Raw genomic sequence first — 144,179 nt, 5'->3', positions numbered from 1 at the left:
AGACTGAAAGAAGCAGAGAGTTGGTTTTATCAGACTGAAATCCCAGGGAAAATTATGAATGGATGACATATGGGGTAGCAGTGTGGGGCTTGATCCAATTGAACAGAACACTCTGGATTCCCCAAAGCACTGAACTTTATTTCCATGCATTTAGTCTTTAAAGGCCCATACTCCCCTCCCTAGATAGAAAGCACAAGCCAGGACCAGCAGACTCTCCTAAACCAGATGCCATTTCATTTCGTAGTTTTGGCCCTTCTGTCTGACCTCTTCTCAAAGCAGCAGGAAGGTATCCCTATGGCCTAGTGTCCAGGAACTCCCACAGATAGAAGTAAAGAGGAAAATACAGTGGCTCATTGGGCAGAATAGACAGCAGGTTACCCAGAGAAAGGAAGGAACTACAGATAGACTGGGGCTTAGACGTCATAGTGCAAAAAGAGTCAATGGCTAAACCAAGGTCAAAGACAGAGTCAGATGAACTTTCCCCAGGGCCAGGCAAGCTCCTTGTCTTATGGACTAGAGTGGGGTAGACAGTAGAGATGTCTGAAGTTTGAGGCAATGAGGGAAGGTCAAAAATGCCCATCTGGGCAAGGGAAGTTCCACAGATTTTGCAAAGAGCTTTTTGTCCTCTTTTGCCCAAGACCTCCTTAGATTGTGTCCCTGGAAGCTTTTACTCTGGGGAGTTCAATGCCTTTGGCCGGGTTTCTTTCCCCACTGGACTCTTAGATTGTAACATGTTCAGTTGTTTGGAAATCAGGGAGGTCATATTTGAGGAGAAAACTCGAGGCTCCAAGGAAACCAAGGAAGCTCTGGAAGGGCAGAAGAGAGAACAACTGGAGGGGAGAGAGGGCAGACAAGAAGCTCAACTCTTGCTTCCATCTGCCCCCTTTGGATCCATGTTCTGAGCTGGTAACTGAGAGCAGGACCCCACAGGATGTATATGAATATTGTATAATGTGCCCTTTCTCACCTTGGTGGGGAACTTCTTGACTAACAGCCTCCGGCTCCAGAAGGCCTTTTCCTCTTCCTTTGCTACATTTATAGCCAGAACAATGACATAACACAAGCAAGGAGTACTTTGTACCAAGGAGTACAAACATGTACCATAACATTCCATTTGTGAAATTTCCCTTCTCAAAGTCCTAGAGATGTTTAAGGATTTGCTGCCTGAAATTTAAAAACCAACCTGATTCCAACTAATCTTCACAATGCTTCTTTCCTGCTTTGCAGCTGGCTGGTACTTCCTAGGTCAGCCCTCTACGGTGGTGTTAGAGGTGAAAGATGGGAATGGGTTTCTTGTGCTGATCCATAGTAACCAGCTTCTGTTCCTCCATCATTTATCTCCAGTGACATCTCTCAGCATTCTATCTGCTCCAACAAACACTCAGCCATTTTTGCTTGGATAAGGAGTTTTTTTTTTTTTTTTTTTTTAGTTACATCTATTATATGTGTATCAACATTTATGGCATCAAGGTAATTGCTAAAGAACTGAGAGGATAAAAGGTCTTTCTTCATAATGTCTACCCTTACCTGTTTAAAAAAAATCAATATTAACATCAAGCAGGACAGTGGCAGATTTCTGCATGCCGCTGAATCCTTAAAGTAGGAAATGGGTTCTTTAGAAAACATTACTCCATGGAACTGGAGGGTTAAGAAAAGGTTCAGCACCGAGTTCTGAATCCATCTCCCAGTGGGTCATCTGTGTATGTGAATAGTAGGCCTTTTTGTCCTTATAACCTTTACTAAATAACTGCAAGACAGCAAATCTGCTCTATATTTAATGAGTCCTCTGGAAATATGCCAGCCTGATTTCAAAGAGTTTAGATCCTGTTATCTGTAGAGCAGCCATGTGATTAGGAGGCCTGCCATCAATAGGCCCCCAGAGGGCTGGATTAGGAGCACTGGACAAGAGGCACTCTGGGTTGCCTCTCAGCCTTCTTGCCTATAACTCTAGGTTAGAAGTTCACACTTGCAAAGACACAAGAGAGGGTACACTTCCCACTTTAATATTTTTTTGACTGGCCTTCTGCCATATTTAATTCCCCTTTCTTCGATGCCTCTGAACATCTCAGTCCCACTTCTTCATCCATCTCACTGTTTTCCCCAATGACAAGGCTGAACTTGATGTGTCATTTTCCCGTGTCATTTTCCCAGAAAATGAGCATTTTGTTCACAAATCCTAATACTTCAGAATTGGAAGTCCATCAGATTCAGGGGTTACAGTGGAAATACAAGAAGAGAAGAAAAACTTGCCCAAGATCCCACTGTTATTTAAGGAAAGAAATTTTTTTTAGAAAAAAAAAATGTTTCCCATTTCCTAGTCAAAAGATCTGTCCCCAGCTTCCAGTCTGTCATCTGTCATATACTGTCACAGGGAAAGAAAAAAAAAATCAAAATCATCGAAACTAAAAATGTTTACTACATTTGAGAAAGAAGCAGCACACTTGTTTACAATCACCGTCTGTCCATCTCACAGCCCCAAACAGCTCCTGGGTAAGAGCCACTAACAGGTGCATTTTAAGCCTTTAGCTGGTCAAAATTAGAGTGGGAAAAAGACATTAAACATGCTGCCTGAAAAGGATCGGCAACGACAAATCTCCTATCTTAATATGCAGTGAATGTGCACCCCCTCCCAACTCCAGCAACAGGCTATTTCCTGGTTGAGTTTAAAAATTCAATGACGTTCCTGTCTCAACCCACACATCTGTGTCACTGTCAGCGTCAGTGGCAGGAAAACAGACAAAGTCACCCTTTGGTAATGATTTCCTAACATGGAATTTCCTTGTATCTTCTAAAGCCTTTCTTCCAACGCCAAACTGCCCCCCCCCCCAACACATTGTACTGAAGGAAAACTGAAAATGCTCAGGCCGGAAGAGGATGGTTTTAAAGGGGATCTTGTAAGGAAGCCCTTCAAATTTTAAGATGTTTTTAAAGAGAGAATAGAGGAAGCCCTGCTAGTGTTTCCAACACCCATAGGTACAAAACAGATACATTTCTTCCAAGCATTTGGAACTCTCAGCTAGGTCTCTTTTTTTCCCAAGTTCTACTATGAGCAACATTCTCATCAATACTGGACGAAACACACAAAAGCTGGAGAGACATCTAGCTAGAGGGCGAGGTAGCCCCCAGAGCAGGAAAGAAGCACCAGAGACCAGCAAAAGCACAGAAAAATATACAAGACCATCATTTTCCCCTCTGGAGAACATCCTATTTAATATGCTACAGGTCACCATGAGAAAAGAGGGCTGTTACTTTAAGGGGAAAAAGCTGATTAGCTGCTCTAGCTGGCAGCAAACAGCTGGTCTGTCCGGCAGGTTCAAGGCCATCTCAGCTTCTCTCTTATGGAGGTACCATATGTTCCATCTCGCACATCAGCAGCTTTATTTTCCAATGATTTTGCTCCAGAAGAGATGCACAAAGGGGGAGAAGGGAGAACCAGTAGTTCACCCTTTGATTACTTTTTTTTAAAAGACGTTTTTGCATGCAATTGAGGTGTGTGTATTTGTGTGTGTTTCGGGGGCGGGGGGAGTTACCACTTAACCTAGAGACCAAAAGATGTTCAGATGACACACTTGTCAATAAACTCCACAGATGGGAGTGGAGTAAGAGAAAGATATGAAAAAAGGAATGAGCGCTGGCACTCACACTCACAAAGACTTCTACACCAGATTAAAGGGGTGGGGGAGGGGCGGTCGAAGAGGAATAAAGAGGAACAGGACTGCACTAAGACCCACCAGCTTGAATGAGGCCTTGCCTCCTTCTTACTTGTCGCTGCTTTTCCCCCTTATCAGTAGTCTTATCTTCCCAGAGGAACTTCGGGTGGAGAGAAGTGAACCATTTTGGATAAGCCTGGAGGAACAGGCTGACAGGATGTGAAAGGTTACGTGGAACATCAGGCTTAAAATTGCACAGGGCAAGCACTGTTTTCACCCAAATTTGGTGGGTCGTGGGGGGGGGGTGGAGCAGGTGTAAGGGACAGGGTCCAGTAAATCCTTAATCCATCTGGAAAGCTGATGCCAGTGCATTTTGGACACCCCTAGTTAACAACATTGTATTTGTATAGAGGCAACAGGCCAATGCAAGGTCCAGGGCTGCTTTTGCATTCTCACTGCTGGTCCCAGACTACCCTAGAGGTGCCTCAAACAAAGGCCACCCTTGGAGAGTTTCAATCCTGTCGTGTGTGTGTGTGTGTGTGTGTGTGTGTGTGTGTGTGTGTGTGTGTGTGTGTGTGTAGGGGATCTGAGAGTGGGGAGCAGGAAGGAAGAGGAATGTAGCTAGATTGCAAGGTGGTTGAAGCCTCAAGCCATTACCAGTGTCTCTGCCGCCTACAGGCGCGTCAGCCACCCTAGGTTTTTTTTCTTTTTTTTTTTTTTTTTGGTTGAGAGGGGAGCCCAAAAGCAAAGCGAAACCGAGGAGAGGGCGCCCCCTATGCCCAAGCCCTGCCATCACAAGAACCTGCGGCAGTTGCCCACCCCTCTGAGCGTTCGCCGCCTCCCGCCTGGCTCCTGCCTGCTTACTGTGCAGCGGGCCAGACAGTCTTGGATGCAGGGATTTAGGGTGCCCAAGGCCAGCAGACCAAGCGCGTAAAGAGCGTCAGGAACAAGCGCTTTCTGCGACTTCTTGGGTTCCTACAGAAAGCCCTCAAGATACAGACCCCCCCTCCTCTATTGCCTACACTAGCCCTCCTGTCCCGAGCGGCTTGAAGCTACTTGGAGGCTGCCTCCCCCGCCCTCTGCCTCTGAGTCCCTTTCCCCTTCCCTCTCTCCAGCCTCCTGGGAAACAAAGGGGCTTTTTATAAAGCGGATTGTTGGCGGCGGCGGCGGCGGGGGTGGGAAGGAGGGGGGAATCTATAAAGACAAGAAGAGGTGGGAGGGAGGGAAGGAAAGAAGCTGCCTGGCCTCTAGGGGCCCAGAGCAGTGGTGGCAGCCGGGAAGCCCTGGTGGGTGCATGGTAGACCCCACCCGGTCAGTGAGCACTAGAGCGAGAGTCTGCGCCTGCCAAGAAACTGGGCCGAGCCACTGTGATGCTCCCATCCGCCCACCGCAGGCAGGGAACATGAGTAGCGGCCATGGCCCGGGGCCGTTGAAGGCGACAGGATTCCCGCGGGGGTCTTCTCTGGAAGATCATGGCCCTTTCCCTAGCAAACTCTTTGAGAATTGCTGAGGGTTGCGGAGACTTTGCGTCTTTGTTACAGCACGACAGTCTCTCCTTCACTAGGCTCTTTCGCTCTCACAGACAATGTCCCGGAACCGGCCTTGGTCAGCTACCCGCAAAGGGAACATTTGGCTTGGGGACAGTACTCTAAGGGGTTCCTCCTGCGGCCAATAAACAAGGACAGGCTACCCCAGCAGCTGGAATCCAATCTCCCCATGATCCCTAGCCACCCGGTGCCCCTGACCTCGCTCACACACACCCACATTCTGGGTGCCCGACTCAGCCGCACCCAGCTGCAGGAGCCCAGCAGGGAGTGAATACCCCAGATGGAGGCGCGTCTGTTTGCCCAGGTTCCGATGGCTTTAGGGCCGAGTTTTCAGTCTGGGTAATCCTATTAGTGTCCGCTCAGTCCGAATTTAATCACGGATCAGAATCAGACAGCACCGCTAGCTTTCCAGGCTTCGGACTCGCTGCATCAGGACGGAACCTGGCCAAGCCAAGTGACCAAGAAAGTATTTGGCGGCGCTCCGGGGGGCTTCCCACCCGCCCTAGGCAGAGCCTGGCGCCGGCTCTGCCGTTGAGAGAATGCCCGGGAGCCTGGAGCGCCAATTCCAGCTCAGGGGCTCTGGGAACATAGGGTGGGAAATCAGCAAGGGTTACCTCAGGCCCCCAGCCCTGCTCCAGGCTGCTTTCATGAGGAGGAGTTGGCAAGTGGGGTGGGGGAAGCACAGGGCAACACGCACACCCCGTACTCTGCTCCGCGGCAGCAAATCGGTTCGGGCGGGGGAATTCCTCATCCAGTGCCCACTGCTGGACTCCGGGAGCTGGCATAAGAAGACAGTGTCTCTGATGGCACCTTGGGCAGTGAGCTGGTGGCCCAGGGTTGTGAGGATGGAGTAGGTGCCTCCTGATAGCCTAACCTAGCCCAGGGAGCCCGCGCAGCTTGCGCCCCTCAATACCTTTCGTTCTCGGAATGCAGCCGCCTCCGCCCAGTTTTGGATGCCCTCAGGGGCGCCCAAAAGAAGGCAGAGGCCAAAGACCCTAGGCGTTGAGACCTGCGCTCACCCCAGTTAGGCCAGTCAGAGGGGGGTAGCCAATCCCCAGCACCAGGTGGGCCGTGTGTTCAGAGCAAACTTTGGGGTCTCCCATTTCACATCATCCCAGGGCCCCGGATCCTAAAAGATGGAGACTATAATTGGGGGCTATAAGTGCACCCTAGAGTCCCCCCACCCGAGCAGTCGGACTTCCCGCACCCGCCTTCACCCTTACCGTGTTGCGGAGCTCTAGCAGCAGCCAGGGCAGAGCCAGAAGGGCGGGCGGCCGCCGGCACGGGCAGCCTACCCTCAGGCGCCCGCCGAATGGCCCAGCCGGATTGAAGATCACCCCCTGGCTAGCGGCCGGTGCCCCCGCGCCCGCCCGCCGCCCGCCGCTTCAGCTCGCGGCCAAGTTCATGCTGGCGGCGCTGCAGTGGCGGCCTCAATCTGCTCGCTCCATTCCCACCGCCCGGCTCCGCGCCGCGCGCCCGGAAGGTGGAGTTTCGGGGGTTTAAGTTACTGATAGGCATTTCTCACTGCTGTGTCACTCGGGGAGGAGGAGACACGCACGCCGCACACTCACACACCCTCACACTCACGGCGACGAGCAGCTCTGGTCTTAAAGGAGAAGCTGTGCTGCCCTGCCTGCTACCCCACCGGCCTTGAGCCATGAAAGGCAAGGTTTTCACACCAAGATGTAGCCACAAACAGCCTCAGGGTTAGTCGCCCAAGGGAGCTCCCAAATCCTCCAAACACTTTTTAATGAGGAAAGGAACGGCGGACTAGATGCGCAGTGGAGAGACCAGAGAAGTGGAAAGAGTGACAGTGCCGTTACCTCGAAAGCTCCTTTTCAGGTGAAGGGAAAAACCTTGTTCCTCAGCTGAACTTTTCCAGAGCAAGCTGGTGGCCAGTGAGGGTTACCGAGGAACAGGATAGTGAGTTAGGAAAAGCCAGCACTCAGCAGCGATAAGGGGAAGGAATGTTCCAGACTGAAAACATAGGATGAAAGACAACAACCAAGAGAAAAGTGAAAGATACATAGAGATGGATAGAGAGACGACGAGGGCGATGACGATGAAATAAGCAAAGAGAGAGGGAGACCCTTTCTCAATGTCAGCAAAGCTGGACTTGAAATCGGGTACGTGCTCACCTGCAGTGGGTGGCAGCTGAACTGCTGGCGCTGATCTCACCAAGTGGGGAGGCAATGCGTCTGTAGGCTCACCAACAGCTTCTACCTGGATAGTCAAACAAACTGACCAGCAGTCACGACAGGAGGGACCTAAGCTCTCAAAGGTCAACTATTAACCTACACGCCACCGCCCTAGCCCCCTCCCTGCCCCCCCCCCGCACGCCTTTTCCTTAGTGTTCCTATACTTACTCCCCCCGCCCCCGCCCCACAACTTCTCCTCCTGGCCTTAGCTCAGAGGCTGGTTGTTGTCTTGGCTGCCGGTAAGCTTATTCCGGGCGCGCTGGTCACAGTCTCTCTATTGAGCTTTGAGCTCTAGCTTTCTCTGGGTCCATGACTAGGGAAGAACATGCTAGAGCTAGGCTAGACTAGCTGCTATGGTGGAGTTGATCACAGGACCTGTGGCTTTTGAGTGAGTTCCTTGTAAACTGCCTGGTGGACCAGTGCGCAATCTCTGCCCTGACACTGAGGCTGGAGGCTAGAAACACCTCCCCCCCCACCCCTGTGTGTGTGTCTCTGTGTGATTCTGTCTCTGTCTCTCTGCCTCTCGCCTCCCCCACCCTCCACCTCTGTGTGTGTGTGTGTTTCTCTCCCTCTCCTCCCCTTCTTCAAGGTACAGGACCCAGGCATGTTACTAACCTGAACTGTCCCCGGCGGAGGAGCGGCAGCAGCAGCTGCAGTAGCAGTGGCGAAGAGGCTGAGCTCCACTGGGGGATGTGTAAGGACACAGCTCAGCTAACCAGCTAGTGCTGGGCTCAGGCAGGTACCTCTTAGAGTAGCAACATCTGCCTGTTTGAGGGAGCCCAGGGCCATGAAGGGGTGAGGCTACCGTCCACTCAGCCCCCCCTTTCATCCCCTCTCTCTCTAGCTCTAGGACACAGAACAGTCTGGAGAGAGGGGTCAAAACTTCTAGAATCGACCCCCCCCCCAAAAAAAAAATCCCATGATGGGCTTCTTTGGTGCTACACAGCAGAGCTGTCCCTTCTAAGCTCTTTAGGAAGTGCTGTGGTGACCCAGCTCTGTCTGTGCCCAAATTCAAGGCACAGATACTGGAGACATGAAGCACCAGTAGGTCAAGGGAGTACATTCCTCAGCTTGACCTTTTGGTGGGAATACATTGTAGCTAGGTCCAAGCCTTTCTACTTTGGACCTGCAGTTGCCAGGAAAGGCTACGAATTGCTAGTGAGTCAGTCAGTCTAGGGTACCCACCCTCAGGGTTTACACAGAGGAGATTTCACCTAGGGCTCCTATGGCTGAGAGAGTTTGAGAGTCTTAAAGAATATCTGATTAAACAGAGTTAAAAGGAGTAGGATAGCCAGCCACTATGGGGCATTGTTCAAGGGCTTGGACTTTTATCTTTTAAGTAAGCTGTAGCCAAGGCAAAGTTCTACTCCCAGTGGAAAACCACTCAAGCCGCAAGGCACTCTGCTTCCCTCGGGAAGGCAGGGATGGCTATTCTTCCAAAGTGTCTGGGGAAGTAGAGATCACAGTTGAAACTGTCCTAAAGCTAACTGCCTGGCACTACCTAATCGTCTGCTAGTTATCTAAAACCAGTCTACTACTTTCCAATGTAGCCAGACCCCCCCTGCTGGACCCTTAGCATGCCCAGCCCATAGTTCAAGGTCTAAGCTCAAGGCAACACATTTCTTCAATGTATTTAGGAAGCATCAATAGTTATTCTCTTTCAGCCGCTGAAATTCTGGCTTCAAAAGAAAACCACAATCTCAATCTTTCCTGCTCCTCTGCAGACATCCTGTGCTTCCAGCCTCCTGCATCTCCTATGGCCTCACTTCGGGTGCGAACTTGCCCAGGCCCTTCCCTCTCATAGACCCCTCTGCTTCCTGCTATGCTAAATGCTGTATTGGTTCCTCATAGCAGTGGGCAAAGCTGAAGGGCTTCTCTTGGCCACAAAAGACACTTCTCCCTGCCTCTTCCATTGCCATGAATCATCCTGAATAAGACTCCTGACCCTTCTTCAACAGGCTAGGTACCTTCCCACCTTAGGGCTCTTCCCTAGGGCTGGAATTCACTTCCCCCAGACAGGCCAGCTCCCTCATTTCCTTTATTCTTGATATAAATGTCACCTGGCCACCCTGTTTAACGTTTCAAAGCCCTACGCCCATCTCTGGCACTTCCTCTCCCTTTCCCTGCTTTGTTTTCTCCCCAGCACTCAGCAGCAGCTGGCCTCTGTAAGTTACATCCCAGGAGGGAAGCCCTGAGCATGCTTTATGTACCTCTGGGGTGTCCACTCTGACTGGTATGGCATCTCTACTAAGTGACTGTTCATAGATTCTGTTTTTCCTGGAGCTTTCTAGGAAGCTGGAGGAGGGGATGCTGGCCACAGGATTGTACACACCCTAAGAAAGAGACATGTGGCTGTCCTTACATTTTTCAGGAGGACTATGGCCTAAACAAATGTAAAGAAGGATAAAAGTCAATCAAAGACCTTGATGTTAGTGCCATGGAAACTTGATGTCATCAAGGGACACTTGAGCCCAGATACCTACGTAGGTGGCTGTCTTACAAGTAACCATAAAGGTACAGTGAGTGCTTCTATCAGTTACTGTTGGAAACATGGGTTTCCTGAGTTTGCTGGAGACATGAGTTCATCATAGTTGTCACCTAGGGTATGACTAAGGTTGATTAAAAAGGAGAGGGGCTTTCTCTTTACTGAGTACATGGGTGAAGACACCCAGGGTTCTTAGTCACCCACAATGCAGTCCTGAGTCTTAAGCTAGCAGAATATTTCCATCCACTTTCCTAGATATTTTACTTTATCTGCAGGCATATATCAGGTTCTGGATAGTGAAATGCTGGGCTCTGAAAGGTAAAGGCATGTGCTCAGTCGCATGCATCTTACAGTGGCAGCACACTAGGCAACTGTACCTCAAAGCTGGCTATATGGCCACCTGCATAGTGGATACAGTCCTTGCTTGTGAGTATAGACAGAGAGGAATTCCATAGAAGTCTCAAGGAACTGAGGCCCCCACCCCCAGGAAGCTCTTGGCTCTTCTACTAAGAGGCTGGCAAAACCTTGAAGATGAGCTAGTGGAGTCCAGGGGCACTATGCCAAGGCATATATAGGGCCTGCCTTAGGTCAGACCCAAACCCAGACCTTCATGGATTTGAAAACAATCACCAGCCACCCGTTATTCAGTCAGGTTCCTGTGAACACATGCCAAGTGTTCGAAAGTTCACATGGCAAGTAGTAGGGAGAGGGGTTAACTGGGTAGCCTCTAGAATTCTGTTTTGGGCTGCTCAGATAGAATCCAGGGAGGAGTCACATGTTCACTAAAAATCAGGAACTATACCTGATTGTTTATCTTCCCTCCTTTCTTCCCTTGCCTCCTACTGCTGGTGGCTCTAAATGCAAACTGCACATCTTTTGGATTTGTTTGTTTTTGTTTTTGTTTTTTTGTTTTTTGTTTTTTGTTTTTTGTAAAACAAAATCATGGTGGTAGTTTCTGCCTTGTTTTGGAACGGTCAGGTTGCATGCAGTTCCTCCTTCATGCCTGTGGGTCACCCTTGGCAGGGTACTTACCTGACATGTCCTCCATGGGCTCATGGTTTGGATGCTTGGTCCTCAATTGGTAGTGGAAACTTTATGGCAACAGACCTAGGTAGAGGAAGTAGGTTGCTATGTGGAGCTGTTAGAGATGTATCATTCCTAGTCACTTACTGACTTTTGCCTCCTATTCAGCAAAAAAGTGAACCAATGTCCTGTCAAACTTTTGCCCTGCCTTGAGGTTCCATCCAAACACAAAGGGACAAACTGAATAAGTTAACCCTAAGCTAAAATATTCTTATAACTTGTTTTATAACTTCTTTCATCACAGCTAACATGAAGGAAGCGAACACACTGGCCTGGAGCTTATTAATAATGAGAGGGTGCTGTTGTGATTATTATTCTAAACGCCCATGGAGACAGGAGACTGGGGTTGAATCTAACAAAATGCAAAAGGCAAGTCTGTGCCGGGAGAAAAGAGTTCTTAAACAAGTTTAATTTTCTCTGCAATGTCCTTGGTAGTAAGCATTTCTAAGAAACAGTGGGAAACAAAAAGAAATAGTTAAAATATTGATTGTAATTTCCTGGCTACTCCTCCGATTTAAAAAAATAAAACATTTAGCTTTTTTTTTGTTTTTAAAGCCCACATTAGCAAGTGAACAGTTAATTAAGGATCTATAGAATGCCTTGCATTGATTTCGCCATAAAGCCAGGAAATGGTGGCTAAAAGTCATTTTTTCCTTCTACTTCTTGCTTACCATGAACTCAGCTTCCCAGATTGCCATAGGTAAATCATTAAAGCACAGATAAGGATGGGAAACAGCTTTGAAACAGGCATGGGTAAACAATTTAGGGAATTAACATAGATCCAGATGGCTGGAAGCTATCCTCCAGCACCATACAGAAAACTGAAAGATATTGTTAAAACACTTGTGTAGACAAAATTATGCAGATGGCTTACTAATTATTGATTTTCATGCTATGACATTTTCCCCGACAGCACAGGCACTACTCAGACCCCACATGGGAAGACACTCTATCCAGTGCTGTAGGACCCTTCAGACCATTGTGATTTTGTGATTAAAAAAGGAAACAAAACAGCACAACCCCAGCCTGTGGCTGTCTTGGCAACCAACTGAGCTGCTGCTGCTCTATCACCACAACCGTGCGGAAGGTTAATATGACCCAACATCAGGAAAAATAGTGACCAAGAAGTCTGGACAGGGAATCCAGACATGGTGCCCCAGATGACCCAGGGCAAAATACAACTAAGAGTACAGGAAGCTCAAGGACAGACCTACTATGTGCCAGCCCTTGTGCCTCCCATCTGGTGAGCTCACTGAGGCCCCCAACAGCTAATTTCAGAAGTGAGCAAACTGAAGCTCAGAGAGATTGCCACCATGGAGGCAAAATTTGAATGTGCTAAGCATTGTGTGAGAGCAGGCTCAGTATCACTTGGTTAGCACAAGGTAAGGAAAGTGCACATTTCACACTTAGGCTCAGTGCCTGGTGCTTCAGTGGTTGGCCTGCCTTGGCTTATTAAGAAGGGATCTCTTATTTGCAGAAATTTTGTCAGCTCATTGATAAGACCTTGGTAGCTTGAAACTGGTTGTAGTGGAAATAGTTACTCCAAGAAATAGGCATCCACTAAAATTAGAATGGGTTGATAAACACTTAGCAGCCTAGCAGCACTGATGGATGGCTGTGGCCTGGACCAGTTTGCTAGCATGTGAAATGGAGAAAACAATAGCGATCACTACGCCAAAGTATTGTAGTAATGAAATACAGTAATACATTCAATTGCCTAGAAGAGTAGGACCATGGGCCATATAGATGACTCAATATGCAGCATGTCTCTGAAAGATTATACTGGAGCTGAGAGTTCATGTCATCTAGAAACATCAAAATCACCATTAACACTAGTTCAATGCATTATGTCTGTGGTGATATGCAAGTAAATGAACAGTGTGGCTGTCCATAGAAAAGTGGAGACAGTTAAATATAGTATTAAACATTTGATACTACATGATTTAATATTTATCATATTTTTGAGAGGGTCTCATGTGGTTTGGGCCAGCCTCAAGCTTTATATGTAGCCAAGGATGACCTTGACTTTATGCCCTGTGTTCTCATTTTCCAAGGGCTGGGATTACATGTGTGTGTACCACCATGTCTGCTTTTTATGTGGTGCTGTTGGCTTTGTGCATGTTAGGCAAACATTCCACTTATAGCTATGTCCTCAGATCCCATTTCTCATACTTTTAATTGTTAGTTTAGAATGTACTATGTATAAAAATAACAGTTTACTGTAAAAAACCAATCTGTCACTTTATAGCACTTCAAGCTTTTGCTGTTTTTCCCAATTCTTGATAGCATCATTTTCTCTTGTGTTTGATTTTATGGTGTGATGATTGTCATGGCCCTAGGGACAACACATTATATAGTATATCTGTGCCATATTCCTTAGGGGGTTAGGCAATGGAGGTCTGTGTAACTGCATTCTGTAATATTATCAGATTGACCACATATTTAACAAGGCATTTCTTAGAATGTATCCCTCTTATTAAACGTCTCACCTGACTACATATAAGTAATTAGTTTGTGCTACTTGTAAAAACAAGCATACCACACTGTTATTACATTTTATAGTAATTATGCTTAGGTGGCCATGCATTTCTTTTTGATCAGTGGTTCTCAACCTGTGAGTCTTGACCCCTTTGGGATCTAATGATCCTTTCATAGGGGCCACTTAATACCACTGGAAAATACAGATATTTGCATTACAATTCATAACTGTAGCAAAATTACAATTATGAAGTACAAAAAAATAATTTATGGCTAGGGGCCAGCAAAACACGAGGAACTGTATTAAATTGTATTACCATATAAATTCCATTATTAAAGGGTCACAGCATTAGGAAGGTTGAGAACCACTACTGAAAGTAACAGCATCCCAACTACTCTCCTAACTCTGGTCTTGTCTCTTCCAGTGTAGCCTTTTCACGGGTACTGTGATTAATTTTTAGAATACTGATCTTTATCTGCTTAAAATATAACAAACGCAACTCATTACCTTTCAGGCTGAAGTTCCTCCTCTTTAACATATATTTCCTCTAATGTGGTCCTTTTTGCAAAATACCCAAATCTCTTAATTTTCTAAAGACTTCTACAACAAAAATAATCATGTCTGGGGTGGGGTGGGGTGGGGGTTTCCACTGTTTTGGAGGCTTGGTCGATGAGAGGAAGATAGCGTTCAGGTTAATTCATTGTAGGTCTGAGAGGGATAATCTGTTTTAGATTCCTCTCCCTGGCATGAAGATGGCTAGATTCTTCTTCTGTCTTCTATTTCCTCTTTCTTCAAAGTTCATCTGTGCATTCACATTTCCCGTTTATATAAAAGATGATTTTCTAAAATATATTGGAATTTGGGATGGACTATCTCTACTTCAAATGGCTGCATCCTGACTGATTACATATTTAGTGTACTATTTCCATGAAGACTATATGCTTAAGTATTGAAATGAGCTTGGCAGTTCATCTTATGAACAAGGGAGGCACAACTCAGTCTATACAATCCCTTGGTTGTCAAGAGTTAATGCCTTTCTCACAGTAATCTCAACATCTCCCAGAGCTATAACTCATTTCAGCCCCAATTCTGGTCCAAATGTCATCTCAATTAGGCAAGGGTGGGATTTGGGGTACCTGGGGTAATCCTTCCTGGTACCAAATTATAAATCTGTGAAATTACCTGCTTCTGGGATGTAAAGGTAGGGTAAGCATAAGGTAGCTGTTCCCAACCTAAACGAAAAAGTGGGAAGGACAAAAGAGGTGCTTGCTTGCGTGAATTTCAGTAGGTCAGGTCTCATCCCATTTCACAGTTTGAGAAATAACTTCTTTGGCTTGATGCTCTGCCCTCCAGGCTTGTCCTCAGCCTTTACCAAGACAACCCATGCGATGGACACAGCAAATCTCAAATTGTTCTGAAGCAGGCCGTTCTTTCACACATCCATGCTGTGCACAATTTGTTCTCTCCAGGCATCAAGGGGCCCTTCTTTTTCTGATCACTGTGGCACATAACTGTAGTTATTGAGTCATGGGTGGAGTTTTAGCTCCACATCTGAGAAGTTTTCTTTGACCCATTCCTGCATCTGCCCCAGGAGAAGGAGCTTCCTGGTTTGTGAGAGGTATTTCTAGTACCTGTGCAGCTGTCAGGGTAGACACTATCCTGATTAAAACTGCCTATGCTCCTGCTCCCCCTTTAGAATGGGCAATTCTTGAATTCAGGTACCAGAACTTCTTGATTTTGTCTTCACCACAAAGGACTGGATAATTTTTAATGCTTCATTTTCTTAGTGGATTGTCAAATGCACAAAGGACCCTTTCCTGAATACCCACAGTATACAGAGTTAGGTTTTCCACTCTTGAAAAGAGAAGGGAGAATGAAAATCTATATAAGTCATTATGGACAGCTTATGTCACATGTTTAAGATCTGGAGGGGGGACCCTTAGCCACAGGTACTGACACCTCACAGTTTTTTTTTTTTTTTTTTTTAGCTTATTGGACATTAGCTGACTTTATATAACAGCATAGTGAAAAAGCACATCTACAAATGCCATGCTTCAGCACATAGAATATATGTGATCTCAGCTAGTATATTTCCCTCTCCTGTGCTTCTGTTTCCTTAGGTGGAACCCAAGGCTACCACACAAAATTAGTGTGGGAAACTCCATGTGTTCATAGCTGCCAAATGGTAGCCAGTATTCAGAGATAGGCAAAGCTTAACTAGGCATTCTAGCACCTACTGCTGCTGAATCTTGCTTGTCTGGCCTAGAACAAGATTTAAGAAAAGCAAGTTTCACTCTTGACCTGTTCATGGCATGACTTCAGTAAAGACTTCAGTATGTGGGAGGGAGGTGGGTCTCGAAATTGCCAGTGGTACTAGGTATGAAGCAATGCCAGCTCCATATGATGGCAAGGTTCATGGTTTGAAGGAGAGTACCCTGGGTTCCAACTCTGTTCTTCCTTATGGACCAAGACCTCTCTCTTTCTGGCTCTTTCTCCTGAGTAAGAGGCAAGTGAGGTCAGAGGATGCTTGAATTCCTGTGAGCATCCTCTATGAGTAGTACCTCATCACTATGCTATTGATTCGAGACTGGTATCCAGAGAAGCCTTTGTGTGCTTCTGAAAAATTTCTCAAAGCCCTTGCAAAGTGGCACTATATGGGAAATTACAATATTGGACAGTAGCCAGGAGGAAGAGAGTACACACCTTACATGGGACTAAAATGTCCCTGTGGTTCAGAGAAAGGAGATTCAGAGAAGAAGGTAAAATCAGTGCCTTTGCTGCAGCCAAATTTCCATCTCAATGCTGCGTGCCTGCAACTTTATGCCCAGCACTGGATCACACAGGGTGGCATTGCATTGGAAGCAAAGCAAATGGGTTGTTGCAAATCAAATCTGGACCTGGAGGGTGGCAAATGCCTACCTAGCTAAGAGGACCTTGGTTCCTGATTTGAGAACTATGAAAATCCAAGTTTGACAATTGCATTGAGCGTCTGAAAGGGGCTCTGTTTACTGTCTTGCTCTTGTCCCAATCCTTGACCCATAGATGTTCATTTCATGTCCAGGCCTGTCTGTAAAGCGACAGCCACACACTGGCTTCCTGTTCTTAAAAAGTAAGCATGGCAACATGCCATTTCACGGGAAGCACTGAGCTGTGCTACTCCATGAACTTCTTATGACTAAAAAATCAAGAAAGAAACCTTAACACGCGCCTGCAAGCCTAAGAACAGGCTGGGGGTAAACAGCAGACAGAGCATTTCCTACCCTTGACAGAGACCAGAACTTTCTGTCTCCTGCCAAACTTGATGCCAACGTCACTTGCTCTCTACTCAGGGCTTGTTTCTCTTAATGAAACGGCAATCGGGCCAGTGTAACATTACTTAGCGATTTATTAGTGATTATTGATTTTCAGTTGTGGTTTCCCAGGGTTGTGGGATGGAGCAAATCGAAGGTATCCTGCTGTTGGAGCTCTATCAATTTGCTTGAGGCCAGGGAGCTCAGATGAGAGTAGCTCATCTGTGGCCAATGGCACTTGGAGATGAATGAGCTGGGGCCTTATAATGGGTCTGGACTACAATATACTCTATCATTTGGCCTAAGGACACCTTAGATAAAATAGTGCAGAAAGTTTTGTGTGGAATATTTGACAAGCTGTGAGAAAGTCAAAATGAAGCCTCCAGGATTTTGAAGCATCACCGTTCTTGTGGCAGAGAATTGTTCTCTTATTATAAAACACTTCCTGAGTGTCTACTAGACCCCGGAAGAGAATTAGTGCTTGACTATAGCACTCCAAGTACGAGATTGCAGTTGTTCATCACAAGCGAGGTGGTCAGACACATTAAGTTATAAGGTTACCCACTTAATATTAGCAATCTATGGTATAAGAAAAGCAGTATTTTCACTTTAGAGCCAAACAAGATCAATAAGGTCAAGTATATTATAGAAGCAGGTAAAACAGACACATGTCACCTGCATTTGTTTACGTATCTCACACTTAGGACCTTATGAAGTTTTCCTATGGCAAATTTACAGAGAGCAGACTAATTTGGGTTTAATTCTCAGGCAGATTAGTACAGCAAATGGGTGAAAGAAAACCAAGGGTTATTATCACATTCTGGTCTCTTTTCCGAAATGGCCTGAAGGAGAGTGGTAAAGTGAATTGCCCTTCTGGGGTAGAGTTGAAATCAGAAGTGTTAGAGACCTACTTCTTATAGAAGGGGAAATGGTCTCTAAAGGATGCACTCCTGGGCAGCAGCGATTGGCCTTGCATGCTGTCGTAGAACATATTATAACAATTTCTTCAAATCCACAGGTCCAAGCCTTAAACCTTAATGCGTCAAAACATGACTTTATTTGGAAATGAGGTCACTAGTCATGTAATTAGTTAGGACAAGCTTATTCAGTAGTAACATGGGCCCTGACTGAATATGAGGAATGTCATTATAAAAAGAATATTGGGCAGAGGTATACATTCAAAAGAAAGGTATTTTAGAGACACAGGCATAAGATGGTCACCTATGAAAAAAATGTATAGCACCCTCTCAGAGTATAGTACACCTGGACCTTAAATCATTAATAATCCAAGAGCTAAGAATATAGCCTTGTGGCAATTTTTGGTATTCAAAGATCATTATGCTTAATCTATACTCATCAAGAAAACTGTTTCCATGTTACGTTCTGTCCTACATGTACTTTATGCTTATGGTAACTAGTGGGATTTCAATGCATACTATCAAACTTCTAAAAGAATTAAGTACCGACAAAAATATATTCTTATAGTGTTATGCCAAAATGCCTTTAAAATCTGTATATGTATCCCTCTTTTTTTAAAAATAAAGTTGTGAGAGAGAGAGAGAGAGAGAGAGAGAGACAGAGACAGAGACAGAGAGAGAGACAGAGAGAGACAGAGAGAGACAGAGAGAGAAACTAAAGATGGTCACCTACGAGCCAAGCAGAGAGAGAACAGACGTTTCCCACATATTCTTCTGGATGAACCAATACCCACCGCCAGTGCCTTAGTAATAGACATCTGACCTCCAACAACTAAAAGTCAATAAATGTCTAAGCTTCTCAGTCTATAGAATTTTGTTACAGAAGTCAAAACAAGCAAAAATACTAGTTAACTGGGTGCCTCCAAGAAACACATTTATAAAGTGAGATTTGCATGCCTGGAGAAGAATGCCTGCATGAGGCTCTGGGACTGGGCACAAAGCTTGAGGTTCTTCATGCCTCAGCACACAGGCACACTTGCTAAGCTTGGCAGGATAATCCTTTTTATTAAGACAGTCAGAGTAAGTGTCTCCCCAGGGCTGGTGCACTAGCTCCCTTGTGCACTGACAGACTGAAGAAATGATTCCACCAAATTTAAGATTATTGAAGCAATGAGTTTACAGGGTAAATTATGGGAACATAGGTGAGAGGTTCCTTACAGGAGTACAAGTCACTCAGAGGCAGCCACTTTATTGGAAGCTATAGCCCTGCGTCTTCAAGCCCTGCACAACTTGAAGGCAACTAGGTCGGTGTCTATTCCAAGCATTTTTACATTGTTTCATTGTTTCTGCTGATATAACTAACCATGAGGAGGGGCCATGTGAATCTTTTTAATTGTATTAATTAATTAATTACTTTGTGTGTGTGTGTGTGTGCATGCGAGTGTGCCTACACATGTGTGCTCTAGTGTTACAGCATGTATCCGGAAATTATAGGAGAAGGTGGAAATCAATTCACTCATTCTGCCATATGGGCTCAAGGGATCAAACTCAGTTTCCCTGGCTTGGCACTAAGAACTATTATCTGGGGCACCATCTCACAGATGTCTTGGGAATCTTTGAACTTTCTTAGCTTCCTGAGCCTTGTGACTTTGAGGAGTTTCTGGAGTCTTATATTTTGTGTGTTCTATGCTCCTTCATCCAGAAAAGGATTCTTCCAATTACAAGGAAATGGCTAAACAACACCCATAAATGAAGTATCCACACGGCAGGGATAGATCCCAGAGTAGAGTCAACAGCACCGTGTTTCTTCTTTCTCATGAAGACTGACCTAGTACTACCATTGTTGAATGTCTGTCCACGAGCAATGGAACAGAATGCAGAATCCTCAAGAGGTTTAACTAGAAAGAAGGCCAAAATGTGGAAGCCTCAGTCCTTCTTAGAGAAAAAGAAAGAAAAAGAAAAAGAAAGAAACAAAAATCATGTATCCATCATATATTAATATGTAACAAATTTTGTAAGCTATAATAATATATTATAATGTAAATAAATTTTAAAAATAAATATAAGAATTCTAAAACAAAAATAGAAAAGAAAAAATGGTCAAACTAGGCACTTAGTGATTGTAAATATTATGCCCTTTGACTTTGAAAGGGGCAAATATTAGTCTTTATTATTAATGATGCCTATAACAGATATGAATTTACCTTTCATGTGAATGGTGGCTTCATTGTCACCATTGTGCCAGCACCTACAAAATGCCAGATCGACCCATTAACATTGTGCTATTCTCCACACAGTATTCCCTCAGATCAAGTGGCACACTTCCTGGTAAAGGAGGTATTATAATAAGAGACACTAGACTCACTGGCATTACCTTGTTTGTACCAAAGTACTCAGAATTAGCATGCCTAATAGACTAATTTGTTGAAGGCTTATATCTAAGAAGTCATCATGAATGGCATTACACCATGAGTTTGTATTGCTGTCTCATGGGACCCAGCAAACACACAGATATCACTGTAGTGGACTGAATAAGAATGACCACCATAGGCTCATATATTTGAATGCTTCACCACCAAGGAATGGCACTATTTGAAATGCTTAGAAAGATTAGAAGATGTCCTCCTGTCTGTCTGTCTGTCTGTCTGTCTGTCTGTCTGCCTGCCTGCCTGCCTCCTGCCTGCCTGCCTGCCTGCCTGTCTGTCTGTCTGTCTGTCTATCTATCTATCTATCTATCTATCTATCTATCTATCTATCTATCTATCTATCTATCTATCTATCTCCCTCCCTCCTTGCAGATCAAGGTGTAGCTCTCAGATACTGGTTCAGCACCTACATGCATGCTTCCATGTTCTCTGCCATGATGATAATGAACTAAACCTCTGAAACTGTAAGCCAGCCAATTAAATGCTGTTGATGAACACTTAGGTTGGTTTAATAACTTAGCTATTGTGACTAGTTCTGTAATAAACATTGTTGTGCAGTTGTCTCTGTGATACATTGATTTAGTGTGCTTTGGGTAAATATACAGGAGTGATATAGTTGATTTCTGAAGAGACTTCATACTGACTTATATAGTGGTGTCTGTGTTTCTTTCCCTACTAGAAGTGAATATGAATTTCTATTTCATCTACATCCTCACTAGGACTTTCATTAGCTTTCTTAATTATTGTAACTCTGATGAAGGTGAGATGGGATCTCAATGCAGTTTTAATTTATTTTTGTTTTCTGATGACAAATGAGGTTGGATTTTTTTTGTGAATTTAGTAGCCATTTATATTTTATCTTCTGAGAATTGTCTGTTCATTTCATTAGCCAACTTATTAATTGGGTTGTTTGATTACTTGGTTGTTTTATAAAAATTTAGAATAATATTCATTTTAAATTTTATTATAAAAATATGTATCTAATATTTTTATTTTATGTGTATGAGTGTTTGCCCTGGACATGCTTATATGTCCATGCATTGTGTGTGTGTGTGTGTGTGTGTGTGTGTGTGTGTGCTGCTTGTGGAGTCTAGAAGAGTGCATTGGTTCCCCAGGAGTTAGAGTTACAGAAACTTGTGTGCTGTCGCACGGGTGCTGGGAATCGAACCTGGGGCCTCTGTAAGAGCAATTAGTGTTGTTCATTGAGCCATCTCTCTAACCAAAAATTTTGCCCTTTTAGTTCTTTATACAGTTTAGATATTAGTCCTCTGCCAGTTCTATAGTTAGCAAATATTTTTGCAATTTTGTAGGTTGTATCTTCTCCTGCTTGTTTCCTTTGTTTACAGAAGCTTTTTAATGTCATAAAATCTCACTTATCAATTGTTGGCATTATTCCTTGAACAACTGCTTTTTCTTTTTTTCAGAATGTCCTTTCCTATATTTTGAATTTTTTCCTATTTATTTCTTGAAAAGCTTCAGAGTTTCAGTTTTAAGTCTTATCAAGTTGGAGTTGATTTTTGTACAGGGTGAGATAAGCATCTAGTTCATTTTTCTATAAGTAGATATCAAGTTTCCCCAGCACCGTTTGTTGAAGATGCTGTATCTTTTCACTAATGTATGTTTTGGCTGGCGCTTTACATTCTTTGATTTATATTCTATTCCATTGATATATTTCTGGTTTTGCGTTAGTACCATGCTGATTCTTTGTTAATAGAGGCCTTTAAACTTCATATGTTACTTTGGTGTGTGTGTGTGTGTGTGTGTGCGTGTGTGTGTAGGGGCACACTTGTGCACATGTGTGTTTCGGTCCGAAGTCAACCTTCAGTGTCATTCCTCAGAAGCCATCCACCTTGGGTTTTTGTTGTCATTGTCATCTAGGCTAGGGCAGTTCTATCATTGGCATGGAGCTCACTCCCCTCAAATGTATCTGCTTTACACCTTCAAACTTCTGCCTAAATTACTCTTCAACAAGCACATTTTTTGCCTGTCTTTGCTTCCCCAGTTCTGTAGTTACACACACACACACACACACACACACACAGAGAGAGAGAGAGAGAGAGAGAGAGAGAGAGAGAGAGAGAGAGAGAGAGAGAGAAAGAGAGAGAGAGAGAAAGAGAGAGAGAGAGTGCACTACCATGCATTTTTTTTTTCTTTTTCACTTGAGTACTTGGGATCAAATTCAAGGCCTACTGCCTGTGCATTAATCATTTTACCAGCTGAGCCATCTTCCCATATGTTACATTCTTGTATTGACTTCCCGGGCAACAGAAATGTTGGAGATAAGAGTAGCCCTCAGGAGTTGGGATGTGCTGTACTTGGCAAGCATAGTTTGTGTGATATAAGGCCCATGAGTAGAAAGCACATTAGAATGTAGGGCTATGTTTCTTGTGGGGATGTAGAAAAGTGTGCTTGAAAGGTCACTGGATGTTTCAGCCTTAGAATCTGGAGGTGGAACAGCTTGAGGTGTGGGGAAAGTAACTGTGGACCAGGACACTCTTACTTAAAGAAGGTAAAGCATTGGAGAAGACAGTACAGAATGGGCTACAAGATCAAGGGAATATATTAGCCATCTGCTGGGGAGAGAGCAACTCTACCTCCGCTGAAACTGGAGAGAAAGAAGGGAAAAGGGGCAAGAAAGTCTATGAGGATGTAGAGGAGGCTGGGAAGATGGAAATCTCCAGCTGAAGTTTTTGTCTCAAACCCTGAGCTCTGGCTGCTGCTGGTATAGTTGGGGTGAGTGGGAGGCTGGAACTAGAGAAGGCTCATGGGGAAGGCTCAGGACAGCTGCTGTTCAGAATTCCAGAGGGATCGAGTTGGGCAGAGCACCTGCCCTACCTGACTATAGGGGTAGACATCTGCAGCCTTAGTACAGAGTCTGGAGATGTTGTTTGACTGCAGAGTCGATGGTCCAGTTGCAAACAGAATTGCAGCAAATGTACATATACCCTCCATTTGACCCACATTTAGCTTTCCTTCGTAGTGTTCCCCTCAAACACAACCCCTTCCTACCTTCAAACTTCTGCCTAAATTGCTCCTCGTGTAAGCAACAACTGGTCTTAGATCCCCCAGGCCACAACCCACATTCTTCAAATCGCAGCCCAAAGCCCCACCTCTAAGAAGCTATCTTTGTGATTAATACCGACCATTCCCCAACCTCTCAGTAGCAGCCCGAGACTGTCCCTCTTATCCAATGCACTCCTGTAATGTTTGCTGCTTTCCAAATTTAGCCAGGGCCAGAAGACATAAGTGCCTGTCCTAGGGCTCTGTTAGGGTGGCATTCCCAAAGGGCAGAGGTGACCCCACTTTCTCTTTCTGACCCTTTGTACTTCACAGTAGGCAAGCAAAATATCTCAGTATCCTTGAAGATCAGTAGTGTCAGAGAGCCCCAGGCCACTCCAGGGCTTCTTAAGATTAGTCATCTTTAGAAAGTCAGGGGAAATGCACATTTTAAGATGATAGATGCAATGCATCGCGGAGCTACAGTTTTATGGAAAAATCAATCTAGTAGGAGTTGTTTTCAGATCTTCAATACATTTTTCTTTAAAGTTCAAAAACCAAACCAAACCCAACCAACCAACCAACCAAACAAACAAACAAAACAACAGAAAAACAGAAAGTCAAGAAAGCCTTCAGTTCACACAGGAGACCCATGCAGAACTTTTTGTCTATGGTACAAGTGTGTTTCTGCACATTTTTTCTAGATAGAAGTTTCATAACTTTGGAGGGAGATCTTCAAAAACCTCTATTATTCTCCAACCTTTCTTGATACAGCTCACCTTCGGTCAAAAAGCATGTCTAGATCTTCAAATGTTTGCTACTCCCATGTCTTTAGGCCACCATCAAGACGTTTTGGTCATAGACATGTACATTGAACCAGAATTCAATCTATTATCCATATTATCCAATCAAAAGGATGAAATTAATGGGAGGAGCCTCCAGGTTTATGACTCCTATGAAAATTAAAAAATTTGAACCTGTTGAACTTGTAAGGCCTTTAAAAATCTGTAAAGGGTAGTATTTCTAGAAATGTGTTCTAGAGTATAAGACTTTCACCAGATGTGGATAGATACCTATTCAGAGAAACAAAGGTTCTGACATCTAAAATAATTTGGAGGTATAGATTATTCTGGGAGTGCTTACCCAGTACATGTTAGGTTCCAAGTCCAATCTACCAAAATAAGAGCTAGGAGATTAAATATTGTTATAGTACTGTTTTCAGCAAGACTTCTTAGGACTTTTACTTTCAATATATGTTTGGAATTTTCTGGAGATATGGTAAACATTTTTTCCCAGCTATAGTTACAAAAAATTCCTTTGTAAAATGTCAGGCAGAAGTTGAATTTCAAAGACTTGTCTTCTCAGTGGTCTAATTCAACTTACCCAATACAAAGGTGACAGTAGAAATTCAAAAGACGAGTCTTATCCAAGCTCATCTCAAACATTCGTTATTAAAGGTGAAACAGGATGGTTCCAGAATCTCTCAGCAAAGGTGTTGTCCAGTGCAATGTTATATCCAGTGTAGATCTCGAATCTTCCCCTGGATATTCCCTGGGATCTTGTTAGAAACTTGGTGTTAGTCTCATTCCTCACCTTGCCAATCTAGAATCTGCATTTGAACCAGCTTACTGGGACACTGGCTGACATGTTCAAGCAAGACAAGGCAGCATCATTTACTTATTTCCAGTGTTCTGTTGTCTAGGCTCTAGGCATAGATTGGAAGCCACATCATGAGATTTGGGATATTCTATTTAGTCCTCATCTAAGCAGAGAACTCATCTGGATTTAGAAACCTTCTTAGGGATGAGTAAAGAGTAAGGCATGGCTCTCTCCTAAGGTGTTCCTACCTAAGCTTCCATGCATACATTCTATGAACAGACTCACCTGTACACCATGGATGTGCTACATACCATTGGGAACACCTATGCTTGCTTCTTGACTCAGGCAGGGTTCTCCAGAGAAACATACAGATACATTTAAAGGTTTGTACAACTGTGTAGCAGGCATGTTTAAAAATTGTTGAGCAGGAGGCTAGCTGGGAACTCAGACAAAAAAAATGATCCTTTAGTTATAAGGCAGACATTTTTCTTTCTCAGAGAATTCAGGGCTTATTTTTAAAGTCTTAAGTGGACCAGTTAAGAATAGCCAAACTGGTAAGGGGACTATCCCTTTTGTAGTTAGTATCTGCAGTTGCAGATACCAACAAAACCATAACCATGTCTACATTTATGTTTGATGGGTTCACTGGGTACCAGGACATGACTAAGTTGAGACACAGTCCTGAGTATCACATTCACATCAACATTACAGTAGCCCTACAATTAGCTCCATTTTACTGTTGATGAAACTGAGGTGCTCAGAGGGTAAAAAAATCCAAACAAAGACAGAGGCTAGCCAGTGACAAAGGCAGAACCAAGAATTTCAAGTAGTTCTTGCGACTTGGCCAGGCTATATCTATAAATGACGTAGCCACTGATAGCCTAATGTCTAAGGGTAGTCACACCTGGAATCTGGTTCTGGGACTAATACACTTCCCCATGCCAAGATCTTCCACTGACAGAGATGCTTCCTAAAGTCAGCACAGATTTGATATCCATTTGAGCAAGAATCCTTCCTGCCCAAGAAAGCTTATTACATGTTTCTGAGGCATGTGTGCTCAGTCCTGTTAGATGGATGAGGTAGTCTCACTGCAAGTTTGAGAAGTGAAGTCTCCAGACCCCTATGTTTCAAGACTGCACATGCACTTTCTGAACATCTTTAACATTGGCCTCCTTCTCAAATACATGCACATGTGGACCCTAACCCAAGACTATGGGTTGCTGATTTCTAAATCAACTTCCATACCGACATTAGCCTATAAAGCGCTATACTTTCATGGGTTTCTAAACTTAGATGAAGTCAGGCTGAGAAGTGATTATATAGCTGACCCCTTGGGCCTGACGTGAGACTCTCTATAGATACTTTAGCATGGCGACATCCTGAAAAACATGACTAACATCAAATTTAGAAAGAAAAGCTGTATTGGGCAGGACAATTTGGGTAGACTAACACTGGAAGTCTCAGAAAGATAAGATGAGAAACCTGGGTTCTTATTCTTGTACTTAGCCCACAAGGCTTCCATAAGATGGGCCCTAAGAATATACACAGAGTTCTACAGAGTAGCAAACATTTTTCCAAAATTTATTCTTTTTTATTTTTCTTTCTTTTTCTTTTTTTTAAGCAGCAACAACATTTTTATTCACGTGAACTGTTAAAAATGACCATCTATACCAGTGTCAAGTGAGCGTGGGAGAGGAAGGCAGGGCAGAGCAGGGCAAGGAAGGAATTCCCCTCTACTGCTAATAAAGCTCCAGGTTCATCCCATCGTGGATTTCATAATCTCCCAGATACACGTGGTCTTTAAAAATCGTGTACCACTTTTTAAGAATGATCTTATTCCAGCGGGTGCCAGTTTGAACCGCTATTAGTTTCTTCAAGTCGCTGATGGTGTCATCGGTGCTGCACTTAATGCTGACTTTTTTTCCTAGACGGTCATTGCAAACCACCTCAATCATTGTGGCTGGAGCTCCAAGGTCCTCGAACCTATCGACGACACAACTTGTAGCTCGAACGCTGAACCCTCCTATTTTATTTTTCTATAAATTCTACAAATGTAGTCATGTGGCAATTCTTAGAATAATTGTTGGCTATATGCTAGACATTGGAAGTAGAATAGTGACCAAGATCAAATTCATTTCTGTTTTTCTGATGTTTGCTATGTAGCAGGGAGCAGAGACTAGAAACACAAATCTCCAAGAGTAGAATATGGAAGCAGGAATGTTTCTCCTAGTGGATTCTACTGCAGCTCTGAAGGAGAGGGGCACCACATACAAAACTATGGTTAGAACAATATGCAGGAGAGACATTTGAGCATTGATGTCTTATTTTTCAACTATGGGCTTTCTAGATCTCTGATATTGCCCCATTATTTCTCCCCCTATTATTATCTATTACTACCTGGGTTGCTGAATATTTTTAATTATTTGCCCAGAGAACTTAACCAATGACCAGATCCTACACTGGCTTCCTTCAGTGAAATTAGGCAACAAAATTGAGGCCCTTGGCAAGTTAGAGAGAAGACCATACCATGGACAATTTCCTGGCACATATGACTGGGGCCAGATCAGGGAAACTCAAAAGGAGAGATGCTGTAGATGTTGCTGTGTTTGGGTTTGAAAGAAGAGGGAATTGAATCAACCAAACTTGGGTCTTTCCTATGTTCATGCAACCTGTTTTAAAAGTTATGCAAGTGAAGTCTAGAAAGGAAAGAATGTGACTCCTCCAAAATCATTTGGCTTTGAAGGGCTTTGGAAAAAGTCAGGACCCCACATTTAGTGTCCCCAGTATTAGGTCGTCTGCGGAGAATGAAGGACCATCAGTCAGAAAGAAGCAGCGAACATGCTGATTTATTGCACTGAATTAGGCAGTATGTATTGAGATGACCCCTCGAAGGCATTCCAAGTATGGGCAGAAATGCTGCTCATGACTACAGAATTCAGAATTGACATGCCACCCCTGTGCCTTCTACTGGTGTGACCCTTCCTGAAAATTATCTTTACATATTTTTGATATGATGGGTAAGGCCCTTTAAAGGTTAGCCTTATCCCCTGTCTATCTTTGTACCAAACACTGTGGGATTATCTCAGGACATCTCTGTGACTTCCTTGTATGAGATGGTTGGTGGGTACTCTTACATTCCAACAGAAAAACCAGAAATCCCAGGTTAGAGCTGTGCTTGAAGACACTTACTCCCTGGGCTAGGTTCTTGGGTTTTTTCTGCCAGTGCTTTATGCTTTTCTATAAAGTAGGGCTCAGGCTCTGCTGCATTCCCAGAATTTGGGCAGAGTCCACTACTTTGCCCAACTTTCTCAGGCTGCAACCTATTCACTCTTTTGAAGCACAAAGTTTATTCTTCCAGGAGCTCACCTGATGTCTCTTCTATACTAGTAGCAGGATACTAAGATCCACTCTGCCACTGGGCCTGGTTCACACTTTCTGTTCCTCACATGTAGAATAGGCAGATTTCAGGTCCGCAGCACGCTAATAAACTTCCCTGTAATTTTGAACCAGCCCTTGCAAGAATTGATGGCCCATTGTCACTACCCAGAAATTCTTAGCAGTCCATCATAAGTTGTCTGGACCATTCCAGGGCTAAATTTGGCAAGTGAGGAATCCTAGGAATTTTTTAGGCTCTCATATTCCACCTTGTTATTTTAGGGTCCAGGGAAGAAGGGGCGGAATCTGTGAAATTTTATCCTCAGCCTCTATACTGGGGCTGAAGGAGGGGCAGCCTCTTCCCCATCCTAACCCTAGCCTTCTCCTTCACCATCATGCCCACCAGGACCACAAGAAGTTTCTGCTATGACAAAACATAGGAAAATTTGCAAGGATAACCTGGTTTGTTCATCTCTGTTCTGGTCATATAGACATCTATTTTCTAAAGACTGCCCTCTGACTCTGTTCATCTTCATCCAGTCTCCCTTCGTGGGCTGTAGCTCTTCCAGGTCCTTGGTGGGCATGCAATAGTAAGCTAGGGAGAGTGGATGGATTATATTTGTTGTCCCTGCAGTATGGTTTAATGCTATGGCAGGACTGGGATCCTCTTTAGAGCCATGATGCATTTTATCAAAATCCTGTGTTCATCCAAGCCAGGCCAGAGGCCTGCCTATGCCTAGTGATTCATCTCTCATACAGTGTCCCGGTGTTACAGGTTTCTGAATGAGTCACAGGCCTATTTCTATCTAGAAGAAGTGCTCTTAGGATGACTCAGAGCAAAGCCCAATTCTGTATCTTCTGCTAACCTGCAGGGAGTGAAGGACCTGCCACCATGGCTCCTTTGGCACCCAGTGGGAAAGCTCTGGAAGCTTCCATTCGAGTCAGCCTGTGACCAGAACAGTCACTTCTGACTGGACAATGGACCCTTGGAAACCAGGCACTAGAGGAACAGCATCTTCACCAGGAGAACCTTGGAGAGGGATTCTGAGTGAGCCATCGTCAGCTTACAGAGTCAGCCAGAGGAAACCTCCCACCTGGCTTGGCACTGAACATGCTGCTTCTGAGGGTCTTGGGTAAAATGCTGGGTCCTCCCTGGCCCACTGGTATCTTGGGAGGCTAATTACAGGACCTGGCAAATGGGATATCACTCTTTTGAAGGAGGCTGTCCCTTTCACTGCAGCATACCCCTAAGCCTGTTGTACAGGTCACAGTAGTTGTTCGGGAAAAGTACTTGGTATTTAAACTGAGGGTAAAGACTGCTGACGGTTCCATGGCTTCTAGTGTTGTGGATGAAGAGACAGGCTCAAATATGTTGTCAGCACCAGCCTACACATAAATTCGGTCCTGGGTTTGGGGTCCCTTTTCAGATCAATCATGGTTGCTCAGTTATGCACCAGAGTCATCTGGACATGGCTGACTAAGAAATGGTAGGGGAGGAAGGAGATGTAGGATGGAACAGAGAAGGGTTAATAGAGGAGATGGGAGGGCAGGTATGGTGAGGCAAATAGAGAAGAGTGCCTTTGATGCCTTCTAAAGAATTCAAATTCTAGGATTAAGCATAAATCACAATCAATTTCTAGATAAGACATACCTTGAAAGACAGATTGGTGGCTTGCATGTTCGTTGCACCTAAACTTTAATTAAATCCTTTAAAATAAAAACTGGCCCTGCATTCTACTAATTGGCCCAATCTGGTGAAAGAAGGCCTGTCTAAGACTGTGGTGATTGTGTGTTAATAACCTTTAATTCTGCACTCCCATCCAACTCTTTATTACACATTCAAGACATGTGTGGCACAGAGCCAGTCACTACAAGTGTAAAGAAACGTAATCTCCACAGACTGTCCCTGCCCCTATCTTGGCCAACTGTCTGTACCCTGAGTTCACTGGGACCATTTGAGGCTATTCTCCTTTCCAGAAGCAAAGATCTGGGAGTTCTTGTGTTTGCTGTAGTGGGCACATTGAAGGCTCTTCAAGTTAATAAGGAACATGGCTAATGATGTGTGGAGATGTTACTTCCCAGTGCTGGCTGGCAGTATTTCACATGGCTTGTGAAGAGTTGGGAGACACAACAATGGTCCCTTCCTTTGTGGTTCCATTCAGAGAAATCAGGGCTTGTAGCCAGTGAGCTCATGAGCCCCATCTCTTTGTCAGACTATAGTTCTTGGAATAGCCATAAGGTTTCTTAAGAGTCTCTACTATTTAGAGACCCTGGCCAGCTTCTGTCCCTTTGGTCCTTGTGTGTACCTATCATTCCAGAGGGTAGGCATCTAGCCCTCAGGAGTATCATCATGCCAACACTTACACAGGATTCCCAGAGCTATAATCTACAGGGACGATAAGAGAAGCTGTTTGTGGGAGTAGTGGCATAGAGCCTTATTCCTACTCTGTGAAGGACATTCACTCTTATTTTCAACTTGGATACCTCTATAAACTATGTTGCTTTGCAGAGGAAGTGGTGAAGAACTGAATTAGATGTAGTGAGGAACCAAACCACTGCATTTTTCTGATATTACTGTTCAATCTTACCAGGAAATTTTCACTGGTGAAGGAAACTGGTTAGTGAAATGGGTGTCAAGAAAATAGTGTCTGAGTCTTCAAGGGACAACAGTAGATATGCTTTCGGTCACTCAGCAAAAGTGCAATGGATACAATCAGTAGAACCAGTAGGGCCGTCTGACTTGGTAGTTATGGAGATAGAAGTCCTTGAAGTATCATTTGCTTGGTGCTACAAGAAGCACTGAGCAGCCAAGACAAGAGGGTGATTACATTTTCTAGAGTGCAAGCTGCTAGACAAGTAACAGCATCACAGGGAAGAGGTGTTGGAACTGAGTTTTAAGGAAGTAGCAGGATTTCCTGGGAGGAGAATCACAGAGCATAATTGATCTAAGTACTTCCAGTAGACTGAGAACAAGCAGAGATTTTATCCCTCTTGACTAATTTGACACCCACATGGAGGTTGTGATCAGGGTCCGACAATGGAGAACCCCAAATGCCTATCTGAATAAGGAAAGAATCAGGAACACTCAAGAAATCTAGAAGCCTGAAAACTGATAGCACACACACACACACACACACACACACACACACACACACACACACTCATACTTAAGAACATATTTGTGTCTACCTCAGAACTCATAACCTAAAGGTCTTAATATCCAAAGTGATAAGTTTCGAAGTGGAGCCTGGGAGAATTTAGATGAAGCCACGAAAGTGTGGATCTATGATATAACTTGTTAGAAGAGAGAGGAGCACACACGATTTCTACCTGTAAAAGAGCAGTGAGAAGTGAGACATCTGACATGAAGACATCTATCACCATGTATTCACGACTCTTCTGCTGTCATGACCAAAATGACTTATGATTGAAGAAGTTTATTTGGCTCACAGTTCAGAGGATAAGAGTCTATCATGTCAAGGAAGCATGGCAGAGGCAGGAAACATAGTGCCAGGAGCAGGATATTGAAAACAAAACTGGGGTGGGGGGGGGAGTGCGGTATGGCTTTAACCTCTCAAACTCACCTCCGGTGATATGCTACCACCAGCAAGGCCACACATTGTTCTAAACCTCCCCAAACAGCACCACCAACAGGGGACAAAGTATTCAAATGTCTGAGCCTATAGGGAGACATTTTTTGGTGGAAATCACCATAAACAAGGAAGCAAATTTTTGGCACCTGACTCTTGGGCTTCCTAACCTCCAGAATTGTGAGAAATGAATCTTTGTTGTTTCACCACCCAGTCTGAATGCAAAATGTAAAATTTTAACATTTATTTATTTATGTGTGTGTGCATATGTGCATGTGTGCACCTATAGATATATAGGGATATATATAACACACACATGTACACTCAGGCATACATGCATCAATGTTCACATACATACATATGTGAATAGATTGACACATCCTTAGTTGGGTGCCTGTGCCCAGAAACACACTCAGATGCATACCCCCTACAAATACCCATGCACACAGATGTGCACAAACAATATATACACAGCATTGTGTGAACTTATCTTGGGGAGACATAAACAGATAAAACATGAAGAACAGAGCAGACTAAAGATTACATATTAGTCCAACTTGGCAAATCAATGAGTTCATTGAACTTACTTACAAAGTATGGACAAAGAGGTAACTGGGCATGTTTGGTTGACTCCAGTGTGGCTGTGTCACCAAAAGTCTCACCCTACTAGATAACTTTCTCAAAGTTGCATAAGTGGAAAGCATCCTCGGGTTTGCTTTCTACCCTCTATTATTCTAGCATCTCCCAGGATTCCATGTAGCTTGAAGAGAACTACAGGGATCTTAGCAGAAGGTGCATAAAGGTATAGCTAAAAACTCAGGTGCGGGTCCAATGACCCTTTCCAACCCCTCCTATAAGGTAACCCCAACAAGCTCAAACTTGACTGGCTCTTTTGGGTAGTCAGACTGTTCTTCTTAAGATGGTAATAGCTGCTATGCTTGGAAACAGCGTTCTACAGTACATGGTTAGCCCTCTTCCCTGATACCATAAATTTCTATGCTCCCGAGAAATTAAAGGCTCCAGTTCCTAAACAGAAGTAAAGTGTAGAATAGACTCTCATTGTCCTAGTTACTGCATAATCTAAGAGTGTCACAAAGGCCGCGAAAAATTATGTTCTGAGATTTCTAGATAGGACATCAATTCTTTGTGAAGACAGATCAAAATCTATTCTTTCCTCTCTGCTTGTACTTCCCCATCCCCACTGGCCCTACTATGAACGGACAAGAAAGGAACACACGATGAAGGCAGGGAAGCAGGCAATGGTAATCCCAGAGTAAAGGGAAGAAGGCAACCCTAAATTTTGCCTATAGGAAAAGTTCCACACATATATGTGTGTGTGCATATCCATGTGAGGTTGTTACTGAGATTGTGAGTGTGCATATGCAAGTGTGTGAGAACACAATTGAAAGTGATATAAACCCAGGAATGAAGACAGATACAGATTCACAAGGAAGAAGCCCAAGGCGGCAGCCATGTCGTGAAGAAGTAGCACCTGGGCCCTGATCTGAGAGGCAGTATTACCTGGCACATATCCAGGTCCTGCTGCTTGCTGCCTGTACCACTTTCTGAGTCTTCCAAGCTTCACTTTTAAAATGGGATCAATGGGAAGTACAACTTGTTCTAGCAGACTGGAATCCTGCCAGGCATGCCAGCCCCATCCCTGTGGCTTGGGGTAAGTCCATTCTTTCCTCTGCCATCGTTTCTGTACCCCTAGAACTTGTGAAAATGAAACAGATGGCATAATTGTACCCCTGTGAAAGAGAGGAGTGAATTTTGAGGTATCTGAAGTGTCATTATATCCATTCCATTCTATACGAGTGGCACAGATATAGCACATGCCAAATCTGGCCCTATGCTATGGGCAGGGTATGGACACTTAGGTAGTGGGCATGATCAAAGTATACCCCTGTTTTTAGATGCTGACACGTTAGCCAGGGAGCTAGGTTATATAGAGCTGACTCAATAAATATGTGGTCTTTTAGGGTTCTCTGTTCTGAGGCTTCTGAGATAAGGTGGCCACTGTCAGGTCCTTTAGCCATACCCAGAAAATTCAAGATGTCACCCTCCTACCATGTCCAGAATGGTGATTTATCCCACTTACAAAATCATATTTGCCACTAAGCCCTCTGTCCCCACATCTGGTACTAAAGGCGCTGACCTTCTTCTAACAGGGACACAGAATGTGAGTGTCAGTAGCAGGAGGTGTCAGAATGGAAACAAGAGCTGGAGTGATTCAAGGAAGGGCCATGAGCCAAGGGACACAGGTGGCCTCTAAACACTGGAAAAGGAGAGGAACCAGATTCTGCCTTCTAGCCTCCAGAAGGAATGCAGCCTGCTAGTGACCTGATTTTAGTTCAGTGTGACCCACTTCAGACTTCTGATATGCAGAACAGTAGAGCATGAATGTGTGCTGCTTTAAGCTATCAAGTTAGTGGTGATTTGCTGGGGCAGCTTTAAGACACAGATACAAAGAAACTGTACTTAAGCTCCTATACGTGTCTACAAATTGTCTCATTTAGTTCACAGAGCTATTTTTATGGCTTTCAGGAGCTCTTCTTGTAATGGCCATTTTACAGATGAGGCTCACTGAGGTACAGCCTCTGTTTACCAAGCATAGATGTGCTAACACAAAGACCGTAAGTAGTAGGTCTTCTGGATTCTGTGTCCTCTGCTGCCTCCAACCCATTGAGAAGAACAAATTGCTAAGATTGGAGGGCAAATTTACAAGGGGTGCTTCCAGTACAAGAGAAGAAAGAAATTGATCTCAACCAAGGTAGATTTCTTCCCATCACTAGACCCTCTCAGGAGCCCAAGGCTCAGTTGGCATCGTGGTTCTCTAATGTTTGCTGATTTTAGCAATCATTCAATTTATAACATCCCTTTCTGGATGCTATTCCAAGCTTGGCCTGAATGCCTCTAAGTGTAGCCCTCACAGAACTGTTGAGTCTCAGAGGCATTGCTGTTTCATCTTATTTCTTGAAATCAAGGAATTCTTGAGTACCTGTGTTTCAGGGACCCAGAAGACCTGACAGCTGAGGCCAGAGCTTTTGCTAAAGGTCATCTGACTGGGTCTCTGTCATATTGGTAGATTGTAGGACTCCAAATTTCCAGTGGCTGGCTCTCTGTGTTGGCTAAGATCACTGGCCCTGATTTAGGAGGCAGAGATCCAATGAGACCTGATTCAACAGCAGGTGCAAGCAACACTTAAATTAGCCTCCTGGCATGGTAGCCAACATTACAAAGTGAATTTCTTCACTGACCCTGGAGAGACCCATGCCAGCATTGATCCAAGAGGCCTAATGTCCTAGCTACTTGGATTAGCACTGATGAGTTTCCAGCTTGTAACAAGGGTGGTGGCTAGGCATATCATCTTTATCTTTATAGGCTATCTCTAAGATATACCTAGAGAAGTGCAGGTTAGTGGCGGAAAATGGGTTCACTCACATCTGTGTCTTGCTCTTTCCTTTTGCTACCAGAATCTTTTTTGGGGCAATGGCAGTGATTTCTTATAACACCATTTAAATCAATGATCCTGTGAAGATTATAGTGGTTCTTGTCTCACGCTGTAGCTTTTCGGAAACCTTGCTGGATTTCCAGAGTGGCTAGGGCCTTCCTGGACTCAGATTGGAGAGGTTCAGTGCTGTGGGAGCCAGTTCTGGTAGCTCTGTTTCTCTTTCACAACCTTAGCTCTATCCTCAGAAGCCTCTGAACTCCAGCAGACCCCATTGTTAAGTAGAATGGGGTGGATCCTGTTCCATCAAGAACTCAGTCTGGTGAAGAGGAGATAGGGAGAGATGAGGCCTTCCAGGAACCCTGTGCTACCAAGAATTGTGAATTATGGCTGCAAAGCCTTTAGCTTCTGGGCAGAACTCTGTGAGGCAGGTCATGTCAACCCATTTTACAAGTAATTAAAGCTATACTGAAGACAGGTTGCCCAGTGCTGTTCAAATAGAAAGGAACTGACCAGTGATGAGAGTCTCAGAGTGTGGTACAAAGCCCATTGCTGTCATTACCCTCTTGTCCCAACTGCTTGAGGTTTCTTGTCTTGATTGTTCTTTGGGAGATTGGTTTCTGATTGACCTGAAATATATTTTTCTTCTCTCAGCTAGTTGTCTGTAAACGCCCCTCCCCCAATTCTGTAGCCCAGGCTGAGCTCCTGCTTCCACCTCTCAGGAGCTGAGCTTCGGGATCTGTCCCCTCATTCCCAGGCCTGACCTCGTGCTTGCTTTCTTGGTTTTGATTTTGGGGGTGTTACTCTTATGTGTTTGAATGTTTTGCCTATATGTATGCTTGCTCATCACTTTCATGCTTGGTGCACACAGAGAGCAGAAGAAAGTTTCAGGTTCCGTGGGAATGGACTTACAGATGTCTATGTAGATGCTGGAAATCAAATCTGGGTCCTCTGTAAGAGCAACAAGTGTTTTTAACTGCTGAGCCATCATCTCTTCAGCATGTGTAAACTCCTTAAATGAAGTTAGAGGCTACTTCACAAGAATAATCTTTAAAGAAATCATTGGGATATTATAACTTCCTGAGTATGTTCCATAAGCAGGATCATTTGGGGAATTTCAGAAATTCACATTGCTAGTTCATTCCTTACAAGGCCTAAAGCAGAGATTCTGTGAGTAAGACCAGCCAAGACTTGAAACATAATTTGTGGGCCTGATACAAAATTAAATATTGGCTTCTGTATTTGAAAAACAAAAGCATTAAAAATGTTAAGATGGCAAGAGTAGAGCAACAAGCTAAGTGCGGGGCAAAAGCACAAGGCCCTGTGCGATCGCCCAGGTGACAGACCCATGATGTCAGGCCTCTGCCTGTCAACTGTGTTGCCACAAGCACTTCAAGTGATTCTGATGCCTGCTGAAGTGTGAAAACTGCTGCACTAATGCTTTTTTAATCTTAAAGTGATGTCTGTTTGCCAAAGAGAATATCAGAAATAAAGACATTAGCAAAGGAGAAAATTAATTTATAAAAGAACAACAAGCAATCTGTACTCTTCCTTATAACCCCCTTTACAAGCATCCCTTAATTTATTGCTATTATTTACTCATACTGAAGATCTAAGCCAGGGCCTCCTGCATACCCCTGAGCTTTTCAGCAGCTTCTGCAGTTAGCGTTCATAGTGGCTATCCAGCTCCCCCAGATCCCATGGTCCTCATATCCCCTGCTCCCATTTTCTCCTGCACTTGAATTGCAAGCTGTTCACCTTTGCCATGTCAGTTACCCTGGCGTCCTGCCCCAGAGCTGCATAGCTAGAAACATGACTGCTCACTGGAGCATCCCTTGAACTGGTAATCATTCTTTTCTTCAATGTTCTGGGTAGAAAGAATGTTCCAGGCCCATTCAACTGTGTTCCTAGGAGGTCCCCAAGGCAATCTTATCTCCAGTTTTCCACAGTAGTAACAAAATCAGCAATATACACTGAATTGGCTTTTCTTATATATTCCTTTTCAGTATTTTCTCTCAATTTCTCCTTTCTTTCTTCTGTGACTACCTTAAAAGAAACCTGCCTTGGACTCCCTTTGGACTTCTTACACTTGGTCTATCTTGACACCCCTAATGCTTTTTTAAATTTTTTTCCACAATGGAAGCCAACAGTTAACTTAGCAACAGGGCCACAGATTATATGGAAATAAAAATATTTGTCTTCCACACATTGAGTTGAATCCTGGTTTTTTTCTTTTGTGAAGGTATATTATTACCGGCATCAAAGTTTTCTGTATGTAGATGAATTTTCCAGCACAGAAACTCTCAGAGGTAAAACTCATGTGTCAAAATGTTGAGCACTTTTAGCCAGGTATGATCATATTCACCTGTAATTCAAGCACTGGGAAGGATGAGATCTAGTCCAGCCTGGGCTACAGAGTGAGTTCCAGGATAGCCTTAGCTTCAGAGCCTAAGGTTTCCTTTTTGCATTTAAAAATTATCTTTTAAAAAGGATGTATTTATTTTATTTGTATGAATACACTGTAGCTGTCTTTAGACATATCATAAAAGGACATCAGATCCCATTACAGAAGGTTGTGAGCCACCATGTGGTTGCTGGGATTTGAACACAGGACCATCTGGAAGAGCAGTCAGTGACCTTAACCACTTAGCCATTTTTCCAGTCCTCCTTTTCCCACTTTTATTAGATATTTTATGTATTTACATTTCAAGTGTTATCCCCTTCCCTGGTTCCCTCCTCTCTCATCCCCCTCCCCCTGCTTCTATGAGGATGTTCCCTCTTCTACCCACCCACTGCCACCTCACTGGCATTTCCTTACACTGGGGAAATTGAACCTTCACAGGACCAAGGGCATCTCCTATTGGATACCAAAGGCCATCCTCTGCTACATATGCAGCTGGAGCCACTGGTCCCTCAATGTGTAATCTTTGGTTGGTGGTTTGGTCCCTGTGTCTGATAGGTTAATATTGTTGACCTTCCTATGGGGTTGCAAATACCTTCAGCTCCTTCAGTCCTTTCTCTAATTCCTCTATTGGGCCCTGTTCTCAGTCCAATGGTTGTCTGCTAGCATCCGCCTCTGTATTTGTCAGGTTCTGGCAGAGCCTCCCAGGAGACATCTTTATCAGGATCCTGTCAGCATGCACTTCTTGGTATCCACATAGTGTCTGGGTTTGGTGTCAGCAGATGGGATGGATCCCCAGATGGGTCAGTCTCTGGATGGCCTTTCCTTCAGTCTTTGCTCCACTCTTAGTTCCTGTCTTTCCTCCTGTGATTATTTTTACTCTTTTTAAGAAGGACTGAAGCAGCCACATTTTGGTCTTCTTTCTTCTGGAGCTTCATATGGTCTGTGAATTGTATCTTGGGTATTCCAAGCTTTTCCTGATAATATCCACTTATCAGTGGCTGCATACCATGTGTGTTCTTTTGTGACTGGGTTACCTCACTCAGGATATTTTTTGGTTCCATCCATTTGCCTAAGAATTTCAGAAAGTCATTGTTTCTGGTGGCTGAGTAGTACTCCATTGTGTAAATGTACCACACTTTCTGTATCCATTCTTCTGTTGAAGGGCATCTAGGTTCTTTCCAGCTTCTGTCTATTATAAATAAGGCTGCTATGAACATGGTGGAGCATGTGTCACTGTTATATGCTGGAGCATCTTTTGTGTCTATGCCCAGGAGTGGTCTAGCTGGATCCTGGGACTAGAAAAGACTGCCTCATTCTCTCCCTATTTATTCAATATAGTACTTGAAGTCTTAGCTAGAGCAATTAGACAACAAAAAGAGGTCAAAGAGATAAAATTGGAAAAGAAGAAGTCAAAATATCACTCTTCACAGATGATATAATAGTATACGTAAGTGACCCCAAAATTTTCACCAGAGAACTTCCAAACCTGATAAACACTTCAGCAAAGTGGCTGGATATAAAATTACCTCAAACAAATCAGTAGCCTTCCTCTACTCAAAGGATAAACCGGCTGAGAAATTAGGGAAACAACACCCTTCACAATAGTTACAAATAATACAAAATAACTTGATGCGACTCTAACCAAGCAAGTAAAAGATCTGTATGACAAGAACTTGAAGTCTCCAAAGAAAGAAATGAAAGAAGGTCTCAGAAGATGGAAAGATCTTTCTTGTCCATAGATTGGCAGAATTAACATAGTAAAAATGGCCATCTTGCTGAAAGTAATCTACAGATTCAATGCAATCCCCATCAAAATTTCAACTCAATTCTTTATAGAGTTGGAAAAAGCAATTTGCAAATTCATTTGGAATAGCAAAACAAAACAGGATGGTGAAAACTCTTCTCAACAATAAAAGAACCTCTGGGGGGAATCACCATCCCTAACCTCAAGCTGTATTACAGATCAATTGTAATAAAACAAAACAAAACAAAACAATACAAAAAAAAAAAAACCAAACTGCATGGTACTGGTACAGAAATAGGCAGGTAGATCAATGAAATAGAATTGAAGACTCAGTAATGAAGCTAAACAACTATGGTCACTTGATCTTTGACAAAGGAGCTAAAACCATACAGACAGCACTTTTGACAAATGGTGCTGGCTTTAGTGGCAGTCAGCATGCAGAAGAATGCAAATTGACCCATTCTTATATCCTTGTACAAAGCTCAAGTTCAAATGGATCAAAGATCTCCACATAAAACCAGGTACACGGAAACTAATAGAAGAGAAAGTGGGGAAGAACCTCAAACACATGGACACTCAGGAAAATTTCCTTAACAGAACACCAATGGCTCAGGCTCTAAGATCAGCTATTGACAAACAGGACCTCATAAAATTGCAAAGTTTCTTTAAGGCAAAGGACACTGTCAATAGGACAAAACAGCAACCAACAGATTGGGAAAAAGATCTTTACCAATCCTACATCTGATAGTGGGCTAGTATCCAATATATACAAAGAACTCAGAAAGTTGTATTTTGGAAAAAACAAATAACCCTATTAAAATGGGGTATGGAGCTAAACAAAGAATTCTCAATTGACGAATATCAAATGGCCACAATGCACCTAAAGAAATGTTCAGCATCTTTAGTCATCAGGGAAATGCAAATCAAAACAACACTGAGGTTCCACTTTAGATCAATCAGAATGTCTAAGATCAAAAACTCAAGTAACACTACATGCTGACGAGGATGTGAAGAAAAAGAAACACATCCTCCAGTTCTGATGGGATTGCAAGCTGGTACAACCACTCTGGAAATCAGTCTGGCGGTTACTCAGAAAATTGATTCTAAGTTTTTTTATTCCGCCTTCATTATGATTGTTATTGCATATAGTGCTCAGTCACATGTCCCACCGCACATTCCATGAACTCTGTGTTGAGAGGTCTGCCTCACCAACATGTCCCCATTCAACCTGCCTTCATAAATATTAAAGTTATATTGTAGGAACTTCCAGGACTTATTCTGGGTCATGCATGGACACATGTTGCTGCTGCTGCTGATGCCGCCGCCGGTGGTGGTGGACTGCAAATGAAAACACACTACATGGCTACCCCACCTAACTTGACCTCAGAGAACCTTAATTTGAAACCCTGCTTGGGTGTTCTTAAGGTCCTTTGTGATAGACCTCTGAAAGCCATGGAAGCCTGGAGGCCTGTGAAGGAAGGCCATCAAGCAAAGGAGAGCCGGGCTTGAGGGCAGCCTGGTCAAGTCAGTGATAATGGAGCAGGGATAGAGGGAGAGTCATTGTTTTCAGGTCCAAGCTTGCTTTCTGCAGACTCAGGAATATTCAACTAAGCCTTCTCTTGACAACATCCCCTATAAAGCCTCTTGTTCCTCCTTCTGTGCTGAGTCTTGTCATATTCACCACTCTGCAGAAACAGCTGGCCCTCGTTTCTGTCCTCACCCACACCTACCCTAGTGATTAACAGCACTTGTACCATTTAGCCAGCAGCCAAGAAAAATATGGGCCACTCCTTAAGCCAATCTCTCTACTCACAACCAAGCTTAGTGTTTCTAGCAGAGCCCAGCAATTTCCACCAGCCAGAGAAGAGCACTGACATTGCCCAGGTGACGGGCTGTGGAGGAGCAGAGCCTTGCTTTACCTGATACCTGCAGCTTGTGTACAATCTCTGGTTCTGGAGTCTTTCCTCAGAGGGCTCACATTCAAGGAGGGAGAAGACTTCTCCAGCAGTTCCTGAAAGGGCTTCACTATGTGGGCTGACAGGAGGAGTTCAGTGTCAAGAAAGCAAACATATGGAGAGGACATGTCCCTTCTGACATAACTTGTTTCTCTAGCTGAGGGAAAGTGTGTTTGGCCAAAAATCTTAGTTGTAGCCTAAGATTTCCAAACACAGATGAATGTGAGGGATGATTCCTAGCCTCCCAAGGCAGAAAAAACATAAAGGAAGGAATCCCAAGGGTGGGCTGGCTTTTTGCATATGTAAGTATGGTGGCATTCCATATAAAATCTTCCTTGGTACAGCTGCTCATTTTTTAGCTATCAGTGTAGCCCAAGTATGTGGTTGTTGTCGATTTCAATAGGTGCTGGGAAGCATAGCCATCAGGATCTCAGAAATATTCCACGGATTAGAGGAAGAGGAGGCTCTTGGCTGGGAAAGAGAGTGGCACTGAACCAGTCAAGGGCTGTGGGCACCAACCAGTATCCAGACCTTTGCTCTTCACAAAGTGCTCAAAGACAAGGCTAGAAGCTAAGCAGCCAGTAGAAAAGCTCCCTTCTAAGTTCAGGCCACTTGGAATTGGAGGAAATGTGTTGTCTGCCTTTGTTTCTGGAAAATGTAGGCACTATGCAGCTGGTTAATTAGCTCACTGGTTTCTTGTTTGCCACTGGTTTGGAACTGGTATGCTGCTGCTTGGAGGATGGGGGTTGGGAGAGGATGTGCAAGTCTAGCTGGCCTTAAAGTGCATGATGAAAGGTGTGTTCTGAAATTGGCAGAATATCCTGTTTTATTCATGAAGTACCTGGCTCAAAATAGAGTGAGAGTGCTTACATGTGGATGGCCAGGCGAGCTTGTAAGTGAGAAATAAAAACACTTCAGCTGCAGCATTTCCAACCCAACATCAAATGGGGGGCTTATGTAATTGTCACTTAGTCATAGTAATAAGTATATGACTTGCCAGGCTGATAGCAGAGCAGAGAAGGGAGGAGGAAGATTGGCTGAGTGAGAGCACTCTTTCCCAGCTCCCAGGGAAGCCAGGGGCTGACAGCATCCACCACTGCTCAGAAGTTGAAGAATCAGGGTTTGAGAGACAAGATGAGCCAGCTCCTCATTCTATCCTGGCTTAAGTGCACTTGGTAGTGGCTGTCAATAGGAACCCCCTCCCCCACATCCTCAAGATCAACCCTTTAGTTAAAAGTGAGAAAGGAGGATCTTTCTGACTGCTGCTGGAAGAGCCAGCTTGAGGGGTTCCCCCAAAGGTGCATCGGCCTAGAAGCAAATGCACTGAAATGCTCACACTGCCCTATAAGACGGGTTCTGGCTGCTCCCCTGGAGCTTTACCTAATTCCATCATAGACACAATCTAGCTTCTGAGCCAGAATCGTACTGTGGTGAAGAGATATTCAGGAATGAAAACACTACAAACCACAGAAACAGAAGAAAATGGCATTAATTATACTTTATGGCTCTGAACCAAATTCATTTGTTGATCTAAAATTGAGAGTTAGGAGAGGGAGAAAGGAAAGAGAAAGAAAAGAAGTGGAAGAGTGAAAAGAAAAAAAAATAGAGATTCAGTTGAGAAATACAAAACTGTGTGTGGCCAAAACTCTATTAATAGCCAGCAGGCAATTCACTGTCCAGAAGACGGGGTCCAGCCTCTCAGGCCAGAGCCTGCTTCACTCCTGTAGCTGTATGAACACAGGGAACTCAGTAGCCCTCTCTGAGCTTCAGTGGCCTCAACCCAAACATGGGGGAACACTGCACCATTAAAATTAGCTAATGATGGTGGAAGTGCCCCCGAAAAGCTGCAGAGGGGGGGGTGAGCACTGCATGGAGAGATGTGAAAACAAAACAGAACAAAGCCAGAGAGCAAGGCTACATCACTTTATTCTTCCCCACTTGCAGGTTTTATTATATCTGTTGCTAGAAATGTCTCCTTCTTCAGGTCTCAGAATAAACATCAGGTCCTAGGGTAAGCCTTCTCTGGTCCTGAGTCTGACAGCTTATATTGATGGTCAACTTGACAGAATATAGAAACACCTTGAACACAAATCTTTGAACATGTCTGTAAGAAAGTGTGGAGATTGTGTTAACTGAGGTGGGGATACCCAGTCTCTGTGGGTGGCAGCCATGGGGTCTTAGATTGAATGAAAAGGAGAAAATGAGCTGGGAACTTGAAGTCCTCACTTGCTGTTTCCTGGTTAGGAATGCTCCTGCCTCCATGCTGTTATGCCCGGATAGGCTACATCTTCCAACTTGTACTACAGAAGAAACCCTTCCTTTCGTATGTGGCTTCTGTTGGGTAATTTTGAAAAAGCAATGGGAAAACTAACTACAATGCCAAGCTAAGCCGACTTCTTTTGGTCCCTGTGCTTCTGTGTAATTTCTATTATGCTTTGTTGTTCTCCTTCCAGACTTTGCATCTCATTGTTAAGGGTTCTTCCTTCTTTACCTTTGAATGCCCTGCATCCAAGTCTAGGCCCTGTTGCTAAGTTGCTGCTCAAGGGAAGCTGAATGAATGGATGGCTCTACTACTCTCCAGAAGTCTCTACATCTCAGTGTCTGTATCTGTTAGGTGACAATGGCAATGTTGATCCTAGTGGTATCTCAGACTTAGAGTCATTTTTGTGTCTTTCCCACCTTTGGCAAAGTGATGGAGTAATCTGGGAGCAAAAGGAAGCTCAACAGGGGGAAGTAGAGAGAAAGACTGAGTCCACTAACTGAACTCTGCTGTGTACAATGGGAGTAGCATGTAGCATTTGCCATTAGTTGTCCTTTGGGGCTTGGAAGCTTGGGAGTTTGAAGGTTCTGCTTCCATTAAGGCTTTCCTCTGCCAAAGGCCTATTCTCTTGCAAATTCATTTTGACCAGAACGTAGAGAAAGAGAAAGGAAGGAATGTTATAATGACTTGCTTCAATTACTTTGAACTCCAAAGATAGTTTGTCAGCATCTTTGAGGGTTTCTTTAGGAAAAGATTGTTAGGAGAGAGAGAGGTCCTATTGCTCAGGAATGACCCAAAGTAGTAGCTTTAACACAACAAACATGAGGACCCATTTCACGGCTACCTTTGATGTCTGTGGAATACATTCTCCTGGATACCACATGTTCCTTTCATACTCTTCTCTCTGAACCAGCTTTCAGGTGTATTTAGGCTAGCAAAAACAAACAAATAAACAAACAAACAAACAAACAGCAACAACAACAATAAAACCCTGGCTGTAACAGTTCCCTTATTTCCAACCCTGACTTGCAGAATTGGAGCCCCTCCCCTGGCTTCATGTCTAGTATCTGCACCTCCTGGGTAGAGACTGTACTTGAGTACACACAAACTGCACTGTGGTCAAGGGCCTTGCTTTGGGGTTCGCTTTCTACTCCAGGGCATCACAGAAGGAACTACTAACCCATGGACACAGCAGCCTCTCTTTGACATGCACCGAGGGATCCAATCACAGAAAGAACTTGTAGGAAAATGACTGAAACCTTCCTTACAAGGATGGTGGCCTGCAACCTTTGCTTAGATTTCAGTTCTAAAATTTCCATTTTCTTTACTTTGCTACTAGCCAAGTGACCAGCTCAGCTTCGATGTTTCTACTCTAATTTTATTCTTTGTATGTTTTTGGACTCATTTAGATACTTCACCGTCTCAAACCCCCTCCAGAGGACACACAAACACATCGATGGGGAGAAAGAGTGGCATATGGGGTGAGGGGAGTACTTACAAGAAAGTAAGAACACACCTTCCAGGGAGGGAGGTCTGATTGAAGGAGTCTGAGCTTTGCTTGGTGTGAAAGAGAATGGGGTGTCTGAAGGAGGCAGTGGGAAAATGTTCTTGCTTGGGGTGGGGGTGAGCAGGTGAAGAGAACAATGGAGTTGTTTGCCACATTCCTCTGAAGGAAGTTACACTCTCAGAAGAGGAAGGAAGGAAGGAAGAAGGAACTGCAAACAGACAAAGGAGGGCCCTGGTTCAGACCTAAGGCTCCATGCTCCTTGGAGAACTAAAGTGCTTGGTTAGGCCAGTGCATTTGCAGCCCTGACTCCAAGTTTGGGCCTCAGCAGAAGAGCCCACACTTTGCCTCTAACACTGAGGTCGAAGATCTTTTTGGGACATTCCTGGTGAATACAGAAATTCAGCTGGCTCCCTCCTCCTGTAGGTTGGCTCTGGAGCTCAGCTCCATCCCCGTGCACTCATCTTCTCCTTTGAATTTTCAGGCAGCATCTCATGCATCCCAGGTTTGCCTGGAACTAGCTAAATAGACAGGATGAACCCTTGCCTTCTGATCTTCCTGCTTCTATCTGCCAAATTCTGGAATCACAGATTTCTTGAAGGTTTTTGTCATGCTGTTTGCTCCCTGGCTCTCTAGACTCATACACCCTTCTGGTTAGTAGAGCAAATACTACCTCCTTCACGAAGCCGTCTTAAATTTCCCCAATGGTAATGAATCACATTCTGCTTTATTTCCAGGAGAGATGTACCTTTATTATATGCAGCCTTTCATTCTTCTGTGTACATTCACTTTTTCTAATTACACCAGCATGCTTAGAGGGGTAATTCATATAATATCAGAAAAGCAAAGAGAAACCCCATCTATAATTCTCTCTTCCAGAAATGTCTGTTGCTAACAATTGTCATAGTTCTGTACATGAGTCGGTTGCTGAATGTAAGTGTACTTATCCTGGTTTTGTTTTTCTATCCTCCACTTCTTTGAGTGTCCTGAAAGTAAGGTCTATTGCTGACAATTTTTCTTCATTTTCCTTCAGAAGGGTACTTTGTGAGCTATAGACTCCTGGATGACAGTCTTTTTAAAGGATGCCATTCCGTCTGGTTTCCATGGTTTCTGATGAGAAATATGCGGTTGTTCTCTTTCCTCTTATGGGGAGCATGACATTGTACCTTGTTTTAAGTTTTTCCTTGGTCTTTAGTTTTCAGAAGGTTGTAATTATTTTGGTACATAATAGAAAAATATTGTCTTGTTTGGAGTCCATTCAGTTTTGTGAAAATCTAGATTTTCTGTTACTCGTCACTTCCTCAGGTCTGCGGGGTCTAATCACTTCAGGGTTTGATTCTATGAATATTGATTCTTCTCACTGTTTTTGAGGCTCTCAAATTTTTTCCAGTAAAATTTTCTTTCTTTCTTTCTTTCTTTTTTGACTGAGAAAATTTGATTGTGGTTTAAGTTCACTGATTCTCCTGTTGTTTCAAAAACACATTGGAGCATGTCAGGAGAAATGCTTGCTTCTATGATTGCGTTATTCAGATAAAATATGTAGTTCCTTTTATAGCTTCCATTTCTTCAATAAGATTGTCTATATTGTTATTTGCTTCAAGCATGCTTATAATTGATTGCTAAATTATTTTTGTAATCGTTGTTTTGAAATCTTGTTAGATATTTTCACCATCTGATTTGCTTCACTGTTTGTAGATTGTCATGACAAGTGATTTGATTATATCTTGGATACTTTGGTTGTTGCATTATGTAGTGAAACTTCTTATTTTATTTAAATGTATTGTACTAAGCCTTATCTGACATATTTTGTTAGGCTAAGAGGATGCTTCTTTGTACACATCTTGGGATACATCAAGCAAAGTGAGAACCTAGAAACCCAAACACTGCACTGTGCCATGGCTCCCACGGTTTCTAGCAAGTGTACTTTCTCTTCTTAGTCTTTCAGAGTCTGCCTATGTTTGCCTTACATATGAGATTATTCTGGCTGAACTTATAAAAATATAGAAACTCTGCCTCCCTCATTGTGAAGGAGGTACTAATATTATGCCCATATTTTCATATTAACTGAGGGTTGAGCAACTCACATGTATACTAAATGCCAAACTCTGAGATAGAACTCAGAGCCACTGACTCATAGTTCTGAGTTGAGTCTGTGACACAAACCTTAGCTTCATACATCCCATATTTTCTTGATGCAGAATAAAATGTGAGTAGGCCAGGTTGTAATCAAGCAGACAATGAGAGGGTGAAAAGGAGAAAAAGAGGAAAAGGAGGAGGAGGAAGAGGAGGAGGAGGTAGAGGAGGAGGAGGAGGAAGAAAACAATGAATTTGGTGTCATTAAATATGCTCAGGGTAGGCAATGGACATAAGATACCAAATAAGGGAACATTTGTCCCTAACATGGTGGCTTTTGTGGTAGGTTTCAGATTAGTTTGCCCATGCCATCTCAGGGCAGAAAATAGAAGTTCTCTCATGTTCATGTTTGTGGGCAAATGACTTTAATATTTATCTCTTAGTAGATGGTCCTGGTTAATTAGATGAATAGATATGGGTGGGCAGATACTAGTAAGAACCATATGAGTGTTAGTATATCTATCTGGTCTTTCTCTTTCTCTTTGTACAACTGTAGATAGATTTGGTGGGTGTGGTGAGAAGGATACAGGGTTGGTTTCTGATGTTCACTGTCTCTTTGTGCTTTTGAAAGCCTTTGTTCATTTCTCATCACCTTAAAACTTGATTTCTATAATCATTATTATCTCTAGTATATAGGTGAGGCCACCAGGCTGCACATAAGTGAAGTGACTTACTAAAAGTTCTATAGCTCTTCCATGATTGAGATGTCCCTCAAGGCTTCAATTCTGAGTCATCAACACCCAGATAAATGCCTGAGACACAGTTAAGGCAGAACATAAGGCAGAACTCTCTGTTGTCCTCGGAGCCCCAGCTCAGTTGAGCACAGAATCTAAGAAAGATCTGGAACCATTGAGGCGTCTCAACTCTCGATTGTGGGAAGAAAGCCTAGGATAAAGAAAGAAAATGGTGAGGAAAGAAGCCAGTTAACCTGACTTGGAACTTGTTGATACCTACACCCTTGTTTCTATATAGGCCAAGGATGGATATGGGACTGGCATTAGCCAGAAGTAATATTATCTGGTATAACAGTGGCACCTATGATCTACAGATGGGATCTCAGGCCATCTCCTCTCTGATGCTCTGGACATGTGTAGATAGGCCCTTAACAATTGTTTCTTCCTGCCTTGTATGATACCTTTTGAGTAGGATTAAACTGGTGACTTCATGCTAATTACAAGGCTTCAATTACAGGGTCTCAAGACAGTAGCAGAGCAGAATATCTCCTGTCATATCTTTTTAGAGTCATCCGAGCTTATATATGTGCTGCTAAATGGAACTATTGCTGTTGGATAAGGTTCTTAATAAACTGTCCAATAGTCTGAACAGGGAGCCACCCAGAAAACTCAATACGGATGACTCATCTGGCTCTTTAACAAGGAGGCTCTGTGTAGCACCCAACAACCTCTGAATTTGTTGAATGCACAAATACACACACACACACACACACAAACACACAGACACACACAGACACACACACACACGGTGGGGGAGGGTGGAAAGAAAATTTTTGTTGTGTTTCTCTCTGACAGGACTCTATGGTCATTTCCACTAAACAAAACAAAACAAAATCCAGAAACAAAGTCCCGCAAGCCAGGGAGGGAGGAGGTATGGAGGAGAATGGGGAAAGGATAGGTGGGTAGATGGGCAACAGAAAGCTGATGGGACTCAGAACACTCCTGGAACTCTGCAGCCCATCTACATACATTTTTCTCAGACAAGAGGGTTGAATTCCTGCCTGGTTTCTCATGCTCTCCATAGAGTCTCCTCATTTACATGCTGCTGTAGAGCTGCAATACTTTTGAAGACAATCATTAGTCTCCAAAGCTCTTCTGATTGGCCCAGCCTGGTGAAATCAGATGCCAGCTGTACTACCCTGTCCCCAAGGCCAGCTTGCTAGGCTTCCTTTCCCTTTGTTGGAAATAGCTCCTGTGCTCCATCCCATGGAGAATGCTGCCATCCCAAGGAAGAGACTACCCCCAGTTGCTTGCTTTGCATTCTCAGTGGTTGCTGGTGTAACTGGAGCCCATTCTAGGCTTCTTTTTTCCTCCTAAGATTATGGCTTACTCTCCACAATTCCCTTGCTACCAGTATTGGAATCCAAGCTCAATAACAACACTGTCAGTGTAACAAAGTCACTGTCATTCCAGATTCTCAGCTCTATTCAGACTCATTCTTATGTACCTGCTGGTCTGCTACTGCTGCTGGTGGACTTGGCTTTTGAAGGGCTTTCTGTGTATTGAGAGCAGAATACTTCCAGTAGCCACATGCTTCAGTTACAAAGCTAAATAACCTTTGCTGACCTGGGTCTAAGCCTGAACCTCAGTAGGAGGCACAAGATGTTTTCAAAGCATACCTTAACCTTTAATGACTATATGCACCTCTCTCTCTCTCTCTCTCTCTCTCTCTCTCTCTCTCTCTCTCTCTCTCTCTCTCTCTCTCTCTCCCTCCATTCATCTCTCCCTCCCTCCCTGCCTCTTTCCTTCTCTTTTTTGTAGACCCATACTAGTCTGAAACTCAGTCTCAGGATGACTTTGAACTTGTGGCAAGCCACAGGATCCCAAGTACTGGAATTTCAGGTATGGGCCACCACACTAGGCTTTCCATGATTTAGCCTTGATAGACTCCCTAGGAAACACACATAACAGAAATAGCTGTGGATCTGGAGCCACACAGAGAGATAGATGGTTGTTTGGCTGTAAGCTGTCCCATACTAGGTTTGTGAACTTAAGCAAAGCACAAACACCCCATGAGCCCTACATTCTTCACCTAAAATGGGGGTGTGACAGTCCCTATTTTATAGAGTAAATGTGAGAACTAAGGCAATGACTGTCTGCGAGCTCAAGGCCTTCCTGTACCCACCTTTTGAACTTCAGTTCTTGCTAATTGGCCCCAGAAGAGTGAGTGCCCAAGGGTAGACCTCCCAGGGAGAGCTTCAGAACCAGCTGGAAAGGCCAGCACTGAAGAAGAGGGGCAGGGCTAAAGCAGGTAGGCTGAATGGCAGGGAGGAGAGACTACAGGGGACATTTTTGTGTCAATCTTGTTCTTTCCTTTCTATACAGAATGGGCCAGCAGTTGAGTGTAAAGCTAGTCAGCTCTCTTAAAACTCAGAAGTTCCATTGCTTGTAGTGTGTTCTCCCTAAGTAGGAGGTAGGCCAAGGGAATTGGATTCTTAGTCTTAAATATCTTTGTCACTTAACACACTAAGTATGTTCCAACTTGGCTTTTGGTCTTCTGCTATTGAAACACATGCTGGGTCCATTTACTTCCTTTGAAGTAGCTAGTGATATATATTCTCAGTGTTCTAGCTATGTCAGATGACATTGCTTGGCTTCAAAATGTGTCTGTCTACAGACATTCCCAGATCTAGAATGTAAGGGGCTCCTTGTACCTCAGGAGACATACTGACATTTAGCCACCCAGACTTTTAATACTGCTTCTGTGGGTCAATGTCTCTTATCTTTTCCCAACAAGGCACACATGTGTCACACCCCCACCTCCCCACACCATATATAAGAAACTTACCAAATGCTATGAAGATTGTTTCAGGTCTTTAGGATGTCTGGTTCTGTAGTTTGTAGCAGGTTCAGGCAGCTGTGTTCCAGCTGGAGGGTACATTCTATTGGGTGATACCTCAAGTAGGCCACAGAGAATTCTGGACATTTTCCCATTCATTTTGGTATCCAAAAACAAATAAATTCCATGAAAACATTTGACTCAACTTATGATGGCCATGGAAATAACACAAAATGACAGTTTGGAGGTTCAAAAAGTAACCTCTCAAGGCATCGATGTACTGAGTCATAGAAACATCAACGTCACCTCATATCACTCAAAAGGATATTTTTTTTAAAGAAAAAATGATACTTAGGAGTAATTGGATGAGAAAAGACCCTGGGTTATCCAGGGCATCCTCAAAGGTAATAGCTTGTCTCCTGAGAAAATGAAAAAGGCTGAATGACAGTCATTAGTGGGGATGGAGGGAGATGTATGAGTGTAAAGGCCATAATCCAAAGAATGCTGGCAGCCACCAGGGGTTGGAAAAGGCAGAGAACAGAACTCTGCATAATCCTCCATACAATCCTGACCCAGTTGCTTAGAGTTGAGCTCAGGACATCCAGTAATCACCCTCCCATGGAACTATATGTTCAATCCTTCTGCCTTGGTCTCTGAGCCCCCTCCACTCAAGCAAATGCCCCTCTGTCTGTAGGTTGGAACTATGACTCCTTACCAAGGTAGAATGAATGCTGCTGCATTGCATGTCCTGTGCGGTCACAGGGCCTGGAGGCTCTACTGACCTTTAGTTCTGGCCTCAAGCTTCTGTGGGCAGGATCATCAGGGTCCTCTGCTCTCTGTCCTCGTACTTCTGCCTGACTTCCCATAGCATGACTCTTCTGCTGAGCACTCTCTACCCTTCTATCCAGCCACTTACCTTCCTGCTATCTGTTGCCTTCTCAACAATTCCTCACTTGCCACAATAACATATACTTCAGTATCATCAACATGAATGTAAGAACCAGTTTCTTTCTGCTTCTCCCAGGGCTATATATTCCACAGCCGAACCAAGATCAGAGCACCATTTTGTAAGCATCTATCTTGGTGGACATTCTCTCTGGTCTTGGGCTGTGTCACATACCTAGCAGAAAGCTGGGGTTTAGGGAACCCAAGACTAATCCATCCTTCTCAGTGTCCCCAATGCCACTACCACACTAGCACTGTGCTAGCCAGGCAGAAAGACAGAAGATTCTCTTGCTCATTTTAAGATTTCCTGAGACACCAACTGTCCTATGAAAGATCAGCATCTTCCCATTCAAGATCTCAGTGAGTAAAGCTCTAGCAAAAGCTTTAAGCCAAAAAAGAGCCAAAAAAGTCTTGGCTCTGAATAACAAAGCTGACCTTCACCTTGTCATTACACCCAAACTGACTTTCACTGACCCACTTAAAAATTTTCAGCTAAAATTCTTAAATGTTAAAAAGACCTGTGGTCACCTGACACGCAGTTTCCTACACAGACACAAGAGCATCCGTCAGGAATACTCTCTAATTGCCTTCATTTTACAGAGGAGTTCTGAGCCCTAGAGATGTGAAGTGCTTCTGTAAGGAAGGGCAGAATAGAGCTCCAAGCTAGACCCACATACAAAGCACTTGCCAGCCTGCTGGCTGAGGTTCCTCTGCTGTGATGGTAAATGGTATGATTTCAAGAACTACAGCCTAATGGCTTGTGGAAGATCAACAGACTGGTTGTGTGTGTGTGTGTGTGTGTGTGTGTGTTTGTGTGTGTGTGTCTGTGTGTCTGTGTCTCTGTGTGTGTGTGTGTGTGTTTGTGTGTGTGTATACGTGCTCACTCGTGCATGTGAGCACATGCATGTAAAGGTTGGAGATCAGCCTCTGTTGTCATTTGTATTGCTTTTGAGACAGGCTCTCACCACTGTGGGGCTTGTGAAGTACACTAAAGTGGCTGGCCGGTGAGTCCCAGAGATATGCCCAGCTCTGTCTCACCAGTGCTAGGATTACAAGTATGTATGCCCAATGCTATTCTTTCACATAGGTAGGTTGAAGTGATCAAAGTTGGGTCCTCGTGCTTCTGTGACAAGCACTTTGCCAATCCATTTATTGTCCCAGTTCAGCATCCTATCTTTTGAAGTCTCAATAAGGAAATGCCCAGAAAAAACCTCATGGGCAGATTTATGGTTCTTCCTTACTGTTGTGGAGTGGAAGGTTCTTAATTGAAATTACTTACCATTTGTTTGAAAACTTCACATTGGTCAAATCTACCTACCCCTCTATTTCATCCTCTATCCTCCCCACTACTTTTCCACTTCACCTGCTTCATTAAATCCCACCATTATTCAATATGTTACTTAATGCTGTCCATATGTTGTCATGACCACTGTGAGTTCACATTTAGAACTTCTCTTTGAGGCTCAAAAACACTAGTTTGTAATTGTCATGAACTATCTCCGGCTCCTTCACAGGAGCTTTATTTTTCACCTCCCACCACCCCTGTCCTAGTCCTAGAAGCTTCTTATAATAGATGGTGATTGGCCCAGGGATATATGAGTTAATATACAGGGAGTAAGAGACTGAGGAGTGAGCAGCCCTAAATGGAACACCTATTTCATGTCTCTTTCATATTTTCGAAGCCCTGAGTTATAATTAAATTCATTCTCAACTTGGCTTTGAAAGTGGCCCACAAGATGGCAGAGCATTTAGCCTTTTGGTAGCACTACTACCATTGACTGCTTCTCTGTGGGGATGCTGCTCTGCTTTCCCTTGCTTGAAGACTTGCCTCTTGCTAGCAGCATGGGGCCTCAAGGTTTAACTGGGTTCTTTCTTCCAGGCTGTTGCTCAACATTCTCATGGCTGTATTTGCTGATGTGTTTTCAGGATCCTTCTCAATCAGAGGCGCCAAATGCTATCATTTGTCTCCAGGTCTCTTATAGCATGGGGCACGTAGAGAGCTGATGTATAATAGGGGCAAAATATAGCAAGACTCACTCTTCCTTAATTCTGGGAATTCTGTTTCTAGTATTGCTGATTCCTTGCAGCCAAGGGCACTGGTTCTAGAAGACTTGGCTTAGGATGTCCCAGTGGGGTTCTCATATTGCTCCCTCTGATTTTTTTCTATTTGGCTAAGACTCCTGGGTGAGCATGAGGCTGCTCTGCATCACTCATATTTGACACTCCTATCTCATTTCTTCTCCTCTAGAGTGCGATCACATTGCCTAGACAGTTATATGTGTCCTGAACTCAAAGCATATACCCACTAACAGAGAACTGAAAGGGTAATATAACAACGTCCTTATGCAACAGCACTGTGTACAACAAATATACACGATGAAAAACTTAAAGAAATGTTGGTATGAATGTGTTCCTTCTGGAGGCTATGATTTACTGTGGTTTAAATATGTTTTGAGTAGCCCTCAAAAGGTGCATACAATTAACTTGATACTACTGCAAAGTGAATTTTTAAGGAGTGGTAAGACCTAGTGGGTGTAAAGAAGGATCACCAAGATCTCATCCTTAGAAGGGATTAATGTTGCTCAATGGAGACTTGGGTTAGTGCCAATAAAAATAGCAAATGCATCATTTCCCTTTTTTCTCTGCTTTGGGCATAACCTTCTTTACATCCTTATATCTGGCTGTCACCAAAACCTGTGCTTTGGTCATTCAGCCTTGAAATTCATGAACTAAGAAAACCCCTTTTATTATGAACTCAGCCACCTCCAGTATTACTTAATTGTAGTGATAAAAAGTAGCTGCTAAGATGGGAAAATGCTTTTGCTTTTCTAGATTCAGGCATTCCTTGACTTCTGGCTACATTACTTCAGTTTCTGTCTTGTCCTCACATGGCCTGCATCTCTTACAGGGATCCACATGATTATATTTAGAACTCACTTGATAATCTAGGATTGCATCTCCATTCCTAACTTAATTATTCATTACCTTAAAAGGTAATATTCGTGGGTTGTAGAATTTAATACATAGGCTGAGTTTTGAGGTGTTACCATTCAATCTACTATGTATTTCTAAGATCTGTCAGCAAGTCTGGCTATTGGCTGGCATGCTGAAGGAAACCCTGGACTCTCTTTTATGCTTACTATTGTACAAGACAGCATGACTTCCCTAAGGGTTTAGAAAGTGAGGCTCTAGTATAACAGTCATGGCTGCTTTATTTTCTTTTCTTTTCTTTTCTTTTTTTTTTTTGCTGTTAGGCTGCCAGTTGAATAGACCAGGAGGAAATACGGTATAGATAAAGTACAGTCAAAGACAGGAAAAGAGAACAAACTACCTATCTTTAAGTGACAGCAGATTGAGCCTAGGAAAGAACAAGGATTCATGATTTGACCTTTAGGTCTTGAAAGGAAAAGCAAATGCAGCAGGAGAGTAGAGTGTGCTTGATGCGACAACAGAGTATAATATGATTCAGAGTGCTACTCCAGAACACTGGAGCTCAGGACAGGAGGCAGACAGTCTACAGGGCACTGGAAGCCATGCAACTCTTTGTATATGTGGATCACATTGAACTTTATCTGCATGGATAGAGGGGCCTGTCTCTTAGAGGGCTTTCATTGCATTTTGTGGACCAGGAAGCAAAGCTCATGTGGGCTTGTCTTTGTCTTTCCAATTCAGCCACTTCGGAATCTATTTACGTTATTCATTTTACATCAAAAGAAAACCTTCCTGGTATTTTTCTTTTAGTTTTTGAAATTAAATTTATTTATTTTTTTGAGGGGATAGGGGACATTGTACATGTCATGGCATACATGTGGAGGTCAGGTAACAACCTTTGAAGATTAGATCTTTTTTTCTACCATGTTCGTTCTGGGGGTCATAACACCGGTCTCATGCTGTGTGGCAAGCACTTTGCAGACTGGCTTATCTTTCTAGCCCCATCAGGTTTGTGAAGTCTTTCCACTGCCTCCAGTGGAGGACTCCACAAGGTTAAAAACAACCTTATTCTTCTGCTCTAAAAAGGCTCTATAGTTCTTGAAAGTAAAAAGTGGTCCTTTCTGCTCTTTTGTATGTTGTGAATCACCTAGAAAGTGGTACTGTCACCCCAACTTCTGAGCTTACTTTGATTTGGAGCAGCAGCTTAGTCACTGGCTTTCACTGCCCTGGGTTGAGATGACTGTCATCTCTGCCCACCGCCACCCAGAGATTCCAGAGCAGAGGACCTGGGTAAAGGCTGAAGGCTGAAATTCTTGCAAGGAAACTGAGGGCCCTTTGTGTACTAACCCTACCTACCTCTCGTAAATATTTGTCTTTAATGCATCTTCTCATTATAGTCTCTCACACTTGTTCATCTGTTTGCAAAAGCCTTATGGATGATGCTACACCCATTATACATATATTTTGTGCACACTGGCCTCTTCTGAGACAAATCTTTCTCAGTCAAGTTTAGGAGCTATCTTGTTCAGAAAGCCTGTTCAGATTGATTTAGAACTTTAAAAATATCACCAATTCTTAAGAATTTCAGACAACATGCTTTTATCATATTTATTCCAATTCCTGCAAGATCTATCCCACATCCCTATACCCTCAAGGTTGTGCCATTTTAGTTTTTTATGACTTTATTTAACAAGCCATCAACACCAATTAGTGGAGCATTCACTAGAGAGTGGTCAGCCTACTAGAAATCCACAGTCTTAGGGCTGAGGGACTCTTGATCCCCTTCCATGCTAGATATTTACTGTCTTTATTTTTGTGGGGGCAACCATAATTGCTATGAGTTCATACATGACAGTTTTGTTATGTCCAGAAGATAGTGCTTTGCTCTGGTCCTCCTCAATCTCTGCTTCTGCCCATCTTTCCATCCCCTCTTTTTAAAGTGGTACCTGAGTTTTGCATGGAGAATGCTATCGATTTCCCATTTGTAGATGGGCATCCCACAGATTTGCATTTTTACCAATTGTGTGTTTCTGGATTAACTATGCATTTTTAAAAAGACCTTCTCTGATGAGGTCTGAGAGCTATGCTAATCTGTAAACAGAAAGATAAGAATTTCTGGGGCAGTCTGATGTTGTTAATACCCCTTGCCACACTGGTCATTATTGTAGTGCACAGGGTTTTACAAGTGGATAAAAAAATTGGTGACTCCCCACACCTAGAAGTCTGGTTAGCACTTTCCAGCATGATGAGAGATAGCCAGCAGGAGGAAGCTTCCACGTCAGTACTGGCTTCTCCATGGCCAATGTATATGATATTTTCAGTAATATGGTTTTGTCATGAAGTTCTGGTGGGCAACTAACAGAAATTACAATAGCTTGTGTCTGGACACTTCTTAGCAACAACTGAAGGTGGAACATTACCAGTGGCATGGAATTACAAGTACACACACACGCACACACACACACACACACACACACACACGCCCTTATAAAATACGTATCCATATGTCTTTTTCAAACACTTTAGTGCTATCTATTCTTCCCTTAATCCCCTGTTGTACTGTCACCTCCTAGCCCTCTCCTCACTTCCTAATCATTATGCCCTTCATATTCTTTGTGTAGAACTGGGTATTGTTGACACTGACCCTCTGATAAATTCACTCTTGTGGTAATTTGGCCATTGAATACTTTTCGGTTTGTGTTATCTCATATAGCCTGAAAAGCAGAGATCAACCCTTGATCCTTCTGTACTGTAATCTCTTCCAGGCAGTGTGAGTCCTAGAACACAGTAGATACTAACACATCATGATAAAGTGGTCTTGATTGGGCACCACAGTGACTCTTATTTCTACATGAGATACACCTAAGGATGAGGCTTGGGTTCATGCTCCACTTAGCTCCCATCCCCTGATTTCCCTCACTCCCTACTCCCACAACAAAGATTTCTTGGCCTGCATGCTCTACCCTAGGAAATTGGGAGCTTTAATCTGTCTAGATTCATCCTTAAAGTCTATTTACCATAGCCCATCTCAAGAAGGACCCTGGACTCTTCCCACTGATGATTGATTTTTAGAGACACGTGTATTGTCCTCTCTTAACCAGCGTGTTGCCTCTGTTTATATACCACATGGAGTGTGCCCAGCTCTTGTGTCTACTCCAATGTGTCCAGCTCTTGCTCCTACTTTGGTGCACCTCTTTGAGGGCTGTGGTTGCTTTGCTTAGAGGTTGATATGGTTGAATTGTATTTCTTGAACATGTGAACGTTGCTGGTCCTTGTGGTATGGCCTTGAAATCCCAGCTATTTAGGAGGTTGAGGCAGAGGATTTGGAGTTCAAGTCCTCCCTGGGCTAGAGAGTAAATTTAACATTAAACTAGGCAAAGTTTTAAGGCCCAGTGTTAAAATAAAAAGTAAAATTTAGGCTGAGACTCTAATTCAGTTATGGAACACTTGTCTAGCATGCATAGGGCATTGATTTCCATCCTTAGTAACACCAGCATGCGTGTGCGCATGCACACGCACACACTTATTTATATGTTGAAACATTGTCCCCAGTATGATAATATGTAGAAATGGTTTTTTTGGAAGGTAATTAGATGAGGCACATAATGGTGGAAATGTTTGGATTAGTGTCCTTACATATCAGAGAGTCAGTCTCTCTCCAGTCTTCTCTCTCCTCTTCCTTCTTCTCGTTCTCTTTCTGATACAGTGAGAGATGTCAGGATGAGGCTTGGGTTCATGTCAGCAAGCAGGACCTTGAGCTCTCTCTGTACTGCCAATGCCCAAAGCCTGGAGGTATGTCTCATTTCCAGTGCTCACTAGTAATCAAGACCACAGGGCTAGAAATAGAATTCGGGAGAGGAGAAGAAAGACTCACAGAATTTTGAGAGGTCAAGGAGGTACAACTGTGGAACCCTGGCAATGGCCTTATTAGGATAGAGGCGACAAATCACCACTTGTTAGCAGGCTTTCCATCCATCAAGAATGTGGGCATCTAGTGGTTAGCCATTTTGTGTTTCTCACAGCGTCGAGGTGTATGGCTGTAACCTTGACCAAGAAGGGACATAGAGTCCCATTATGCTCCTGGGTCCACATGTGGGAAGCACTGTCAAATGAAGTCCCTGTACAGAACCTATTCAGGTTGTTTCTCCTGCACTCCCATCACCAGCTTAGGGGCATGTGGGTCAGCAGAACACAGGGACTAGTTCATTGAGGTTAGGATGAACTTCTGCCCATACTTAGGATACTCCTTTGGAACCAATCTTCCCACAGATACCAACTACAGACTTCGGGGAAAAGCAAACCAAACAAAATAAAGCAATGCCTCACATGTGAAGGTACCAGAGAACTTTCTGAAGTACACACCCGCTTGGGGGCTGGGTGGGTAGAGAACAGACCCCAGGGAGCTGTTTTTCTTAAATTAAAATATACTTGTATCATATCTCTCCTTCCTTTTCTTCTCTCCAGCTCTTTCTGTGTTCCTTTCCCCTTAACCTCTCTCAAATGTGTGGCTTTTCATTGTTTAATTGCTCTTCATGTATTTAGAATGTACAAATACAACCTGCTCAGTTCCTATTATGCTACCTGTATGTATATGTTTTTAAGGCTAACCATTTGGATAAGCAATTGTGTCCTCTTCCCTGGGGAAGCCTTTCTTCTGCCCTCAATGTTACTTATTTCTTTGTCTAGGGTTGAGAGCCCATAAGGTTTTACTTGCCATGGTAGCATGCTTATTTGGGTGACCTTGTTTGCACAGTTGCTAGCCTGGGGTACTTGTAGCAGTGACTAAAGCTCCAGTGGAAATGTACAGGTCTTTAGATCTATGTTCAGGGCAATTTCAGCCACTGCTAAATGATGGCAATGCCACAGAGGAGAGCAAGTCAGAGAGAAGTCTAGACCTAAAGGACAGGCACTGGCGAATCTTTGGCTAACCCTGAATAGTATATGTGTGATAACTAGAGGGTTCAATTTATGAGACATGTGTAGGGGGCATACATGTGGAGGGCAGGTATTCATGTTATCCTCTAGCTCTTTACCTTCTTTTTGGGGCAAGAACTCCCACTAACCCTGGAACTCAGTGATTTGGTTAGCCTGGCTGACTTGGGTGCCCTACAGACCCACTTATCTCTACCCCCTATGACTGGTGTTACAGATGTGCAGTGCTGTATACCACCTTTTATGGATATGCAGAGCATCTGAACTCAGATCTTCATATTTACACAGCAAGACATTACTGCCTGGCTATCTCTTCAACCCCTGTGGAAGGCCGTACTGATGGCACTGACCTTCTTACATGTACCATATTGTGCACAACATGCCAACATGCTGGGAAACATTAGTCTGAGTTTTACATAAAGGAAAGTCTTGCAGCAGTGAGCTCAGAAAGAGTTAAAGAAAATTAAAATGACGTTGAGACCAGGGAAAAATGAGATGTGCAGTTGTTTGTTTCTGATCAAGACGGCCTACTCGATTCTGCACAAACTGAGCCTGGCTGCCGGGTGTATGAGAGGAGAAAGGGGAAAGACTGCATCCAAGATTTCTGTCTACTGTCCATGAGGGGCTGCTGGGGTTCCTGTCACCACCGAGGTGCCTGTGAGTGTTCCCAGGGCAAAGTCCAGGAATTCATGGTAGGTGGTGTGAAGCTCACAGTGAGAGTGCAGGGGGAAAGGTCGAACTTGCCATATGACTTTGGCGTGTGGCTTTTTACCTGTTGAGCCTCTGTTTTCTCACCTATGACAAGGAACGGAGTAGTCCTTGTAATACCCGTTTTAGAACATTCAGAATCCAGAACAAACTGTCTGTCCACAGCGCTTTTATCTTAAATTCTGCCTGACTGCACTAACCTGGCTAAAATTTAGAGCCCCAGGCAGTGCCTGCATTCAGGATGCTGATTCTCCCCTTGTACAACTGGCCTTCCTCTCCATGGCCAGTCCAGACTCAAACTCTTGGTACTTTTCTTGAGGGTACCTACATCTGACCCAGTCTTCCTGTTCCCAGATTCTCTTTGTTCCAAGGTCACCTTACAAGGTCAAAGCGTTGATCATCAGTGAAACACAGTGATGCACATACTGGGTCCTAGGGTTTTTTTTTCAATGGAATCAAGATCGAGTATTTTATCTCCTTGTGCTATATTAGAAAACTAAGGGTCATAGCGAGTGATCGGTTCAAGGTCACATGGATCACAGGTAGTTGAGCTGTGGCCCTTCACTTTGCCCTATTTAACCATCCATACTCTCTCCTCTAGAGCTCCTGCCTGCCTTTTCTCTTGAGCTCAGAACCCACGGGACAACGTAGGTGCCCTTTTTTCTGCTCTGTCACATTCCCACCAGTGCCACATAGTGTTAAGAATACTAAAAAGTTCATTTATGACAACACACACACACACACACACACAGTTTATTTATAAGGCTAAAATAAGTGCCTTTATTTTGAATCCCAGATTCTTTTCAGATAACATGATCTTCCGTGGCCCCAAAGAGGCTCCTGCCGACTAGGATGAACAAGCCTAGGTAATTGCCTCTTCTATGTGCAACCCAATTTGTTCAGGGAAATGAACACATTTGATGTAATCAATTAAAACCCTGAGAGTAGAGCAGCATATACAGGAAATGGAAAGTAAATTGAAGCCCTCTGCCCCACTTTGCCTTCCCAAATGCTCGTGTATCTGCCAAGCCAGGTAGCAATCTCTTTCTGCTTTGAGTCTGACTCTAATTTGTTAGGAGGCTGATCTGACAGGGTAATGGAGGGCCATGGCTTCCCAGCAGATATAGGCTTTTCTGGAAAAGGAGCTCCAGGAAGCTTTGTATATCCCTCTTTGTATATCCCTCTTTGTATATCCCTCTTTGTATATCCCTCTGTGTATATCCCTCTTTGTATATCCCTCTGTGTATATCCCTCTGTGTATATCCCTCTTTGTATATCCCTCTTTGTATATCCCTCTGTGTATATCCCTCTGTGTATATCCCTCTGTGTATATCCCTCTGTGTATATCCCTCTTTGTATATCCCTATGCTGAAAACAAACTCTCCGAAGGGAGAGGGGCTCTGGCTGGCCCACCAGTGTTCTTTTCATAGCCGTGCACTTAGGTTAGCAGTAGATGCTTATGAGAAGCTGCGGAGCAAATTTGAATAAAAGTGCTGTTGTGGAGCCTTATTGCTACCGAAGCCACCATGGACTGGGTTAGACCTTGAGTTCTATCTTGCCTTTGCATCCTCGTTTTATAGCTCTGTACTCTTTCTGGAAGCATCCCTCCCTCCTGCAGCACAAAGAAGCTCAAACAATTGATGGTCTGTATCATATAGTCTATTTATGGGACTGTAGTTTTTCTGGCCTGATCCTGACAACTGTGACACAGGCCAGGCTTTCCAGTCCCTGAAGGTCTCTGCTTGCTGGGAGCTCACTGTATCAGGGAAGGCATGTATATACACTGTGAGAATCCAATTACTGGCCCAACCCAGTTGAATAGCTTCAGTGCTTTTCAACACACCTTTAGGAAGTGGAGACCTGAGACCATTACAAGGGCAGATATCAAAATGCTCATCATGAGATGTTGGGTGCATCTTTTCTCCCTTCCTTCCTAACCCTTACTTTCCATATAGGACTTCTCTGGCTTCCCTGTTATTAAGTAGGTGGGTATTCATCTTTCAGAAGGGAATCTACGAGTATCTGAAAAAGTGGAAATGCTATCACGGGCCCTGGAGTCAAGGTTTTATTTCAGAGAATTGACTACAGAAATCCAGGGAAGTTCCTGTTAACCTCTCAGGCTACAAAATGACACAGAGATACCTGGCCATGCTATTAGCAATGATGCATACATAGGCTTTGATAAGCCTGATGACAGAACAAATTGATTCATTATTGTTAGGAATAACTGGGTTCTTGGAAGCCACCTGAGAGTTGGAATTTTCACCTAGGAAGCCAAGACTTGTTGAGACAAATTTTTTGACATGTCTTTTGGCTCCTTCATCATACAGAGCACATCGGATTCCTAGCTAGGATTGTACAGAGAAGTCTGTCATTCCACTTACTGGATTGCTTTCCCTGAAAGGACATGAACAAATGTCTATTGAACACAGATAGTGCACCAATCACAAACGAGAAATGATTCCACTCAAGCCGAGCTTGGTGGATGAAGGAGTTGATTTGGGTTACTTATAGGACCATGGATGCTCATGGAAGACTTTAAGAACAGACATGCCACCACAAAGCCATACCAGTATGTATGGTGACTCTAGGAAGCTGTATTTCTGGAGTTCCCTAAAGACAGGTTTCTGACTTCTATGAAAAGAGTTCCTTCTCTCCACTAAGTTTTTACTGCATTTTAAGCCTTATCTGGATGTCTTGGGACTCTTGTAAATGTCTTGATCTTCCTAGGCCTTACAAGGTCATGTGCCACAGTGTACACACGACAGGTCAGAGGACAACTGTTTCAGGTTGGCATTTTACTTCCAACATGAGTGTCTTCGGACTCAAACTCAGGCCATCTGGCTTGGTGGCTAGATGACGGGGATTTTCCCTGCTGGGCATTTTTCTTGCCCCCTCGTTTCCTGAGTCTTGTGAGCCTCTTCTTCATAACCTTTTAATGATAAGAAATAGCTGTATATACCATTTTACACAGAGCTCATGTTTAGAATCACACGTTGTCTGGAAAGATAAGGCAGTGGAGAACTGAGGAGAAGTATTTCACTACCGTCAACAATGCCAGTGAGCTGACTTCAGGGACGCTTGTCCCTGAAGGGGTGTGTAAAGACAGATGAGATGCCAATAGCTCCTGTAGACGTTAGTGACGATTCTTCTGCAAATCATCCTCTCAATGATTAAGACCTTTAGCCTCCATGGGAAGAAGGGAAACATGTTTCTTAATGGTTTTCCAACATGGACATATTCAAAGTGGCTGAGTCTAGCTTCAGTGGGCAAGTATTATAATTGACAGTCCATTGAATCAGACAGGTCAACAGGAAGAAGGGGTGAAGGCATGTATTTAAGGGTCTTGTGGTCAGAATCAGTAGTTATAATGATATACAGAAGCAAAGCATTCAAAAAATGGGGAGTTGCTTACAAACCTGAGTGGTTTTGACAGGCCAAGTCAATTTAGTCCCCAATGGCTCAAGCTGTATTTATTTTGTAGTGGTGGCAAGAGGTTAACAGTAACAGATTTTTACTGGCTATCCTGTCCTTCCAAATATAAAAATTGGCCTTTATGTTCTACACCAAGAAGGTTGAGACTATTCTTAGACGAGTAATAGAATCAATATCCTTTGAAGGAAATCATTGGCATTCCTGATTGAAAGGCTTTGAATGTTGCCACTACTGGGCCCCAGATCAGTGCTCTGCAGCAGCCACACTTCAACTCTAGAAGACACTAAGGGCTCTAGATACTTTACCTGAGCAGTTGTGCTTGACCATAGGAAGATACTGGAGCTGGGAGCGATTGTAGCAAGAAAAGGTATAGAGAAAATAAAAAGGTAACTTTTTTTGGTCAATATCTTAGCCTCAAAAATATTACTGGAGTAATGATTACATATAGAAGCCTGAACACTTAGGTTTATTATTGCTTCTTCTTTAAAACCCATTCAATGCCAAAATAAAGTATGGCCATGGGAGCAATTAAAGGGGAAAGTGAGGCATCTACAGAAGATGCAGCTGCAAAGGGAATAGCAACAGGAGAAAATTTCAGACTGAAAAGCACAAAAAATGAAATGCACATGCACTGGGAAAAAGAAAGCAAGCTTTAAGGTAGAATCTCCTGAAAAGCAGGGCATTATGTAGGGCCAAGGAAAAGAGCACTGGTTGAGAACATGTAGCAAGAGCTGTATCTGTCTCCCTACTGTATTCTCTAAAACAGCACACACACTGTGATGGAAGAAAGCAGCTTTGCTTACTGGAGGCATGCCCAGTTGAACATGCTGCCGAAGCAGCCTAATGAAAACAGAGTAATAGCAAGTCTCATAAGGGACAATGAGAATATTCCTCACCTATCTCCCTTATTTTTCTTCCAGAATGCCAATTTACAAGGTTATACATTCCAAAGATGGAAGGACAATTTTGTTGGGGTACTGGCCAGTCCAAGAAGAAGGCCAGTGGGAAATTGGCACTTGCTAGCTTCTAAACACTTTAGTTCCCTCCAGGTCACCTACCACTGAAGCCTATTAAGCTCTAAGACTTCCCCCCCCCACACACATTAAGCTTCTAACAACATCTTAATGCACATTCCCATTATGAATAGATAGGCAAGGGGCCCTGGTATTTATGGAAAGCTTTTTAACAGGAAGGCAGAAACCAACACCACCATCTGTGTTGCTGTCACCATCACCAATAACAAACAACAAGCAAAAAGAAACTCAAAGATAACAGATAGCTAAAGAAAAAATGGAAGATTAAAATTAGTATTTTTTGTTGTACAAAATGAAATGGATTTTTTCCTTGGGGCTTACAGGGGAATCATGGCCCTGTTGGTATCCTCTGAGACCAATTTTCAATTTCTGTCTCCAAAAATGTAATATAACATTTTTCGATAGTTGAAAATGTATGCTTATATTATATAATATTAAAATATTAATGTCCCTAGAGGAGTATATTATGTCAAAAATGCTAACCTTATGCTGTCTGATTACAGCTATGCAATACTTTAGAAAAGGGGAAAACTATACAGACAATAATGTTAGGGGTTGCCAGGGATTGTAAAGGAAGGAGGATGGGGAAAGAGAGCACGGGGATTTTTAGAGCATGGAAACTACATGGTCCCATAATGTTAAAAATATCATCTGTTTGTCCACATCTATAGACCGTCCCACAGCAAGAACCAACTCCCATGTGAACTATGGCTTTGAGGTGATAATGATATGTCACCATGGGTTAATTGATTGCTATAAGTGAAGATATTGATATTCTGATAACTTTCAAGTTTTCTATGAACATAAATCACTCTAAAATAAATTTATTAAGAAAACAAAAAAAATAAGATGCTACAGAAAAGAAACAACAGTTCTTTTGCCACAATTCTACATCTGATAAATATATGATAGCAGAAATTTTAAAAAGTAAAATGTTTAAAGATAGAGTTGAGGAAATATATCAGAAATTATACTTGACAAATAGATGGGCCATTAGACAGACAAGACATCAATTTAGCCAGTCTAGTATCTAATTTGTGATAAGTTAAAGAAGAGGTAATAGGAGATGCATAAGATTACTGCAGGGATTATACAAAAACAACTCAAGAACCTTCATATAGAAACTTCCATCTTCTTGGGATTCGTCAAATGTCAAACCACTAAATTGGAAATAAATTAATATCATTATGAGATTTCAAAACATTAGAAACAATGAGCTCCTAAAAGCATACACAGTCGAACCAAGTTCCAAAGGTCTTGGGTATGGAAGTATTTGGCTTCCCAATTGTCCTAGAGGAGTAGTACCCTCACCATTCTTAGAGAAAATAATTTACAGTTAGAAGTCTATTCTCAGCCAATTCATCAGCCAACTTTATGGATAGAATAAAGAAATCTTGACACACACAAAATTGTGTGTCATATGTGCTACATCTCAGGAAGATAATTAAACATTATTTCCATCAAAATGAGGACAAAAAGCTCAGAATGAGAAATCCATGTGTAGGAAATAGGAAAAAAAGGAAAAAGAGTTCCCAGGATGATTGCTGTAATTATGTGTTGTATTTAACTATTCTGAGAGGACACAGAGTCTTTAGAAAGTTTAGGCAATGAATAAGTGATAGGTACATTATGAAAAAGGAAGCAAAACTAAGGAAATTATTAGCCTTAAGGGGAAATTTTTGTCTGAGGAAAGAGAAATTAAACACAATTATAGTGCACTAACTGGCTTTGTTCTGAACTATATTCAAATAGTGATAATGATCAAAATACCAAATCTTGATTTAAGATAAAAAATATTTTGTGGTAGAGAAGAACTGTATGTGGGGGTGACCTGAGAGGGTTAAATCTTTATCTTCTCCAGTATCCTTCAGTTTTCCAAAGGAGGAATGCCAACAGTAGCCACAGGGTGCATAGAAACATGGTAGCACAGACAGAAGCTAGATACTAAGCGTTGAAAATGCCTTTCTTTGTGATGGAGAGGTTGGAGATGGGAGGCAGTTGGGCAAGAGATGCCATTTTCCTCTAAGCATGGTGTTCTAGGTGACTTTTAAATTATTTACTAGGCCAGTGAGACTATTTAGTGGGTGAAAGCACTTGCTGTGCAAGTCTGACAAACTGAGGTCATGCTCAAGAACCCAAGGAAAGAGAACCAATCCCTGAAAGTTTTCTTGTGACATTCACATTCATGGCCACATGTGCACATGTGGTCACACACATAGTAAATATAAAATTTAATTTAAAATATTTATAGCTCTTATTTTGCTAAAAGTTAAGAATTAAAATACACATGTATGTCATTTGTGTGTATGTGAACATGTGTCTGACATGAATGCCAAAGGAGACTAGGGTGAGGGAGGAGATTACTAGGAAAAAGAACAAAAGAAAGAGGATTAAAGGGAGAGATTAGGAAAATTAATATAGTGTCAAAGTGCAGGATATAGTTGAAAGAAATTACCTATAATTCATGGGTGCCTCACATTGTGGCTTCTCTGGACTATATTAGATGTAAAAGATGCCAAAAGGGTCACACATTAAACACACAAACACTAACAAGAGGTGATGAATCAAAAATGTCTCTGTATAATTTCCTGACGCCTACCACTATATTATAGTTCTATTTCTATGGATTCCCATTTAGAGTTTCATTTTTAAGCATCAAGGAGGTACTAAGTTTGTGATCATTAATAAAGTATATCCATGTAATACAACTTCATTGATTTTTAAAATACTTTATCACAAAAGTAAGAGAAAATGGGGTAATAGTAAAAGTAGTGGTATATTTGGCATTGTGTTGCCAAATGAAAGTAGTTATAATTTTGTGAGTTCTTATGGTACACACCAAATAATTTAGTTGGTATGAATCATAAAATATTTTGCACATTTGGCCTTAACTTAGCCAATCCACTTCTACAAAAGCAAATGATTTCATGATGTCACCGGGGTTAGTATCAACATGTATTTTTTTAAGTTTGCTTGCATGCGCACATGTGTGTGTGTGTGTGTGTGTGTGTGTACACAACATGTGCACACAACCACATGTCTGAGCTACACAACAGGTATAGAAAGAAGTCAGGCACAACCTTTGGGAGTCTGTTCTTTTCTCATACCCCTAACTCCTCCAGAGATCAGAGAAAACCTGAGCAAAACAGTGTTTTCTGGACACAACAAAACCTCTGCACTCATGAACAGCTACTATGGTTGCTGCAGGAAATCAAAGTAGTTCATGAGCCCTGATTCCTAACTGAGAAGCTAGGGATGGTCAATGGCTTCGTGAGGAGGACGCATCTCAGTTATTTTTAAGAGTGCAGTTCCTGGTAGGTTGACATTAATCATTTGTAACATATTTTCACATCCATTTTTTGAGGAACTTCTGAATGATACTTCATTAAATACTTATTCTTAGCAGCAATTGCATTATGTCCTATTACTTTTACAATCTCTTTTCTCTTTCTAAAGTGAAAACTGTTTAATTTGCAATTACAGCATTGGGTTTCACTATAGACTTCTCAAAAAGAATTTGTTAATTGTTTACTTTTTTTTGAAAATTTCTTTCTCTTTTCTCTAACTCCTGTGATCCTTTCTTGTGACCTTCCTTCCCAGCTTCTTCTCTGCTGTCATGTCACTTGTGTCCTATTGTATCCTAACACACATTTCACTCTCTGCTGGTCTCCTTTCTAGGTTCAGGCTTACACATAACACTTGTCCCCACTTATTAGCACAGACTTGGACATTGTAAGCTAAGGTTCATATATGACAGAGAACATATGGTTATTTTGTCTTCCCGAGTCTATTATCTTGCTTAAAATAATTTCAAGGTTTATAAATTTCTTTACAAGTTTCCTCATTTTTTTTCTTTACAGGTGAATGAAATTCCACAGTGTTTATATTTATTACATTTCCACTATCAATCAATCAACTGATGAACATTCAGTCTGCTTCTAATTTTTTTGCTGTTGTTAATAATACAAATAAATATGGATGCATATGTATTTTTGTAGTAGGATGCATAGTTCTTAGCTACCATCTAAGAGTTCTACACCTAGCCCATAAGGTAGTTCTACTTTAACATTTTTGAGAAATCGCCATACTTATTCCATAATGGCTGAACTGGTTTATATTGCTACCTGGAGTAAAAAGAGTACTCATCTTTCACCAGGGTTTGTTGTTGTCTCCTTTCTTTGTGACAACAAATCTGATAAAAATGAGATGGCAACTCAGAATGGTTTTAATTTACATTTCTGATGGTTAATACATTGAGCATTTTTAAAAGTACTTATTATTCTTTTCTTTAAATTTCCCCCTTCTGTGTGTTTGTGTATGTGTATGTGTGTGTGTGTGTGTGTGTGTGTGTGTGTGTGTGTGTGTGTGTGTGTGTGTGATCATCAGCCTATTTATGGATTAGTGTATTTGGGAGGTCTCAGTGTTAGCTTTTGCATTTTTGCAGTTCTCTATACATTCTAGATATTAGTCCCTCTCTTATACATAACCATTGCTGCTGCACCATCAGTAACAATACCAAATATGTTGATAATGGACAAAGAAAACCACTCTGATATATTTTTGCTGCTTCATATAAATCTTTTGATCTTTTTGGATTTTTAAGTCTTTTTGTAAAAGGCATTGGCATGGGGCAGATTTTTTTAGAGGATTAATAGTAGTATTTAATTCTGCATACTGAGCCTTTGCTTTTACATCTTTATAAAAATTAATTAACTTTACATCCTGATTGCTTCTTCTTCCTCTCCTTCTAGTCTATCTCTCCTGAATGATACACCTCCTGGAGCTGACATAACAGGCAGTTGTGCACATTCCTGTGTGGGTGTTGGGATCTCTCCCCCTCCCCCCACTCCTCCTTCTTTCCTTCACAAAGAAGGGGAGAACACCCATGGATATCAACCAGTTTGGTATATCAAGCTCTAATAAGAGGAGTCATATCTTCTCCCTTAAGGCTGGGTGAGGCAGCCCAGTAGTAGAAAAGGGTCCTAAACGCAGGCAATCGAGTCAAAGGCAGCTCCTCCTCCTGCTATTAGGTTTCCCACGTGAAGACCAAGCTGCAGACCTGTTACATTTGTCTTTTAATGGCACTGAAAAAAGCTATTTCTTCGGTGATATTATATTCTCACAAAATGGCAAGTTGAACTCCATAGCCCCACAAAGAATAAAATGTAAAATTAGCATCCGTACTCTCCAAATTACATTCACTGGAATTTTGAGTTCTGATTTGCTTGGCTATATTCTGGTAAGAAAAACTAATTTCAGAAATCTGTAACCCCCTTCTCAGAGCACGTTATTCTTGCCACACTCTATACCTTGATTAATATACTTATTATAAGTAAATTACTTTGTTAATTTAATATAGTTTAGTTTTTAAAAATGGGTGTGTATTTGTCTGTGTGAATGTGTGTCATGTGTGTGCCTGTGTATGTTTGTGTTGTTTGTGTGTGTGTGTGTGTGTGTGCGCGCGCACACAGGTCCTCTGGAAGAACAGCATGAGTTCTTAATAACTGAGCCATCTCTCCAGCTATTTCATTTGTTTGTTTTCTTTAAGATATACTACTCCATTACTAGATTTTACAATTAAATCTATCACAACTGTAATTGTAAGCTATGTTGAGAAAATTAACACACACTCACATACACACATCATATTTTAAGTAAGTTTACAATTATATGTTGGGCCATATTCATTGCTATCATGAGATGTGGACTGGACATTTCTGGTTTATGAGAGCCCTAACCATATGAATAATGAATATATAAAAATAAATTAAAGTACTTTTTATAAAGAAAAAGTAGTATCTTGATGCAGATAAGTCATTCAGTGGACACTTGTATGTCAAGAGTAAGTATTCTGGCAATTCGACCAAGTAACAAACTAGCTAAGATTGATACTGAATACAGGTCGGCTTATTTTTGACATTTGGCTTCTTTTCCATGTTGTTGAATAAAGCAATTCTCTTGTAATCTGCTTACAAACAAAGCAGTTTTCATCCAGAGAAAAGGGGCTGGTCCGTGGTTCCATCGCAAGTATGACAGGGTGGGACAGGGCCTGGGTTGCCCACTCTGTGTATGGATGAAGGAGTAGTCCGTGTGTTTTATTCCATTTGAGCTTCTAAGCTCTAGTCTTTCACTGAGCCTGGGGCTCACTGTTTCAGTTATACTTGGCTAGGTAATAAGTCCCCAGGATTCCTGTCTGACTGTTTCCCAGCCCTGGGATGACAAGTATGCCTTTTATACATGAGTGATAAGAATCCAAACTCAGGTCCCCATGCTTATACAACAAACACTTTAATTTACCCACTGAGCCATGGGTCCCTGCCAGTGTGTCTGGTGCCAACCTGGACTGATGGTCCTGGTTTGTTTAGAAAGGCAAGCTGAGCAAGCCATGAGGGCAAACCATTAAGTACCACTCCTCCATGACTCTGCTTAAGTTCCTGCCTCTGGGTTCCTGTCTGACTTCTCTCAGTAAATAGACTATGATGTGGAGGCACAATAGTGATAAACCCTTTCACCCCAAGTTGCTTTTGTTATGGTGTTTTATCACAGCAATGGAAAGAAACCCTAACTAAGACAGGGTTGAAGGTAAAGTAAGACTTCATAGGTAAAAGTTCCTGAAACGGTAAGACTTGAGGTGAAATTTCATCATTAAAAACTTTTGAGATATTTATAGACTTAATATAGCTATAAGAGAAAAACCTACTTCATCCACAATAGCAGTATATTAAAAACTGTAGGGTTATGTGGTGTTAGGATTTTAACCCAGGATCACATGCATGCTGGATTAGCACTCTACCCACTGAGCTGTATTTCCAGCTCCAGTAGTTTTTTTTCTTTTTTGATTCCTGAGTAGCAATGTATACAATGACTGTACCAAAGCTGGTACAGTTGTGTTTCTTCTGGGTGAGTCACTTAACCCCCAGTGCGTCAGTTTACTCCTGCCAGATGTGGATAATGATAGTGCTTGCTTCCTGGGACAATTGGGTCCCCATGAATTCCTATTTTGAGAGGTTCAACAACAGAAGTGGGAGCAGAATACATGCTGTGTGAGTGTCACTTAAATATAATACAAGGACATGGGTTTAGGAAATCACCCTGGATGTGAAGAAGCAACAAAACTATTTGCTGTCTTGATCAACACAAAGATGCCTGAATTTGGTCTGAGAGCCCGTATGTTGTAGAAACTCATTCAGATGAACTGTGTGTGTAGTCTATGGGGTATAAGTGGAAAGACACTTGTAATTGATTCCTGTTGTTCAACCTTCCTTTGATTTAAAGCAGGAGTTCAGTTGTCAGCTCTTTTCCAGCCTCCTAAGTATTGGGTCCTTCCCCCATGTTCTCGGATCCAAAGCCATTTCTCACACCACAGCACTGGAAGCTCATCCTCCAAGTCCTAGTCCAAACAGCTGCTGTATTTATAACAGGAAAGACCAGGTGGCCAAAGCAAGTGTATACCTCAAGGGAAACAAGCAGGATGTCACACCCGTGAAATCTCAGCAACATGGTTGCCTAAATGAGGCCTACATAATGACAGCACCATGAGTCTACAAGCAAATGAAGATAGGGAAAATCTCACAAGGTTAATCCCCCAGATGAAGAGCTGAATTCAGTCAATGGCTTTTGAGTGACAGACAATCAGTGTTCTCCAAGTATAAGGTCCTTGATAGGTTGCACAATCAAAGTCATCAGTCTTAAACACATACATGTGAGTAAGATAGATGGGCCCATACATTTCACTGTATGTATATGAGGTATATGGATTTGTACATTAATTATTATTATAGAAGAGGTCATGAACTTGCAGAGACACCTGCGAAATGGAAAGTTGGAGACAGGGTTGGAAATGATGTAAATGGTAGTACTTATACATGAAGTTCTAAAACAAAATCTCTTCTAAATGAAGAGTGGCATGTGTTATGGGATATGTATTCTGGATCCAGTGGGACCAGCTCAAAGAAGTCCAGTGGTTTTAGCAGGGAGAATGAGAAGCTCCTGTGTTAACAGAGTTACATTTACACCTATTTCTACCCAGCATTGGCCATGTAGAGAGGGATCTAGCTTCTCCTCTGATTGGATAGTTAAAAACCTGGGAATTTGAAAGCTGAATTGCACAGGGGGAAAATTGGGACCCAATCTGGGCCAGAAGGGTTTGTGGTGCAAATTGCATTTCTCTGTTAATTGTCATCTGTTAATTACATTAGAAAAAGAGTAGAAAAGCAGAAACTCTTCTGCCATCCCATCCTCAGGAAAGCCAATGTGCAGTGTGTGCATGGCTCAGTGAGCCGTGCACAATTTCCAGACACAGAGGCGCACACTGAAACACACTGCTGTATATTTAGAGATAATGGAGATTTTCTTTCTTAAGGCTTGATATAAACTTTGATTGCATAGCATTTCTTTAATTTGTTGCTATTCAAGAAAACCCTGAGAACACTGTGGTGAGCAATGCCTAGCTTTTTCATTTGCATTTTTCATTTGCATATTTTAATTTGCCCAACTACAGCTCCACACACACCTACATGGACAATCCCCCTAGGAGTAAAAAGAATATTTCTCAGGATAAATAATGTCTTTCATGGTTCTGGGGTTGACCAGCTGAATTTAACGATTGAAGGGGCTAGAGAAAATATGTGTCAAGGAGAACTTACAGATGACTTGTCCCTGTGCCAGCCTACCCACGCCACTCCCAGACAAAGGACAAAGAACCTGTGACAGACCCCCACCTAGCCTGAACATGTTCCCTCTCTGGTATTTCTTATGTTGAAAAAATGCAAGGCCCTAGAAGAGGAGGTTGTCACATAAGCTTCAGCTGAACAACTGTGGAAGCGTAGGAAGAACCTGGAAACCATTTCCTTCCTTCTCTGAGACAGTCCTAGATCCCTTATATCTTCTTCTTCTCCTGAACTGTGCTGTTCTTTTCCTGGGATTAGAACCAAAACCAGAGCACTGGATTCATGCTCCATGAGACTGCTTCATGGCTTCCTGTTTGAGTGTACGGAACAAAACAAACCCAAGAACCATACGGCTGGGATATCAATAGTTAATTTTATCTCTTCATATAATTGTGGGTAATAATAGAGAAAACTTACAAACTGTCTTTAGCCTTCTCTAATATGTGTTTTCTGTAGGACATTAAAAAAAAAAAAAAAAAAAAAAACCATGATCATGACTGCCCAGCTTTGGAAGTGTAGCTCTCATGGGTCATCAAAGAAGCTTCTTTTTGCTGCAAATTGAGACTATTGCAGAGATCTACAACCATTCAAAATGCAGAGCATAATTGTTGATGAGATGCCAACCCCAACTGATATATCTAGAACTCTATCACTACACGTAAGATTTTAGGATAATTGCAAGGTAGATGGAAAGACAAAACTACACCCCCACACACACACATAATAGGGAACAAGGAGGACCATGGGATAAGTTGAGTGGGGGAAAGAAAATGGTGGAAATAATGGCAATATGATAGTCATGTAAAAACTCTCAAAAGCTATACAAAATTGAACTTAGAGATCATGCATTAGTTGTGTGCTCACTGTGTGGAGCCCAGTATGCTGTCCTAAGGATTCTGTCAAGTCAGATTTTCTACCTGGAGCCTTAGCTTCTTAAGGGCTCTTAACAGCATCAGAATTGAAATTTTTGTGCTTGTGACCATACATTAGAAGATTTGAAAGTGTGTCTGAGGGTTGAGAGGCCTGGCAGATAGAAGATAGAGAGAGCTGAGGACCCTGTACCTTGCCTTAGACCCTGGTAAGAAGCGACAGTGGTGCTCCTGGGAAGCTCCCTATTCCATATCTGGACCCTCTTCAAATTTACTTGTTGAATAGTCATTCACCTAGCCCATCCTATGCACAACCTGACAGACAATGAAACACAAAGTTAAGTAGAATACTTACTGCCCGGCCTCATGGAGCTGACTGAATGAAGGAATCTGAATTTATAAGTTTATAAGCGATTCTAAGCAACTCAAATAGCCAGATTTATTACAGGTTACAAAGAGATGAAGATTTCACAGACCGATTTTAATTTTGTCTTATTCTATTTAGGATGCTCTAACAGAAACCATAGACAAATTGCTTGTAAACAACAGCTATGTATTAATCAGTTATGGAGGCAGGATAGTCCAGATCAGACTGCTATTGTAGTTGAATTCTTTTGGGTTATGCACTGCTAGGTTCTTGTTTTATTCTTATGCAATATAAGAAGTACAGGGGTCTCTGAGACACCATTTATAAGGGCACTAATAGCATTCATTAGGGTTCCGTCCTCCTGACATAATAAATTGCTTTGAGTTACCTGTTCCTGGTGTGTGAGGGCTAAGATTTCAACAGATCTATATTTCTTCTTATTTAGTTTTTATTCATCATCATTAATGTAACTTTGCAATCTAGTTAGATATGGAGGGGAATGAAGAAAATATGAATTCCAAAGAACATCAGGGAGAGCAGAGATTATAGGATATTGCAAGCAGATGGGTTGGGGCACTTCCCTGAGCTACAGAATGAATGATGGTGATCTCATTGCTGGTCTTGCCATTTCTGAACCCAAATCTCTCCATGGCTTCCACAATGCTCATGCCTTCCTTCACCTTCCCAAAGACCACATTTGCCATCAAGCCACTCAGTCTTGGCAGTGCAGATAAAACACTGGCAACCATTGGTGTTTGGTCCATGTACTGGCTGGTTTTGTGTCAACTTGACACAAGCTGGAGCTATCACAGAGAAAGGAGCCTCAGTTGAGGAAATGCCTCCATGAGATCCAGCTGTAAGGCATTTTCTCAACTAGTGATCAAGGGGGGAGGGCCCAGCCCATTGTGGGTGGAGCCATCCCTGGGCTGGTAGACCTGGTTCTATAAGAAAGCAGCTGAGCAAGCCAGGGGAAGCAAGCCAGTAAGTGACATCCCTCCATGGTCTCTGCATCAGCTCCTGCTTCCTGACCTGCTTGAGTTCCAGTCCTGACTTCCTTTGGTGATGAACAGCAATGTGGAAGTGTAAGCTGAATAAACCCTTTCCTCCCCAACTTGCTTCTTGGTCGTGATGTTTGTGCAGGAATAGAAACCCTGACTAAGACAGTTCATCATTTGCCATGGACAAGATGCCAGGATCTGTATGCTTCAGGATGAAGTCCTCATTCTCAAATTCTTCTCTGTAGATGGATCAGCCTCCAGTACCATTATGATGTGTGATGCCACCACTCTGGCACATGAATCCTGGAATAATTCTATGAAAGGAGGAACCCTTATAGCCAAACTCTTTCTCTCCAGTGCTCAGAGCATAAACATTTTCTGGCGTCCTTGGAACTTTGTCTGCAAACAGCTTAAAGGAGACATGGCTCAAAGGGCTCGCCATCGGCCATGATGTGGATGAAAACTGGAGTTGACTGACCATGGCTGCAGCAATTGACAACAGGCAACAGTGGCGTCTGCAAAGCCTCAACAGATCTATTTTCAGAGGACATTAGCATTTAGAGACTGATGGAAACTAAGCCAATCTTTCATATAATTATGACACATATTTTTATACATAAAAGAAGCTTCTAATTGCGGAAACTAAAATGAAAACAAGAAGCGAAAGTAACACGAAACTGTGTAAAGGACTATTTCAAGTGACTTTAAAATAGTAATTTGTCTAAGCACTCTTAGTTGATTTTATAAGGAGAAAAGAACTACAAAAAATTCTTAAAATGTTTTCAGTATTTCAGTCTAATCATATTGTTTATAGAATGTTGAATGTGTTAGTCTGAGACTGTCATGCATGTGTTGTGGGAAAAATCAACTCATGTGCCAATTTTATTTAATGAAGGAGACTAAATTCAAAAGCCTGTAAGCCTAAATTTGAGTAGAAAGTGTTATGGTTTAATAAGTTATCTTTAAAAATAGCCCCTGTTCCACCTCAGAAAGTCCTAGGTAAAGTAGCAAAACCATTAGCAATGATACATAAGGTGACAAGATATTGATTTCTAAACAAAATTGTTGAAGGAGCCCCTGAAGAAGAAGTCAGTTCCAGAATCCAAGCAGGAAATATTACAGATAACTCGGAAACTTTTTCTTATACCAGAAAACAAGGAAACTGTTAAGAGCTACCAGGGCCATTGCAAAAGTCTCAGGAAATTACCTTTGTAAGTTTCAATAGGTCAATGATGTGAAACAGAGCATCAACAAGAAAAATTAGAGTATTGGATACCAGATATATATAAAACTGTGATCCCCTCATGATATCACACACACACACACTCACACACACATACTCACACACACATCATTGGTCCTCCTATTTGGAAGATGGTAAAGAACCAATTTCTTTTAAAACTGGTAAACCAAAGGAAAGAAGGGGGCTGGTTATGATAATTCCAGCACTTGGAATAACAATTTCCAGGCTGCCCTGGGCACTATAGTGGGATTTTGCCTCATTTAAACCAGGGGGTGAGGTTAGGCTCAGTGGTATATTAACTGCTTAATGTGTCTGAGAACCCAAGTTTGATCTCTACTACTGCAAATAAAGGAAGGAATAAAGTATTTATGTTATTATATTCATATACAAACTGTATCTTGGGGTCACCAAATAGTTGGTGATGGCAGGTTTGTTGTATGAAAGTGCTTCTTGCTAATAAATGAATAAAAACAGAGAAGTAGAATATCGCCAGTGTATAATTTCAACGCAATAATAAATTATTATTATAATAATAAATTGCCAACCTTACTCTTCCCTTCCTTTCCTTAAGCTATATTTGTTTCTGTCTATTAGAATTCATCAGAAAGACAGAGGAAATATGATCTATGTATTGTGTAATATAAGATTTTATGTTTTAATTATTTTCTAGTGAGAGAAACACACACACACACACACACACACACACACACACACGCAAACACAGAGAGGGGGGTGGGAGAGGGAAGGAGAACAGGCAGGGAGAAAGTAACCAGACCAGATATCTGGATAATCATGATTGGCCTCTTGTGGGACCAGTGAGAATGCTCAGCAGGTAAAGGCACTGAACGCCAAGCCCAATGACCTAAGTTCAATCTCCGTTACTGAAATGGTGGAAGGAGAGTAATGACTCTCACAAACTGTCCTCTGACTTCCCCATATATGCCATCATGTGCCATGTGCACAAACACACATAAAATAAAGATAATAAAATTGTTAAAGCTTTTCTTTTTCTTGCATGGGTCTGTGGTATTTTTTGTGTGTGTTTCTGTGTGTGCACTTCTGCATTGTGTCTATATGTACAGAGGTCAAGGGTTGACATGGGATGTCTTCCTCAATTACTGCTCACCTTACATTTTAAGACACAGTCTTTTATTGAATCTTGGGCTCATTGTTTTAAGTATACGGACTCTCTGCTGTGCTCCAGGGATCTGCCTGTTTCTGTCTCCTTGGTGCTGTGGTGTTGAACGTGTGGTACCATACCTGGCTTTTTATGTGGTGCTGGAGTTTTAAACTCAGGTCCTCAGGCTTACATGGCAAAAAGTTTACTGACTGAACCATCTCTAAAGTCTCAAAATTGGCATTTTCAATCAGTATTATTCTCTGTGGATGAATGCAAATTATGTGTCCCGGTAATTTGCTTCATTTTGTTGATTCATAGTCATTCATGATATTTTTATAACACTGATTGCTTAACCCATTGTTCATTCTCACTGAAGATTACCTTAGCTGATTTCAGAATTTGGGCCATTTTGAATAAAGTTTCTGTGAACATCCATGAGTAGATCTTTCTGTAAACAGATGTTTTCATCCCTTTAAGATAAATATCCAGGATTGTAATCGTTCAGTTTCATGTTTTTGTATATATATAAACTGCATATGATTTTGTATATTATTAATCTTTAAGTTAGAGTCAAAGTAACCAACATTCCCACGTTATCATACACATTATGCCATTTTACTTTGTTCATATGCCTCATTTTCCTCTCCGATCCTCTACCTCTCACTTCCCTTCCCACAAATAGACCCTCTGCTTTCCTGTCATATATATTATTGTTTATGTGCAAATGTGTTTCACAGGAGAGAAAACATTCTTTCTTTTGGGCCATTTCCTCCCATCAAACAACGTGTGTGTGTGTGTGTGTGTGTGTGTGTGTGTGTGTGTCCATCCTTGTAAGGCAGATAATTCCATAACTTATCAACTGTGCATAGTGCTGCAGTAGGAATAGATGGGCAAGTATCTTTGCGGCATATTGAATTTGGTTCTGTCGGGTTGTATGCCCAGCAGTAGGGGAGCTGGTTGAGCTGGATGTCTTGGTACCACACTGTCAATTGCCAGCTTGGCACAGATGAGAAGAGGCTTCAATTCAGGAATTGCCTCCATCAGATTGGCCTATGGGCATGACTGTGGTATATTTTCTTAATTGATAATTAGTATAGGAAGCCCCAACATACTGTAGAAGGGTAGGTTATTTTGCTTCTTTTCTTTAAAAAGTTTACTTATTATGATAGATGAGAGCTAATATACCATCATGGCTAAAATTTGCATTTCTTGATGGTTAATATCTTGATGGCTAAGAATTTTATAGTTTTACATTTAATTTTTATGATATGCTTAAAATTAATTCCTATAAAAACTTTAGATTTTAGTGGCATTGCTCCATGCATGCTATATACTTACTAATAAGTGGATCTTAGTCAAAAAAGTATAAAATACCCAAGATACAGCCCACAGAACTAAGGAAAGGTCAACAAGCTGAAGGTTCCAAGTGAGGATGCCTCAGTCCCACTTAGGAGGGAGAATAAAGCCACCACAAAGGGGGAGGAAGGGAAGGACCTGATAGGAAAAGGGGGCAGGGAACAGGATCTGGTATCAGGTGGGGAAAAAGGACTGAAGCCCTGAGGGCTAGCAGAAAGAATGGAAAGGGGCAACCTCGGACTTAGGAAGTGGGGAGACCCTCTGGAATGTACCAGGGACCTGAGAGGTAAGAGACTGTCAGGACTCAAAGGGAGGGACCTTAGATGAAATTCCCAACAGTGGGGACAGGGAACTTGTAGAGCCCACTTCCAGCAAAAAGACAAGGCATCAAGTGAAGGATGGGGTTGCTATCCCTCAGTCAAAACTCTGACCCATAATTGTTCCTGTCTGAAAGAGCTACAGGGACAAAAATGGAGAACAGACTGAGGGGAAAGAAGGTCCAGTGACCAGCCAAACTTGGGACACATGTCAAAGGGAAGCTCTAAGGCCTGACACTTACTGATAGTATAGTATGCTTACAGACAAGAGACTAACATGGCTGCCCTCCGAGAACCCAACAAGCAGCTGACTGAGACAGAAGCAGATACTTTCACCCAACCAATGGCAAATAGATGGAGTTAAGAAATTTTATCCTGAGTGAGGTAACCGAGACATGAAAGTACATGCATGACTGTCTTCTGAGAGGCCCTATCAACCATTGACCATGACTGTCTTCTGAGCTGACCAACCATTGGACTGAAGTTGGGAACCCCTATGGTTAAATTAGGGGAAGGATTGAAGAAGCTGAAGGGGAGGGTGACATCATAGCAGTCTCAATTAACCCAGACCCATGGGAGCTCCCAGAGACTGAGCCACCAACCCAATAGCACACAAGGGTTGGTCCAAGCCCCCCAGCACATATAGTATGCAGGGTATGGCCTCAGTGGGAGAAGATGTGCCTAATGCTCCAGAGACTTGGAGCCCCAGAGAAGATGCTTGTCTGGTGGGGACCAGGGACTGAGAGCACCCTCTCAGTGGCAAGGGAAAGGAGGAATGGGATCAGTAACTGTGGGAGGGTAGACATGAATGGGGGCAATGACTGGAATATAAGAAATGAGAGAGAGAGAGAGAGAGAGAGAGAGAGAGAGAGAGAGAGAGAGACAGACAGACAGACAGACAGACAGAGAGATATCTTAACTTTCCAAGTGTCAGAATTCTAAACATGGGTCACCATATTGAACAGTTATTCTAATTCATTCATAAAATGCAGATCATTGAGAATCTGAAGCTCGGGAGAAGTGATGTAAAATGCTTCCAAACACATATAAAGTGGTGAGTGAATCACAGATACACTGCAGCCACAGACACCTACATGTACAAGACTGACCCTTCCCCGTTCAGTCTGGGATTGAGAAGGTAGCCCTGGTTTTTATCCATTCCTGGGGAGCTATATTGATTATTAATAGTTTTTTTTTAACAAGAGAGGTTGTCTTCTTTTAACAATTGGGAAACAAGTTAGACGGAAGAGGGTCATCAATGAAAAGAATTCTAGAATGTATGTTGAATATAACCAAATGCAGCACATGTGTGAAACTCATAAAATGACAGAACAAAACAAACATGTGAGAATGGTGTATGCTAATGGAGTAAAATGTTGTGTAGATATCTGTATAAAATGGTACATGTTCTCTGTAATAAAAGTTTGTTCAGAATGCAAAAACATTAAAAAAATGTTAGCTTTAGAACAATCTTAATTTTCTGCAGCACCCTTTGTTGTAAGGGTTTTCTTTCACGTTTGCTTACTTTGTACTTTTGTCAAACTCTTGGTTCTGTTGTTTCTGAGCTCTTTATGATGTTTCAAATCTCTTTCTGGTGTTTTGATAAAAACACCTTTAAAAGTGCACATCAATTCATTGAAAATTAAAAGCTTTTTCTTTATTTTTCATTGAGCGAGACATAGCATCTCTTCTGGTTTCATTCTGTTGCTATGATAAATGTCACAACTAAAAGCTACTTGGGGAGGTAAAGGTTTATTTCATTTTATGCATGCAGGTTACACTCTGTCTTTGAAGGAAGCTGAATTAAAAGCCATACAAGAATGCTGCTTACTTGCTGTGTCCTACTTTCTTCCTTCCTTCCTTTCTTTTCTCTCCTTTTAAAAACAATCACTCATTTTGTTTTATACGTGTTCTTGCATGTATGTGTGCACCATATGGATGCAGTGTAAAGGGCAGAAGAGGTTATTAGATTTGTCTGGAACTGAAGTTACAAATGGTTTTGAGTCATCATATGGGTGCTGGCAATCATAGTTAAGTCTTCTAGAAGAACAGTCAGAGCTTTTAACTGCTGAGCCATTTCTACAACCTCTTATTTATGTTTCTTACACAGACTTTATCCAGTTAGAGGTGGGGATATTAACAATGGGCTGAATCCTCCCATATCAATCATTAATCAAGACAATCTCACCCAACATAGCCACAGGCCAGCGTCACCAAAACAGTTCTTCAGTTGGGGTCCCCCTTCGCAGGTAACTCTAGGTTGTGTCAACTTGACAGTCAAAACTAACCAGGATAGCATTTCTCTTCATTTAAGAAAAAAAAGAAAATATTTGAATTTCTTACAGTAACCTTTCTAACTTTGACAATAACACATATTTTCTTTTCAAAAGTAAACCTAAGTGCTTCATATTTACCAGCACAGTTATAAATGGGATTGAGCCATAAATCATAGCTTTCATGTATGCATTGCTGGTGTGCAGAAATGTGATCAATTATTTCTTCTGTTGAATTCACTTATTAATGCTTGGATTGCTAGATGATTTGTGGGGATCTTGTACATAGAGAATCATGTCATTTTCATCTAGAAACAGTGTTCTTTCATCTTCTTTTCTTCCCTCCCTCCCTCCCTCCCCCTCCCTCCCTCCCTCCCCCTCCCTCTCTTCTACCTTCCCTTCCCTCCTTCCCTCCCTCCCTTCTTTCTTTCTTTCTTTCTTTCTTTCTTTCTTTCTTTCTTTCTTTCTTTCTTTCTTTCTTCCTTCCTTCCTCCCTCCCTCCCTCCCTCCCTCCCTTCCTTCCTTCCTTCTTTCTTTCTTTTCAAGCACTATATATTTTATTTCTGTTTCTTAGCTTATCAAAGTGGTTAGGGCCTTGCACTAGTAAGTTGAGTAAAAGTGCAGAGAGCAGACACCTTGAACTGTTCCTGATCAATTGTAGGGGCAGCAGTAAATCTTTCACAGTAGTGATAGCTTATTGTAGGTATGCATATGGTAATATGGGTTCAGAAAAGATAAATTTTATTAGTCTATACCATGCTATTCTATATTTAAACAGCAAAATATTCCAACAGAAATGAAAGGATAGAATAAATGAGAGAAATGCATGAGAACCTAGCCTAGATCAATATGCTCCAAAGAGAGAATGAACATTTGGAGAATCTACCGCTTCTTGAGCACAGCATCCAGTCAGAATATTTGTGACTCAGACTGAAGCTTGGAAGAAGTGGGGGTGGGGATAGGTCTTTGGCCATAACAGTGCACAGGAAACTGCCTGTGCCATCCAGCATATCAACGGGCTTTGCAAGCACCCGGCCCAGATGTGTCAGGCCTATAGACACAGACCCTTTTATGAGGTTTGCTCAATGGTTGTCTGTGAGCCAAGGGTTGCCCAGCTACCCCCTGGCCAGGGGCATGCTGGGTAGTTGCCAACCAATGACAGCGTTCACACTCCTCAGACTTTGCCCCGACTTCATGTTGATTGGAAAGTATCTTCTACAACATAAGTGTCCCAGGATACTGTAAGCATAGTTGCCGGCTGGCAGGGCTCAGGCTACTCTTCATTGTCTGCAGGCTGTGGGCATTGAGCACTGACTCAGAAAACTTTTACTGAGAAACCACTAAGTGCAAAGTAACTCAGCAGCCTAGTGGGCAAGGCAGAACATCCATAAATACAGCTTGGTTGAAGCTCCAATCAAATGCTGAGGACAGGAGACCTGGCAAGGAAGAACCTATGAGAAGGGAGAGGGTTCCGGCATGGACAGAGCATCATGGGGATGGGAAAATCAATTGGGTGATGGAGCCAGCTGGATGCAGAGCCTTGGAAGATAAACAGTGAGTGTGTGAGAAGGGAAACATAGCAGAGGGACAGAGTCAAGGTGGCATCTGTCTCAGTGGGGAGAATCTGCAAAGCTAGCTGAAAGACTTTCAAGAGAAGTTGTATTTTCAGGCAAAGTGGGATGGAAGAAACACACAAGTAATAAAACAGAGGGGCGAGTTTTGACTTCCAACCATCTTTCATGAAAACACTCTGATGGTATCTGTTATCACTGCACATTTCCCACACAAGCAATTTAAAGCCCTGCCATGATTAATGATTCAATCAAGTCAAAGTCACAGATTCTGAGGGAACATGTACAAGTAGATCTTTAATGTCAAACCGCACCCATGTCTCAGGCCTCTGCTACACAACTCCTCACTGTTCAACATAGATGCTATTTCATAGAGCTATGGTTTGAATATGATTTGCCCCTAGTAAAACTCATACTGAGGTGTGCTTCCCAGGGTGCTAATGTTTTTGAACAGGTGGAACATTTAAAAGGTGGAGTCTAATTGGAGGTAATTAGGTCACAGTGACACCATTCTTGGAAGAGATTAATGTCCCATTTCATATAAGTGGGTTAGAGCTCATAGGACTGGGTTGCTGTGAGAACAAATTGTTACTTGTTTACCCCTGGTATTTGTCCTCTTCCACAGGTGGCTGCTGGCCATTCTCACATGATACCATCCCTTATGCTATGAAAGAGCAGGACACCTTTGTATTATGCTATATCTAGGTATCAGAGTTTTCTTCCTCCCAAACTGTGAGCTATACAAACTTCTTTTCTTTATAATATATTCAGCCTTGACAAAAAAATAAATGGAGACACACTAAACAGTTTATGGAATAAAGTAGCCATATTGGATAGTACCTGAACACCAGGCCCTGTTGAAATTGTCATGGTGCAGAGCTAAGCCATTTCCCCTAAAACAGGACACATTACCAAATGATGGACATTAAAACCACATGAGATGCTTTTTACCTGATGGCAAGAGGTAGCCCAGCCATGCTTTCATAAGATGAATGAAATAAATACCAAGTCGTAATAATACAGGTCATTATATAGATGCACATATCATTGAACATTAATTGTGATCCAAGCATTTAAAAATCTATTGCCTCATGGGATTTTACCACAAACCATGTAGAACTGAACCTATTATTACTACAGAGAATGAAGGCACATAGAAATGAGGCGACTTGTTCAAACTCACACATAGCAACTAAGCAATGCAGACAGGCTTCACAATGAGGATGGTCTAGCCAAAGTTACATTGCTTCTAATACAAGAAACCTCAGAGCTTTCTGTTTTTTTTTAATTGACACTGGAGTAACTATAAATTCACAGGAAAAGGCAAATTAAACTACAGAAAGGGCTCATTATTCTTTATCCAGTTTCCCCAAACTTTTACATTTCCTGTAACTAAGGGACAGTAACAAACTAGAAAATTGGAACTGATACAACCTGGATATTTTGTGTCATTTGATCACATGTATACCGTCCTTTAACCATCTCCATAATCAAGATTCAAAACACACATGCGCGCGCGCGCGCGCACACACACACACACACACACACACACACACACACACACACACCTTTGACACCCAGCAATCTGTTATTTTGCACTGTCATTTTTATGTATAGCTTTCACTCTGAAGTTGAAATGGACGTTGGTTATTATTTCGCATATAGAACGATGCATGTTAGTTGCGGTTGCCCAATGGTAAGCTATGGCACGGACGCACGTTAGTGTTTCAACTACCCCACTGAAGAGTACCTGCTTCTTTACAGTTTCAGGCTATTGGGCTTTTGTGAATTAGTTTTCTGGATTCTTGCCCTTTCACTTGTTTTCTAAGAATAATTTAGTACTAACTTCTTAGACTCTTTCCTTAGGTTATGATTTTAAATTTTGTTTTTATATAATCTCTACAACTCATTCACTAGATATGTACTTCATAAAATTTTTCTTTAAGTTTTTATCATGTTTTCCATTTTCTTAATATTATGTTATGAGTAAAAAGTGTTTAGTGTTATATGAATCACCTAATCTACTTTTGTGTGTGTATATGAGTGCTCATATACATATAACTGTGAATGGGTTGCATATGTATACTCATGTGTGGATATCAGCAGACAACTGTGGTTGAAGGAGCTATGTCTGTCTTTGTGGACAGGGCCTCTCACTGAGACCCGGGTTTGCTATCCTAGACTCACTTGTCAGTGAGCTACGGTGACTGGGATTACAAGTGCCACCACACCTGACTTTCTATGTGTGGGCTACAGTTTAGTGATTGATCTGTATTCTTGGGAAGAGTTTTTCTTTTTTACATTATTTGTGTATGTATGTGTGGGCATATTGTATTATAGCACACGTATGGCCATCAAAGGGTGACTTGTGAGACCCAGTTCTCTCCAATATTTTTCTACCACTCCCCCCCCACACACACACTACTTTCTTAAAGGCTTTTGAAAATCAGAAAGAACTTTTGGACTTTGCCACATGAGTTTTTGCATTGATCAGTATTATCTTTCTACCTTGGAATATTACTAAACCAATTAATTACTACTTTGACTGGCAAAACTGAACCAGATTCGCACAATTGGAGCAAATCTCAGTCAATTATGATGTATCAGCAATACTACATATTGTTTAATTTTACTGCTAATGTGTTTTTAAACAATGTTTGTATATCTGAGAACCACTGAAGCATAGATCTCTTTTTTGTTTGTGCCGTCTTTGAAGCTTTGGTAGCCAATAGAATTGGCTCACTAAATGAGTTTGCAAAGATTTTGTCCTCTTTTGTTTTCTGGACTAGACTATGTTAAATTGATCTTAATTAGTCTTCTGCCTTTGGTAGCATGCCTCACTTAAACTATATGGGCCTAGATATGCTTTTCTCAGAGCATTTTAAAGTATGAACTTATGAAAGGTATTTAATTTGTAATAAGCAGTTTCTTAAGTTTTCAATTTTCAAAAACTTGCTTATTTTCTCTAATTTTTATAATCTATACACACCAAGAAAACTGACTGTTTCCATGTTACATTCTGTTATACATATACTTTATGCTTATGGTAACTAGTGGGATTTCAATGCATGCTATCAAACCTCTAAAAGAATTAAGTACTGACAAAAAACATTCATATAGCGTTAAGCCAAAATGCTTTATAAAATCTGTACATGTATCTCTTTTCTTTAAATAAAGTTGTAAGAAAAAAAAGAAATATTTATATTTTCTCTTTGTTGTTCTTTGTATCATTCTTGATGTCTGTTGATGATATATTGTCACTGGTTTTCTCTGTCAGTTACTAGACACTTGTCACCTTTTATCGATCTTTTCAGAAAACAAGCTTCTTGTTCTGTTGATTTTTGTCTTGTTTTCAATTTTAATTTTATTGATTTCTCTGCTTTATTATTTCTCCCTTCTTGCTTTGTGTTTACTTCATTTTGTTACATTCATCCAGCAGGAACTTGAATGTCTGCCCCCAGATTTGCAGTGAAAACATCTCTTCTTTACAGTCTAGTCACTGAGTGGCTCAAATCACCTTCACGTTACTACGTTAGCTGCAGCTTCATTTTCATGGATTTGGATTTCTTTTCTTTATCCTTTTTGGTCACAGAATATGTTTTATATAATTTCACTTACTTTATTTTGAATGTGATGAGGTTTGCTTTTTGTCTCAGGATATGATCTATTATGATGAATGTTCTGTAAGTACTTGAAGAGGATGCCTCTTCAGCTGTTGCTAAGTGAAGTGTTATATAAACTCCAATTAGATCTTGTTAGATGATAGAATTGCTGATTTTTTGACTAGTTATTCTATCAATTGTTGAAAGAGTAGTGTTAAGGTCTCCAACCATAATTGTGGATTCGTCTATTTCTCTTCGTAAACTAAATATCATTTTTCTTCACATACTTTACAATATATTATTTAGTTATTCAAATTTAAGTTACAATGTATTTTTGATGTATTGATCTTTCTCATTTATTTTCAGTACAGGGATTTCTTTCAGCCATGTTTAGCCCCTTGGTCCTGTGGAGGCTGGATGACCCAGTGTAGGGGAATGCTAAGGCACTGATGCTGGAGGGGGTGGGTGGGTGGGGGAGTACCCTCATAGAAGCAGGGGATGGGGGAGGAGATAAGGGGTTTAATGGGAAGGGAAGGAAGATAAAATTTGAAATGTAAATAAATAAAATAACCAATAAAAGTTATCTGAATTAAAAAAAAATACTCAAAGAAGTGTCCCTAGAATCTTCCTTTAATGACCGACCCATCTCAGATATCCTGGACTCTGGAATAATGAAAAAAGAAATTTCTCTTCTTTAAGCTGTCTCATTTATAGTATTGTAGTAGATGGAAAGGACTGAAACCCAGCACTGTAGGTAGTAAGTTTTTTTTTCCTTGCTGTTGCGGATTTAAAAAATATAACCTTTTATCCTGCAGTAGTGCTGGCACCATTAGGGCCACATGGCATGTGCTAACCTGGCTGCTACTCTGCCACACAGAGCAAGCCTCCCGCTCCCCGCGGTCCCTAGACAGGTAGTTACCACCCCTGGCACACACACATCCCATTCCGCGGGCCCTGTGCATTCTTACTCCGCACAGGCAACAGAGCTAGATCCCCACGTTCCGGCTGCCTCTCAGCCATTGCTTTCACACACAGTCCTCCAAAGTCCAGTAAAATCAAGGTTCCAGAAACTTGTAATTTAGCAACTGGATTTATATGTTAAATTCTCAATCCACAATACATCGAAACAATAAATTCACGGCCAGTTGATAAAGACATAAACCACCCACCTAGACACGATAAAACTGATCTAGTTCACCTTGATCTAGTTCACCATCCTCCTCCGCTGTCTCCATGTTGGTTCTCTTCTTCCCCATCACTTCCTCCTTACGAAATCTTTGTTCCTGCCCCACTCTCTACTGTCCAATCATGCATCGTCTTGACATCAACCTACACCTTGCATTTAGTTTTATGTCGTTTAAGTACGCTCGTGTGTCAGCATTGATTTGTTCTTCCCTGGGACTTTATGATGGGAATGTTAGATCTTCTTATTGCTTCCTATTGCTCAACGTGTCTTTAAGGCTCTGTTTTCTTGCTCAATGGCTTTCATTTTAGTGTTCAGAGTTGGTGGTTACTCTTGTGTTGCCCTCGAATGTGATTGTTTCCTTTATTCCCTCTATTCACCCATTAAATCTACCTCCCGAGTCTTTTAAACTTTTGCTCTTTGGATTGTGTAGTCTTAAGAATTTGCTGTGGTTATTATTTCATCTTCTGTGTCATTACCAGGGTTTTTTCTATTTTCGTTGCTTCAAGACTATTCATAACTGCTCATTTAAGGGTATTTTTCGATGCTTGTTTTAAAATCCTTGTCAGATAATTCTAACATCTCTGTTATCTGCATGTTAACATGCATATTGTCTTTCCTCATTCAAGTTGTGATTGACCTAGTTCTGACAAGTGACTTTTAAAATGTAACCTGGATAGCTGCTTAGATTTAATCTTTCATTTTAGCAGACAGTTGCCTTTCTAGTGTGGGGCACACTCTTTCTTCCTGTGTCCTACTAATACCACTCCTGCAAAAATACATTGCCATCCCAAGTATGGCAGTATATACCTTTAATCCTAACACTCAACAGGATTGAGTTCTATGCTGTGAGTTCTAGGCTATCCTGGTCTATATACTTAATTCAAGCCCAGGAAAGACTATAAAGGAGATCCTGTCTCTCAGAGATAGAGGGGGAGGGATTGCTAAATTATATCTTCTTGTATTAAGTTGTTGGTTGCTGTGGATGGAGATGGAAATTCCTTAAATTTCTTATCTTTCTGGCCCTTATGAGAAATAATAGGGTGCTAACTGGCATGTCACCTCACTGTCAATGTTCTACCTGATCTTTATAACAGTATAGGGTGTTAAGAAAATAGCAAGGCTTTTCTTTCTTGTTCAGCTGTACCAAATAAGAAAGAAAAGCCTTACTTATATTGTGAGTAATATTTTAAATGACACCTTTGCTCTCTTAGATCAATTTTATAGTCTTTTCTGACTTTTATTTAAACAAAAATTTATTAATTTATTTTACCATTTAGAGATGAATAAATATTAGTCACAAAAGAGAAATAGGAAAAAAAACTGGAAGACATAATTTGTAAAGGAAGACATACAATTAGAATATAATTATATAGCAAGGATGCTGAGCTCTTCAATAATCAAACAAAAACATATACCAATTTTTTTTAACAATGTAAGCACTCCCCTTCTCCAAAGAGAAACACACAGAACACCTAATCCCAACAGAGATGCAACAGGGCACTTTCAATACAGGCAAACAAAAATTAAGGAGATCCTCTTTTTAAAATACATTTATTTTACTTAGAATTTTATGTATAAACACTGCATTTATATTATTTCAACCCACATTCTCTACCCTCCAACCCTTCCTATGCACCCTCTACTCCATTTCAACTTTATGACCATTTCTTTAATTATTATTGTTATAAATTTATGTATTTATGTATGCATATGTAAAGATAAAGCCTGCCTAGTCCATTTAATGTTGCCCATATGTATATGAATTTAGGGCTGAATATTTGAGATCAGGCATCTTATTTCTGGACAAAAACCTGACTCTCTTACTGTCAGCAGCCATCAACTGCTTGCAGCTCTTCCTCTAGGTGAAGGTAAAGTTTTAGTCTAGGAGTTATGCTATAGATGTAACATTTGGGATGGGTACCCCACAGATAATTGCTCTCTGCATTTTGACAGTTGTGTGTCTCTGTGATGGTCTGTATCTACTGCAAATGATGTTTCTTTGATAAGGTGTTAAAAGGTACAAGTCTGTGGATATAATGATAACTATCTGGATTATTTATGAAATATATGTTATTTATGAAAGTAGCATTACTAAGTTTTCCTTTAAGATCAGTGATCTCACTAGCTAGTGGTATTTAGCTAGGGTTACAATATCACTCCTATTGAGCAAATCTTAATTCAGATATCTGTTGTTTACTCCCGAAATATAAATATCATTACTGCAACCATGAGGATAATCTACTATGCTGGTCATTATTGTGCTTCGTAGCCTTTAATGACAGGTAGGACTGTTGATTGACAGTTTTCACAGCAACTTCCAACAATATGAGAGATATTTCTAAGAAAGGAGGTTCCTAACTAATTCTCTGCTCAATCATTCCAAATCCTATGTCCAGAATGTATGGCATCTTCAGAAATATGATATTATCTTTAAGTACTGGGATGAAATCAAAGGCAAGAACAATATCCTGTAGTGTTTAGGAAGTCTATTGGACTTCCCCAATTAACAACTCAAAGGGAGGCTTCCAATGTATGGCACTGGGGGTTTTATTAGACTGTCTATGTCTTTTTGAAAGGAGCATTATCACCATAAATGTTGTAACTTCATTCAAATTATTTATAAGGTTATATAAACATACTCATACATTATATATATATATATACTTTAGGTAAACAAAAGAAAACCCTTGGTGTTCTTTTTCCCTTTTCCTCTTGTCTTCCTCAACAATGTTCTCCCTTCCCTTCCTAAGATAAATTTAGTTATGTTGGTTAATTTTTGTCAACTTGACACAAGACTAGACATACCTTGGAAGACATTAATTTAGAAAATGTCTCCATCAGATTGGCCTATGGGTCATTTTCTTGAGTAATGAACTACCAATTTGGGTAGTACTACATGTAAGCAGGTGGTTATGGGTTCAGCAAGAAAGGAGGCCGAACAAGCCATAAAGAGGAAGTCAGTAAGCAGCACCCTTCCATATCTTCTACTTTTTTTCCTGCCTCCACATTCCTGCCCCCCACATTTACTTCTCTCAATGATGGTGACTTGAGCATTCTAAGATGAAATAAACCCTTTCCTCCCCAGGTTGCTTTGGCTATGGTGCTTATCAGGGCAATGAAAATCTAATTAGGATGCACCCCCTCTGTACTTCCCATCTTCCCCTTCATATAACCCTATTCTTCTCTCTCTCTCTCTCTCTCTCTCTCTCTCTCTCTCTCTCTCTCTCTCTCTCTCTCTCTCTCACACACACACACACACACACACACACTGTCCTTTTTTACTTTCCTGATTTATGAGGATACATAGTCATTTGATTGGGAGAAGACAAGTCTTGTTTGTTTGCTTGTGGGTTGTTTGCTTACTTTTATTTTTAAAACTGGTTTAATCAATTACATTTGTTGTGCTTAGGGTTGAATCTAGGGTCTTACTTAAACTACCAAGTTCTCTACTACAAAGTTACAAAACTCACTTCTTTTCTGTGTCTAGTGATGTTTCAAGATTGGAAGTATCTATAATACCATGTCTGCAAAATGCAAGGCACCACAGGAAAAATCATCAAAACCAGTGACAATGTTTCTAGACAATTCTTTCCCCCTTTTGAAGTTCTGTTGTTTTGATTGTTGGCAATTGCCACAGATGATCTTGTTCCACCATGTCCAGGCATGAGAGTAGCAATAGTATGAGGATCAAATGTATACAGGAAACAGACTTCTCAGTGCTTCTTACATATCATCGCATTTCATCCACAGAACAATAGTGTGAAACAAGTACTAGTATCTCTGTGGTAGCAACATGATTGGGCATGGAATAATCTAGGAGATATACTTCAGAGATATTTATATGGGTATTTACAGAGAATAACTAAGGTGGAAGTACCTGCTATGATAGGCTGTACTGACCCATGTGATGGGTCCAAGAATGAATAAAAAGTCAGAGGAAGAAGGCAAACCGAGTGCTGACCTTCATTTCTCTATACTTCCTGACTTTAGTCCAAAAGTGACAGTCTCATACTTGCATCTCCATGCCTTTCTAGTATGAAAGACTATCCTTTTTTAAACCATAGGTACAACTAAACTCTTCCTTTTTTAAATGGCATTTGCCATGAATTTTGTTACTGCAGCGAGAAAAGTAATTAATACACACTATAATAGATAAATTAAGTGCTGGAATTAAGGTCAACCCAGAGATATCTGTCCCTTGAGCTCTGGCATTAACCCCAATGATGAACATCTCCCTTGATCCAAGAACAAGCAAACTTCAATGGGAGCAGAGGAAGGTGACAAATTCCTTGATGATGAGGAACAGTTAGTAAACAAAATGGGCACGAACATTTCCTAAGCATCTCTAGCTTGAACAGAGTTCATCAATGTTTCTACCCTGCTCTCAGGGAAGGCCCCCTAGAGGAGGAGTTAACATAGTGCTAGGCCTTGAAGGTTAGTGGATTACCACAAGAAGAAAAAGAGGCAAAAATACCTTTACCTGGATGGAACAGTGTAAGTCAAGTTAGAGAACCTGGAAAGAACACAGAGAACTCAAGAAAACCTAAAAGTTGGAGACAGGTGTAGGTGGAGAAGTTAACATCGGATCACAGATGTTCTTGATTGACAGACACAGGAGCTGGGGCTGAGTGCACAGGAACAATGCATACTGATTAGATGCAAGGTCTGGATGGATTTAGGACAGCTGTATGCCGCTTTTCGTTCCTGTGGCTTCTGAAGAACAACTTTAACCTCAAGAATTTAGTCCCTGAACATATCATATTAAAGCCTCAAATAGATTAAATTATTTATTTATTGTATATTTATGTATATCTGTGAGTGTGGTCTATATACATGTGGTATATGCACAAACGTGTGGAGATGACAGAGGAGGGCTTTTAGTGTCATATGCTACCACTTAACATCTTATTCCCTTGAGGCTGAATCTCTTTCTCTATCTGGAATATGTGCTTCCCTCTCGCCTACAAACCTGACACCAGCAAACCCCATTATCTCCACCTCTCAGATCACTGACCTTTCAAGTGTAGGAGGATACACCCAGTTTGTTACCTGAGTGCTGGGGTTCAAACACAGGCCCTCATGCTTATGAGGAAAACAACATCACCAATTGAGATATCTCTCCAGCTCCTACATCATATATATACATATTGAGACAGGCTCACACAATGTAGCCCAGTTTGCCCTCAGTCTGTTCTTATAAAACTTACCCCCTTTTTTATATGTTATAAAAGGGAAAACTTGGCCCTACAGAGGCTGCAATTTGGAAGTGAGAAAACTAAAATGCAGTTTGGGGAAGGGAGCGGTCATCTGTGTTATATAACACACTAGTATCCAAAAGTAGCTCTGATCAGTATATTTCGTGCTGGTTTATCTAGTAATTACAAGAAAGAGACTCCAGATCCCAGTCTCTATGCAATTCAAGACTTCTTATAAGTCCAGTTTAAGTGAGTTGCCCTCATCTCTGCCCAAAATCTGTTCTCTCTTCATCTGGTTAGAAATATATATTCTCTTACAAACCAATTCAATGCACATTAACGGGGGCTTAAGACAGATTCTTTGAGTAGCTGGTTGGTCATTGCTTATCAACTTGGCTGCAAGTATTCATGTGCCAAATATATTTCTAAACAATTCAACTCTTCTTCCCTACAATCCTTCTGGGCAGGGTTTTTATGGTTTTTGCTCCACTTTTACATTCTACTCAGTGTGAAGGAATGAGGGCATTCTTAGCTGAGCCCCTGACTCTGGGTTGTATATTCACTCATTAGAACTTAGGGTACATTTAAAAAATTTACAATTAAAAACCTTTAGATAACTTTTTCTTATTGAGACTTTCACAAATGTTTGTAATAAAACATGATCATATCTAACTCCATTTGTTTCCTGTAACTCCTCATTTGTCTTACCCAACATGCCCCCTCCAAATTTCATGATTTATTTTATTTTGATTCAAAATACTAAATCTAGAGTTCTCCATATATGCATGGTTTGGAGCTCCCCACTGGAATAGAGAAAACCTACTAATGGCCACACTTAAAATAAACAGTGATGTTTTTCCTTGAGAACAGTGATTCTATAACCTGTGGATCAGAAACCCTTTGGAGATAGAATGACCTTTTCATGAGACTCACCTAAGATCATCCAAAAGAACAGATATTTACATTACTATTAATCACAATTATGAAGTAGCAATGAAAATAATGTTAAGGTTGGGGTCACCACAACAGGAAGAACTGTATTAAAGGGTCACAGCATTAGGAGGGTTGAGAAGTGCTATCAGTAGTTCCCTAGTAAGTCATGAGAGCCGGAGAGCACATCCTCATCCCTGCCGTGAGCTCAGGAGAGTGGTAGCCATGTCACAGATGAAAGACAGCATTTTATACCACTCCTCTTCTGCTCTTGTATTCTTTCTACCCCTTCTATCACAATATTACATGAGGGTTGGGGGAAGTCATTGATAAATATTACATTTAAGGCTGAGAACTCAGATTTGTTGTTTTCTCTCTCAGAACTTTGATTAAGCACTGATTGCTACCCTTTGTTCAGGGGCCTCAGCTAAACTTTGACCCTTGTACTGAGCTTTCTTAGAGAATCACAAGCTTTAAATTATCATGGCATTGTAGTGCTTCCCGCTCAGCATCCAGTGCCTTTCTGGGCCAGTAAGTAGAGATAGTAGTTTATAGAAAAGCAACTGTGAATAGTTCCTTCCACCCATTTTCACCCCTAGCAACTAGAATTGGTGAATCCAACTGATAGAACACTGTAGTATGTGCTTTGAGCCCATGGAGTGGCTTTGATCATGGCTCAACCAATACCATGCACTGTGAATAGCCAGACCCAGCTTTTGATACCAGGGCAGTGTGCTCAGTCTAGGTCCAGGCTGCTTGTCAGATTTCCAGGGTGGGATCAGCGAAATTTTATGCCATGTGCAGAGTGCTGTATATAATACGAGAGAAGAAACTCATGTAGGGACCACTTGGCTAAGAAGCAGAGCAAACTGAGAACAGAGGCCAGGGCTGGGGGCATTTGCAGCTGATGTCTATTGGAGTTCCACACCTAGAAATCATGATGAATATTCTTGTAGTCTTTTACCATTCCAAGTTAAAGCTTCACCAGCCTCTGCCTTAAGAAGTGTCATCTTCCCCCAGAATCAAACAGAAAAATCCATCATTCTAAAAATATACAAATAGCAGAATTTTCCTGAAGAAGCAGAAATAAAATCTGGAAGGAAAGAGATTTTTAGTAAATCTGATATGGGAATTTTAATCTGCTAGCTAATATCTCAAAACTCATTTCTAAGTGAGGAGCCAGCTGGACCTTTGGGTGGAACCCCCATTTCTAAGTGAATGGAAGTAAACAGGCCCACACCTGCAGCTCTGTCTCCTGGGATCTAGGCCCAAGCCGAGCAGGTTGGTGGGGGCAGGCCGAATGGAAACCCAAGACAAAGGAGGTAGGCCAATGGCAGTATTATGACCATCTCCTTACTTGCTTTTAAGTGTTACTTATTGTCTAGCTGCTAATTACACACGCGGCTTTTCTGAAAGAGAGGGGTCTGATCCTTTGTGGCCAGGCTTCTAAGGAGCAAAGGTCTAGTAGAATCTGAATACCTAGAAGTGAACTATGGCTTCCTTATCTCCCATCCATTTTTCTGATAATCCGTATGACTTAGCAGGGTCTTTGACAAGTTTTGACCTTTGTCTGGATGATCTCTTGGGCTTTGGTATGGAGCAGCATGGTATTTTGGGACACTGAAAGAGATGTGCCCATGGAACACAGAAGTCTCATGACTATTATGGTTGCTCTTTTGGCATCCAGCAAAGTATGTTCATTCATGTATGACCAACTTATCTCCATGACAAATAGGGAGCCACATTACCTGCAACAATTTCCTAGGCCCAAACCCTTTTTCTCTGGAATTTTCTAATTATACATTGCAGTCTAAGTGTGGCAAGTACGGGGCCATTTCTCTTATCCTAACTCCATCGACATTTCCCATTGTCATCAAGATTAAATTATGAGTGGCATTGTCTGAATACAGAGACCCCCACATTCTCTCGGCTTTAATGGACTGTCACTGCCTACCATGCTCCTTTAGTCACTAGGCTTCAAATAAAAAGTTATGGCCAAGGTTTGTATTATACACCATGAATTTTAGCAATAAGGAGGCAGAAACAGGTAGATCTCTGTGAATTCAAGGACATTCTGGTCTACAAAGAAAGTTCCAGGTCAGGCAGAGCTCTACAGTAAGACTGTCCAAATAAAAAATATTCTTCTCATGTTTGCAAGTATACTCTGGGGACTATAGTTTTTCATGGTTATCATCGTCATTAGACTGTGAACTACGGTGCCTTCATTTGTGCCTGAACCAGTTGCTACTCGTTGCCTATAAAGAAACATAGTTGGGAGTTTTACTCCATTGTGCAGTTCTGAGTTCTCAAGAGAAGGGAGCAGACTTGCCAAGTAGCTCACAATCTGTTCTTGAACAGAATATTTGATGTCACTCAGAAAGCTTCAATCTATACAGGGACATAAAGAACACATTCTACTTTGTAACAAACCATGAAATAACTTTCACTGGGCAAATGGAGATGCATGATTAGTCTATGTAGACCAAGTTTGTGGTCTAGAGAATGTGTATAGCCACCAGCACAAGCAGGGGATTCTGGGAAAGTGTAACAGATTTAAGGGCTTCAGTTGAAGTCACTTGGGATTTGCCCTGTGACTCAGCCTTTCAATTTGGCTTGGTGCTGAGGAGGAGGTAATCTAGTTCTCTTGCTGTTGCTTTGGACTCTGCTACATCCTGCCCTGATCTGATGAGCTGTCCCCACATGTTTGCCGAGGCCCGCAGCACTCAGTGCTGTGTAGACCCAGGTCTATTCTACTGGTGAGTGCAGGCCTCAGCAGTGCAGTCGGAATAGTTCCCATGTTCTAGGCTGGGCTATGAAAATGGAACCAATGTGCTCACCATTGCCCTTGTCTTCATACTTACTGAAGAGGATTTACGTTCCATGGAGGGTCCCTGAGGAGGAAAATATACCAACAAGACTGAGAATGGACTCTGGCACCAGAAAATGGGGACTCTGTAATTACCCCATTAGTATTCAAGAAATAAAATATATTTCCGGGGATTAACTGGATCTATTTATAGACCAGGAGGCCTGAACTGTGATATTTATAGAATGTCATCACATTTAGCAGTAATAGCACAATTACATGTTTATGAAGTAATGGTTTTGCAATTTTTCCTAGAATTCTCTGACATTTAGATCTGGAAATTTTACATTTTAACAAGCAAGAACAGCAGCTATTTATTTAAGGATGAGCCGCAGAGCTGGTCTTCTTGGTAACTCTTTGCACTCCAGTAGGCTGAAATTCCCAAACCATTTGTTTTTCTATAAGAAATGAGCCAATGTCCAGCAAACAACATATCTATTTTTGTAGAGCTCTGATTTTGTCTTAAATGGTGTCTTTCATTGCTTAGGATTTCTGTGTCCTTGAATCCTTGGGAATTGGTGTAATATGTTTTCCTTCTTTTTATAATGATGTAAGTCAAGCTAAAAGGCTACAACATATGTGTTCAATATCCAAGATAATAAAGTGAAAGTGAAATGAGACCCCGTGTCAGAATCCTACTTTCCTCTCACTCATAATTTCAGACATAGTGTGACAAGTGGGGGAAGTGGGAATTTTCTTATTTATTGATCTTAGTAGTCAATCAGTAGTCAGTTGGGTGTGCCTGGGGCAGGTGCTGGAAATACATTGAATACGGAGTGCTGACCCTCAGACCCCTTTATTATCAGATTCCAAGGTGGCTAGTTTTTATACACATTACTGAACCATACTTCATAGGCACCTGGATTATGAATATAGCCTGTGGTTCTACGAGGTAGGTCTCCAGCGTCCTGGGGCTAGCAGTGTTCTGGTAGCATTTCCTAATAACCCTGGTATAAATACATCACAAGGAATGATTTTAAGCAGTAATATGCTGACAACTGTTTATTTTCATTAACCTGTCTGAAATAAAATACTCATCTTTGAGAAGTAGGGGAGATGAGCCTAAACACACAGATGCCTAAGCTGAAAATTAAGCAGACCTTTCTGTGAACTGAAAGGTAGATGTTCTTGTCCAGTAACAGTTCCACCACACCTCACATTACCTCTTCTGAGCCTCTATTTCTCCAACTGTCAAATCACCAAGATAATTGTTCTGTTTCTTCAAAGGCCCTGGAGTATCATGAACCAATGGACAGGGGAACAGATTTGCAAACAAAACAGTAGCTTCTTCCTATCTTTTCTACAACTTGCTGGTTGCTCCTAGCATCTCTTTCTGTCCCTTTCTAAACTTACCCACATTTGCTGGCAGTAAAGTAAGTCACTCTCTTGACAAGCCAACTCCATTGTGACATTTGATAGGGATTTCAATATTTAAGATGTTAGTGTTCTGGTACCTAGCAATGGAAGTTTGAGGATCTGTTGGAAGCTAAGAAATAGTTGTTTTGATCCTAATGGACTTAGAAGTCTTATGTAAGCAGAGCTCTATAGCCCATGTCCTAACTCTTGCTGACTGACCCAGCAATTCACTTAACCCTTGTCCAGAATTTAACAAATCCTTATCTTCTCAGTAGGAAGATTAGAGTTTTTAGATGGGAAAGCTTTCTGGGTCACAAGCTGGATGTGCCCACCACAGGGCAAACATATGTTTGTGATAGCACATGAGGACTGATGTTGTTGCTGGTGGACTGTTCTCCATTCTGCTATCTAAGTCCTTGCCTGAATATTATGTGTGGGCTATTTCACCGCTAATTAAGAAATGTGAAGACCCCTCATACTTCCCCATGGCCTTTCTCTCTAAAATTTATCCTCTGTGTTTCATGAGCTTAGCTTTTGGAAATCAATTAAAAACCCTGTTATTCCTTGACTAAAAACACTGGTGGTGCTTTCTGAATCTTTTATTGTCCCTTGAGTAATTCACACAGTTCCAAAGATTTGACGTTTTTGCCACTTTATTGTCCCACATATCCTCAGCTTCAGAGTGCATATAGCCAATTAAGCTTGCATGTTTTATGGACTCTCCACTCCACATTGTCCCAAACTGATTATATCCCCTCCAGATTCCTTAGGTTTGCCACTCCCACCTTGGTCTCTCACCCTCTCTCTTTCTCACTTCCTTTCCCTCTCTTTCACTCACTACGTTCTAATGTGTGCCCTATTCATGTCTAGAATTCATCTGCTTTCTCCAGCTCCTCTGCCACTGCCATTCCAAACCAGCATCATTTTGCCTAGATTATTGCTAGACTTCCCCATATCTCCTTCTATTCTCTCTGTGTTCTTAAAACATAGATCCAATGGTATTTTTGCTTTAAAAATATTCAAGAATATTCCATTACCTATGTGATAAAGAAATTTGCATACATTATCTCTATTCTTTATAACAACCCAGCAAAGTAGCTATTATTCCAGGAAACCAATTCTGAGGGAGGAAACAATAGCCAAGTCAGGTGTGAATTCAGCTCTGCCTCTCCAGCCCATGCTTTCACCTCTTGGCACATGGGCAAGGAGCAGTGGGCATGTGAGGTTTATAAAGTAGTGTGAGCTCTTTCCTAACTGCATTCTCTGTACTCTATCGGGGGGGGGGGGGGGAGGTCTACCATAAGCAGCTGGTGCAGAATGGACAGCCATAAAATCCAAGACTTGAAAAGCCATCTGTCTACAAACCTATTCTCTTTGAGGACTGTTTGTAGCTTTTGTTAATGTCATAGTATTAAGTCTTCACAATGCAGCACAATGGCACATATAGAAAGTACATTGTCAATGAGAAAGCTTCTCCTGGCTTCAGTGATCAAATAGGAAGATAAACTAATTCCTTGCTATCTTCCCTCCTTGTGTTGCTGAGTCAGTCAAGGAACAAAAATGAGCCTGAACCTTGTAAACTTGAAACATGTCATACCTGGGCACACAGGTGTGCTAGGAAGACCCCTCTAGTTTTTCTGCATAGTCTCCATAGTAGAAGTGTTCAGATAGACCCATCTGTGCTGAAAATAGTAGAACAACTCAGCCCCTCACTGAGGCTGTGTGTTATGCCTTCTAACTTGATGCTTCTTAAGTTAGGTCAACTAGGAGGCACAGTATGGTTCTTGACTTACTTTCTGCCCTCAGCCTCAATCTCACATCTCAGGATACTTCTTTTCTTGGCAGTGGCTACCTCTAGCAGATTGATTGCTTCTGGATAGGTGAAACACTGGAGTTTTAGGCAGGAGTAGGCTGCTCTGAATTTGAATCCTAGCTCTGGATCCAGCAGCTATGCAGTTTGAACAATTTAGACTCCCAGTGACTCATTCTCACCCCAAAAGAGACTTAATATTCTTTTGGCATAGGGAAAATTTTGGCTTTCGATGAAAATATTAGAATTATTTCAGCATAGTAAATAGTTGCCTACTCTGTAAGCCACAGAGCTAGGACATTACAAATGACAGCATTGGCTGGCACCTCTTCTAAGCTGGGTGAGGTCTATATCAATGCTAGCAAAGAGGCACTACTGATGTCCCATGAGGTTAGTTGAAAAGAAAACCAAGTTTCCTGAAGTTGAGGTGAATGGAACAGTGGACCAAATCCTCCATCCTGCATCCTGATTCTGCATCTGTGCATCCTGATGCTTAATGCAGGGACAGACTGGCCCCAATTCTCAGCACATATAAATACCCTGCCAGCTTAGGGAAGAAGGGGGTAGTATCTATACAAGTTTGCCTGTAGACCAAAAGAATCAGCTTTGAGAGCTTTTGCACAGCCTACAAGACTATGGGCAAATGGATAGCCAGACCCCAAGATGGCTTCTTGCAATCCTTTTCTCTAGTGGCGCTACTTTTGGGGTTCCTTTTGGTCTCTTCAGTGTTAGCTAACAAGCAGGCTCTTTCCAGCCTTTCCCCAATCCCTCTCCTGGCTGCTGCCTGGCAGAGCCGATGTCCAACTCGGTGTTAATGATTAACGCACAGCAGTGAGATCGCAGAGTTGCCGAGAGTCCTGTGTCCAAGAATGAACCGCATTGCTAAATCAGTGAAGACAGTTGCCAAGGTAACCCCCATGTAATCTATTTAACTGGCTCCCCAAACACCAATCAAGGTCAGATAACGCACTCAAGCACCATATGAACACACTCAGACAGCATCAAGCTTTGTAGCAAGACAGCAGGGAAGGAAGAAACCTCATTAGGAATAAAGATAAAAAGCACCCTAAATATCATTTTGAAAAGTGTTAATTGGGAATGCATAGGCTTGAGTGGGGGCAGAGCCCACCACTCTGGGGCATGTCCTGGCCACAGAGGAAGTCACTAGAGGCCATTTGTTAAGTGCTGCTGCAATTTTCCCACTCAGGATCAAAACAAAAGGCGCCACAGGACTAAATTATTCATGTCAATTTGTTTATTAATGCAAAGGCTCGTATTTACATTTCTGCCTAATAGGGTGGGGTTTTTTCCCTTTAGGGACCCCTTACCTGCCTTGACCATTCAACCAGGAGTCTCCTCCCCAGCATTTTCTAACTGACTCAAATTTCTTAAAAGACTCCTAGGAGCAATCAACATTGCATTTCCTCTCACCTCACCCTGCCAGACTCTCCAGAGAGCAGGCAAAGAAAAAAAAAAGACCACTTTGCAGAATTGCTGTCTCATGCCATCTCATTTCCTGCTCTGAGGGTATTCACAGGAAAGAGCCTGTGTGGGAAGCGGGGAGAAAAGAGCTAAGATGTGAAGAAGGGCAGGGGAGTCTCGCCTCCAGAGGGACTCCAAACCCCCGCAGGCTATAGTTCTGTCATGTGAGTCACACCTGCCCTAGGATGCCATTAGGATGAGAAGAATAACAGTGTTTTATCACCAAGCATTACCCCAAATCAGCTCCCCCAGGCTCCTTCCCCAGACCCATTTAGTCTTCTTAGGCTCTTTTTAGGGTCCCTGATCTGCTATGACATTGTTGTGACTGCCTTATTCATTTGTCTTCTAGTTTGCTGGCCAGTTTTCATCTAGTTCACCATCATGGCCTTGTCTCCTATAGTCCCTAAGAGAAGAGTCTCTGGCAATGGCACTGCATTAATTGGTCCACCTAAACTCGAAAAACATATCTGCCTATCTGGCTTCATGCTCTCTAGCTATGGTTAGTTTGCCTGGGTTCTAGTCCTTTGCTATAGGATGCAACCATCTGGTTCACTGGCCATGGGTTTAGCTGGTCAGCACACCAACCACTTTCTCTAAAGAAGTCAAGTAAGCTTTAACCATAGGCACAGCGCAGTTTAGATTGGCCTAAGTTGTGCTTGGACCCTCATTTTCAAGCAATAACTAAAGGAACTTCCTTCGACGGCATCGGAAGCCAAGCACTTAATAAGCTTGATACGAAGGGTTTCAACAGAAAAATTAGTAGGCCCTGCCTGAATGTTGGCATCTCAGGCAGAATGGGTACACAGTGACAACTTCTTCCCAAAGGAACTGAGATATCCTGAAGTAGAATCATTTTGATTTATGAAAGCCTATGTTGTAAGCCTAGGACCCTCGAGCCACTGCTTTTCCATGTGTCTTAACTGTAGCAAAAAAGACCATAGAATACAACAGGACATCCTTGGTGGAGAAACACATAGCATCACAGAACATGTTAGAAAATGCTTTGGAAGTCTAACTAATTGCAACTGTGGATATGGGCGCTCGCTGATTAGTACAGGGACAGAAGAACATTTTGTAATTCCAAAACTTAATGCTTGTCCCACCACCACCACCAAGAGTACAAACACATGTGCAGACACACTCAAGCCCCTTGGTAAATAGTTTTGGAGGAAGATTCCTTTTAATAAGAATGGATATAATCAGCTATTTCAGATTTGCCAAGTCCCCCACAAATAAAGGGACAAACATGTCATGCCATAGCCATCTGACTAAATACTATTTGGCATTTAAAAATAAGTGTAATTCTGACATGTAGTAAAATAAATGACCTATGAGGGCATTTACAATTTGTGAAATCAGCCACAAAGAAAAAAAAAAACTAGATAAAATTCTACTTCTAAGCCTCATCAAATTCACAGGGACAGAGGGGGCATTTGTCTGAGCGAGAAGCTAGTGCTTTACAGGACAAGGATGATTATGCCACTCAGTTAAAAGAAGCTAACACAGGGTTGGAAAGATGGCTCAACAGTTAAGAGCATTTTCTACTCTTGCAGAGGATCCAGATATGGTTTCCAGCACCCATGTGATGCTTCAGAACAATCTATGACACCACTCTCAAAGGTTCTGATGCCCTCTCTTGGCCTCCACAGACACTGCATGCACATGGTTTCATACACATGCATTTAGCTAAAATACGCACCCACATGAAATAAATCCAAAAAAAGGAATTTGATGGCTAATGTGGTCAGTGTTAAATATATTGTACCACACTATATTTGAAAAGAAAAGAATCACACTTGCACATGCTAACAGGCAAAAAGACAGGAGTCAAATCATCTTTAGGTCAACATACAAGCATATTCACTTCAGCAAGGGGGCAATCTTTTCTTAAAGGAATTTAAGTAGAGCCCACAAACACTTTGCTGTTGTATAGAGGTTCAGTGCTTTAGGGGGTTGAGGGCTGAGATGAGAGCTACACACTTGGCATTGTCATCATGGAAGTAAAAGCATGCAACAAGGCTGGTCCACAAAGAATAAATACTAATGTCAGCAAGAAGAGCTTCAAGCACCATTTAGCCCAGGGGTCCCTCAAAATTCATAGGAAAGCTTAGACTATGTCCTGCACTATGCCTGCCTGGATGCTGCCAAGTTCTTGCCTTGATGATAATGGACTGAACCTCTGCACTAGTAAGCCAGCCCCAAAGAAATGTATAATAGTTGCCTTGTTTATGGTCTCTGTTAAAACCCTAACTAAGACAGGCATTTTTGTATACATTTTTTTGTCTGAATTCTTTTTGGTTCTTTTGTTACACACACAGGAGTAAAGGTTTTGAGTCATAGTATATACCACCTGTTTATGTTTTTGAGAAGGGTCAGACTTTTATAATGTTATTGTTCCATTTGATTTCCTATCTGAAGTGTCTGAACTTTCCAAATCCTTCAGAGTCACACACCGATACTTATCCTTTTATAAATCATAGTCATTTCATTAACCGTCAAGTATATAATAGAACACCATTCTTCAGATATGACATAGCAGTTGCCATCTTGAAATCGGAGCAGCTATGAATATGCATGTCAGACCCTTACAAGTTGTGTCCTATCAGCATTCTTATGGGAGGTCAGGAAATCCTCATTAAGACTGTAACAACTTGGTTCTGTCTCCACCCTACACTTAGACGTAAGCCATCCTGTTTCAACTATTTTGATCTCTGAAGGTGAGACTCTGGAGGCAGAAGCTTAACTGAAGGTCAACTCCATCTCTGCAGATTACACCCATGGGTAGGCAATATAGTCCTTGGATGATCACTTAGAAGTATAATAGGTCCAGTGTAAGTTCAGACAACATGGCACTGATACCGACATCAGGCTGAAATTACTAGTAGGAGAAGGGCATGATTATGAGTAGCAAAAATATGGCTAATTTTAAATGTCTAGAGAACAACAAATAAAGCTATGATATCTGTTATACAATTATTCCTACCAAAATGCCACTTTTGTGTGATTCTGTATAAATATGGCCTTTAGGTTAGAGGTTTTCTCCTTTATTTGGTTTTGCTAGTGCCTGTGTGTAACAACCTGTAGCCTTTGTGCCAATCTTCCTGTGTGCCTGTGTTTGCCTGTGTGTGGAATGAGCACACTGGCATGTGTCTGGGTTTCTGCCTGTCTCTGCCTTCCTAGTGACCTAGCGCCTGGTGAGTGATGTAGATCTTATCCATCTAGTACTCTTCTCATCCTCTTCGACTTGGCAGCTTCTTGAGACTCTCCTCTGTTCTTGCTTCAGGACATGGACTTCACAGTAATGATGTCAAATGTCCATATGTTCATTAGACATGTGAAAACTTCTGTAGAGAAATGTATATTGTCTTTTGTTTATTATTAATTGGGCTATTTATCTGTTTCTTATGAAGTTGTAAGAATGTTATATATTCTAGATACAAGTTTTCTCTTAAGTGTCTAGTTCATAATTTACTCCCATTAATTTATCTTTATTTTTTGCATAACATCAGACTCAGGAGAATCTTGTATTCCAGAGCTTTCCACAGTTTCATTCACTGGTTTTGCTTGAATTTACTTGAAAAGGAAAACTTTCTTTCAGTGTTCAAATGGAATACTGATGTCTCTTGTGATACAAATGATACAGTGAAGCCTACCTTGTGTTATTTAGTCCAAGTGTCATCCTACAGTGAGGCTGGCCAGGACTTCAGCCATTCTCTTTGATAAAATGGAGGTGATAAAACACCTAGAGGCTTATAGATAAGTAGCACTGGCCCAAGATAAAAGTCCTTTCTGTCATTAGGATACTGAAAAGCACCTGGCCCAAGACACATAAGACCTATACCTACACTTGGTGCCTGGTTGACTATTAAAACTACACCTCTGTGTTATACCTGCCTTTGAGAAGTCCTTCTGTACCTGACCTATATTATTCCTGTTCTGTTGGTTCTGAGGTCTAGTCTGGATTGTGCCAATACCCAGTGCAGCTCCTCCTTCGAAAAGGGAAAAGATCTCTTAGGACTGTTAGCCAAAAGCTTGTCCAGTGCTGTTATTAGAGCATGGAAAGAAACCCTTGAGGCTCCAGTATCCCCATTTCTCTGGTAGGGCCAGTGGCCTCCTGATTTCTCTTGAGAGGGGTACAAAGTACCTTTCACCCAGGGAACCCTTGTTTTCTAGCTGGAGTTAGGAAGGCCTCTATACAAATGCCATGGCTTCTTAAATAAATTCACCTGTATCTTCTAAAAGAAATTGATGTGTTTGAGGTTAAATATTTTATTCCATTTTTACTAGCATTTTTTTCTGCTTCTTGATTGCCCCATACCTGAATGTCCCTTCAAGAACACCAGCTGCAGACAGAAAACAGGACATAAATTGGTAGAAAAAGCAATTGGCTCTTTAAAACATTTTTTGTCAAAACATATTCTCCCCAATCTGTTGTGATGAATAAAAGTAAAACAAGACAGCCACCTTCAGAAAACAACAAACAACCCAAGTCAGAAATACCAGAGACCATGATTGTATCCCTCACACAGATCAGGGACCACCTAATACATCTCTTTCTTTGTAAGCCTTACTCCCAAGACCTTACAAATTATATTTCAATCTAAATGCAAATTCATTCAAACCATAGACATTCAATCATAGTGAAAACCAACAAGTTAGCTTAGTCTGTTTAAGTAGTGTTGTCCCCAACTGGGCAGTGTTTGCCCAGTGTCCACTGTCCTCAGACTCAGTGTCAGTGAACTGAGTCATAAGTTCGCAGACTTCCTCTTAGGGCATCTAATCTGCTTGCGTGAAGAGTAGCCAAACTGTGATGGAATCTGTTTTTATTTGTTGAGAATATGTTGAAAAAGAGAATCCTGAGTTGAGAGGCCACCATCTTACATTTCTGATGGGCAAGGGAGATGTGGTAACTCATATACAATAAACTGTTTCTGACCAAAAAGAACAAAATTATGTCATATTAAAATGGTTGCAACTGGAGACTATCATGTTAGGAAAACTAAGCCAGACTCATAATGACAAATGCTCTCCTGTTTTCAGAATATATGTATACACAAGCCATGAAAATAGATTGAACTGGAATGAAGAAGGGCCCCAATGAGAGGGAGATCAAGAGAGAATAAGTGGTGTGTGCGTGAATATGGCCACAGTCAATGATATATACCTGAAAATATCACAATGAAACACTATTGTGTGCAAAGAGTATCTGCTAATAAAAATGAAAAGACAGTAAAGGGCCTTACTTGCAGGCACCCTGGCTGTGAAGGTTTGAATGAGAATCACCTTCATAGAAGCACATGCTTGAATTCTTGGTCTCTAGTTGGTGGCTGTTTGGCAAGAATTAGGAAGTGTGGCCTTGCTGGAGGAAATGTCACATATGGCAAACTTTGAGATTTCTAAAGACTTGTATCATTTTAACTTCATGCTCCTGCTTGTGGATCAAGACATGAACTCTCAACCACTGCTCCAGCCACTTAGGATCCTGACCTCACTCATCAGAACCTCTATACCCCTGGACCCGTAATCTCAATTAAACTCCCTTTTTTCTATAAAGTGCTTTGGTCATGGTGTTTTATCATAGCAATAGAAAAGTAATTTCTATAATACGGGCCTTTGGTCACTATTAAGGTTAACTAGCAATTAAGAGAATGAGTTCATTTTCCCCAGCCTTGTGCCACCACAACCTGTAAAGAATCATAATTCCTGGGAATATTTATCTATTTCAGTCCCTATTGCTTCTACTCAGCCACCTGCCTTTTGCCTTGGCTCCCTGGTGAGATTGGGTAGCAAGGAGCCACATCAGCCAGAAGCACAAACTTGCTGTGGTCTGGGTCTTCCCCTCATGTATGTACCAGAATGTATTTTGTGGATAAGGAAACAAAGAACACTCTGGTCCCTGCCACATGCTGAGACACATTAAAGCACCTTTCCAGAGATAACCCCTTGCTCTCCATCCAAAGCCACCTCTGGCTTTGTAGTGCCAGAGAGGATGTGGGGGCCATTCTTACTTCATACCATACTAAATGGCCACAACAAGAAAAAAGTGAAGTCAACAGAGCAAATTCAGTCTCCTCCCCCAAGAGAACAAGGAGAGTTTTGAATTAGCTTTTCCCAGAGGATAAAAGGACAAAACCCAGGGAACCATTAGAGTGAGGGCTCAGCTGTTCCTAAGGTCTGCTTTGTTTCTCAATTTAGACCATACTCCTGCCAAGGAGAAGGTCTCAGCAGTGTTGTGGGTTAGTAGGGAAAAGCCATCACCTCAATGACTGTGTAGCCCATTTGGGAAAAACATTTTCAATTGATTTTCCAATTTGTTTGTAGTAAACAAGAAGCATGTGTCCATGCTGCTGCTCTGTGCTTTGAGTCTGGTTCCATGGACATAATGATCTAGCACCACTGGAAACCACAAAAGAGAGGGATTTTCTCCAAGGAAGCAAGGCTCCATGGCTAGGAGAGCTGGTTTTCAGGTCTCGGGTATCATTAGGGAGAGATGGACAGAGTCCAGACATCAGGTGAGTCTCAGAGAGGGAGCAGCATCCTCTTCTGAGAACCTTCCCCAGCTGGTTCTTGCATCCAGTGTCCCAGTCAAACCAAGCTCATCTACCTGTCTAAAGAGTCCAGGAATGCCCAGAAGTTGTTCAGAAATTTCCTTTAAATGTTGGCAAAGCATTTGCAGTCTGAAGGGATGACATTTGAATTCATTCTGTGGTCATGCTTTAGAAAGCTTGGTGTTACGGAATAGAGCAGATATCTTGCTTTCCCCAGATGCTCACAGTGTTGCCCATCGGCTTCCTGATCTCAGGCTCTTTGTTGTGCTGCCCTCTGGCTGGGTGTTTGCCCTTTGTATTTTCTTGGAGCCACTTCTTTGTCCTCTGTCTGAACTTCTGTGGTTTCCTCTGAGCCAACCTTCTAAACTTGCTTTTGGTTCTTGAGGGCAAAACATTGTCCGTTTTTTTCTGAAGTAGCCACTCAAAATAAGCCCAGGATTCTTGAGAATAAGACGAGCTTCATGCATCAGGGAGCTAACATTTTGGGGCAGATTATTTTCTCTGTCATCTACTCAGAAAGAATATGTTATAATCCTAACCCCTAACCTGTTCTTACATCTGAGATCATTCATTGCTTTTTATTTTCAGAAGAAAACTAAACAAAAATGAGAACTGCCTCCATTGAGACATGTAGTAAGCTACACTGAAAACCAAGCAAGGCAAGGAATGAGATCAGACTCTGTCAGTGTGGGGCTTGCAGTAGTGTTCCTTGTCTGGTCCCCATGGCCAGATGAACTGGGGATTAGGAACAATAGGAAGGAACTTTGCATTTAATGCTGGTGAGGTACCTGGTAAAGTTACCTTGCTCAGATAGCAAATGTGGCCTCTCAGATGTCCCCAAAATGCTCTGACAATGGAGACATCTACATTAGCATGGGGACAGCCAGGAACCCCTTGGAAAGCTTTCTCACTGCATCCTATAGAGCTTTCAAGTCTGGGAGGTCAAGATATGTAAATAAACTAGGTCAGGGCTCTGGGCAGCCTACTTAAATCAGACAATAGACTAGGATAAGTCATCTACCCTCCCAGAACTGGGATCTGGCTACACAGATAGCAGAAGGTTTATCCTCGTGGGCTTCAAAGACCTGGTTGAAATCATAGTCCCTTGAACTTAGGTGAGCATTATCAACAAAAACCTAAGCAGTGACCTTTGGTTTACAACCTGTTCACACCCAGCTTCTGTCATGCAGTCCTTCACTAGGCTTGAGGGTGTCATTGTCCATGTGAACATGGTATGCAGCAGAATCAGAACTCAGACTTTATTCTTTTCATGATGGCTAAAGCTAATGATAACATTTTTCTAAATCCCTAGAGGGAAAGAGCATGAGGCACTGCATGTAAACAACAAGAAAGGCAAAAAGTTCAATTAAACTAATCACAGGCACACACCATACATATACACACCACAGACATTCATATACCTCACATACATACACATATCACACACATACCAAACACATATACATGCACCACAATCACATATCATATACACACCATATACGCATACCATGCATACACACACCACACATACATACACTACATATACATCACACATACCACATACGCACAACCCACATACACACATACCACAAAACACATACCACATACACACACACCATATATACACACACCACAAAAACACACATCACACACATGAACACATACACACACACTACACACATATATACCACACACAAATATACAACACATATCAGGAGCCTGATATAGCTTTCCCTTGAGAGGCTCTGCCAAAGCAATACTGATACAGATGACTAAGCACAGGTTCCCAATGGAGGAGCTAAAGAAAGGACTAAAGGAGCTGAAGGGGTTTGTAACCCCATAGAAACAACAACTATATCAACCAATCAGACCCCCCTTCCCAGAGCCCCCAGGGACTAAACCACTATTCAAAGAGCACACATGGACAGACCCATGGCTAGCGCTGCATATGTAGCAGAGGATGGCCTTGTTGGGCATCAATGGGAGGGGAGGCCCTTGGTCCTGTGAAGGTTTATGACACAGTGTAGGGGAATGTCAGGGTGAGAAGGCAGGAGAGAATGAGTGGGGGAGTGGGGGAGCACCCTCATAAGGTGCAGGGTGGAGGGAGGATAGGATAGGGGATTTGTGGAGGGGAAACCTATAAAGAGTATAACATTTGAAATGTAAATAAAAGAATATCCAATAAAAGATAAAAAAGGAAAAAAAGACAGCTGTAGGAAGAAATGCTTGAATTGGAAAGCAAAATGTTTTTTGAAGATACAAAAGGAAAATGACAAAGAGTTGGGGGTTCAAATGGGTTTCTTGATGACATTTTCAAGAGTGACACAAGGGCTTAAGAATGGCCGAATGCTTGTCTCCGTGGATCTCTTTGGAGAGAGGTAGCCTGCCATTTCTAGTTCATTTCCGGGACAACAATCAACCAGGCCGAAATACATAACCCTGATCCATCTCAGTAGTTAGTTATCAGTCATTGTAGAAGCCCAAGGTCCATGCTCCAAGACAGCACCAAGTGTTGAAGCTGCTATTTGGCCAGTGATCCTATGAGATAATACTAAACCAATTAGTCGATCCCCTGATTCTTCCCGGTTAAGCCTCACTTGATGGCAGAAACAGAGCATTGTAAACTACAACAACAAACAAAAGTCAAGCCCACAGCCAGTGGGCCTGTGAAGGTGGCAGAAAAAGCTGCCATATCCATTTCTCCTGAAGAATGAAGCATTTTGGTAGAGGACTGTGGATTGAAGTGTTGGAAAAGTGACTGTCAGTCCACAAGGATCAGAGTTTCAAATACAAGACTGATTTGTGTGCATGGACACGTGTGCCAGTTTATGTACCTGTTTTGAACTGTGTGTACATGTATGCAGGTACATGTGTGAAGGTACATGTCTATGGCTGTATTTTATACATGAGCATGTTGGAGAAATCATGGGTGAGAATGGATGGGTACACATGCCTATGTATATGTGTGTGTGCACTATCATATGTACATATTCTGTCAGTGAAGGCTTATCTGTGGTTGCCTTGCTTCCCCCTTTCCGATGATGCCTATAATCCCCCATGAAAGTACTTTCTATCTGAGCTGGTCCTATACCACTGGAACAAGGGAATTACAGATGGAGGCAAGCATCCCAGAGGAAGGCTACTATGTGGATAGGAGAGGGTCAAGATTCAAGATTCAAGATAGGAATGAAGTGGAAACTTCTAGTTCTTTGGAAAGTTGGTTATGTCAGATGATGTTTTTGTGGGGCACACAGGTGAAAGGATATCTTGCTAAAGCAAACACATGAAAGACTGTCGTCCTGAAGCAGACACAGGTGAAAGGATATTTGAACACAGCAGACACATGAAAGGACCTGGGATGGAGGAGTATAAATATGACCCCACAGGCAGTGGGAGACAAGCACTGAGCTTTGGTTTAGTTTGCTCCACCTCGATATTCTTCACTTAAGATAGGTATATATTGGTTTGCCTTACATAGCTTTGTTGAAGACAAAATAACTCCAACATTGAGAGAAACTCTCCCTAAGAACTGCTCATGAGGTTCCCACAGCAGCTTGCCACTTCTGCGGCCTTGCCTTAAGCCGGTTGGTGACCATGACTGTTTCTTCAGGATTGAACTACAGTTGCCTGATTCTGCCTGCTGAAAGTACTGGACTGTGGCATCTGGGGTGTGCCTGTTGCCTGCCTGCCTAGAAGACTGGTCTGCAGCTGCTGAGTCGTATTTGGTGTTTGCTATGGGACTGAACTGCTGCCAAAGAAAATTGAGCTAGCCCCAAAGAACTATTGCTGAACAGGTCCACTTTCCCCATATCCTAATATCTTTTCTCTTCCACTACCTCTGTTGGATGGTAGGCTAGAGGAAAGATTGAACCCTTATTAAAAGTAGGTTGAAAAAAATGTATGCCTACATAGGAGTAAGAGGGATCTGAAACCCATGAACCCAACAGCACTTGAACTTAAGCTTGGCTTTATGAGTGTCTCTTCAGCTCCCTCTTCTGCTACGGGCATTGGCATTGGGTACCTGGAGAAAAATGGGAGAAAACTATTTGCATAATGTCCCAGAAGACCTCTCTTAATTTTCATGGCTCTATCATGTCACACATAGAGCAGGTCATCACACATATCTTGAAAACAGGACCTTTTCTATAAGGGACCCAGTGTTGCTAGGCCGTGGAAGGAAGCCAGTTCTCCTGTCAAGGGACTGGATTGAAATAATGAAATGTCCACTTCAGCATGTGATAAATTTCAGGGATTTACAACAGCTCAAGATCTGTGTGCACTGGTGGAAGCAGAATTTATAGAAACGTAATATAAAAGAAAAAATATAAAAATGCAAGCCCAGTGATTATTCACCCGAGTGGGCCAGGAAGGGGAAAAGGCATCTTTTTGCTAATTAGATATGATTAGCATGTTGTGGTGTCACAGATAAGAGAGGGCATTTGCCCTCCACAGCCCAGCCTCTAGGAGGAGGGTGTGGGATGAGAACTAGAGTGCTGTGCTGATCCCTACTTGGCTCAGGACCATTGTTCTATTCTTGCTGCTTCAGGTGCTCTCACACAATTCCCATCAACATTCCAGTTGAAAGTGGAGGAATGATTCTGAAAGAACTGAGAGAAATGTCCAGCTCTACTTTTAGTCTGTTGTAAGAGACCGTGGCCCCTTCCTAGAGGGAAGATTGAAAACCATCATAATCCCAATGACCTATTGGGGTGCATGTGACAGGAATTTCTCAGTTGAGCTAAGTGATTGCAGCCAAGAGAAATATCTGCTCTGATTAACATAGAGGAAGTAGGAGCTGTGGCTTGACTAACACATTCATGGTCAGGGACAGACTGGAGTCATAAGCAGAGGAAAGCAACGGAAGGTTATAGACAAGGAAGTTACTCCATCAGACAAAGCTCAGAAAGATTTCAGCCAGGAGACTAGAGCTCAGAAGAGAAAAGATGTCAAGAGTTTTAGTACAATGGTGGTGAGGCTGGCTGTAGGTAAAATAGGACTGTTCTAGGCTTCAGCCCCTAACAGAGGCAGCCATGAACAAAGTGGAGTGCCACTTAGAAGAAAACATTGATCACATTGTTTTATAACCGTCTTTTCTAGCTGTTTACATACAACAGTGTCCTCTTCTTCACTGAGTGGATGTCAAAAATACAGCAAACTATTGTGCTAAGAAAGTCACTTTGACAGGTCTAATTTACTAAGGCTGCGTCATTTGAGAGCATAAATACATCTTTCTTGTCAAAGATGATATTGAATATGGAGAAAATGGATTGCAGAGTTAAGCATACTAATAATTTGAGAGGTATTTTATGCTGTTTTGAAAATCTGAGCACCATCTACAGCAATGCAGCCAGTCCCCTAATAGCCCAAATATGTGTTCCCAGCAGAATATGTCATTTGGATACTCAGAAATGTGGGTGGCTCCAGAAGTGCTAACATTCTGGCTCCCAGCCACCACATCCCTGTTTACATTTGCTTCACAGTCTCTATCACTGTAGCATGAGAAATCTGGGAGGGGGTGGAAACAGATTTTCAAATGAGAACATGGACTCCTTAGGTAGATTACCGCATTCCAACTCCTGAGTCTGTTTGTGAATTTTGTATACTTTTTATAATCTAATTGGCACTGGAAGATAGAAGGAAACAGCAGAAAAACTTCAACATCCATACAACCTTTTGCTACAAAGAACATAGTCTGTGTTGCCTTCGACTTCTTTCACAACTGCATCTGTGTCACTTTCCAGTATTCCTAGTACATCCTGGCACCAAGGATCACAGACAACCCTATTAGTTTCCTCATTGGGTTAAAAACCCATCTTTCATTCTGTAATTGGCTTAGGACTCTAAGCACTTGTCTACTAGAGTCTACTTTCCCAAGTTTGAGCTGGGTTGATGTTATCCCCAGTCTCTATGACTACCTTCCTATTACCTGGTCAATTGAGGTCACCCCAAAGAATGGTCTAGGGTTCAGCATTGGGCTAAATGATAGAGGTCATAGTCCTACTTCACCTCTTCCCTGACCCCAAGATAAGAGGAAGCTCCTCTGATACCTGAGGTCAACATTTGCCTAAGACAAGCAAAGATAACTCATTTTCTACACAGAAAAACCAAAAAGGCATCAGTTGTATTTGGTAGAAATGATGCTACTTGCCATCAGGGAGTGAAATGTATATGTAGCTTTATCAGTTCATGGGGCCCTGGCATTGGCATTTTGCTGCTGATGATGAAGAGATAGCAGAAGTAATATGTTCATATGAAAAATGAGCAAAGCACAGTGATTTATCTAGAAGCCCCACAAAGTATGAGTCATCTTACGTACAGAGTAACCACAGAGAAGTCAGCATCATGTCCCCAAACTAATGCTCATCACTTTTTCATTTCTCTTTGCTTAATTAAAGACATGTTTTATCCTACTTGGAGAAAACCCTATTTGTCTATGCTTGGATCTTCCAAGAAAAGCCATGAGGCAGTGGAGAAAGCCTAGGGTTTGCTGCATGCTCAGACAAACTGCCTTGTCATTCCACAGTCAGAATTAAGAAGCCTTGTAGAAGTACCAAGTATCAGATACATATCACTATTTATAAAAGACCATTTGCTTAGTGCTTCTGGACTGCAAGATTTGTGTTCCTCCCACTGCTAGCCCAGAACAGTAAGTCCATGGTTCCTAGTAACCACACTAGGTCCTATTAAAACAGCCAGCTGTAATATAAATAAAATGAGTGACTATAAAGCCAGGATATCCTGTCACTTGATGAAAATTGCAGGAGGGAGAAAACCTGATTTCAGTAGTGGTCTCTATTAAGCAAAGCAGAAAATGAAATGAGAGGTGGAACTGTGAGCCTCCCCCAAAAGCCACTGATGTTTCCTTTTCACTCCTAGGATTTGGATGCTAGGAATCCCTAGAGAGGAGAAAAGGGTTCTCTCACATGCTCTCCAGGTGCTGTGGGATACCATTCCTGGGAAGATGGGAACAAAGGCCTACTTACTCCAGATAGGGAACCAACAATAGATCATAGTAAGGGTGTCACCAAAATGCAATTTGTTGAGCCAATGTGTTTACTGGGGTTGTTTACAGGAGCTGAAGTAAATCAGAGACAGCTTCATCATTGAAAGTCCACCCCAGCATGTGTGAAAGCTCATACAAATGGAAACCTGCAGGCAGTTCAACACATCAGAGAGTATCTCTTGCAAGCAGCTTACTCTGCATCTCTCCCAGGCAGCCGGTCTGGTCTCTGCCTGTTCGAGGCATGTCAGCTTTTCCAATAGTATTTCTTGGCACACCTTGCTACCTATATACCCTTGATCAAAAAGGGGACTTAGTGAATTTTGTCCATTTCAGGGATTTCCTGAAGTCAATGAGCTGTTTACTTCCTGAGTTTAATGAGCTTCCCTGTAGGAAGGAAGGTTTCACTACCCCTTCCAACATCTTATGTCTCAACCAAGACTCTCCCTCAAAATGGAAAGTTTTATCCTAGAGGAAATTGCTGTACAACACTAGAGAAGTATTCTAAGGGTCTTAGGAATGCAGCCACTCAGGATACCAAATCTGGATCTGCCCCTGAGAACTACATGTCCTCATTGTTCATCTGGACAAAGAGGTGCAGGATTCTAAAAAAAAAAAAAAAAAAAAACCAAAAAAAAAAAAAAAAAAAAAAAACACTGTAGGTTTCTTGTGGTGAATGAGCAATGTTGACCTAAGTGGCTCTCTTAGACATGTCTACCACCTTCCTGTCCTACCATCCATTAGGCATTGCTGAATTATTGGCTTATCTTGTCATCTGCCAGATCTTTCCAGGGCAATGGCTGCTTTGGGAAATTCCTGGAGAATTCATGTCTAGACGCATAGCAGGGTTTGAGCACATAGATCTCAGAGCAATACATTTAGCTTTATGTAGAAGCAGGATGATAGGAAAGCACTAGACAGGAAATGGGCTGAAAATCAGAAAGAGGGCTCCAAATAAACATCATTGACCTTCTTGATCTTTGAAGTATATTGCTACAAAGGCTTCAGATTGAATGGCCTAGCTCCTGCCTACTTTTGGAATATAGGCTAAAGTATATAAAGTAATATAAAGCAAATTCATCCAGGTTATTTCTCCATGGCACTTGGTTATTAGGTATTCTTTGACTGTGGCTACTATAACACACTAGAAAGTGGGGTTTGCCTGACAGTTCCAAATCCCTTCCTAGCTACTTCTCCCTTCTGTGGAGCTCTACTCTTCATACCTAGAAAATACTCCAAATAAGTGTATCTGAGAAGTACTGTACCCAGCTCCTTTTTATTAGGAGGAAGATGAGATTGACTCAGCTACCAAATGCCTAATCTTGGTACCTGGGCTCTGAGAGCTGAAGTCTTTGTGCTTTTTGTAGTGACAAACTAGCAGAGAGTATAGGATATCAGACAAAATTCTGACAGAAGTCCTGTCAACCCTAGTGCCAGTGGAGTAGCAGGCAGGTATTTGTTGGGAGTAAATATGAGGTATGGTGTCAATGAGGCAGAATATGTCCTGAGTGTTCATAGTGGGAGTCAGCTGTATACATGTATGGTTAGTGCTGTAATCCACGCTGAAAAACAAGTTGTGCTCCATAGACTGACAATTTTCCTAACTTCTATAAGGGTATTCCCACCACAGCTTGATTTGTGGTTTAAGAATGTTTGCTGTCACAACATTTGGGAATACAAATGTTAACAAGACCCCAAATGGAGCCCACCTCACTACCTTCCCACTTGAGCCTGGCCCAATGGTCTCTGAAAAACCCTTCTCTGAAACACTTTTTCTCTAAATACAGTACCTCAAAGAGAAGGGAAGGATTGGCATTCAAAGGCACCTGCTACCTCCACACACATGAGGGTTGAGAGGAGGCAGCCCTCAGCATTGCTTCATCCTACTGTGGCCCCATCTCATTTATGACACGGACCCATGCATTTGAAGCAGCTAAAGTGAGTTTCCCTGGTTGTTTTAGTGGCCTGCAAGCATGGAGATAAATAATAATGCCAGAGTTAAGGACACATATGACAGCATGAGTTTGGGGAATAGTCTGGTAAATAAATGGACATGGAAGTGACTCCAGAGGGCCATGGGATATCATATGCTTACCGTGTTGTCATTTTATTCCTTCTTTGCAAAGTGGTCATCATTAACTCACTACACACAGGACATCTAAGGTTTACAGACCAAACTTAGGGCTAGTTAGTGTCCAGAGAGCAGATTTCCACCCAGGTTAATTTACTTCAAAATCCCATATTCTTTCCTCTGCTCCTTGTTTCTGGGTTGATAACTTGTACATTGCTCTCAAACATCCTTTGTGGGTCTATACCTATTTAACACTTACTGAATACCATCATTGTTCAGTCCGGGGTCTCCAGAGCTATATTACATCAGCTGTTATTTGTTGACATCTTTCCCATGGGAACAGTATTACTCATACTCAGTGTCTAAAACTGTGTTATGTAATATAGTAGCTGCTAGTCACATGTGGATAATTAGAATATATCAGTCAAAATTAAGTAAAAACTTAATGTATTTAGTTGAGCTAGCCATATTTTGGGTGTTCAAATGTCACACCGTGCTTATTGTTATTTGAGAGTGCAACTCGAGAATATGATCATGATAGAATAAAGTTCTCTGGGTAAGCAGAGGTCTAGGAAAAAAATTACAGAGCATAGAAGATACTCAAGAAATTGCTCCTTCTGGGATAGTGGTTTGTAATCCCCGCACTCAGATACATAGGCAGTGCCATCATGAGTTTCAGGCCAATATGAGCTGCAGAGCAACTTCTAGGCAACCCTAGGCTATACAACAAAATCCTATTTCAAAAAAGTAAAGCAACGCAAAAAGAAAAGCAAAGCTCTTGCATGTAAAATGTATAAAAAGGAGGTATAATTTATATAGTAACAGAATAAACCATTCTAGGTGTAAGGACTAGTACATCAACAGATTTATTGACCTTTATTGCTGATAATATTTGTCTACATCATTTGGATCCTTCTCTCAATGTGAATTAGAAGAAGGAGAAAATCCATGAGCAAATAAGTGTGAATCTAAACTGTATAAAACAACACTGGTGTGCTCTAGGGCTGTGAAGTGTAAATGCAAACACAGGAACAGCAGTATGTAAGTTGGAAGAGAAAAGATAGAACTGAAGCATTTAAGATCCTTTCATTGCCTGAGAAGGAGATGAAAGCACAAATTAACATACTCTGATAGATCAAAGCTGAATATTATAATTTCCAGGGTAGCAGTTCTCAATGGGGTCTGAGGACCCTTGGCCTCTCCGCAAATTGTTCAATGGGTCTGACAGGTGAAAACTCTTCCCACATTAACAGGAAGATCTGAGTTGCCTTCTGCATTCTCTGTCTTTCACAGGCATGCGATGCAGCACCCCCAAAGCTGTGAGATGTCTTAGCAGGCTGAATATAGATGTGGACATGAGAATCACACCATCTTCTATAAAGCCAGACATTAAAAACTCTAAAACAGCACGAGCATTTACACAATGCTTTTATTTAGAAAAACGCAGTTATTTTTCATAAAACAAATGGTTATTGTGTTGACACATAGCAGTGCATTAGTCAGGGTTCTGAACAAGAATAAAACTAATTTCTGGTCTCACTAATTTTACTTACAAATATAATTTTTATCTTGATACCATTCAAACCAGAGCCCAGAGGTTTAAAAAATGGGAAGACCAATGATGTATTTGTGGTCTTGAAGGGTTGAAGCAAAGGACAAGCTTCTGATCCAGTCTATGTCCAAAAACAGAAAAACATTGTTTCAATCTTAAATTCTTTAAGTGCTGGAGTTCCTTTTCCATGTCTGTCTGTCTGTCTACTCTATCTGTCTTGTCTGTCTGTCTGTCTATCTATCTTCTTTATATCCCAGTCATATGCACATACTCTCCAGTTCCCCCCTTACACACCTCCCTTTACCCTCGCCTCTGAGAAGGGGGATGTCCCAACCCACCCTAGCATCTCAAGTCTCTATAGGGTAGATGCATCCTTTACCACTGAGGCCAGACAAGGCAACCCAGTTAGGGGACTGGGCTTCATAGACAGTTATCAGCTTTAGGGTCAGTCCTCACTCCAGTTGTTAAGGGATCTGCATGAAGACCCAACTGCACATCTGATGTATATTTGTGGGAGCCTAATTCCAGCCTAGGCATGCTCTTTGATTGGTGGTTCAGGCCTGAGAGCCCCCAAGAGTCCAGGTTATTTGACTCTGTTAGTCTTCTTGTGAAGTCCCTGTCCTTTTCAGGTCCCTCAGTCCTTCCCCAGACTCTTCCACTGGACTTCTGAGATCCTTCCAGTGTTTGGTGGTAGGTCTCTGCATGTGTTTCCACTGGCTGAAAAGTAGAACCTATCAGAGGTCAGTTATGCTAGGTTCCTGTCTATAAGCATAACAGAGTATCATTAATAGTGTCAGTGATTGGGTTTTTGTCCCTAGGGTGGGTGTTAAGTTGGGTCAGTCATTAGTTTACCATTCCCTCAGTCTTTGTTTCATCTTTGTCCCTGCACATCTTATAGGTAGAAGACGTTTATGTCAAAGGTTTTGTGAGTGGGTTGGTGTCCTTATCCCTCCACTAGTAGTCCTGCCTGGCTACAGGAAGTTTCCATTTTCATAGTACAGGATAACCATGCTACAATCCACAGACCCAAAAAAGTCAGATAATAGACGGGTCCAAGGGAGGGTGCTTACATTTCACTCAGAAGGGAAAATAAAATAGACACTGGAGGTAGATATAGGGAGGGATCAGGCAGGGAGAAGGGGTCAGGAGGAGAATGAGGCAGGAGGAATCACGTGTAGGGAGGGGGGATGAAAGCTGATGGCAGCAGGCAGTAGGGGTCATTTCTAAAACATGCCAGAGACATGGGATGAGGGGAGCAGGAAATCTATGGGGATGACTCTAGATAAGACTTCAACCAGTAGTAGATATGGAGCCTGGGTTCCTTCTTGTCCAGGCATTTTGTTCTATTCATTGGCTTGCCTGAGCCCCATCCATAATACAGTAGGCAATGTGCTTTACTCAGTCTACTGAGGAAATGAATGTTAACATCACAGAAATATTTTGTCTGATAATTCTGATATTTAGTTACCTTTTTAAAATGGGTTCTTTTAACCTGTTACCCCCATTTTAATTTTCCTTGTTTCTTTAGTCAACTTTATCTTAATCTTCATGGAAAATTTCCATTGAAGACAGACACTTCCCTGGCATGTGGAATGGGTTATGGCCCTTTCTTATATAAGCTTAACCAATGCCTTAGTAAAATTACTTTTCAGTATATAACTCAGTGATACTTGCCAACATCTTAGCCCACAGTTATGCCTGTCCTGATATATCTACCTTCCCATCTATGTTCGCAGTGCATACTGAGCCTGGATATGTCTGGAGTTTATGGTTTTCATCATGTAACTCACTGCCTTTATGAGGGGGCCACTTCTATAAACATAATGTAATAGAATCAATAAAGATACTATTAGAGTACAAATTATTTTCTATAGATATTGGTGATGTGAGGTCTTCCTGTGGACCTCATACCAGGGTATGACATCTTTCTAATTAGTCAATAGTATCAACAAACATTCTGAACCCAACAGAATATGCTAACTTGGCCTAGACAATTCACCTCATAAATAGTCTTACAAGACTCAGGCCAGTTTCCCCCAAAATAACAGATGGGAAAGCCTAGTGTTTCATCTTCACAAATTATCCATTTAATAATTTCTTGAAAATCATTATCATACTAAGAGTTATAGGCAAGGTCTCGGTGCAGTCCTGGAACAATCTAAGTAAACGATTTTATGGATGATAAATTTCTAGGTATCTTTAGTCTGGGAAACTGGAAATGTTGGGTCACGAAGCGTTTCTACTATGCTAACTTTAAAATATTTGTAAGATATGTTGTGGATAAGCCATGGAGACTCCAGGAGCGCTTTACCACTTACATTCTTGAAAAGAGACAATCCATCACTGATTTCTGACAAGTGCCTATTACAGTGAGTCAGACAATACAGGTCAAATAGAATTGAGTGAATGGTTAAGGATAACTTTACTTACTCCAAGACATATTAGGGTAACACAGGGCTTAGAAGGAGACTAAGACCCTGTCAAAGCTCATGGAAATGTATGACTGATTAGTGACATCCTACATAAGTAGGAATTAGGGGAATGGTAGTACCCGGAATTTTCCATTTGTATGTCAAGGACTTGTTCTATCTCCAAGAGAGCATCCTGGAAAGGCATAACAGAGATACAGAGAGTATCTGCTGATAGACATGATAAGACTACTGAGAACTCAAGTTTGGGTAGGAGGTAGATTATGCTAGATGGTTAACCTTGACTCACATACTGAAAGATCCTTAAAGTTCATCCCTCACAGACATATAAGACAGAGCCTCTGCCCTGCAAAGCAGAAACGGAGGTGGACAATGTGTTTTTCCACCCCTCAGAGAACAGGACAGGAGAATAACAGGCAATGGTTGCCCCAGGACCTGAACAGTGAAAATGGTTCCTATTGCCAACTGTAAGAATCTCTTTTATGAAGATCCCACTTCTCTTTATAGTACTTTATGAGAGTACTGTCACTTCTGTTCTGGAATAAGATCTTCGTAGGACAGGGCTGAGGTGTTAATCTTTTATACATTGATGTGTATTCAGATCATCTTCTTGGTTTTCCTGATGCACAGATACTTTGTTAGTGGTGTTCAAATTTGAGCATACATCACAATCTCTTAAAAGCTTGGGCAACTCCAATTGCCAGGTCCTACTCCTACAGTTTCTGGTTCTGCAAGTGTGCTTTTCTAACAAGTTTCCAGATGGTAATGATACTGCTGGTATAGTGACCATGCTTGAGAAGCACTATTTTAGGAGAGCTTCTTTCCATGGATTTGAGGAGGGGCAGGTCTATTTGAAGAGTGGTACATGAATAATGTCTGATGAAGCTTTTCCATTTCATACCCTGCTAGGCAAGTCATAAAACCTCTTGGCCTTTTCCTTAGTTTCTGCATTTTAAAATGGAAACACTAACAGTCTTAATTCACAACTGGGCTATGAATGATTATTATTTTGTTGATAACTCAGTAGTTTCTGTAGTCCTACTAAGGGCTCATTACTGCCTCTGATCCCTTAAGGGTTGTGACCCCGCACTCTATGCTTCCCTGACTCAATTGATCTTATAACAAGTAAGACTCCTATATTTTACCTGCTACTGCTTCAGGCAAAAGCCTGGAGGGGCAACAGGGCTGTTATCTTGTTATCGTGTTTTCCATTTCTGTTGCCTGGTCTTCTCTGGGCTATAAACCTGGGATCATTTCATCAGGACAGTGACAGCTTCTCAACCACCTACTTCCAAATTTAAGGATGTTGGATGATGCTGAGCAAAGAAACAGTGAATTTAATAAAACCTAAGAATCAGGAGAGCTCTCTCACCCAAATCAATCCTCAGTTTGTTTTTAATTAAATTATAGCCCTTGTGATTAAAGAGTGTGAATTTCATTACTGTGACCATTTATCAAAGAACATACCCACTGAACCTTCCCAATATGCAGGGAAAGAAGACTTTTTTAAAAAAATTAGCAACACCAAGTGCCCTGTTTCTATGTCCATTGACTCATCAAGCTCACACCTATGAAGTAGTGATAAAACTACACCCACCTCCATGTTCCCCTCTATAGGCAAAGGCAGGTGAGTAGGAATTTTCTGACTTGGTAGAAGTGTTTCTCACAACACAAACTAGGAGCCAACACTGACATGTATATAGTAAGGAGCTTGGACTTCTTAAACATCGAGGTTCGCTTGTGCAGCTGTGTTCATTATTGAGGGCTGGAAGCAGGAAGGAAGGACAAAGAACACAATGTTGGATGTTAGAAATTGAAAGGCAACCTCGGAGGGGTTTTTGCTATGTTTTCTCTCCTTTCCTTCCTCCCCCTCTGCATTTACACGCATATAAGAGTGTGTCTGTCCATTCTTTGTGCTTTTGGAAGTATTTAATCCGTGCACTATATAAAGAGCACCAGATCATACAATATAATCCATCTAATTTCCCAGCATGAGCACATTCATATGACAAGAATCTAGATCCAAAGCCGTAACACTCTCCAGCAACCTTCTCAGGGTCTTCATGGCCACTCATCTAGCCTAATCGAAAGCTCTGGCAGTTTTTGCTTGGTTTTCTGTTGTGTGTGTGGTTGTTTTGACTCAACATTATGCTTATGAAATCTATATATGAGTGTCATAACTCTGCATGTTCTTATCCTGATGGGGATTCCCAGTGAGGACAGTATGAGCAGTGCCGCTGTACACATTTATGTACCTGTCTATTGGTATCAATCCTCAGCCATGCATCACAGAATGATCACTTTTGAGAAGTGAGCAGTGAAGGGCATGTGTACATGTACCCGCACATGCGCACCCGCACACACGATGAAAGGGTGGGGAGAAACTAGCAAAGATAGTAATCTGAAGTTGCCTTTCAAATTCTAACATTTAATGTATATCATTTTTGGAGATTAATATCTTTGAGGGAGTAAGAAGGAGAGTGTACCTCAGTCAGCTTCACAGAGAGCAACTTGGATAAACCTTTGGAATTGTCTGTAAATCGGACTGAGAACTGAGATCTATCAAATGTCCCATAAGAGGAAACATCCGATTGAGCTCCCCTGGAAGCAGAGGTAGCTTCTTGTTAGGCAAAAGCTTTTTGCAGTTAACAGTTCACTAGGAAGAGCTCCCAGGCTATGAATTGTCATCTGCCAATGTTTGTGGTTGCTGGGGACATGAGAACTTTGCTCTAGAAAGTGGACTATAGACGCTGGGATATGCATTGCAGAGGCTTCTATGCTACAATATGGTAGTCATCATAACAGGTTTGCTTTTTCTCTGATGAGTTCCGGAATTAAACATACTTAGGTCCTTAGGTATCTTTTACGTGAAATATTTATTGACTATTTTGCAAATATTTCCATTGGGTTATCAGTCTTTTTGGATGATTTGTAGAAACCTCTTTCTTTTTGTCCTTCCTCCCTTCCTCCCTTCTTCCCTTCCTTCTTTCCATCTTTCTTTGTAGAAAGTTTTCCTTCATCTAGGGACAGTCATCAGGGAAGAGATAAACACATAACCCAGGTACATGCTGAAAGCCCAAGAGAGATGGCAAATGTGACAAATTGTTGAGAAAGCTGTCATTTGCAAAGTTGAAGGTTTAGGACAGGAGAGGATGTCAGCAATTAGATATTACGCTTAGTGCCTATAGAAGCCGGAAATCAGTGGTCAGAGCTTTCCCCATCTTTAGTACTCAAGGGGACCAAGGAGACCACAATGTAATCTCTTTGATTTCAGTGCGGGGCACAAAACCCAAGGTTTGATCAGATGACTATTACTAGGGAATAAGAGTGCTCTAACTTTGGCATAGAAGCAGTCTGCCATTGACTGTCATTGGTTCAGCACTGTATATACATTTGTGTATCTGCTAAGTGCTGTCCTTGCTTTTGAGAAAGGAATGAATTAAAGACGTACTAACATGACACCCTTAATAAAACTGGTTTTCTCAAATTTGTGGATGTGCATTTCAAAGATAGGGAGCTGTGATTATCCTCAGTTCAAGAGTGGGGTTAGTTCGGGAAGCCACGTACAATTCTAAAATATTTTAGTCAAAACTACAATCAACTTCATTGCCTCAGTATAGAGCAGCACAGTGTCTTGGTCCTTCTGGATGGTTCTGTGAGCTGTCCCTCTCCACATAGTACACACAGAGCTCCAGTTCTTTATATTGCTTCAACATGTTCCACAGAGCATACAATGAGGTGACTAAGGGAAATCAAGGATCCCCACTCAAATCAGTATAGCAGGGGTGTTGTAGCCCCGCACTCGGGCTGGGCTGCAGCTGGCTCACGTGTTTCCCTTGACATGACTTTGTGGGGCAAGAAGGATTTTTCGAAGTGTTTAGTTTTTTTTTTTTTTTTTCTGGTATTTCTGTCAATCTCTGGTCATATATTTCTAAGCGCTATCCAGAATATATAACAAAATATTTTGTATAAAACAACGTGGAAAAACATTGGTTTCCCAAATTTGGCAAAAGATTTGTATAATACCATCCCTTCTGGGCATGGCCTTTTTTTACTCTTTTAATACAGTCTAATTTATATTTTTAAGTTGTTTGTGTATTTGTGTATTTTATGTCTCATTTAAGTATTGGGTTTGTTATATATATGTGTGTGTGTGTGTGTGTGTGTGTGTGTGTGTGTGTGTGTGTACATATAGAGATCATTTCCATCTGAAAGCTAATGAAGGTCATAAAGATGGCTGGACATGTTTGCACACACCTTTAATCACAGCACTCAGGAGGCAGAAGCTGGTGGATTATTATTGGTTTCAGGCCAGTCTGGCCAATATAGTAAGCTTCAAGCCAGCCAGCATTACACAATAAGACCTGGTCTTAAAATAACAACAACAATGATTAAGATAATGAAGATATGCTATGTTCTCTATAAAATATACATTGTATTTTTGCTATTTACACATTACATAAAATTGGTTTGCATATATAACATCAGGTAGCAACTTCACAATATATCCTTTTCAAATGATATTTGATGGACAGATAATAGCTTGTTGAAAAAACAGTGTACTTTTTTTCTGGAGTCTTCACTGTCTACTTTTCTAGTTCTCAGTGGTCTGCCTTGTACTTATATGAAATCCTCTTTATGACTGTATTCTTGGTGTCTCCCAGTATTCAAATTTCAAAAGCCTGTTTGAGTTTTTATTAGGATTCTATTGAATACATGAATTAATTTGAGAATAATTAATGTTTTTTTTAAATATTCTGTTTCTAGTTCATGGTTTGTAGGATATCTATCTTTTTATTGATAACATTATGGTATTTATGTTTCAATGGTATAGGTTTTATATATTTTATTGCATTTATTTCAAACATTTGATGTTTTTAATGTTATTCTAAATGGTGTGATTTATAATTTATTTATTTTAAATTGGATATTATATTCACATACATTCATGGTTTCTCCTCTGCAAGCCCCTTATCCCATCCCCGTTACCCTGCTCCTATGAGGGTGCTAACTCACTCACCCACCTATGACTGCCTTACCACCCTGGTATTCCTTTCCACTAGGGCATCAAGCCTTCACAGGACCAAGGGCCTCTACTCTCATTGATACTAGATAAGGCCCCTTCAGATCCTTCAGCCCTTCCTCTATCTCCTCCATTGGGGTCCATGTAATCAGTCCAATGGCTGGCTTCAAACATTTGCATCTGTATTGGTCAGGCTCTGGCAGAGCCTTTGAGCAGACAGCTGTATCAAGCTGTTGTCAGCAAGCTCTTCTTGGCATCAGCATATTGTCTGGGTTTAGTGTCTGAATGTGGGATGGATCTCCAGATAGGGCAGAACCTGGATGGCCTTTCCTTCAGTATTTTCTCCACTCTTTGTCCCTGTATTTTCCTAAGACATGAGCAATTCTGGGTTAAAATTTTGGAGATGGGTGGGTCGCCCTATACCTCAACCAGGGGGCCATGACTGATACCGGGATATAGTCACAACAGGTTCTCCCGCCCCTTTGAGAGGTATTTCAGCCAACGTCATCCCGTGGGGTCCTGAGAGACTCTTGCTTTTCTGGCATCTGGGACTTTCTGGTTGCTACCCCCAGTTCCCCATCCCCCATTGCTACACCCCTCTGTTCACTTCCCTGACCCTCTGTACATCTCCTCCATCTCCTCCCATACCTGATTCTGACCCTCTTTTTCTGCTCCTCTGCTCCTCCTAAGTCCCTCCCACCCTCAACCTCCCATGATTATTTTGTTCTCCCTTCTAAGTAAGACTGAAGAATCCACTTTTGTTCTTTCTTTCTCCTGAGCATCATGTAGTCAGTAAATTGTATTGTGGGGATCTCATGCTCTTTGCCTAATATCCACTTATTAGTGACTGCATACCATATGTGTGTTTTTTGTGACTGGGTTTCCTCACTCAGAATGGTATTTTTCTAGTTCCATACATTTGCCTGAAAATTTCATGAAGTCATTATTTTCATTAGCTGAGTAGTACTCCATTGTGTAAATGTACCACATTTTTGTATCCATTCCTCTGTTGAGGGACATCTGGGTCGTTTTCAACATCTGGTTATTATAAATATGGCTACTATGAACATGGTAATGCATTTGTCCTTATTACATGTTGGAGCATATTTTGGGTATATGCCCAGAAGTGGTATAGCTGGGCCCTATGTTCAGTTTCCTAAGGAACTACTACACTGATTTCCAGAGTGGTTGTATAAGCTTGCATTCCTACCAGGAATGGAAGTGTTCATCTTTCTCCATCATCCACACCAGCACCTGCTGTAACCTGAGCTTGATATTAGTCATTCTGATTAATGTGAGGTGGAATCTCAGGATTGTTTTGATTTGCATTTCCCTGATGACTAAAGATGTTGAACATTTCTTTAGGTGCTTCTCAGCCATTCGATATTCCTCAGCTGAGAATGCTTTGTTTAGCTCTGTCCCCCATTTGAATGGGGTTATTTGATTTTCAGGAGTCTAACTTTTTGAGTTCTTTGTATATATTGGAGATTAGCCCTCTATCAGATATGGGATTGGTTACAATCTTTTGCCAATCTGTTGGTTGCCATTATGTCCTAGTGACAGTGTCCTTTGCTGTACAGAAGCTTTTCAATTTTATGAGATTCCATTTGTCTATTCTTGGTCTTAGAGCATAAGCCATTGGTGTTCTGTTAAGGATGGTGCTGATGTGTTCAAGGCTCTTTCTCACTTTCTCTTCTATTAGTTTGAGTGTATCTGATTTTATGTGCAGGTCCTTGATCAACTTGGACTTGAGCTTTGTATAAAGAGATAAATATAGATCAATGTGCTTTCTTCTATATGCTGACCACCAGTTGAACCAGGACTCTTTGTTGAAAATGCTATCTTTTAGCAACAGGATGTATTTTGATTCTTTGTCAAAGATAATATGACTATAGGTGAATGGGTTGATTTCTGGGTCTTCAATTCTGTTCCAATGATCTACTTGCCTGTCTCTGTACCAACACTATGCAGTGTGTTGTTGTTGTTGTTGTTGTTGTTGTTGTTTTTAAACAATTGATCTATATAGCTTGACTTCAGGGATGGTTACTCCCCCAGAAGTTCTTTTATTCTTGAGAGTAGTTTTTAGCTATCCTGGGTTTTTTGTCCTTCCAAATGAATTTGCAAATTGCTCTTTCTATGTTTTGGAGAATTGAGTTGGAATTTTGATGGGGATTGCATTGAATTGCATTGAATTTGTAAATTGCTTTATGCAAGATGGCCATTTTTACTAAGTTTATCCTTTTAATCCATGAGCATGGTAAATTTTTCCACCTTCTGAGATCTACTTCAATTTTCTTCTTCAGAGACTTAAAGTTTTTGTTATACACATCTTTCACTTGCTTGCTTAGAATCACCCCAAGCTATTTTATATTATTTGTAAATATTGTTAAGGGTGTCATTTCACTAATTTCTTTCTCAGACCATTTATCCTTTGAGTAGAGGAAGGCTACTGATTTGTTTGAGTTAATTTTATATCCAGCCACTTTGCTGAAGTTGTTTATCAGGTTTAGGAGTTCTCTGGTAGAATTTTTAGGTCAATTAAGTATACTATCATATCATCTGCAAATAGTGATATTTTGACATCTTCCTATCCGATTTGTATTCCATTGACCTCATTTTGTTTATTAATTGCTACTCCTAGAATTTCAAGTACTATATTGAATAGATAGGGAGAGAGTGTGTAGCCTTGTATAGTACATGAATTTAGTGGGATTGCTTCAAGTTTCTCTCCATTTATTTTGATGTTGGCTACTGGTGTGCTGTATATTGCTTTTTAGTATGTTTAGGTATGGGCTTTGAATTCCTGATTTTCCAAGACATTTACTTTTATTTTTTATTGGATATTCTCTGTATTTACATATCAAATGGTATCCCCTTCCCCCCTCCCATTCCCCTTGCCTCCAGGAAGGTGCTCCCTCTTCCAACCATTTCTCTTCTACCTCAGTGCCTTGGTATTATCTTACACTGGGAAAATGAGCCTTCACTAAGCAAAAGGCATCCCCTTCCATTGATGCCAGACGATGCCATTCTCTGCTACAGATGTAACTGGAGCCATGGGTCTCTCCATGTGTGCTCATTGGTTGATGTTTTAGTCCCTGGGAGCTCTGGAGGGTTTGGTTGGTTGATAATGTTGTTCTTCTCATGAGGTTACAAACCCTTTCAGCTCCTTCAGCCCTTTCTCTAGCTCCTTCATTGGTGTCCCAATGTTCATTCTGATGGTTAGATGCAAGCATCCTCATATATATCAGGATGACTCTGGCAGAGCCTCTGAGGAAGCATCCATATCTGGCTCCTGCCAGTAAGTACGTTTGGCACCAGCAATAATGTGTGGGTTTGGCGGCTGCATATGCGATGGAACCCCAGGTGAGGCAGTCTCTGGATGATCTTTTCTTCAATCCCTATTGCCCCTCTATTTGTCCCAATATTTCCTCTCGTGAGTGTTTTGTTCTCCCTTCTATGATAGGAAGGGCTGTTGAATTTTCTTCAAATGATTTTTCCTCATGTAATGAAATGATCATTTTTTTTCATTATTTGAGTTTGTTTATGTGGTAGATTATGTTTATGGATTTCCATATATTGAACCATCTCTGTATTCTTGGAATGGAGCCTATTTGATCATGGTGGATGATCAGTTTGATGTGTTCTTGTATTTGGTTTGCAAAAATTTTATTGAGTATTTTTGCATAGGTGTTCATGAGGGAAAATGATCTAAAGTTCTCTTCCTTTGTAGGGTCTTTGTCTGGTTTAGGTATAAGTATAATTGTGGCTTCAAATATTGAATTGGGTAGTATTCCTTCTGTTTCTATTTTCTGGAATAGTTTGAAGAGTATTGATATTAGGTCTTCTTTGAAGGTCTAAGAGAATTGTGCACTAAACCCATCTGGATTTTTTTTTTGGTTGGGAGCCTTTTGATGACTGCTTCTATTTCTTTAGGGGTTATGGAACTGTTTAGAGGGTTTATTTGATCGTGATTCAACTTTGGTACCTGCTGTCTCTCCAGAAAATTGTCCATTTCCTCCACATTTTCCAATTTTGTTGAGTATAGGCTTTTGTAGTAGGGTCTAATTATTTTTTTTTAATTTCCTCAGTTTCTTTTTTTATGTCTCCCTTTTCAGTTCTGATTTTGTTAATTTGGATACTCTCTTTGTGCTCTCTGGTTAGTCTGGCTAACAGTTTATTTATCTTGCTGATTTTCTCAACTAAGCAGCTCCTACTATTGCTGATTCTTTGTATAGTTCTTTTTGTTTCTACTTGGGTGATTTCAGCCCTGCGTCTGATTATTTCCTGCCATCTATCTACTCTTCTTGGTTATGTTTTCTTCTCTCTGTTCTAGAGCTTTCAGTTGTGCTGTTAAACTGCGAGTGTATGGTCTCTCCAGTTTCTTTTTAGAAGCACTCAAAGCTGTGAATTTTACTCTTAGCACTGTTTTCATTGTGTCCTATAAGTTTTGGTATGTTGTGTCTACATTTTTATTAAATTCTAAAAAGTCTTTAATTTCTTTCTTTATTTCTTCCCTGACCAATTTATCATTGAGTAGAGTGTTGTTCAGCTTCCATATGTATGTGGGCTTTCTGTTGTTTTTGTTATTGAAGAACATGGTTATATGATAGGATAAATGAGATCATTTTAATCTTCCTGTATCTTCTGATGCCTGTTTTGTGACTAATTATATGGTAAATTTTAGAAAAGGAACCATGAGGTGCTGATAAAGTGGTATATTCTTTTATTTTAGGATAAAATGTCCTATAGATATCTGTTAAATTCTTTTGGCGCATAATGTGATTTGTAATTTTAATTTGTACTTATTTGTTGTATATATAGCTGCAATGCCTTTTTAACTTTGTATCTTTTTGCTAGATTCACCCATTCCAATCACATTTTTAGATTTCAGTGCATTTCTGATGTACTCAAAAATATAGTTTATTAATAATATTTTTATTTTATTCTAATATTTATTCTTGTTCTCTAGATTCTTATATTATTGACATCAATTAAATATCTGATCTAATGTTCACAAGAAGTAGTGAGAGTGGTCAACTTTTTCTTATTTTCAGTCTACAAGCAAAGATATTTTTCTTTTACCTTTGATTATGGTATGTGCTGTTTTATTTTGAAGCTCCTCTTCACTAGATGAGAAAGGATCTTCTCTTTCATTTGTAGATTGCTTAGAGATTATTGTTTGTTTTTTTTTCCATCGTGGATGGCTGTTGAGTGTTGTCAACTGTTTTTCTGCATCTCTTTAAATGATTATATGTATTCCCCTTTTCCTCTGTTAATATGATTAGTCACAGTGATTTACCTCCTAATGTTAAATCATGCATAGAATAAAACTCAATTGATTGTCTTAGACTGTGTTTCAATCAGGAGCCATGAGGTCAAAGCTGGAGTACAAATAATTTATTTGGCAAATAATCTCTGAAAACACAGGGCAGAGTAAAAGGTGAAGTGCTGTCTCATCAGTATACATGCTAATGGGACAAGAACTATACACGGATATATATGAGTGGAATCAGAATGACTATGGACACCAACTGACAGAGTACTAGTAGTGTGTGCATCTATCTCATCTCTATGACTGATGCCTATGTTCTTAGGGACTGTCTTGCAGATGATTGTAGAGGCAGAAAAGGGATGAAAAACACAGGAATGATTCTGTACCCACACTCTCATTTATATACATTAGTAAAAAGACATTTTGGTCAAATGAAATATTTACTTAGCAGTGACTGAGATCAAAAGCCAGAATATCCATTACCCAGCCAAGAACTTTCCTTTATATATACTCACTTAAGCATGAATTGATACAGTGTATTTATCAAAACATAGTCATGGAGAAATGAAAAAATGTACCCTGTAATGAAGGTGACAGGGGGTAACTAAATTGAGTGGGACTCATACTCATAGAAAGGACAGCAAAACAAGCCACACTGCTTATTTTGGTCTAACTCAGTCATTTATAAACTACCAAACATCTATCAGCTTACTAAAATCACCTCTAAAGCCCAAGAAATGAGCATGAAAGGAACCTCATCATTTTGTTGAGAGAGGAGGGGAGACATTTTGCCTAATGACTCAGAAGTAGTGTGGAAGACTGACTAACAGTTCACAAAGCTGTTCACACTTTAAACCATTGAAACCAGTAATCATGACCATACTTGGCAAGGGGAATTTGTAAATATGATCCCATTAGGAATCTTGAGGCAGATAGATTAGCCTGCATTACATATGAAGGTTCTAAAATTAACTCTAAGAAGGTTCTAGAGGAATAGCGGAGACCCAGAGACAAAGGCCTGGTGAGAAGGGGTTCCGACTAGCAAGGGGGCAGAGAGATCTTTGCTGAGCACGCGGAAAATGCGCCCCTGCCCTGCTTGATTCAGGGACCAGGAACCCAGCATTGGGCCCTCTGTTCCCAGCCGGCTTGTGGGTACAGAACAGGCGCAAGGACCAATCGCCACCAGGAACAGCGGAGATCCAGGGACAAAGGCCAGGTACAAGGGAAAGGCGAGAACCAATCACTGACAACAAGATGGCAAGAGGAAAGCATAAGAACATACCCCAGGGAAACCAAGACAACCTGGCAACACTAGAACCCAGCTGGCCCATCATAACAAACAGCAGAATGCCAAACAATCAAGAAAAAGAAGACTCAGACCCGAATCCTACCTCAAGATGATGATAGAGATCCTTAAACAAGAACGGGAGGAAAAGCATAAAGAATTAGAAGCTTTTAAAGAAGAAACAAGAAAAACACTCAAAGAACTCAAAGAACTAGAAGAAAACAGAACCAAAGAGATGAAGGAATGAAAGAAGGAATTTAAAACGGAAATGGACACAATAAAGAAAACACTAAAAGAGACAACCCTAGAGGTAGAAATCCTAAAAAAGAAATCAGGAGTCACAGATGCAAGCATTTCCATAGACTACAAGAGATGGAAGAGAGAATCTCGGAGGCTGAAGACAACATTGAAAACATAGACAAAACAGTCAGAGAAGATGCAAAAACCAAAAGCTCCTAACCCAAAATGTACAGGAGATCCAGGACACAATGAGAAGACCAAACCTAAGGATAATAGAAGAGGCCGAAAATATCAACTAAGAGGCACAGTAAATATCTTCAACAAAACCCTGGAAGAAACTTCCCTACCCTTAAAAATGAGATGACCATGAGCATAAAAGAAGCCTACAGAACTCCAAATAGGTTGGACCAGAAAAGAAATTCCTCCTGACACATAATAGTCAAAACATGAAGTGCCCAAAGCAAAGAAAGAATACTAAAAGCAGTAAGGGGAAAAGGTCATGTAACATATAAAGGCAGACCAATCAGAACTATAACCGACTTCTCAACAGAGACTATGAAAGCTAGAAGAGCCTGGACAGACATCATACAGACCCTAAGAGAGCACAAGTGCCAGCCCAAGCTGCTATATCCAGCAAAACTTTCAATCACCATAGATGGAGAGACTAAGATATTCCAAGACAAAACTAAATTTACACAATATCTGACCACAAACTCAGCACTACAATGAATTATAGGTGAAAAACCCAATACAATGAGGGGAACTACATCCTAGCAAAACCAAAAAAACTACTAAGCAAGAAAACCAAATGAAGAAAGACACACAGGCACAATTCAACCTACAAAAGCAATAATAGAAGGAAACAGCAACCACTATTCCTTGATATCTATTAACATAAATGGACTCAACTCCCAAATAAAAAGATATAGGCTATCAGACAGAATACATAAACAAAACCCAGGATTTTGCTGCATATAGGAAACTCAGAGACAAAGACAGACACTATCTCAGAGTAAAAGGTTGGGAAAAAAAACTTCCAAGCAAACGGCCCCAAGAAGCAAGCTGGAGTGGCTATTCTAATATCGAATAAAGTAAATTTCCAACCAAAAGTTATCAAAAAAGATAAGGAAGGACACTTTTTACTCATTACAGGGGAAATATGTCAGGAGGAACTCTCAATCCTTAACATATATGCTCCAAAAACAAGAGCACCCATATTCATAAAAGAAACCCTACTAAAGCTCAAAAAATACATTTCACCCCACACAATAATAGTGGGAGACTTTAATACCCCACTCTCACCAATGGACAGATCATGGAAACAGAAAATGAACAAGGACACTGTAAAAGTAGCAGAGGCTATGAACCAACTGGAATTAGTAGATATATACAGAACATATCATCCTAAAGTAAAAGAATACACCTTCTTCTCAGCATCTCATGGCACCTTCTTGAAAATTGACCACATAATTGGACGCAGAACAAGCCTCAATCTATATAAGAAGATTAATATACTCCCATGCATCCTTTCAGATCTCCATGGTCTAAGGCTGGTGTTTAATAACAACAAAGACAACAAAAAGTCCATATACACATGGAAACTAAACAACGCTCTGTAAAACGATAGCAGGGTCAAAGAAGAAATAAGGAAAGAAAATAAGGATTTTCTAGAATTCAATGAAAATGAAAACACGACATACCCAAACCTATGGGATGCAATGGAGGCAGTACTGATAGGAAAACTCATAGCTCTGAGTGCTTCCAAAAAGAAACTGGAGAGAACATACATCAGCAACCTGACAGCACAGTTGAAAGATCTAGAACAAAAAGAAGCAGATACATCCAAGAGGAGTAGACGGCAAGAAATAATCAAAATTAGGGCAGAAATAGACCAAATAGTAACAAAAAGAACCATTCAAAGAATCAACAAAACCAAGAGCTGGTTCTTTGAGAAAATCAACAAGATTGATAAAGCCTTAGACAGATGAACTAGAGGGCAAAGACAGAGTATACAAATTAACAAAATCAGAAAGGAAATTGGAGAAATAATGACTGAAACTGGGGAAATTCAAGAAATCATCAGATCCTACTACAAAGGCCTATACTCAACAAAGCTGGAAAATCTGGAGAAAATGGATGAATTCCTAGACAGATACCAGATAGTAAAGTTAAACCAGGACCAGGTAAACCATCTAAATAATCCCATAACACCAAAAGAAATAGAAGCAGTCATCAAAAGCCTCCCAACCAAAAAAAGCCCAGGTCCAGATGGCTTTAGTCCAGAATTTTATCAGACATTTATTGACAACATAATACCAATACTCTCCAAACTATTCCATAAGATAGAATCAGATGGAACACTACCTAATTCATTGTTTTGAGGCTACAATAACCCTTGTTCCTAAACCACACAAAGACCCTACAAGGAAGGAGAACCTCAGACAAATCTCACTTATGAACATTGATGCAAAAATACTCAACAAAATCCTTGCAAACCGAATCCAAGAACACATCTAAACGATCATTCACCATGATCAAGTAGGCTTCATCCCTGGGATGCAGGAATGGTTTAATATACGGACTTCCATCAATGTTGTCAGGTTGAGGCAGGGGATGATTTGATACAGAGAGAAAAAGAATATAATGACGCAGTCATGTACCTTAAATATGAAAGAAAGTACCATGATCCAAGGTCTACAGTTTGGCCCTACTAGATATATTTCCCTTAGACCCTCCCAAAAAATGACTATCTAGCCCTGTCAACACCTTGATTTTATCACAGTGATCCAGATTTTGAAATCTTGGAGTTCCAGAAGTATGGGAGAAGTTTGAGATGTTTGAAGACAGTTGGTAATTTGACCCAGTTGGGAAGTGGTATAGTTGGGAGGAAACCCGTCGTGTTGCCATCAAGATAGAGGCATATGCCTCCTCTTAGAAAAGCTCCTTCAGCATCTGGATGTGGACATAAAATATAGGAATTCAGAAGTGGTCAAAATGGCTCAGGAACAGAAAGATGCTCGAAGCCAACCACTGAAAGTCCCTTTCTCAAAGTACATCCTCTAATCTAACCATGGCAAACCTAAGAGTAGAAGCATGAAACACATGGCTTGTCCTCAGCCCACTGGAAAGGAGGTAATTTCTAGAAGTTAGACTGTAGCACTGATTACTTGAGATATCTGAGGTTCTATCCACCCCTACCCCAAAAGTAAAGGCAAATACAGGATCCCTGCTGCTCTGCTGAGCCAAAGCAGTCCCCACTCATGATCTTACCTTTGCTGGACTCAAGTTAGTGTCATCCAGAAGGGACAACTTTCATCCTTCCATTGGTTATAAAAATTAGCCATTGCAATGAGAGGAGAGCTATTTGGCAATTTTTCAGGACTCTTCCCATTTACGTATCAGAGCAGCTATGGGCAAGTTAGCCTGCGGAAGTAAGGGGTGAGTTCTGATTTCCTTTCTCCCTGAGATGGACCCATGAGGACACAGCAGTTAGATAAATACAGTGGTTCACAGATGCACAGTGTTTTGTGATGTGAAAATTAAAATCACCAGGGAATATTCATATTCCTCCTCCCTCTCCTGTCTCCACTCCTCAAAGCCTCCTGCTCCCCTCTGTCTCCTCACTTTTTATCTATTGACCCTTTATCCTGGTTCATTTCATTTTAGTGTAAAAACTTTATTTCTAGTGGGTTATTGGAATATGTGTCCTTATGTCCTTATTACATTCCAAACTTTCTATTTGTTAAGTTCTGTTAAGTTTTGCATTGTAGAAATTGATTTCTCACCAAATTTCACTTTAGGCTTAAAGATCTTCAGCTGTTGAGCACTGATATGAATGAACTCTTCGTTGAGCCTACTGAGCTAAACTCTGAGTACCTCAGCATTTAGGTGTATATGTTTGCATTGAGCAAGCTTCAGCTCAAGAGGCACTGTACCTTTAAATACTTTCAATAGGGAAAGAGGTCATTCTTTAATGTTATCTCCAGAGGCTGTTCTGTAAATGGCACAACTTATGAAGTACTTTTACAAATTTCATCCCCCACTCTTGACATTATTCTGGGCATTAGCTAAGGTATTGTCCTAACCCCATGGCCCAGGTAAGGGTATTCCTAGGATTGAGCTCCTGAAATTGTGGACCTAAGAGGAGCAACATCTCAATTTGAGAAATTGCCCAGAATGAGGCTAAGAAAGGAATTGTGTGTAAGACTGTGTTGGATGACTGGAATTCTCAGGTACAGGCCTGGAACTGTGGTGCTGGTTAAAAGTCAATACAGCTCTGTTTTCACATAGCCAAGCATGCAGCTCTAGAATTGGAGGGGAGATCATTATTTTCAAATTGAACCTTTCAAACCCCTGGGGTCTTGCCGTCTATTGAATCCTCTAGAGACCTCATTTTATGAAACAAAATATCGTCTTGTAATGCAAATCACCATCCTATAATTGGCTTGGTTAAACTTCTATGCTAATTGCTTAATGAGGCCCAAGCCCTTTCTCACTAGGACAATACTTTTAAAGTTTTACCACAAAATATGATGGTCTTGAAGTCAACCATTACCTCTGTAATGATGATATCCCTTGACCTAGAAATGATGATCTACCTGGACCTAGGGCAGAGCTCACTCCCCCATTACATTCCCTCCCCCAACTCACGGAGGTTTGCAACAGAGCAGTTAATTGGAAAGCTGAAAGTGCAAGTGGCACATCATACCACCTAGAGCCCTCTTGAGAGAATGACCATGTGCCCAAGGATGGAGAGGAATACCAATTGCACAGTTACAGACACCAGGAGCCACAGAGAAAGTTAAAAGGCACACACACACCTAAAGTAAAGGGCTCTCTCCTCACAGCTAATCACTGAACTTGGTTAGCAGATTGTTCCCTCCCCATTTGGTAAACTAAGGTTTTTCTCTTGTTCTGTTCTTAAAAGTGTAGGGGTAGCACAATTTTTCTTCTGGCACCCCATGTCCAGATTCCAAGGTCCAGCTTTCTCCCAGAGCCCCTGCCTTTCACAGCAGGAGCAGACACGGGAACAAGAGGAGAGCCAGCCTGGATGCCAGGCAGATTTCATCCCATTTTAAAATGTGACCAGGGTCCACCACTTCCATTAGATCTAGAGTAGCAGGAGTTGTGAGCTTAAACCCAGGTCTTACTTTCTGGACCCTGATCAGGTGAGCAAGCACCTGAGTAGGATGGAGAGAGAGGCATCAATTACCATGTGAAAGACCAATGACAAGAACTGAAAACCTCAGACCAAGGCTACTTGGGTACTTGTAAGGGACAAAGATGTGTGAGAAAAGCCTGCACATCTCCAAATGCAGGGGTAGGTGCTATTTAAATGAGCTATAAAGGGTCAGGGTCCTGACTCTCCTGGCCAGCTCCAGAGTCATTCAATTAGTAATTTTTCCCAAGTGTCTCTCACTTCCAGCCTCAACAGTACTTTCTCCTTTAATAAACGGCCTCTATTTATACCATTCTTCATGTCTCCCTGATGAAGTTCTTTGTTCCAAGACACAAGGGTCTAGAAATCATACTCCAATCCATGCCTACAACATTCCTACCTTCTATGCTTTCATGGCTCCTGTGCTGACCAAGTTGGCTCCAGGACTAGTAGGCAGTTGGGAGCTAGTTGGCAGTATCCTTAGATAAATGTTTATAATCCCGAGCAGCTAGGAGAAGTGGGTGGTGACAATTATTAGTATTATTTTGAAAGCAAACATGGGCCAGCCACAGGAGGTGAAATACCCACTGTTCACTCTGTGAATGTACTTTCCTCGACTAGGCCAGTAAAGGGTTGGGTCCCCTGCTGTCCAACACAATTTGCCCATGAACTTGTAAGAATTGGCATAAGCTGAGGTCTTGTACCCTGTTATAGCTGGGAGCACTTATTTTTGTGAATGTCTTGCAGGTAGCTTGGCCTTTGTGCCCAAGCTTAGTGGGAAATAGTAATATTACACTGTAGTGTGTTGAATGATAGCCTTCTCCTAAAACATATACCTACTCCAGATAATATAAATGTCACCTTATTTGGCCAAAGAGTGTGGCAGATGTAATTAAGTGAAAGATCTCATTATGGTGTTGTCTTAGGTTATTCAGGTGGGTCTTAAATCCAGTGACAAATAGCCTTATAAAAAAAGCAGGAAGAAGGCAATTTGCAACCCATAGGAAAACAGTGAAACAAAGATTGAAATAGAAATTGAAATCATGGGGCCACCGAAAACTGGAAGAGGGAAGGATGAACTCTTATCAGGAGTTCAAATACAAAGTAGCTCTTCTGACACCTTCGTTTCAGAGTTTTGGCCAGCAGAACTGGGAGAGAGCAAGTATGTAAGTGAATAAAGGGACATCTATATTTTACACACTGTAAGGATGTGTGGCCTTTTGTTTTATTGTGTTTTTTTCTTTTTTCTTTTTGTTGTTGTTTTTGGTTTTTCTAAACAGGGTTTCTCTGTGTAGCCCTGGCTATTCTGAAACTCTCTCTGTAGACCAGGCTGGTCTCTCTCCTGAATACTGGGATTAAAGGTGTGCACCACCACTGCTTGACCACAGATGGTGTGTTAACCACGGAATTTATGACTATTTCTTACGACATCCACAGAAACAAATGTTACTGTAAAAGCAATGTTAAAGATAAACAAAGGGAAAGAAGATATAGAAAAGAAGAAACTTCAGCAAGCACGCATCAAGTGTGTTTGTGTTTGTGTGTTGGGGGGTGTATGGGGTGTGTGTGTTTCAACCCCACTGAGAAGACGTGGAGAATGAAGTAGAATTTGACCCACTCAGCTGGAAAGAGGTGAAACCCACCAGGCTAGGAATCTTAGTAGTGGGGTTTCAGGACTGATTTACCTGAAAAGTCAGTGGGTTTGAGGCTGAAGTTTACACAGTGAATTTACAACCATATATTAAAGATCAAAAGGCAACACAAAGAGCTCTTGCTTGGATTTAATCTCTGAAATTCGATGAGAAAAGATTCCTTGCCTAGAGAAGTGGTCCATAGTTGATGTAAGCTGGCTCCCCTGAATCTTCTGGATCCCTCTCCGAACTAGAGAAGTGGTCCATAGTTGGTGTAAGCTGGCTCCCCTGAGTCTTCTTTATCCCTCTGCGAACTGTGCAATGCTGGAGGAAATAAGAGCCTCAGGCCCACTTTGTAGTTTGCTTAGGTGGATATGGACCTAGGGGGTCCTTACTCAAAACTATAGTGCCTTTCCTGAGTGCCTTTCTTGGTATTCATCGAGAAACCCAGGCAAAGCCCCAAGTTCCAACTTGTTCTCTCTTCTCTTCATAGTTAGTCTAGTTATTTTCCTTCCTCACACTTGCAAAACAGGCCAACCATGCCTGCCCTTGCAGCCTGGGCCTGCTCTCACATTCTCTTCTAGTCCTGACCTCACATTGGTTGGGACAGAAGAGCACAATGAAGGTGCTTCAGTGTCATTTATGTGGCATGTTCTTGGTGATACCATGACCAGGATTGAGACTATCTCAGAAGAGAGCAGGAAGGAGCCTGTCACCTGTGATTGATGGATAGACTCAGATGTGTCTGGCTGCATGGTCTTTGTTGGCCACAGGCTGGGCTTCAAAACAAGGAGTTTTAGAAACATGCTTTTATAAGCTGCGGTACATATCATTGTCAGCAGGTGACTTCAGTGATGAGCTGCTTCCCTTTTCATTAAGTTTAACTAATCACATTGCATTAAACTTTAGGACACACCGTAATTGAGCTGTCTATAAAGCTGGACTTTGACTTTATATGATGTTCAGGTTGGACTCTGTATTCAAGTCTGGCTTCTTCATTTGAAGCAGCTGGTTATCTTATATTATAAATGCCAAATTCACCCACATTTACAATTGTTATTGTTTTACTGTTATTTTTATTAAAATTATGGAAATTCGTACAGGAAAAATTGTATTGAGTCAAGAATTCACTAGCCCCTAGCCCTCTGATATGCTTTTAGAATTCCTGGTTAATCAAGTGATTCAGTTAGAAGATTGGCAATCACACGAGAGCACAGGACACAGCATCAGCGCTGTGCATTGCACATTGCTGAGTTTGCTCACATAGCTAGTGCCTCTGTTGAGGTTTAAATGTTCATGTGTTAGAAAGTTAATCACATAATTTATATGTGGGTGGTATTTGGTGGAGGAAGTTGGAAAATATTTAGAATTAGATAAGGTCATAATGTTAGGGTTCCTATAATGGTTACAGTGACCTTACAAGAAGAAGGGAGCCAAGTGATTATCCCCTATACATTTCCTAGTCAAGGATATTGTTATACCTCTAGAAAATTGACTAGAACAATAGCATAGGATACTTTTTTTAAAAAAACCAATGACTTCCTTTCCAGTTCACTGCTATACAGAGTAGGTGCTCTATAATGAGTACTTTCTTTCCTTTTATTAAGTGGATAAATGAATTCACTGGAAACCGAGGCTCAAAGCAGGACCCAAGGCAGTAACATGCAGAACTAGGATGGTGACTTATGGTGATAGCACAGTTTCTGATCTGTCTTCTCATACCACTGTGGTCCTAGCTTAAGATGAGGCCCTGGTGGGGGCACATATGAAGACTCCCAGGAACAAAGAAGAAATTGGAAAAATCTCAAGCTTCTAAATGAGCAAGGTAGATATCTACCCTTAACCAATAGTTTTTTAAGTTTGAGAGGTTCCAGGAGACAGACTTTAGGGGTACAATAAAGTTGGACCTTGAGATGCGAACGCTACCTGTAGTCTTAGGATATAGATGGAAAAAAATATCATTCTTGTTTTCCTAGAAATCCAAGTGAATACAATAGAGTATGCTTTGCACACAAGCAAGAATCAAGAAACATTTGTAGGTATCTACACAGCCTCCTCTGCATTTACCTGGGATATCAAGTTAAACCTCACTCTCTGTGCCAAGACATCAACAAGTATTCACAGTTGTAGGCAAGGACGTTACCATTGGTTTGAAACAGCAGATGTAGAAAATGGAGCAGTTAGAGAAGCCAGTGCAGAAGGTTAAAGTCCCCAGTAGATAATGCAGAAGCAGTAAGATTCACAGATCATCCTTAATCTTGTTGTACAAAAACCCACTATATACCTTCTTGTGTGTGAGGTGTTAGATCCAAGAGCAAGTAACATAGCATACAATTTATTGAAAAAGAGACGTCTAGTTAAGTAAGCTGGGCCCAAGACTGATCATGATCTTTGGGTATTCAGGAGAGGACTGAAACAGTAGGAAGGAGTTGAGAAGTCTTTGCTATACCTGTGAGGGTTGAGCTGCACCTCAAAAAAGAGAAAGATGGTGACCACATGTATAACATCACAGGCAAGAGGGAAGCCATTAGAGATGCAGAGGTAGAAGGCCAGATATTGTGGGGGTGAAAGAAGCTAGGCTAGGATATAGTTTTGTGAGGGGTTAATGATATGTAGAGAGTGGGTGGGTCTGACTGGAAAGTGTTGAGTGCCAACAGAGAAACTCAGACAGACAACATCTCATTGGGAGGAGGGGTGCAGAAGCTGTGATCAAAGGTTTTTGACCTTATTTGTAAATTTGTTTTTTTCAGACTTAAAGTCAGGATCATTTAATTTTAGTTGTTGTTAAGAAAGTGGTTTCATTGTTTTCTAGATTGGCCTTGAACTTTCCTTTTTAAAAGGCATTTTATTAACTCCTTGTGAACTCTATACAATGCATTTTAGTCATGTCTACCCCGTGCTCCTATTCCAACTCCATGTTCTCTTTTTGTTTGCTTGTTTGTTTGATTTTTGTAATCCATGGAGCTCAATTTATATTGCCCAAATAATCATCATGGGTGCAGGGCCATGAGAACATGGTGACTACAACCTTAAAGGAAACTGTCTCATCCCAAGCAGCCGCCAACTGCATGTAGCTCATCAGGGAGCAATGGGAGATCATGCTATGGGAGATCATGCTAGAACATTGCCTGGCCTGATCCTGTGGATCCTGTGCATGTCCTATGCTAGTAGCCACATCTGGTAGCTTCTTACTCATTTGCCACTGAGTACACCACAGACATTTGTCCTCTACACTTTGGTCACAAGGAATTTCTGTGTTAACTACCTTTCTCAAAGAAACGTCTCTGGCAAGGACTGTGTCATAATAGCTATGGGTGAGATGGAGATGAATCATGAAATCTTTAGAAAGAAACTCGATACTATATCCACTTAGAAATTTTGTGATAGTAAGTTCACTTGAGTCCTGTAAGGTCCCTAGGCCTTGAACTTTCAATCCTTCTGCTCCAGCATCTGGAGTAGGAAAAAAAAAGGTTGAAGACAGGATCTTAAGAAGGGATTAGCCTATATTTGTTTCAGTGAGCGCTAATCTAATGATAAATGATCTTAAAAAACAAACAAACACACAAACAGAAGACACATATAAAGAAGAGGAACCACAGAGAGGCCATGCAAAGATAAAAGTAAGCACTAGAGTGACATGGCTACAAAATAACAAACCAGGGGCTGCCAGGAAGCTAGAAGATACAAGGAGATATTTTCTCCACAAGCCCTTGAAGGGAACATGGCGTGTTCAACCTTGACCGCAACAAAGTGACAATGATTTTCTCCAAGGCCACTGGAGCTATATAATCTACCTTCTCCAGCCAGCCTTGCACTCTGAAGTCAGCGGCCATGTCATTTGTTATTCAACATTATAGCCCTAGTTTCTATCACAAATCCTGGAAGATTTGGGGTCTTGCTTCATTGAAAGGATGAATGGAGACATGACTGGAGGTTGTGCCTGGGATCCTCATGTGCACTGAGTAATGTCCATGAATGGACAAGCTCTAGGACTTAGTATATTTGTTTATTCAAGATTCATATGATTGGTGCTGAACTCAAATCAACTATCGATCTGTGTTTATTACATGTGACAAATAAATGTAATGCTGCCAGCAGTTACTTAGACTCGGCAAAATGTTTTGTATTGGCAATGAAAAAGTGAGGCCCAGTCCAGTGATTCTTACTTTCAGTCA

General features: G+C 41.6%; 1 protein-coding gene across 1 annotated transcript; it reads right to left on the bottom strand.

Annotated features, from left to right (window-relative positions):
* Nucleotides 1–26,367: 26,367 nt before the first annotated feature.
* On the bottom strand, nucleotides 26,368–26,626 carry LOC308415934 (ubiquitin-like protein 5; the record flags this gene model as incomplete). Its single annotated transcript, XM_080910953.1, has 1 exon — nucleotides 26,368–26,626. One exon carries the CDS (start codon nucleotides 26,624–26,626, stop codon nucleotides 26,411–26,413), a length of 216 nt encoding a protein of 71 aa, XP_080767079.1. The 3' UTR covers nucleotides 26,368–26,410.
* Between the last annotated feature and the right edge of the window lie 117,553 nt (nucleotides 26,627–144,179).

Source organism: Micromys minutus (genome assembly GCF_963924665.1).
Source record: "Micromys minutus genome assembly, chromosome: X".
NCBI classification, from domain to species: domain Eukaryota; kingdom Metazoa; phylum Chordata; class Mammalia; order Rodentia; family Muridae; genus Micromys; species Micromys minutus.
This window is presented reverse-complemented; position numbering and strand designations above follow the sequence as displayed.